Source organism: Manis javanica, chromosome 4 (assembly GCF_040802235.1).
Source record: "Manis javanica isolate MJ-LG chromosome 4, MJ_LKY, whole genome shotgun sequence".
NCBI classification, from domain to species: domain Eukaryota; kingdom Metazoa; phylum Chordata; class Mammalia; order Pholidota; family Manidae; genus Manis; species Manis javanica.
In genome coordinates this window covers 131,647,001-131,756,595 of record NC_133159.1, presented here as the reverse complement: position 1 = coordinate 131,756,595, position 109,595 = coordinate 131,647,001, and the positions used below count along the sequence as shown (strand labels likewise).

General features: G+C 46.0%; 3 protein-coding genes and 1 long non-coding RNA gene across 14 annotated transcripts; 3 read left to right on the top strand and 1 right to left on the bottom strand.

Annotated features, from left to right (window-relative positions):
* Positions 1 to 21,210: 21,210 nt before the first annotated feature.
* Positions 21,211 to 43,335, top strand: TEKT1 (tektin 1). The gene is made up of 8 exons (XM_017655034.3): positions 21,211 to 22,043; positions 23,254 to 23,460; positions 31,437 to 31,602; positions 33,183 to 33,311; positions 33,849 to 33,992; positions 35,747 to 35,969; positions 42,442 to 42,638; positions 43,082 to 43,335. The coding sequence occupies exons 2-8, from the start codon at positions 23,271 to 23,273 to the stop codon at positions 43,287 to 43,289; spliced, it is 1,257 nt and encodes a 418-aa protein (XP_017510523.1). The 5' UTR covers positions 21,211 to 22,043; positions 23,254 to 23,270; the 3' UTR covers positions 43,290 to 43,335.
* An 88-nt stretch (positions 43,336 to 43,423) lies between these two features.
* FBXO39 (F-box protein 39) lies at positions 43,424 to 62,222 on the bottom strand. Of its 9 annotated transcripts, none has more exons than XM_037027013.2 (10): positions 62,126 to 62,222; positions 60,453 to 60,559; positions 60,141 to 60,271; positions 59,810 to 59,866; positions 58,979 to 59,021; positions 55,969 to 56,309; positions 53,828 to 54,043; positions 49,319 to 50,424; positions 48,395 to 48,571; positions 43,424 to 48,083 (listed from the first exon to the last, which is right to left on the bottom strand). In XM_037027013.2, exons 8-10 carry the CDS (start codon positions 50,342 to 50,344, stop codon positions 47,955 to 47,957), a joined length of 1,332 nt encoding a protein of 443 aa, XP_036882908.1. In that variant the 5' UTR covers positions 50,345 to 50,424; positions 53,828 to 54,043; positions 55,969 to 56,309; positions 58,979 to 59,021; positions 59,810 to 59,866; positions 60,141 to 60,271; positions 60,453 to 60,559; positions 62,126 to 62,222; the 3' UTR covers positions 43,424 to 47,954. The 9 variants fall into 9 exon arrangements, with proteins under 9 accessions (XP_036882908.1, XP_017510517.1, XP_036882907.1 ...); XM_017655028.3 differs by having other exon boundaries at positions 60,141 to 60,257; XM_037027012.2 differs by lacking the exon at positions 53,828 to 54,043 and having other exon boundaries at positions 60,141 to 60,257.
* Positions 53,417 to 63,818, top strand: LOC140849055 (uncharacterized). Of its 2 annotated transcripts, XR_012130531.1 has the most exons (4): positions 53,417 to 53,546; positions 60,625 to 60,733; positions 62,138 to 62,205; positions 63,224 to 63,818. It is a non-coding gene; the product is annotated as an uncharacterized lncRNA (long non-coding RNA). The 2 variants fall into 2 exon arrangements; XR_012130530.1 differs by lacking the exon at positions 63,224 to 63,818 and having other exon boundaries at positions 62,138 to 62,213.
* A 13,072-nt stretch (positions 63,819 to 76,890) lies between these two features.
* Positions 76,891 to 106,591, top strand: SLC13A5 (solute carrier family 13 member 5). 2 transcript variants are annotated; one of them, XM_037026832.2, is made up of 12 exons: positions 76,891 to 77,044; positions 82,729 to 82,857; positions 83,114 to 83,250; positions 85,613 to 85,800; positions 86,748 to 86,916; positions 88,302 to 88,424; positions 92,974 to 93,189; positions 93,938 to 94,038; positions 94,922 to 95,040; positions 97,023 to 97,184; positions 99,995 to 100,132; positions 101,329 to 106,591. In XM_037026832.2, exons 1-12 carry the CDS (start codon positions 76,943 to 76,945, stop codon positions 101,458 to 101,460), a joined length of 1,716 nt encoding a protein of 571 aa, XP_036882727.1. In that variant the 5' UTR covers positions 76,891 to 76,942; the 3' UTR covers positions 101,461 to 106,591. The 2 variants fall into 2 exon arrangements, with proteins under 2 accessions (XP_036882727.1, XP_036882728.1); XM_037026833.2 differs by lacking the exon at positions 92,974 to 93,189.
* The last annotated feature ends 3,004 nt before the right edge of the window (positions 106,592 to 109,595 follow it).

Here is a 109,595-nt window from a genome sequence, read left to right as displayed (position 1 = left end):
AAATTCCATCGTTTCTTCGATACTTATTAGCTGGCATTCGTCTGTGAAGAGGATCTTTCCCTGTCTGTACTTCATTTTTTGAGTATTACTGTGGACTCATGGATGTTTTTCTTTAATTCAATGTGTTGCAGTTCCTTACTGTCACTATTCTTTTGGATGCTCACATTGTTTATTGGCGAGCACAGCTCTCCTGCCCTTTTGACACATCCCCATTTATCTGTGAGCACTCCCTTGTTTTCTGGCACAAGACATTCAGGGCTGACCTTTGACTCTCTTTAACCAAACCCTGGAATCAATCATTTCTTGAAGTAATCCTGGTCTCTTTTGTGGGGAATCGTATTTATCAATCAGGATCCAAGAACTGGGTGTGTTTATTTCTATGGAAAATCATGCTTCTAGGCCATTTCAATGAACACAGTTAAGAAATTTTATATAGAAATGCCGCCAAGTAGACTAATACCTCCAACTTAAATCCAACACCACAGGATTCATCTGTATTTCCCCTTATTTCATATTTATGTTTCTTTTTCTCTGACCATCCTGATTCTCAACAATTTCAACATATTTACAAATTTCTTCTATAATACACAGATGACATTTTGTAATTCTTAAACTGATGCCACTGCCAGTCACAAACCCCCTAAGTGAAGTTCAGGATTTCTTCCCACCCTTCTTTCCTTCCTAGAACACATCCTTTTTAGGTACACAGAATGCCAGATTCAAAAGTTACCTGTATTTTTTTTCCTCTTTGAAATCATGTTATGGATTTGATGTACAGTTAGGTTTGCTTGTTTCTATTTGCGTTCCATTGAGGGTTTGTTTCCATTATTTTATTTCTTAAATGTGTAAATTCTTTCTTTCTTTCCTTATATTTTTATTTTATTTTTACAGGTTTATTGGGTTTAGAATGTGTAAATTCTTTACTAATTGAAAGGTAAAACTATACAAAAAGGTATACTCCATTTGTATTCCTCCACCCATCCCTGCTTGTTCCTTTAGCCTCGGCTCTAGCTTCCCTTTTTTTATCCCTCCCACAGCAATAAGCACATGCATATGTAGGTTTCTATTTTCCTTTCTTTCCTACACAAAAGATAGCAGACCTATGCTCTCCACATACCTTGCTTTTTATTTCCACTGACGAACAGAGTCCTCATCTTTGAGAAGTGGTTGCAAAGCCCTGGGCTGTGTGGCCAGTTCACAATCCGCTCACTGGGTCCCCCGTGGAAGGGCAATGCTTTGGTCCCATCATGTCGCAGCTGCAAACGGGGCTGCTGTGGACCACCAGGTACAAGGGCCGCTTCATCTTCGGTGTGTGGGAGTGGGTATATTCAGGGTTAAATTCCAGAAATGAGACTGAAGGGTATGGGGAAATACCTACCTTGTTAGAGACTGTCAAATTCTCCTCCATGTGGCTTGTACTGTCGTGCACTCCCACCTGTAACATGGGAGAACGCCTAGTTTTCCCCAACTCACTTCCCCCCGAGTGAGTACTGTCAGACTCTGGGGATTTTGTCAGTCTCTCAGGTGACAGACAGTCTCAGGAGAGTTTCAGTTCATACTTCTGAGTGAAAATAAGCATATTTTCATATGTATGGACTATCCGTATATCTTTTCCTATGAACTCTCTTGGTCCCAGTTTTCCCCATCCATTCTGCCCTGGAAGCCGGTCTAGCTCACAGCTCTTCTCACTTGGAGTAGAGCAATTACATCCTAAAACTCGTTTCCAGGCCTTCACTCTCAGCCTTCTCTAATCCATTTTCTATACCGCCTCTGGAATCATCTCAAAATGTAAGTCTCCCATGTCTCCATTGAATGGAGTCCCATTGTCCTTCGAACAAGCAATTCCTTAATGGGGCATTGAAGACCAGCTCCCCTGGCCGTGAGTCTCCATCCCCAACTCCCCCCCTTACCTGTGTCCTCCACTGTTCCCTCTGCCCCGCGTATCTGCATCTCTCCTCTCTCGTGCTCAGAGCTCAGTCTACACATCCCTTCCTTGGGGGTGCCCTCACTGGCAGCCCTCCGCTGTCTCTGCTCTGAGAGCACATGGACTTTGTCCCATCTCTCACCTCTCTTGTTTCATCGTTAGACCATAAGCTCTGTGAGGGCAGAGAGTGGGCCTGGCTCCCCCCCGGGTCCCCGTGGCCTAACAAGTGCCTGGCAACTAGTAGGTGCTCCGTGAGTATTTTCTGAATGGATAGCCAGTGCTTCCAAGTCAACAGGCACCTCAGAGCAAGATAAACACAGGAAGCACCATCTGAATGAATCAGTTGTTCGTGGCCCCATGGACCCAGCCCATTTCTGAAGGGGAAGTGCTTACTTACAGAATTAATTTGGTGTCATTTCATTTCTTTCCAATGGGACATTTTTATTCAAGATGGCTGCAATTCCAATTGCTGGAGACTAGTGGGCATCGGTATGGGGAGGCTCTGGTAGGCATTTGTGTACTCGGCAGATGTTCATAAATGAAGGTAACAAGCTGTAACTTAGCCTCTCCAGGCTTGCCAGGAACCACCATGGGGTTAAAAGGTTCAGCTTTCAGCCCCCGGAGTGCAGCATCACTGCCTGGGATGAAGGATAGTGATTAGTGTTGCAGGGAAACCACTGGTCTCCATCTCTTCAGGTATTATCACAAGATTGGACTAGAGAATCAAATTTGGTTACAACAGGGAAGTGCTGAGAACCAGCCAGAGACCCTGTCGGGAATCTGGTGCCCTCAGAAAGCAATGCTGGGGAGGGGACCAGGGCTGTGGCCCCTCCATTTGCTCTGGGACCCACAGAATGTTCAACAGAGCAGCACTAACCAATGACTGAAACACTGCCCACAGCAGAGTAAGCAATTCGATCTTGTCCTAGCACAGTTACTCAAATTGCAAGGATGACATGGTGAGTGGCAGAATCTCAGAGCCAACTGCTGCTAAGACAAGTAAAGCCTTCCTGAGCCATTCAGAGGTTATCCACTGAGAGCAACCTGGGGGCAAGAGACAGAGCTTTGCCCACAGTCTGTCCCTGCTACCATCCCAGGCCTTGAGCAGAGCAGACACACAGAGGGTACTCTATGGGTTCTTGGACCTGATCATGGCAGAGTCATCTGCCCACCTGACATGGCTCCACTACCAGGGCTACCGTTGTGTTGCATGTTGGCAAATTTGGGGGAACACTGTTTGCCAGGCCACTTTATTACTTTAATAGAGTAGAGTTCTTTGCATAACTACAAATCTGGGTTAGTTAGCTCTGAGGGCCGTTTGTGGTCTGCAGAGGGTTAACTGACTTGCAGTGATCTTGCCTCATGCTGTTGTATTCTCCATTGTTCCCTGGCAAGACTGGGTTCTGGGGGACTGATTCGCAGAAGAAAACCCAAGGTTCTGCCCAGAAGCTTGCCCTTCTCCCCTCTGCAGTTTTCCTCAGGGCCAACGAATTTCATTCCAAAGCAGATCTGTTTGTTTCTTTCTGTTACTTTATCCAGCCAGCATACGCTGCCCTGAGGAGGGTGACTAAGGGGCAATGGAGTATTTTCAGCCAGGGGCCATGACAGTTGCTGTATCAAGTATCTTTTGGGCCAGTGGATTTCATGACAGGTGTGTTTATTCAGGAAAAAAAAAATGCACTTAATATAGAGGGACGGATTCCCCTTCCAAGAACATTCTCCTTTCTCTCTCCCCTGCCCCCTTCCACCCTGCCAGTAGAATCTTCACTGATGGCCACCACCATTCCATCTTTTAATGACTACGTGAACTCAATGAGCCTGAAGGGAGTGGGGTGCCTGGGCTGTGCCCTGTGGCGCCCCTGCAGGTCTCAGTCTTTGTTCAGACCAGGAACACAAAGGAAAAGGTGTAGATGGGAAGGGGACTGGGTGGGAGTATTTTCTACAATTGCCTTGCCGTATGGATTGGGTATTTTCCCCCATACATTTTAGAAACCAATTTTACTGAAACAAATTTGCATCCTTTAAAAAATAAACTCTTTTATCAAAGTAATACATGTACATAGATTAAAAAGTCAAATGGTTCTAAGACAAATTGAAAAATACTAGCTCCCTTCCCCCTCTCACACCCTCACACTACCTTGCTCCCTAGAAGGATCCATCCTTATGGTTTGCCACATTTTGTTAAAGTAATATGCAGTGTTTACTTTATTAGGACTGCAAATCATGTTTGACTCCAAATGTTCCCCAACTGAATTCTTATCTTCTTCCCCAAACCTGCTGTGATGGCTTTAAAACATGTTCACAAATTCTTTCTCTCCTTCCATCAGACGGGGGACCTATCCCCTCCCGACTCGCACCTGGTGATTTGATGATAAGGATAATGCTGCTAAAGTACTAGGGTTGCCTCTTATGCCAGGTCATAAGAGGCCATACAGCTTCCCTTTCTGTCTTGGGACACATCCCTGGGGATCCCTGGGCCAATACATATGAAGTCTGGCTATTCTGAAGCCACCATGCTGGAGAGACCATGGAGAGAGAGAGAGAGAGAAAGAGAGAGAGAGAAGAGGAGGAGCCTACGGAGCCCCAGCTGGCCATTGGGCTGCTAGGATCCTGTAACCCTAGCCCCAGTCACCAAGTGAGACACGCCTTCATGGCACTCAACTGCCAGAACGCTGATTGCTCATAATAATAGAAGACTGGTGTTTTACACCACTAAGTTTGAGTTGGTGCATCAAGAGATTACAGAACATCGCTCTGACTACAGTCTCCTCACTGACTGTACCTTCATCCTTCTAGCTGCTTGGACCAAAAGCCTTGGAGCCATTTTTGACTCCTGTCTTTCTTTCCTACATAACACCCAGTATGTCAAGAAATATTTTGGCTCTGCCTTCAGAGTTCACCCCCGAATCCAATCACTTCTCCCCACTTCCAATTCTGGCCCTGCTCCAAACCACCACCATCCTCTTGGGCCATCATCATTATTTTCAGCTGAATCGGCACAAGAGCTTTCTACCTGCAATGGCGTCTTGCCTCTACCTTCTCCCTTCTAGAGTGTATTCTCGGGACACCAGGCAGAATCATCCAGCTAATGTGTAAGTCAGGTCACACGGCTCCTTCAGCACAAAACGTTGCTGCAGTTCCCATCTCACTCAGAGTGAGAGCCAGAGCCCTCACGATGGTCTGCAGGACCTTCAGATCCTGGCCCCTCTTGTCTCTCTGACGTCATTCCTGGGTCTTCGCGCCTCCGTAGTTCTGCTCCAGCCCATGCCCTTTGCGTGTGTGAGGCTCACTTCTACCTTAAGTCCTTTGCATGAGTCATTCTCTTCATTTATTTCCTGGTACTAATAAGTACTTTTTGGTTTTTATTTGCTTAGTATTCTATACACCAATTGCTAATTTCCCCTGGTGCTTCAGCGTTTCTGGTTACCATTTTCTATGTCCTCAAACGTGTCATATTCTTTTATTTCTTTGGTGCCTCCCTCCCGGAGGCGGCCACCCTCCCTCTCCCCTCTGGACTGGCTGCTCTCTATCAGCTGCCCTCCTGTACTGAATCCCACGGCTCTTGGTTCCACATCTTCTTTCTCGGGTCACTTCCTCCTTCGGTTGGCACATGGACTGCACCAACTATTTAAGAGAAGTATGCATGTGAGGCAAAACTGGAGTCCTTGCATGTCTGAAATGCTCATGCCACGGTCAGACTTCACTGATTCTCTGGTTACAAGCATTCTACGCTGAAAATCGGTCCCGCACAGAAGTTTGAAGGCATTGCTCTGTTACGTTTCTCACTTCTGTGTGGCTACTTAGAAGTCTAATGCCATTCTGAGCTCTTGTATGTTCAAAAGCTTTGAAAAGCTTTTCCTTATCTGGGGTATTCTGAAATTTGTCATGCCCCATCTTGGTGGGGTTCTTTATTGTGGTGGGCACTTAGAGGGGCTTTTCGATCTGGAGACTCATGTCTTTCAGTTCTGGGATATGGTATTATTTTTGCTGCAGTTTCCTTCCTCCTATTTCTCTGTGTCCCTGATTTCTCTGTATAGGATTACTATTAGTTGGCAATTGGAGTTCCTAGACCAGTTCTCATTTTTATCTTTCTTCACTTATTATTATTTTTAAATCTCTTTGTCCTATTGTTCTACTTAATCTTCCAGACTTTCTTGTGCATATTTTATTACTATCCTTTTAAAGTATTTCAAAAATTCACTCTTGTTTTTTCATTAATCCCTTTAAAAATAATACCCAACTCTTATTTAGTGGTTATAACATCTTTATTTCTCTGAGGGACTTATTTAGGGGATTTTTATTTTCACATTTTTTCCCCATTCCCTACATCATCTCTGTTTCCTGTAGATTCCTCATTTCCTGTTAGTCTGGGTCTCTGTTTTTCAAGTTGGAGGCATGCTTGAAATATTTGGTGGTCCTGGGCTGTCCATTCTTGTGGAAGCCTGATTCACTACAAAGATGAATGGACGCTGTGAGGGGGTGGGTGATGCTTGTCAATGGGAAGGACTACAAGGTGACTGGGCAGCAAACTGCCCTTTCAATGGGTATGGAACTCCCAAATGTAACACTTTTCTTTTTCTTTTTTTCCCTGTAGTTCTTTTTTCTGAAGCCTTTTAGGTACCCAGAGAGAGCTTCTGGAATCTGCTGGCAGTCAGGGTGGAAGGGGAATGATGGGCGTGTAGAGAGGGCTGGGGGAAGCCTGCCTTCAATGCCTGCTCACTTTCAAAAGCAGAAGGAATAAGAGGTTCCAACAGCCCCCTGTACATGCCAGTTTGCCCCCTGAGTTTAGTGCTGTGCCTCATTTCCACCTTCTGCAGATCTTGTGGCTCTGTGTCCTTAGAAATTAGATTTCTAGAAGGCTGATCCCCTTCTACTTGTTGGTCTCCCTGTCGGCAGGGTCCCAGATAGTGATTCCAGTTTCACCAAATCAGCTACCATCCTATCTTCCAAATGTTTGTGGAACCCTCTTCTCCCATTTTCTCCTTTAAAGGTGTGTGTGTGTGTGTGTGTGTGTGTGTGTGTGTGTGTGTGCGCGCATTATTCCTTTACTGCCATTTTAGTGGAGTTTTGGAAGGGGCAGGTAAGTAATCTGCCATGCTTCCTCAGAGTGGGCTGCATTTTAATAACAGAATTGGCTGTACTGCTCAAAGATAAGTGAAGGTGGTTAAAATAACCAGTATGTGCAAGACGTGCATTCTTGCTCATAATCTGACAGTGCCTTAGAGGAAGGGCCAGCACATCAAATTCCCAGATGGTGGACATAGTTCTCCCCTCATGGAGTCCTGAAGATTCAGGGAACTGAGATGAATAAAATGCTCATTAGTACAGCACCGGGCATTTGAGTACTTATTACTCTTATACTTTTGGAATGTACTTGATTAAGGGTTCTGAGGGTTTAGGTGAATATCTAACCATCCCATTCTGTGCCCTGAAGCAAGAAGCAGTCTTCTGTGAGCGCCTGCAGGGAAGTCCGCTGTCCCTGGGGCTCAGGGTTCTGTGGATTTTGAGGAGGCAGTGGGAACTCTCTGGTCTTGGCCACTCCAGCACTCTGCACGATTGGCATTTTGGGGACATCCCAGCTTAGCCTCGAATGTTCTTGTTTCTTGGCACGGACCCACCTCTTTACAAACACAGTCATTTTGTATCTTTCTCCTCATCCCTCTTCTAAAGTTTTCTTTTACCCCTTCCTGCCCCAGACACATCTTTTCAACATTAAAGTCACTCTTTAATTTGTAACCAAGAGACCTGGGTTCTAGTTCAGTCTGTCACTAATTGGCTAGAAATACTCATACTTGGGATGTATATTTCATCTGCCCAGGTTTGAATCCTAGCTCTGCCATTGGTCAGCCACACCCCATGGATAAGCACTCAGTCCCCTATGGGCCTTAGTTTTCTCATCTGTCCGATGAAGATAATAATAATAATAGCACCTAACTCACAGAGCTACCGTGGGGATGAAAGAGTAATCCATGTGAAGTGCTCAGTCTGGTGCTCAGAGTCCAAAAACACTCTAGCTTATAACTGTTACTATCTTTCCCAATTTAAACCCTCATGCCAACTTTGTCGCTCCAGGCACAACTGCAGATGAGGACTCTTAGGCGGATGAAGCTTTTCAAATGGCTGAGGCAGAGGAAATGTGATCTCCTAGATTTTGTTTGTAGCCTTTACTAGACCACATAGCAACAGAGCAACATAGCAACTAATTGAAAACAATTCTGTTTTGTTCAAGTCGGTCAACTTGGATTTTTTTGGAAATGTCATTCCAACTTAAAAAAAATACTGCCTGAGTAGTTTTCATGTCATATAGACAAAGCCCCTATGGTAAAAGTGGTATTTGATTTTTGTTTCTGTTCAAAGCAGTTCTTATCACAAGTTTATAAACGAATCACAAACTGTTCTTGCTAGCCTAGTTCATGCCACTAGATTGTTCCCATAGTGCCCTCTAGTGGAACAATGATTACCTTGAGTTCAGGTTCTCACTTAGGTATTAAATAGGTCCCCATTTAAAATTGTATTTCATATTACTAGGTTCATTTGAAGATATAGCTTATCCACATATTTCACAAAACTTCAACAAATTGCATATTATTTCATTTTTGATCCTTTGAGCTATGAGGCTTGGTTTCACCATCTAAGATTCTGTGTTCCGGTAAAGCTGTTCTATCTGGTAGGCATATCAATCCAGCTCCTATATAGTTTCTCTGGGTTCAGAGATCTGCTTTCAAATTAATCCACGGCAATTCTGGTGCAGTGGGAAAGAGACCTCATCACAACAATTGTTGTGCACAGTGGTTGCTGTTAGAACTCAAAGAAACTGCCTGAAATCAACCCTCCATGCCCCCTGTCCAAATTCTCTCCTACTGGAAGTGTTGATGATTCTAAAGGGGATCAGAATATGCCACCCCGAAATATACCATTTTGGCATAAGGATTATTTTGAGCTGAAAGTAATTAAGAAACAAGAGATGCAGGAAGAGTCTTTATCTGCTTAAAAGCAGTGCATAAATTCTCCTTTGAAGAAGGTGCCCTCCTCTACCAGGAATGGGAGACTGACTCATCACCAGAGACTGGGGGGCACACCAGGATGAATCTGCATAAACAGACATTACTAAAATCCGTGTTATCTTCCACTAGTTTCCTCATATAATTCTAAATCAATTTCCCACAATTTATCATCCCTAGAAGCCCCAATCCCCTTTCCTTTGTCTAGTCACTTCCCCCCATGTCCTTTCATAAAATGGCATATAACCCCCCAAGTCTAGCTGCTTCTTTGAGTTTTCACTTTTTTGTGATGCTCCTGTTTGTATGTAAAAATATTAACACCAATAAAAATTGTATGCTTTTCTCCTGCTAATCTGTCTTCGTCAGTTTAATTTTCAGGTCCCCATTGACAGAACATAAGAGGATAGAGGATAGCTTTTCCCTCACCTATAATCCCAGGCATGGAGTTAATTGTGAAAAGGGCAGGAGGTGGGTCAGCAGCCTCTGCTTCACTCTCCAGGGGAGCATCTTGCAGCTGGTTTGACTCCTGAATGTTACTACCTCATCCGATTCAGCAGCCTCAGCAGCTGTGCCTGACAAATGGCCAAAGACAAGAAACCAGCCATACAAAGAGCCAGTGCACACTCTGCCCTGCCTCATCTTGACTTTCAAGTGGCTTTATGTGCTCTATGAAATGTTAATCCTCAAGGGTGAAATCCAAGCTGGCTTATCCTCAGAGCTACCAGTGCCAGTAATGATGGTGAGCGACGGGGCACTCAATTTCTTATCCTAAAATACAAGGGATCTATTCACCAAACTCACGGCTGCAGTACAAAAAGCTATTCTTGTATCAGATCAACAAAGGGAACTGGTCCAAGTGCAAAGACAATTTGAGATTCATGTTCTGTTTCCTGCAGAAAAGTGAAACCCAAGAGAAGACCATTGGTAGGACAAGACAGGCCCCCCTGAAGGGGCAGCATTTCTTAAATTTAGTTCTGATTGAGCAGGTTTGTGGCAGGGCCTGGGAATCTAGACTTTAATAAGCACCCCCTGGGGGATCCTGATGCAGATTACCGGAGGGCTGCCCACATTCTGAGAAGCACTGTGGTATCTGCCAAGATTCAATAGCAGACACCATTAAAACTATGAGGTGTACAAGACTAGGGCAATGTAGTGAAAGGAGAATAAATATATTTACATTTTTGAGGGTTTGGCCCAATCAGACTCTGCTTGGCCCACATAAATGCCGGCAGAAAGGTAATGACAAACAATGAACATATGTTTAACATTCTGAACTGTACTTTTAAATAGAACATTAAGAAACAGTTATTATGTATGCAATTAACAAGTCCGCAATGAACACTTAACACAATTAACAATCATTAACGTAATTTTTACTATGCAATACTAATTAAAAAATATCTTCTGCAACTCACAGGATCAGGTGGTTGTCCAAACTTCTACCTGACTTGCAACTGGATCCATTACCATCTTCCTGTCTTGGAAACTGGATCTTCAGATCTTGTTGCTGCGTTTGTTAATTTCATCATAAAGAACAAAGACAACTGCTGTATCCATACATACTCCACCATGGTATGGAATTGCCCTTCATAAAATCTGTTCAATACAAAATTCATATGAAAAACAATGCCCTCAAGACATAAAAAGCCCTTGAACTTTACTTCTCTTGGAAAATTCAGGTACTTTTATTAGGAAATACAAACAATGTAATCACGTATTTTAAATTTTTTGGCATGTGTTCATTTAAGTAAAAAGGTTACTGACTGGTTATTTTGTTCCAGGTACATGCATCATCTAACCTCATCTTTAAAGCAATTTTCTGAATATAATTTACACTAATTACATGTTTTAAATACTTTCCTATGAATAATGTAAGATGGAATAGTTAAGTTGAAAACAAATTATTTTCTTGGGGATCATTTTAGCAGAAGTTCTGTTTCCTCTTCCTTCATGCAGAGGAAATGTGTTTTCCCTTAATGCAGTGAGTGGCAGGAGAAAATTGTTTTCTCTTGGCTAAATGGACTCAAGGGCCAACATCATTCTAGCCATTTTAAGACAGGGGCAAAAATGTTGTGTCCCAATTGTTGCCTCTGAAAGCTCAGAGGTTCTCTTGAGATTCTGCCCTGTGAGATGTCGCACATAATGAGACCCTGGGAGAAATTTGAAAAACTTCAAGTTAAAAAATATGCAAACTCAGTGTGCTTTGATGTATCCTTACTCAAATCACGCAGCAAAATATTTGCTGTTTTCATTGCGCTAAATGCAGGATACGGTTTTCAAACGAAACACTTATTTATTAGTAAAGACTGAAATTCAAAATTGTTTGTGAGGTGAATAAAAGGATTTTAAGAGATTGTAATAGTTTTTTTTCCTGTGAATCTCACTGAATCTAATTCTTCATTCTCTACATAAACAAGGAATCCACCTGAGAGTTAAATAGAAGTAGAAAAAAAATGTTTTTTTGTTTAAAGGGAAATATGCTATGTGAAAAGAACTGAATTAAGGGAAAATTGTTAATAATGAATGAACAAATAGGAAATTTCATCAGTGAAATGAAAGTTAGTAAAAAATAACCAGAATTCAAGAACTAAAAAAAATACAACTTTGGAAATATAAAATCACTGGATGGGCTTACAGGAGAATGGAAATGACAATAATAATAATAAATTTGAAGTTAGAACAGAAATTATCCCAGAATACAGAGAAAAAAGATTGGGGGAGAAAAATGAGTCCTATCTTTGGAAAAAATGAATGCCTCATTGGGAGGGGATAGGGACTGGGAAGATGGAAATAGGAGGGAGATTTTATTGCATATCCTCTGATGTTATTTAGGTTTTTAATCATAAGCATGCATTATCTATTTAAATATGAAATAGGTACATAATACATTCATATGTCCCAGCCCTACCCTGTTGATCTGACTGAGTAGCTCTAAGAAGGACTTTTTAAAAAGGTTTTCAGTTGATGCTGACATGAACTGCTGGTTCGGAACTGCTGTCCTATGTTATCTGCTGTTTGTATCACTTATTTGATATAATAGACTGCCTTGTAAACAATCTTCCTCTGACTATTTCAAGTTGCCTTAATGAAAAAGATGGACATAATATGTTTATTGAGCATCTGTCAGGTGACAGCCCTTTGCATATGTGATTTCATTTAATCCATATGGTGCTCTGAGGGGGAGATATTGTTGTGTCCATTTTTTACAGATGAGGAAACTGAGCTGCAGAGAGACAGGTAATTTGTCCAAGATCACACAGTTGGTACGAGCCTGAGCTGGATTTGAACTCAGATCTGATTCCAGAGGCTGACCCCATGCTGCCCATCCTGAAGCATCTAGAACAGTGCTATGCAGCTCACGGAGCACAAAAAAGAGCTTGTTAAATAAATGTGTAAATAATGTAAAAATATTTCTGAAACTAAGGCACATAACTACTAATTAGATATTTGAGAAAACTACAAAATTAATATTCATTATTATATCTGGACTACTTCTGGGACTGTGCCTAACTTAGCTGCAATAGGGAACGGTTATTAGAAACCAAAATTTCAGGGGAATCATATAGATGTAGGTTACAGACATCACCGAAGTGGAAATTTGGTTTCTGCTTTCTTTATAATAAATGGACAAATGTGGTGACCCTTTTCTCTTTCACTGGTTGGTTCTGGCTGCTTTGTAGCTGATAATTATAACTGAAATCTTCTAGCCCTTTGTCTTGTTACTTGATTGTTTATCTTGCTCCTTCGGGTCTAGAGTCCATCTTATTTGAAAATTTAATTATTCATATTTGCAAAGGTAAGGCATGTATATGGTTCAAAATGTTAAAGATACAAAAGGGTATTCAGCGAAACCTCTTTTTGCTGCCCCCAGCAACCTGGTTTCCTTTAGAGTCAGCCAATGCCACCAGCTCCTTGTGTGTCCTTCTGGAAATATTTATGCATCTATGAGGAAATACGTATATGTTTCTGTTTGGGGGAAAACTTCCTGCTCTGTCTCTACTCTCACACAACTGCCATCCTCACAATGCTTCTGATGCCAGATGTACGTGCAGGGCAAGCAATTCTCTGTGATGTGAGCCTGATGTCCTACAACTTCATTCCGACACTATCTATTGGAGGTAGTACCAGATGCCACAGGGTAAGGGCTCTGTCCCACGAGACTGCTCTCATTTCAGATGCCAGATGCAAGCAATAGGTCTCTAGGTTACCCACAACTTCTGTCCAACTTGGCTACAAGTTGAAGGTTCCCATGACCTCTTCCCCCTTGGATTTGATGATTTGCTTGAAGAGCTTACAGAACTCAGGAAAACACTTACTTATGTTTACCAGTTTATTAAAGGACATGATGAAGGACACAGAGGAACAGCCAGGTGAAGAGATACACAGGACAAGGCCTGGGAGGGTCCTGAGTGCAGGAGCTTCTGCCCCATGGAGTCAGGGTGTGCCACTTTCCCGGTACACGGATGTGTTTCACCCACCTGGAAGCTCTCCAACCCCCCTACTCTTAGGATTTTATACCGGTTTCCTTACATAGGCACGATCAATTATTAACTCACTTTCCAGCCCCTCTCCCCTCTCTGGAGAATGGAGGGCAGCTTCTATTCATGGCTTTGTCTTTCTGGTGACCAGCCCCCATGCAGGAGCCACCCAGTAGCCCGCTCAGAGTCGCCTCAGTGGAACAAAAGATGCTTTTAGTGCTCTTATCACTTAGGAATTTACAAGGGTTTCGGGAGATATGTGCCAGGATGGAAGACCAGGTATATACTTCTTACTATAAATCACAATATCACAGTTTTTTTTACTCCCTCTTTGTTTTTACCCAAATGACAGCATAAATACCAGCCTTTCTGAATAGTGGTTTTTATTGTTGTAGTTGGACTTTTCATTTAACATTACATTGGGGATCATTTCATTTGATTACGTAAGGAACTTGCTGTTCTTTTATAGCTTCATAGTTTACAATTGTAAGGATGTACCATACTTTATTTAAGAATTCCCCTCCTCATGGCAACTGTTATTTCTGATATTTTATCGTTATCAACAATGCTGCGATGAATAACATTATGCATGCAGGCATCATTTTAAACCACCCCATCATTTCTTTCTTGCTTACTTTTGAGTACCTTTGGCCTTATTTCTGGAGTGCCTACTGGAGGCCTGAGCATTTTAACATATTCAACATTTGATCTGGTTGCCTAGAAAGCAGCCGAAACCAATTCGGCTAAGTCTGATCAAGCAGATACAAGCATTGGACAACGATTTGGCAGGAAAGCTAGAGAGGATATTTCAACAGCAGATGGGACCAGATAGCCTTGGAAGTTCCTTGCTGTTCCAAAAATCAGATTCTCTTAAAAGGTATCTCAAAAATTCAAAAGTAAACCTGTGGGTTCGAAAACTACCAAAATGGCTTCCCAAAGTTCTTTTACGCAAAATGACATGAAGATGAGTACCATATACACTAAATGCATAAGAAGTTTGAAGGAATAGAACTATAAAGCCCCTTCATAATTAAATTGACTTTTGATAGGAGAGCAAAAAGCAAGCATAAGAAGAGGATCTGTTTCTCATAGCCCTTCCTTTATGGAATAACATGGTATTGAACAAAGTCAACAGTGGTCGGGTAACGTAAGTCAGAGCTAGCACATTGATTTCTCTTACCTAGTGATTTGTTTCTTGATATTAACATTAATTTAGGCAATAGAACTTGCTCAGATATTGTCCTGCCATTTAGGAGAACTGGATTCTTATGGCTTATCTCCCTTTCATTATGACTAGATAGCTCAGTTGTTCAGAGTCTATTTATTCAATACACATTTATCAGGCATACACCATATGTGCAGCGAGGCTGGGCACCATGGCATAATAAGATTTAGTCCTAGCCCTCAAGGAATTCACACTTCAGTGAAGAGACAGTGCTAGGTCCAGGGTTCAATCCCTGTGAAGTCCAGTTACCTTTGTGGCCTGCCATCTTGCTGACACTCATTATGAATAACAAGGAAAATGGGTGGAGACATGGTCCATAGTGCAGACATTCCTCCACTGCCTTGCAACCTTTGAGAGAACACTGCTAGACTTGTGGGCTTGCTGGGGCCCCATGAAAGAAAGATGCCTGAGAGCATAGCCCTCATTGGTGGCGGAAATAGGCTATTTCAAAAGAGAACTGTTAGAAAGAAAGACACAGTCCAAGATGGTGTCAGGTCTGCTCAGCCAAGCCACCAAACCAGGCCTTAAAACCTCACCTAAATGCAGTTTTCACCCTCCCCCAGAAACGTAGTCAGGCAGGAATTTTCTGGTCAGCATTGACAAGGTAAGCTGTCACATGTGTCCTTGCCATCTAATAAGACCCTTTTGTCCCCAAATGAAGGTGACCTCACCCCAAATAATCCTTTTGTCTGACTTCCTTGTCCTGCCTTTAAAAACCTCTCCTTTCCATAGACCTTCAGAGCATCTCTCTACCTGGTAGAGGGGATGCAGCCCGAATTATGAATTGCTTAATAAAGCCAATTAGATCTTCATATTTGCTTGGTTGAATTTTGTTTTTTTTTAACAGAAACATAAGCTTTACATCCTCTTTACCTTCTAAGGGCCTCTTAAAAGCATACAACAGTTATTAGGTTAGTGGAAGTTTAAAATTCCAAGAAAAAGCTCTTAAGTTATCATGTTTCTTAACTCCTGATTTTTTAATAGAGCCACACAACAGAAGAGTAAGTCCCTGGTCCAGATGCAGGACCCTGGGGGCTTGAATAGTCAGCCTCACACAATGGCCTATGATATTGAGACTTATTATAAAGAATATAGAGAATAAAAGTTATGGTTTCTTATCAATGAACTTGCTGTTCCACAGAGAAACCTAACTCAGAAAACATTCCCATCTTACCAAAAGCCTTATAAGGGGAAGATAATTTTTTCCTCATCCAGGTGCAGTTGGGTAGGGAAGCTGATACATATTCCAGTCCCAATGGTATCCCAGTACCACCAAAACAGAGTTCAAGGATCGTGTGGCACTGCATGAAAGTTAAACAAGAAATTAAAAATATCTGCTACATTGGTAGCATTTTTACATCCATAAAATCCTCTCCTATGACTGTTGTAAGCCAAGTGGGACAGGTATTGATGTGGATAAGGAAACCAAGGCTAGTAAGTGGTAGGATACAGGCTGGACACCTGACCTCAGGCTCCTGGCTAAACGTGTTTTCCACTACACCACACTGCCTCCCCAGGCTTCCTTCAGAATTCTTTTGATTTCAAATTGATCATACAGCTCTGCCCCAACTCTTTCCACACCTGCTCTCTTCTTGCTACTCTATTTGTGCCTTCCATTTATTTAAATAATTTATTATTATAAAGAGCTTTTGCATTTTCAATTGTGTTTCTTAAGAGAGATAATATATTACACACCTCTCAAGAGGTAGAAAAGTATTCAGTGTAATCTCCTTTCCACTCCAGTTCCCCAACTAGATAGATCCCTTCTCGGAGGCAACCAGTTTCTTATCTATTTTCTAGAGAAATTCTATGTGTACACAAACAACTACATTTTACTTTTTTCTATCGTAACAATGGTAGAATGCTATACATACTCTTCTGAACCTTACTTTTTTTCATTTAATTTATGTTGGAGGTTATTCCATATCAAAGATATATCAGAAGATCCCTAATTATATATTTTGCAACTGAAAAGTATCCCAATTGATGACTGTTTCATTATCAGTTTTGTTCATCAGTCTCCTCTTGGCAGAGATTTAGGTTTGTGGGGAAGTTAGGGTTCCCATGGCCAGGATTCTCACTGAACTTATACCACCTGATGATGTAACTGGCATGTTGCTAGGCTACCATTTCCACACCTTTAGGCAATAAACTATTATTGCACTATATAGAGAGCTCGGCCCAGTGCTCTGGGCGGAGGCAGAGATGCTAGTGCTCGACCTATTGCCGGTTGAACAAGCCGGGTAATAAACCCTTTCACCCCAAAGAACATTTTGGTGTCAATTTCTTTGGTCACATTGAATCCATAGCAAAGTTGCCTGGGTCTGAGACCCATTGGCAAGACAAGGTTATTTAAGATTCTTTTCTATTAAAAATAATGTTGCAATGAATAATCTTTTACATACATCCTCCTGCCCAGGTGCAGACTATCTAGGCTAATCCCTAGATTGGAAATGGGACTCAATTATGTCAAATAGCAAATGCATTTGTAACTGATAGATATAACTGGTATTAATAATAATAAGCATGGAACACTGTGGAGAAAGTGAAGGTTTTTATAGTCAGGAGTCTCAGCGGGCTCTGGTTGGCTTGCTCACTACACGGTAATATGTTGTTACTGACTCTGTATAAAGAGCTCCACTCAGTGCTCTGGGCTAGAAACCGAGATGGCTCTGGGGGCAGAGAAGCCCAGAGGCAGAGACAGCCTTGCTGCAGGCAGACTTGTTCTGAGTGGACAGGATTCTAGTAATTGACCTGTCACTGTGGGAATAAAGTTGATTATAAACCCTTTCACCCCAAGAATGTTCCATTGGCACTTTTCAGTATCATTGAATCCATAGTGAACTTGTCTGGGTTGAAACCCCTTGGCAAGACAAGCACTCTCTGTGGAAACATTTTGTGCAGGTTACTTTTGGGTAAATGCAGAGATAAGTAAGGCTTCAACTCTTCTGTCCAGGAAAGGATAAGATATAAAAATAACAAATTTACAGGGTATATGGTGTTATTTGAGTCAGAGTGAAAAAGAGCTAGATTATAAACTCCATCAAGGGCAAGAGCCATGTCATCTTGTTACCTTCTATTTTGAGTACCTAGGGCAGGCCCAATACTTAGCAGATGTTCAATAAATATTTGGACAAATTAATGAATAAGTGAATTCAGAGAATGGTCAATAAATCTTTGAAGCAATGAATGACTTCAGAGAGTGAATGATTTCTGCTGGGGTGACTAGTAACACGTTTATGAAAGGGGGTGATGCTTGGCTCATCTCTTGTATTTCACATATTACTCTGAAAAAATCACATCAGATTTTAAGTTTCTTCATAGTTATAACTTTCTTGTACAACTTTTTAATTTTCTCTGAATTTCTGCTTGCCTTTTTATTGATTAGAAGAGATAATTTCAACTCACAAGGAGTATGGAATTATACTTCTGGCTTATGAATCATGTAGTTTGTATAATTCTTAAAGATATTTTTCCAGAACTCTTTTGACTTTCAATTATAATTTAACTGATTGCTTTCCAGTTATACAGATATTATACTGAGGTTTCTTTTCATCACAGCTCTACTGTTTCTTATAGTCAATGACTTCCGGTCTTGCCAATGGGTTTCAGCCCTGGACAAGTTCGCTATGGATTCAATGTGAACAAAGAAAAAGACAGCAAAATGTTCTTGGGGTGAAAGGGTTATATCCAACTTTATTTCCAGGTGGCAGGTCAATCACTAAAATCCCGTTCACTCAGAGCGAGTCTGCATGCAGCAAGCCGGTGTCTGCTTCTGGGCCCCTCTGTCTGCACAGTTGTCCTGCAGAGCCGCCCTCTGGGCCTCTGTCCTTGGGGCTGCCACCACTCCAGCCTCTGCTCTGCTCTCCTGCAGCCTTGCAGCCCTGCCACCGTGTTGTGCCCAGAGCACTGGGCGGAGCTCTTTTTATAGTCAACAGCCATGTACTGCCCACAGGTGTGCAGTGAGCTAGTCAACCAGGGCCAGGTGAGAATTCTGGCCACAGGAACTCTCATTTTATCCACACTTCCTCTTTCTGGATTTTTCACTTGTGCTCTAGTAATTTTTTTCCCCCAAAAGGGTGTGTGGGGAAAATTGAAGTTCCTGTGGATGGTATCTTCCTCTGAACCTAAACTACTTGATGATGTAACTGACCTACTGCAAGGCTACTGCTTCCACATTCACAGGCAATAAGCTATTATTGACTGAGTCATTATATAAAGAGCTCTGCCCAGAGCTCTGGGTGGAGGTAGAGAAGAAGGAGGATTATAGATTTGCAGACTATTGGATGCAGACATAATTCTAGTGCTTGACCTATCAAGCCAGATAATAAACCCTTTTACCCCAAGAACATTCCATTGTCTTTCCTCAGTCTCACTGAATCCATAGTGAACTTGCCTGGGGCCACTGGCAAGACTGAGGGTATGCTCAACTTTTACAGTACTAGTATGTTCAAAACAATCTTTACTTTGCTCTAATACATGAGGTGTTTTGACTGGTTATAAGATTTCAGATTTGAAATCATTTTCTCTACAATTTTGAAGACATTCTAGCATCATTTCTAGCAGCGTGTGTTGTAGATGAAAAACTTGATACCTATTCATTCTTTTCCTCCTTATTCTTTGAATAAATAAATTTCACTAGAATAGGTGGACATACCTATGTACCTACCTACCTACAGATATAGGCACGCAGAGATCAGTACTGGTATGGGTAGATAAAAAGAATCTTTATCTATGCTTTCACCAGAAAAGGCATGTATAAATGTGTGTGTGTCATTTCAGGTGGGTCTTTCAATTTAAAGACTTTAGTCTTTAGCTCAAGGACATCCTCCCCACTTCCTACATCTTTGATGCCTTTCTCTATTTTGTCCCCCCTCTTCTGGAAGTTCCATTTGACAAATATTAAATGTCTTGCATCTGTCCTCTCTGACTTAATTTTCCTCTGCATTTTCCACTTCTAAGTGGACCCAGAGTGACTTGCCGTGTTTGTCTGAAGGCCTCCTCTCCACACCCGCAGAGCTGCACATTCAAGATTTCCTCACAGGAAAAGGCTAGTTGTGGAACCAGACCTACACCACTCTGGAGGAAACTCATTGCAGCTATTTAAAATCAACTTCGTTTCCTGATGAAAACCCTTCAATTCCCTTCACGGGGGAAAGTGTCAAGAGGTGAGGCCAGATCATGAAAGGACTTGGTGCTAGAGACTTCTGGGGTTCACCCTACCTGGTTTTTTTCTCTTTCCTGGGCCCAGCAAGGACTGTACTTCCCAGCTCCCCATTGGACAAAGTCACCAATTTTGGGAAGTAACTATCTTTTAACCTTTCTAAATATGTTTGCTATTGAACTGGGATTCTTAGTTCTGATAAACACCAAAACTCAAAAACAAGAGGTCTTAAACTAACAACAAGCCAAATATATTTACGTAAATAGGTCCATTCTTTCTGAGGAACTTGCTTTCAGATGTGAATTTTTAAATAATAGATTTATCTATTTAAATGATTAGATTTATCATTAGTCTTATGTCATTGTTTTTAATCAATATTAAATCTTATAATATTTTGTTTCATTTTATTTATGTTTATGGTCACTATCATGCAAATGATACTATTTTCCCATTTATGATAGTGATGTAAAGTATTTTAAAATAATTATGCTGACATGGAAAAATGAGTGTATTTGAACAACCTCAAAATAATTTTACAAGTGGTGCAAGGATATGCTACAAATTAAGAAGTTGGTATTAGAATGGGAAACATAGCTTTACTCCAACCAACAAAAATCTCAAAATCACTTAAAACTTCAGTGCATCTTGTTTGAGTATTCTCACTTTGATTATAAACTTTGGTTGTATTCTTATTTGTTTAGCAAATTCTAAGCCTTGTGCTAGATATCTGCTTTACATTCCACTATTCCCTACCCATATACTGGTGCCAGATAAACACTCAGTAATTATTGATGATAAGTTGTTCCACATTTCCTCTATTGGACTCATTTCCTTTGCTGGCCTGTGCGTGTACAAAATAAGCTTTTCCATTTGAAAATATTTTCAAATACTTGTAATTACACTTAAAACTCCAGAAAATACAGCTGGAGAGTCCTTCCTCTCTCCCTTTTTAAAAAAGCATATCGAGACCCAACAACAGCACCCAAGTATATGCCTTTCAGAGGGCAGAACCCCAGCAGAGGAGAGTGGCTGCACTCAACTCGTAGCGTTAATTCTTTGCTGAGGGTCTCAAAGTTTTTCCATCTCCTTCCACTCCGTGGGGGAGGGGAAAGGGTTAAATTTGTATACTGATGGTGACCTATGATCATAATTCATATAGCTAATTTCATGTACTTTTGCCAATTCCATCGTGTCTCTAACACTCGAACAAGCGACTCGAGCTCCTCCGCATGCCATTGGGCAGGAGGCTTGTTTAACATTCACGACGCTTCGTGATTCTACAGGGCACTCCTGAAGCTCGCGAGATGCAGGATCGGGCTTCAGAGGCGAACCCTCCTCTGACTGGTTGCCTTCGATTGGCTGATGTAAAGGCAAGCGAAGCCATGTGGGCGGGGGATTTGAATACCCATTTTCGGTGTTTCAGGCAGCGTCGACGAGGAGCCCGGTCAGCGTCTCCAGGCCGCACTTCTCTCCCACTGTGTAATTCCTTTGTTGTCTATACATTAGTGCTTTGCTAGTGTTACAACCATAAAGAACATACTGAGCACTGCACTCTTAGCTCGGGAGCTCCAATCCTCTCATTCTATAGATGGAGAAACTACTGCCGACTCAAAGCTCCGTGTCTGGCCTCCGCCCAGGTCTGGAGACGGCCCTCCGCTAAGGGGCGGGCCCGGGGCGCGGATCCTGAAGCCTCCTCCTTTCTCTTCTCTCCTCCTTCTCCCCGTCCCGGCCGCGGCACCCCCAAGAATCTCTTCTGCCTCCTCCCTGCAGGGCCAGGTTTGTGGCTTTAGAGGTCCGAGGCCGGCCTGCAGCATAGTCCAGCCCAACCCCGCTGTACACCTGGGGAGTCTGAGAACCGAAAGAGCAGTGTGGCCCGAGGTGACCCAGCCCGCGGTAGGGCCACGGCTAGACGCAAGTCTCCGAAGTTCCAAGATTGGAGTTTGCTCGTTTGTCTCCTGCTTGGTATCCTGCGTCAGCGTGGCAAGTTGAGATTGCCGCGTATCCGGCCGGCTAGCTCCCAGGCCGCAACCCTGTGTCTCCCGGCCGGGGAACTGCAGAAGTTGCGCCTGCGCTGAGCCTTCCTGCGAGGCTGCTTGGCGAAGGAACCCGCCCTTTTTGTCCGCGGGACGCGTCACTGGTTACCCTGGAGACTGCGCTTTGGGGACTGTTTACTTCTAAGTTCTGCAAGAGTTCCATTTGGGGCAAGGAGGCTCCCACCTTGACTTTGTGCAGTATTCTTTGTGGCGCTGAGGTAAGTAAACCCCGGCCCCACCCCACCATCCCTTCACTGCAGCCCTTGGCCCTACCGAGAGCCTTGTGCTCTTTGGGATCAGCCCTCATTTAGGTCTAATTCAGCCCTTATTTCGAGTTCTCTGGGGGCTACTCAGGAATTCCTTTCCTGGAATCTTGGGTTACATTTTGAGCCCCCTACTCATGCAAACTTGGGAGAAGCCATGGAGGGACTGCATAGGAGACCCCATGTTGTCTGAGGTGGCTGGAGGGTCTGTGGTGCTCACCTCGCCAAGGTCTGACTCCCGTTCCATCCTTGTATGTTTGAAGAACTTCTGAGATCTGGAACGCTTACGGCAGGCACTCAGAGCTTTGGGTGGGGATGTGGGTGGGGGCAGGTTTAGCCTTGCCTGAGGAAGCCGGTTCTTACAGTCAGAACCCTGTGCCGGTGAGGTGGGGAAACTTTCGTCTTTCTGTTGCTGCTGGCTTTCTCATGTTCTCCCTTTTCTTTGTCCTGGGAAGATTTTGTTTCTTTTATCTGCTGAACGGGCTTAATAACCCAGTTTTCAGCTTGTAGATGTCACATTTGTTCATTTTTTAGAAACCATGCCTGGGTTCATCTAATTGGCAGTATCTACTAAAAGTGAACACTGCCCCAGGACCCAGCAATTCTAAGGAGTCATACAATCTCATGTACATGTGCACCAAAAGACACATAGGAGTATATTTATAGCATTCTCATGGAAATTCTCCACACTGGAAACACAAATACCATAAATAGTAGAAAAGACAGATGAATTTTGGTATATTTGTACAATGGTATAACTGCACAGCAACAAGAATGAACAAACTACAAGTATATGAACAATAGGGATGAATCTTACCAATGTAATGCCAAGTGAAAGAAGTTAGATACAAAAGAGTACATAGTGTATGGTTTCATTTATAATAAGTTAAAAAATATCAAAACTAATTTATAGTTGTTCAAAGTCAGAATAGTGGTTGCCCTGGGTGGGTGGGTGGGGGTGAAGAGTAATGACTGGAAAGAGGCATGAGGGGCTGATAATGCTTATTTCTTCATCTGGGTGCTGTCTGCACAGATGTGTTCATTTTGTGTATAGATTATGATTTATGCGCTTTCTGGTATGTATGTCACACTTCAATAGAAATTGATATTTTAAAAAGGACAAATTGCTTTCAGTGAATCTAAAAAAAAGTCTGCCTTTGATCAGGACTTTGGAAACCTCAAATGGCCAAATTCCTACAACCTCCGCCCAAGTTCCTGCCCTCGGAATGGCACATTGCTAACAAGGAACAGTACCACAGAGCAGAGGCTCAGAGGTCCCGATCTGAGCGCCTGGTGGCAGAAAGCCAGAGGCTTGTGGACGAAATTGAAAAGAACACAAAAAAATCTCAAAGTGATGTGAACAAGAAACTAGGTAAGGCAAAGCACTTGGTTATATGCAAATTTTTTTGGGTGGGAGGCAAAAGCACTTGATATATGTGTGAACATTTTTAGGTGGAAGTGTTAAGGTACAGCTCTACTGTCATTTGCATTTCTTGTTCAGGAGTGGCAATGTTAGGGAGAAACATGTTTTCTCCAGGTTCTCCTTTTAAGTTCACTGCCCTAAAATAGGGACACGGGTAACCCAGGCTAATTTTCAGTCATTCATCATTCATTCTTTTATTGATTTAATGTGCATTCCTTGAGCATCTAAGAGCCTCTGTGGACCAAGCACTGGGACCATCACAGGGAATGATCAGGGACTCCTGGATCGAGGAGGAAAGAGATACAAAAATTAATAATCAGAATATAACTAGTAAGAAGTAGGGGTGGATAGTCACTGGAGAATTGGGAAAGACTTCCTAGAGAAGAATACTGGAGCTGAGTCTTATAGGAAGAGGTATTTTATCTAGACAATTCCATTCTTAAAAACACTAAAGTGTGGTGCCCTTAAATAAGTGAAAGAAAAATAAATATGACATGAAACCGAAAAAAACCTCTGAAATGCCCAAAACTGATAAACCAGAGGTCATACACTCAACTGTATTATCAGGGTTGGGCAGGTAACACAGGGCTTGACTAAGACCCCCTAAGACAATAGGGAGTGGTGGAAACTATGGGCACCTAGAGACCATGTGCTCCATCTAAGGAGGCAGCTGCTACTCAGTTTTAACCTATTTTTCCCAAGAAAGAGTATGGCCCAAGTATTGCTGATGGCCTGATTTTTTTTTGTTAAAGAAAATCTGAAAAACTAGATTTTTACCCATTTTTTAAATGTTGGCAACTAATTTAATATATTATAACACTGGGCAGGATGAACAAATACATTTATAGATAAAACCTAGACCAAGAGCTGCTAGTTTTTTAACTTTCAATAAACCAAAGCTTCCTCCATATCTGCAGTGTTAGATGTAGGGCTTCTGATGGGTTGATCTTACCCCTGACAGCAGTATATAGGCAGGCCTGTTTTAATAATTATGCAAATAGACAGGTATTAGAAACAAGGACATGGTTTCTAATGTCCTTCATTTTTCACAATAACTATGTTTCAATAGGTATGAAAAAAAGTTTTCAATATCTGAATCTTAACTTCATTGATTCATTGACACATTTAAAAACACATTACAATGGCATTAAAAATCATCAAATATCTAGGAATAAATCTAACGAAAGATATGCAAGTATTCTATACTGAAAACTATGAACTGTTCTTAAAAGAAGTTAAACTCTAAAAAAATGCAGAGATATATCAGTTAACAGATTGGAAGACTCAATATTTCAAAGATGTCAGTTTTCCAGAAATTAATCTATAGATTCAGTGCAACATCAGTGAACATCTCAGCAAGGTTTTTGGTGACATTGGCAAACAGCTTCTAAAATTCATATCTAAATGCAAAGGGTTAAGAAGCGACATAGCTGTCTTGCAGAAGAACAAACCTGGAAGTCTTTCACTGTGGATTGAAGACCTATTATAAAGCTGTAGTAATTAAGACAGGGAGGGTTAGGCAAGGATAGATTGGCCAATAGAAAATAGAGTCCAGAAGCAAACCCACACATATACAGTCATCTGATTTATGACAGAAGCAGTACTGCAGTGGAGTGGCAAAAGGGTAGCCTTTCCCATACATTGGTCAATCGGATATTCATAAGGTAAGATTATATCCTGACCCCACCTCACATATATAAAAATATCACATCTAGGTAGAGTATATATCTCAATGGGAAGGGTAAAACCATAAAATTTTAGTGGAGAACATCTTTGTGACTTGGAGAAGGTAAAGATTTCCTATTTGTCAGCAGGACACACACAAAAAAACAATCATAAAAGAAAAAAATAAACAGGACTATATTAAAATAGAGAACTTCGTGTATCAGAATGTCCACTAAGAGAATGAAAAAGCAACCCACAGAGTAGAAGAGATTCACAGTATACATATCTGACAAAGGATTTGTATCCAGAATATATAAAGAACTTTTAAAATAAAGAAGAGAGAAGCAGACAACTCAATAGAAAAATAGGTAAAATCTTGATAGACACCTTACAAGTGAGGGAATCTAGACAGCCACAGAACATATGAAGAGGTGCTCCAACTTCATTAGTCATCAGGGATATGCAAATTAAAATCACAGTTGAGATGCCATTGCGTACCTTTCAGAATGGCTAAAATGAAAAGAAGGAGGAGGAGGGGGAAAGGGAGGAGGAGATGAGAAGAAACAAGAAAAAGAAAAATAGCAAGTATTGGAAAGGATGTGGAGCAACTGGCATTTTAGCACGTTACTGTGGAAGTGTAAATTGGTATAATCGCTGCTTTGGCAGTATCTACTAAAGCTAACAGGCAAATGCTTTGACTTGAATATCCCACTTTTAGGTGTAGGCCCAACAGAAATTCCTACATATGTTTACCAAAGATATATGCTGCATCCTTCAAAGTAGGGCTGGCTGGAAGGGCCCCAAACTAGACACTATCCACATGCTTATCAATAGTAGAAAGGATAAACAGTGTTATATACACAGCAAAGAGAATGACTCATTTATACTACATGCAACAACATAGAGGAACCTTACAAGCTTATCATTGAGTAAAATAAACCAGATACAAACCAGGATATACCATATTGTTCTAGTTCTATAACGTAAAATAAAGAAAACAGGAAAAATTATACTGCTAGAAGTCAGCCTTGGTATATGGGAGGAGATAGAAACTGGCAGGGGTCATGAGAGGCCTTCTGGGATGCTAATATTCTGTTCCTTGAATTGGGCTTTGGTTACTGGGGTGTGTTTACTGTGAAAATACATCAGCTGTATGCCTATGACATAAATACTTTCCTACAGGTTTATGATACTTCAGTAAAAAGTTAGAAACACTTACTACGTCCTCCTGGGCTGTGATGATAGAGATATTAGACTGGTGCCTGCCCTTGGGGAGCTTGTGGTCTGAAAGCAGAGATAAGCCAGGTACACAGGTACAGGATGTGGTGGGATCTGTTCCATATGTGTGACCCAGATACATCACTGTCAGATGAGAAGAGGGAGCAGTCACTTCCAGCTGGTCTTGTCCAAAGACTGCCTGCTTTCCCGATTCAGTAGTCACTTAGTTGTCACCTGACCTGATCACTACCATGCTGGGTATTTTTGGAATTCCATGACACAAGTCTCTCCTGGTTCATTTCTTTTCTTTCTGGCTGTTTTTACCTCTTGTCTATTGTTGACCCTTCTTTTTTCCATTCATCCCTTATTGGTATTCCCTCGTGTTTTTTGTCTTTGGAACTCTTAGCTTTTTCTTTTCTTCCTTCTATACGTTCTTTCTTGATGACCTCACTAGAAATTTTATTACTATCATCTTTGTGCTATTGTTTTGCAAATAGAAATCTTCAGCTCTAATTTCTCATCAGAACTTCTTATAGATGTGGAGAACTACTCACCATGTCTTTTCACCTAGATGTCCTTCAGGCACCTCAAAATAAGTATATCCCAAACAACTCATTACCTTTCTTCAAACCTTACTTCTGTAGTTCCTTTTTCTGGTTAGTGGGACTGGGATTCACTTACTCACTCAACTAATATTTGTTCAACAAATATATCTGACAACTGTGTTAAATGCTTAGGATTATAAAGTGGAAGACAGATACATTCTAGTAAGAGAGAGAAAATGCAAGTAAAAGTAACTAAAAAATAAAGTTACTCTAGTGTGTTAGCTTGGACTAATGCAATGTCCATAAAGATAGAAGAGGGTCCATTTGAATCATATGTTGGAGGTAGGTCAATAGGACTTGCTGAAGGATTGGGGCTGGGGAATAGAGCTGTTAGTTAGCAGGGCCATGCTCACTCTGAGGGCTCTAGAGGGGAATCTGTTCCATGCCATTCTTTCACATTTCTGATGTAGTTGGGAATTTTTGGCATCCTTTGACTCGTAGATACATCATTCCAATCTCTGCTCCATTGTCACATTACATTCTCTCTGCATCTTTACATGGCATTCTCCTTCTGTGCCATCTATTTTCTTATGAAGACACCACTCATATTGGATCAGGGACCACCTTAATCTAGTATGACCTCATCTTCATTTGATTACATTTGCAAAGTCCCTATCTCCAGATAAGGTCATATTCACAAGATCCTGGGGGTTAGGATGTCAAAATATCTTTTGGGGGGACACAGTTAAACTCACAAGCACTTCCCATTGTCTACAAATTAAAGTGTCCTTAGTGTGGCACTGAGAACCTCACTGAACACTTTGTACATGTTTCATCTCTATCTGGAGAGATCTACTCAGGGTCCCAGTTCTGACCACATCAAATGTCTCCTCAATTCTGACTTCTGCTGGCCTCCTTCCTTTGAGCCAATGCTGCACTTTTTACATGATTTTTAGTATGAAATTGTCACACTGAATTGAAATTATTTCATGTCTGCCCCACAGACTGTGAGCAGGGCAGAAGCTGTGTCTTAACCAATGTACCTCCTGGGCCTCATGGCAGTGCCTAGCACGTTGTAGATCCTCAACAATAAATATATTGGATTTATGAATGAATTTTATCAACAGAAGTCAAAACATATTGTTCTAAGCTAAGGAAATAGCTTGGACAAAATAATAAAGGTGGGATGAATGTGGCATTTATGTGGAATAACTAGAGGTCCAAGTTGAGGAGAGGGAACGGCGTACAGGAGAGGGAACAGCAGGATGGAGATGAGAGGGAGATGAGGCTGGACCAAAGCTAAGGAAGATCTGGAATTTGGAAGGTTCAGTTCAGTTCAGTTCAGTAGGTAGCCAGTTAGAATTTAGGAGTTAGAGATAGAAATCTGGGCATCATCTCATAATGATAGTAGTACAAGCCAGAGGTGTAGATTAGATTACCCAAAGAACATATTGAAAGAGAAGAGAAGAGGACATAGGATGGAGAAGAGCAAGAGCCGAGTTGGAGATGAAAGTTTAGCACATGGGCAAAAAGATAAGACCAAGTTCATGAAATACAAAAGATGAAGGTTTCATGGGTGAGGAAGTCTTCTATTGTATCAGGGGTTGTACAAATGAGAGTTTAACAAAAATGAATTTCAACTGGTGACTTAAATATTAGGGACCTTTGAGATAGCAGATCAACTTGGGGAGTGGCAGGCGCGAGGTGAGGGCAGAAGTCAGTTAAAAAGTATGAGTGGAGAGACACTGATTTACATGGTGATGAACACATGCATTTGTCTTCCTTCTCTTAAAATTCCAGCAAAGTGGAAAGCGTGTCTCAAGGATGAGAGAGAGAGAGGGAGAGCATGCTGGCTGGGGGACGGGAGACGAAGCAGAAGCAACAGCAGACAAATGATGATGACAAGATTTTGGAAGTTAGGAAGGAAAAGGTCAAGTGGTAATACACTTAGAGTCCACAGAAAGCCTGGTTGCGTAGAGGACAAGAGGCCAACTGATCCATGCTATAGTTTCATGCCACAGGAACTTTGAAATACTCAACACTGGAAGCTTCCAGTTACCTCTGGAGCTGGAAGTTCAGGATAGAACTGGAAATAAGACTGGTTGAAAGTCTTTATAAATGAGTCTCTTTCCCACTGTGACTCTCCTTCACCCCAACAAAAGGCTAAAGGCTAAAGGATTCAATGAAAGTCTACTTGCTGAAAATAATTCTTCTAAGCCTGGTTTCCAGGGCACCGTTATCCAGGCTTATACTGTCAGTCAGGAGACTGGAAGATTTCTCCACAGAAAACTAAGTGATCCATTGGAAATGTGCATTTGTGGATTCTCCAGGGAAATGCCTGGGCCCTGCCTGATCACTCTAGACAATAAAGCATTCTGGTTGACAAGTCCTGTCCCTGCAGACAGCTTCCAGTCAGTGTTTCAGCATTTTATTCTTTAATATAATCAGATGAGGATCACCAAACATTTGAGGAAAGCTTCTAACATGACAGACACCAAAACAAACAAACAATGGGACACACAGAAACTAAAGAAACAGTGCACAGAACAAAAGAGAAAATACAGTATAAGACCCTTAAGGTATTTAGAGATGACACCACATCCATGGAACAGGAAGAAGGGTTTTAAAAAAAGAACAGTCAGAGAACAAGAATGTGTTGTTGGAAATAAAAATATGAGAGCAGAGCATTTTTTTTTTTGTGGATCTTAATCCAATCTGACTGGTGTCCTTTTTTTTTTGTATCATTGATCTACAATTATATGAGGGACATTATGTTTACTAGACTCCCCCCATCACCAAGTTCCCCCCAAATACCCTATTGCAGTCACTGTCCATCAGTGTAGTGAGATGTGTAGAATCATTACTTGTCTTCTCTGTTGTACGGCCCTCCCTGGGCCCCTCCCTACGTTATGTCAAGAGCAGAGCATTTTTAAAAATCAAAAGAAGGATGGAAAGACAAAGTTCAAGAATTTCCAGGAAGCAGAGAAAAAAGGACAAACTGATAGAAAATAGGAAAGAAAAGAAATGTAGAGGGTTCATCTGAGAGGCTCAGTGTCTACTAGGAATTCCAGAAAGAGCACAGAGAAAATAGAGGTGAGGAGATCGTCTGTGAAAGAATACCTGAAAATTTCCTAGAACCAAAAGATCGACATTTTAAAATTAAAAGGTCATGCCTAGTGTCTGGCATAGTAATTGAATAAGGTTGACACCAGGGTGGGATTTCAGAACACTAGGAAAACAGACAAGAAATTCCTGAAAGCTTGTCGGGTTACATACAAAGAATCAGGGATCAGAATGGCAGCAGACTTCTCAACAGAAACTCTGGAACCTAGAAGGAAATGAAGCAATGCCATCAAAATTCCAAATGAAAATTACTTACAACCTATAAATCTATACCCAGCCAAATATAATCAAATGATGAAGGTAGACTAAAGGCATTTTCAGACTTGCAAGGCCAGACTTTCAAAACTTTTGCCTTACATGAATTCATTTCTTACGAGGTTCCTGAAGGATGTGCTTCAGCACATTGAAGGAGTGAACCAAGAAAGAGGAAAAAATGAAATCCAGGAAAGAGGATTCCAACATATGAGAAGAGCAGAGTCTAGAATGTTGGCAAAGCAGTCATAGGATGATAGCTATGCAGCCAACTAGGGAGCAGCCCACCCAGACTGGAGCAGGAAGAGAAAGTGCCCCAGGAGAGAGGGTTCTAGGAAAGTAACAAAATCAATAGATTACTTGATGAGTTCAAATATATTGGGAAGAAATTTGCGGTTCTGTCAGAAAGTTTGAGGAAACATTGGTAACAGATACACAGAAAATAAAACAACTCTTTGCCCCTCCAAAAACCAAAAAAGTTGTACAAGAAAAAGAAATTGATCATAGTATGATACTGGCTCAGGGGTGGTTAACAGTTACGTATTTACCATAAATAAACACTAAATTATTATTTAACAAAATCATGATGCAGCTGTCTTGGGAAGATGAAGTGTGTTATATAAGTTGTATAAGAGCAAATCCTTTTCTTCCTCATAGGAAATTGATAGATAACATTAAAACTGACAATGGATAAATTAATAGCAGTGTAAGCAAATGCCAGAAGAATAAAAGTCATTGCTTCCAGAAAGTGGGAATGTGTAGGGATGGGTCAGAGAATTGTAATACTTGTAATACTATTTGAATTTTTAAACACTATACATTTATATCTTGATAAAATTAAAAGTTATTAAAAATAGTGAACATGGAAGAATTAGAGTTAATGGGTGTAAAATGTTCTTTGATTAATTTGGTGTTGAATGTAAGGAGAAATATCTTCCTTCCTTTCTTCTTTCTTTCCTGCTAATAAACACTTAGGAAGATGAAAAGTGCCCCAAGTAGCCCAGTTCTAAGAAGAAATGAATGTGTCTCAGGCAATTTTACAATAGTCTTCAAATTTCTAATCCAAAAATTGGTTGCATTGGGAGTAGATTAGCCCTGGTGTAACTTCTCTGTGTGCTGTAGAACAGAGACTTGAAGAAGTCAGGTTCTGGAAGAAGGAGTTAGATGACAAACTTGAGCAGCTTATATATGCAACGGAAGACCTACTCATATATCGGACCAGATTGGAGAATGCCCTGGAGAGCTTCAAAGAACCCTTGCGGATCACTCAGCTGTGCCTTGAATACAGGTAGGAGGAAAGGTTCCTCTAGTGAATATTGAGAAATGAAATGCTAGGTAGTAAATGCTGACTGTGCCAGGTGGCGGATTAACCATGTGTTCTTTTAAAGCCTCCCATGATCTCAGCATTGCCATGGTGCTGGGTGGTGGAAGGAGCACTGGACTTGGTTCATGTCTAAACTGCTGTGGACTAAACTATGAGTGAGGACTAAGTTTGGCTCTGGGTCATCAGAAAACTGCAAAATAACATTAAACATAAATAAGATAGTTTCTTTCTCTCTTACATTTAAGGGGTCTGGAGATGGTTCAGGGTTGGCATGGTGTGCCAGTGTCAGGGTCCAGGCTTCTATCTTACTGCTCCACTGCTTTTACTCCCCAAATTACCTTGTGATTCAAGATGGCCACTGGAGCTCCACCCATTTGTCTATGTTCCAGCAAGCAGGAATAATAGGGTTTGGCATTCACCATTTCCATTTGCATCCCATTGACCAAAACTTAGTCAATATGGCTACACCACTAGAAACTGGGAAATAGTAGACTTTATGTGCAGCAGGCAGAGCAGATAGACTCACTAGAGGACAAGTCTGTTCCAATACACAGAGCCACGCTGAAGTGCTTTGTAATGCAGAGAGCAAACATAGCTTTTAATTAGAATTTTCCTCCTGAAAGTCCCTCTGCAGCAACCAGGCAGCAATCTTCCTGGCCAGATGTAGAATTTGTGAAGCAAAGAGAAGTAGCAGGTGATCAGAGGCCAACATCCAGTTGGCTCAAGTTTACTCCTAAGGGTGTTAATACTGTGGAGATTTCTAAGTTGATTGAGTACGTGCTATTGTGTGCCAGATACTATGCTGGCTGCTTTTCTATCCCATGTATTCCTTGCCACAACCTTATGAAGTACAAATAATTATCCCTACTTCACAGAAGAAACCAAGGCTCAGATCAATTATACAGGGTGTCTGAGTCCACACAGCTGGTGAGTGCAGCCTTCCTCCCAAGCACTGTCGCAGAGAGTGGGCTGTGCCTGATTCCATTTTGGGAGTAACATGTCTAGTGGTTAAGAACATGTGTAACCCGGTCTGTGACACTGGATAAATTACCTAACCCCTCTGAAACAGCTCCCTCACCTGTGCTTGAAGGGTTGTTAGAATATTCATTTGAAAAGCTCAGCTCAATGTCTGTCACATAGTTGTGGGTGGCATTTTTATTATAAAAGCATTTTTCTGGATTTAAATCCTTGTCCACAAACAGGATTAAGATCAAGGAAAGAAACACATCTTTGAAATAAATGCTAAGTCAAAGGACAATGTTTCCAATAAATAGGTAAGGAAAAGTCTTCAGAACAGATGGGCAAATTGAGGGGACAAAGTCCATCTCCCATTTTCGATTCAAGTGACCAATCACTGATTAATTTTTCTTCATTGTGTTTGGGATATTTTGAAGTTGAATAGACACCAACTAATGCACATCCCTGACCACGTCATTCTGACAGATGAGGCCATAATCAAACCAGCTGTCCGGGTGGTTTTAAATGACCAGATGTTAGCAAATGCTGATGATGTGATGGATGACCTGCTGCTTTCTCTGGGTCAGGGAGAAGCGAGTTGGCATCGACCTGGTGCATGACGAAGTGGAACAGGAGCTGATAAAGGAGGCTGAGATCATCCGGGCGGTGATGGCCCTGCTGACCCGCACCTTGGAGGAGACGTCCGAGCAGATCAGGTCTGGCTGTGCAGGGCCTGCCCTCCACATCTTCCCTGGGCGTATCTAGAAAAGGCAGCACCCACAAAGGCCAGGCTCCATGGCCCAGAAAAAATGGGGTTTAAATCTGATGAGCCCTTAGCAAGCCTGAGGTGGCCTGGGGACCCTCAAAATGGGATCGGGACAACCTCTCTTCCTTGACAGCCGCCCTCTGGTGGTGGGCGGAGGTGGAACTGTATTTCACTCCTGATTGTGAACTGGAGGACACTGGAGCCGTTCCCTCCGGGGGCTGACGTCTCACATACAGTATGCTACGGTGGTGACATCAGGCAATGTCACAGCTAGAGGGAAGATTCTGAGGTCTAGGCTTGGTGATGTTGATTCGTTACCAAGCATCTAGTGGTATAGTATATTGGGATGGGGGAAAGGTGGGGCGGGGGCAGAGCCGCCCTTCTGTACAAGATCTAGAGTTAGTGTCATTTTCCAGGGTCTCCCAAGAACCTGTAGGTGCTGCCTGGGCACTCCAGGGGGAGAAACCAGTTAACCTTCTCCCTTTAGGCTGAACCGCTCTGCCAAGTACAATCTTGAAAAGGATTTGAAGGACAAGTTTGTGGCCCTGACCATTGATGATGTCTGCTTCTCACTCAACAACAACTCGCCAGACATCAGATATTCTGAGAATGCTGTGAGGGTCGAACCAAAGTGAGTGGGCCCCTGGCTGCTGGCCTGGCGGGCTCTCTTCCTCTCTGCTATGTAACATCCCAGTGCTTCTCCGACAGGGCAGCTCCTAGTGTGTAGTTGTGCAGCAGGCTGGGGGCGAGGAGGAGGCAAAAGCAGGTGCTGAGCAGTGACTCCCCTGGGATAGGGCTCAGGGGCTCCTTGGTTGCCCAGGGTAGGCACCCCCTTTAAGAAAGTCTGATTTAAAATCTCTAAACATTTAAAATGTATTCATTTACCTATTCATGTTTTTAAGAAGTAAGAGATGCTAAAAACATGAAGGGCAAGTTAAAAATTTCTCCCTATCTGCCTCTTTCCATTATTACACTCCCTGAGATAACTAATCTATATGTTCCTGCAAACATATGTATATACTCACACACAAATGAATTTTGTTTTGTTTACAAAAATGGGATTATTTTATGTACCTTTTCTTTAGTATCTCACTTACGTTTTTTGAACCTTTTTGATGTAAACATACATATAAAAAAGTGTACAAATAATAAGCACATAGCCTAATGAACTGTCATTGTATTATCTTCTGCTGTATAAGTAGGCCAAAATTTAGTAGACTAAAACAATAAACATTTACTGTCTCAAAGTTTCTGTGGGTCAGGAACCCAGGCATCACTTAGCTGGGTGCTTGTGGCTCATGTCTCATGAGGTCGTAGTCAAACTGTCTACTGGACTGCAGTCTCCTCTGAAGGCTCGACTCTGGTGGTGGTGGTGGGGATCCACTTCTAAGCTGACATGGTGATTATGGCAGACCTTGCCGTGGGAGCCTTTCCATGTCTCCTGGCATGGCAGCTGTCTTCTCCCACAGTGAGTGGTCCAAGAGAAAGTGAGAGAAAGCAAGCACCCCCAAGCCAGAAGCCACAGTCTTCTTTTAACCTAAGCCCAGAAATGACATTCCATCACTTCTGTTTGTGAGAAACAAGTCAGTGAGTTCATCCCACAAATCAAAGGGAGAGGAGGATTACATAGAAGTGTGAATACCAGGAGATGGGGGTATGTGTGGGGACCATCTCGGAAGCTGCCTGCAATCACAGTGAACAATCCCCATGTAACCACCAACCAGGTCAAGAAATAAAATATTACCACAGGCATGGAAACCCCCACCCTGGCCTCTTTTTCCATACCCCCTCTCACCTTCCCAGAGGCAGCTATATTCCTAACTTCTAATAGGTTTGTTCTGCCTGCTTTTGTATTCATTAAATAGCACTATATACTATCTATTTTGTGTATATGTCAGTTTTCTTCCTTTGCAGATTATTTTGAGGTTAATCTGTTGTTTCATAAAGCAGTTCCTTGTCAAACTAACAATTCATTCATTTACTTATATCAGTAAGGACACATGGTTTCCTATTTTATTCACTGTATTATAATTTGTTACTATTATTTATTTTGATACCCAAATTATCCCTGCCTGTGTGATCCTGACCAAGTTACTCCATCTTACTGAGCTTCAGTTCACTAGGCCATCATGAGGATTAAGTGAGATACTGTCTGTGAAGTGCCATCCCAGAGCTTGGCACAGAATAGGTAGGTTTCCCCAAACTGACAGCTATTGCCAGTGACAGACCACAGTTTGTTCTGCCTAGAGATGGGGAAACATTCTATCTGCTTCTGCTGGTAGAGGTATGCTTAGATTCCAGTGGATTTCCAGGAGCTTGTCCCCTCCCTGTACCTTCTTCCCCAGCCCAAATATGCTGTGAATGAATGTGTGGGTCCTGTTTCAGCTCTGTGAGCCTGGAAGACTGGTTGGACTTCTCCAACACCAACGTGGAGAAGGCTGACAAGCAGAGGAACAACTCCCTGGCGCTGAAGGCCCTGGTGGACCGAATCTTGACCCAGACAGCTAAGGACCTGCACAAGCAATGTGACGTGGTGGACACGGCATTCAAGAATGGGCTGGAGGAGACCAAGGCTGCCAGGGACAAGCTGGCTACTCATCTGGCCAAGGTGAGCTCCCTGGAGGGAACAAGGAAGACCACATTCAGGTTTCACCATGGAAACCTAGACTACCCTCTGGGCTAGGCAGTGGCCTTCTGGACTTGTGATCTTGGGTTAACTAAGGAGTAAAGCTCATTCACATCTCTCCTTCTTAGCAGCAGACTGGGCTTTGGGGAACTGGAGTGGACTTTGCCCCACTCTGGGCCTCCTTTGTCAGTCATTGCTGCAAAGAGCTGGCCATCTCCCCACGTGGGCCTCAGTTCCTCCTTATGTGACATACAGAGATATTCTTTATGACTCTGAAGTTCCATGAGTTAAATGCAGCAAATTTCTCTAAACCGGGATTCTGGGTGGTTGTCCCTCTCAGTTATTCAGTGGTGTGCTGGTAAAGATTTAGAATTAACTGGCTCTCTGATTTAGAATTAAGAATAGGAATGTTTAAGATAGTCTAACCCAGGGTTCAGCAAACTTAGGCTTTGTGAGCCAAGAGGCAAAATCTAGGATATTCTGTAGCTATTTATATAATAAAACAAAATTTCCATAAAATCTTCATTGCTGAAATTAAAAAAAAAAATAATTGAATATAGTTTTTTGTAATTCAGGTCTACTGATGAAGGACATTCTTGTTTGGGGAGGACGATATCTTGCTCTGTTGGGGTTCAAAGTTAGTGTTTCCCATCAAAATTTATTGGTAATTAATGTTTATCTGTTAATGCTGATCTTTAATGAGATCTTTATGTATTTCATCTCTGAAATTGTCCTTTCATTCAGATTGGTACTGCCAAATAATGATAACAATCTATGAGCATATGGTTTTAATTGAATATATTTACTCTTAGAGGGCATTTTATAGAATTCTATTAGACTCTTCTCCTGATATGTGCCTTTTAGCATGTCATTCCATTTCAGATTAATCACTTCTAGTTGAGATGCAGGTAGACATCTTTAATTGCATGGTTAAGTCAATTTTGAAATATGGAAATCCTTTGCATTTGCTTTGAGGTCCAAAAAAATACTGCTGGAACTTGGGAAATATGCTGCAAATGTATGGGGGAAGGGAGGTCTTGCTTCTTGTTTTAACTTTTGATGGCACAGTAAGCCATGTTAACAAGCCAAACTAACAAGCCATGTTAGTTGTTTAAATGACTTTTCTGCAGTGTAAGCTTTGCATATAAGTGCTGTCTTGCCTTGGGATTTTAGGATGGATTCATTAAGAAATATTACTAAGTCTGTGGCAGAAGTGAATTTCCAAACCATTCACTATTTGATAATAGTGGTTGAGGGTGGTTCTCTTGGTCAGAAAAATTTCAGTTTTGGCCCTGAGTTAAAAGCAGTCACAAGAAAATTTTTACCAATGTTAAACCTTTAAACTGCTGATTAATAGAGCAAATTAGGATGTTCAGCTTCTGTTTCTCATGAAAATTCAGAGAACTAATGGTGGTTCAAATCCATGAGAGTGAATGAAGTTCACTCTTGATTCTACTGGTTCAATTACACATGATAGATACAAATATTTTCTGCAAAATATTTTGTGATGATCATGCAATGAATAGTTTACATTTCCACAAGCTCTGTAAATATGTTCAATTGAGCCTCTTTCTGCTCAACATATATTTGTACCATCATTGGCTGAAGCACTTCTTAGCAGATTCCGCTTCAGGTTGTATTGAGTTAGTGTTTGCTCAACTTTTTGAAAATATCCTTGCCTGTAGGCATTTCATGAGACCATTCATAGAGGCTAATTCTTTAATCACTTCAAACTCAGCACTGAGTCCTTGAATATACAACAACCGAGCAATATTGGAACACCTGCCAACTTGTGAAGCAAAGAAAAACTGCCCAAAATGATGTGCCTGGTTTTTAAATTGACTATTGATGTTGTTCCCTGATGTCCTTAACTCTTCAAGCAACTATTCTTGCAGGAACACTAATAGTCTTAAACAAATTTATATTCTCTGGACACCCTTCCTCAGCTGCTGCAATCAAACATGGTTTAATGAATTCAACATCAGTAAATGGCTTTCCTTGCTTGGTTAGCAAATGAGCTGCTTTGAACCTTACTTTGATTGCAGTCTTATTTTCATATTTCTGAGGAAATTCTGTAGGGATGAGATATTGTTTAAATTTCTATTTTTGTCTGATCATTGCTCTCTTGTGAGTTGGGAATATTGTGATGAACCCTTAGTCTCCTAATGTTGACTTATGTTATATTCTTTCAGCACAGCTATAATGTTGCATAAGAAGCATGGTGCTTTACTATCTAATTGATTAACAAAACGCACACTTCACTATGCCTTAAAAATGCAACACACAAGGCCCACTTTTCTTGATTTATCATGGCGGGTATGTGCTAGTAATTAAAAATTAAATCAGAGGTCACTGTATGATGGTAGCATAGCACTCAGAAAGTGGTCAAATTATAACTGTGTCATTTTGGGATTTGTTTGTAGTACTCTGGGCAGTAGCACAAAACAATAAAGGCATAGCACGCACATTCTGTTGGAACTTCTTAAACCTGCTGTTGTAGCTCAAAAGCAGCCATATATAGATGAATGAGCATGGCTGTATTCCAGTAACTTTTGGACACTAAAATTTGAATTTTATATCATTTCCACATGACATGAAATATTACTATTATTTTGATGTTTTTCAATGATAAAAAGTGTAAAAAACCTTTCCAGAGAATGAAAAGCCATAAACTAGGGGAAAATATTTGCAAAACACATATCTGATAAGGGACTATTATCTGAATATACAAAGAACTCTTAGAACTCAACAATAAGAAAACAGCCCAGTTAAAAAATAGACAAAAAAATCTGAACAGACATTCCACCAAAGAAGATATTCATATGGCAATTAACCACGCAAAGATGCTCAACATCATATGTCACAGTTTTGGAAAGGCCACTACGTGCCTATAGAAAAATCCAAAACATTGTTAGTGCCAAATGTTGGCAAGGATGTAGAACAACAGGAACTTTCATTCATTGCTGGTGGGAAGGTAAAATGTTAACAGCCTCTGTGGAAGACACTTTGGTAGGTTCTTATAAAACTAAATATGCATATGGTGCAGCAACCTCACTTCTTGGTATTTACCCAAATGTGTTGAAAACTTAGATCCACACAAAAATCTGCTAATGAATGTTTATAGCAGCTTAATTTATAATTGCCAAACTTGGAAGTATGAAGATGTCCTTCAGTAGATGAATGGATAAGCAAATTGTAGTACATCCACACATGGAATATTATTCAGCAATAAAAAAGAAATGAGCCATCAAGCCACAAAAAACTATGGAGGAACTTCATAGACATATCACTAAATGAAAGAAGCCAATATGAGATTCATATTGTATGATTCCACCTCTATAACATTCTGGAGAAGGCATAACTATGGAGACACTTGAAAGATTAGTGGTTGTCAGGGTTTCAGATGGCTGGGGGGTGGGTAGGGAAGGAGGGATAAAAAGGAGGAGCACAGGATTTTTAGGGCAATCAAACCTATTCTGTATGATACTGTCATAGTGGATACATGTGATTATACTTTTGTCAAAATTCATAGATTGTACAACACAAAGAGTGAACCCCAATATAACTATGAACTTTAATTAATGATAATGTATCAGTATTGGTTCATCAGTTGTAACAAAAGAACCACAGTAAGCAAGATGTTACTAATAGAGAAAACAAATGTGATGTGGGAGGAAAGAGGGTACATGGGAGCTCTGTATTTCCCTCTCAGTTTTGCTGTAAACCTAAAAGTACTCTAAAGAAGTCTATTAAGTCTTTAAAAACTCACATTTTGCTGTCTGGGGGATAAACAAAACACGTGTCAGACTGAATATGGTCCATAAACTATAGTGTGCTGATTCCTGATTTAACCCATAGCATTAGTAGTTTTATTTTAAAGAGTCTATGTATTTTGGATATTTTAAGTATTTGTAAAATTTAAGGGAATTTGGCTGTTTTCAAGATGAACTTGAACATATGTAATTGAATAATTGGTTTAGACTTATAATTTTAAGTTGAAATTATAGCAAGTGGAAAAGCAGTATTAAACTATTTAAGAGAACTTAAGAATAATTTTTGCTAGTTTGTTAGATTTATGAGATCTTTTAAGAACTCCAGAAGGGCCTGTTCGTTAAGGCAATTCAAGTGTTTTTAAAACAGTTACATATCAGATTTATAAATGCTGCTTAAAACAAATGTTTAAAGGCTTTTAACTAAGTTTAAAGTGGGAGCAACTGTTAATCAAAATTAAATGATTATTAACATTTGCTAAGTTTAAAATAGTATAGTATCTGTGAACTGAACTTAAGAAAAGCTTAAGAAATATCAAGGCTTAAGAAGACCAAATGCAACACGTGGACCTCATTTAGATTCTAATTCGAATAAGCCAACTCTTACAAAAATATGGGACAATATGGGACAATTAGTGAAATTTGAACACTATATACTAGATAATATTAAAGAATCGTACTTTTGTGTGTGATAAAGGTAGTTATGTTTTTTTTATAATTTTACTTATATGTGTAATTTAAAAATATAAAATAAGTTAACAAAACAGAAATAGACTCATAAATACAGAGAACAAACGGGTGGTTGCTACAGAGGAGGGGAGTGGGGGAATGGGCAAAATTGGTGAAGATAAAGAGTAACAAACTTCTAATTATAAAATAAGTAAGTCATGGGGATGAAAAGTACAGTATAGGTAATAAAGTCAATAATATTGTAATAAGTTTAGTGAGAGATGGTAATTACACTTATGGTGAGCATTTGTTAATACACGTAATTGTCGGATCACTATTTTGTACACCTGAAACAATGTAATATTGTACATCAACTATATTTAAAGTAAAACAAATAAATATAGTCTCTAGTCTTGTTTAATGGATTCAGCTTCTTCTCTCCTTGAGAATGTTTTATTTGAAATTTTATTCTTTTCCCTAAATTGTCTTTGTTTTTTTTTTTTTTTTTTCCTTTTCTAGGTGATATGTTTTAATCTCTGACATGGAGATTTCCCAGATAATTCTAATGATCTTGTTTTTTACTGAAACATAAAAGTAATGTACTAGAATCCAAGTAGACATTTGTTGTGTATGGGTTGGACTTACGAAGTAGTGACCGTCATAGTCAGATGAGTACTCATTTATTTGAACATGTTGTAAATACCATCTTCTTTTTCTACAATCATTCAATTTTATTTTGAGAAAATGTCTCCAGTGTCCTGCATGGGGTTGTATATATACCTAGTTGTCAGCATTCTTACAGATGATGTCATTAAAGCACTGGGGGCCTGTTCAATGGAAGTCGACTTTTCCTCAGTGCCTTATTTTTCAGGATTCCTTCTACTTCTTGGGCAGAGTCTGGAGTCTTTCTGTTTCCTTTGTTGGGATGTGGTGGGGTTGTTTATGTATTTTCTCCCGGCTTGGTGTCCAGCGTCATGAGCTTCGTTAAGCAGGGGAGGTAAAGGCAGCACGCCACGGCAGTTAAGTGGTGACAAGTGTTGTGGCAGAGGAAAAATGAGGTATCCTGAATTTTCCCACCTCAACTCGAACTCTGGCCAGCCCTGGAAGGACAGGGCACCTCAGAGGCTTCGGGCCTACCATCTCCGGCCGCCCGCGGCGAGAGAGGGAGGGAGGGAGCGGCGGGCCTGCGGGGCGGGGACGCAACGTCGCCGGGCCGCAGTGGCCAGACAGGCAGTTATGTTAAAAGAAAAAATCTTCATGTCTTAGTAATACATATTCAAGTATTTAAGACTGAAGTGATATAATACCTGGGATTTGCTTTAGATAATGAAGCTGATGGGTGGGGTGGTAAGAGGGGCTTACAGATGAAACAGGATTGGGCAGGTATTGACAATTTCTTAGATTGCTGATGGGTTCATGAGGGTCTGTGAACTATCTTTTGGTGTATGGACATTTCTGTGATACAACGTTGTTTTTAAAGCTTAAAAAACAAAATGTTAAACTGATCAAACATTAATCTAAAAACTCGAGTAATTTATAAGTAATCTTTCCCGTGCACAAAACCACAATCAGAAAGAACAACAGAACTCAGATTGAACTGCTTGTTCTTCTTCAGGCTCCAGGGGGCAGAACTGGTGCGAGTGGGCAGAGTAAGAAGGAAGTAGGCAGCTTTATGCTCATGGTACATATGCACTCAGAGCCGAGGTGAACAGTCAGCCTCCAGCCTTTGCTGGGGGCACTCTCCAGGAACTCACAGTATTTGGGAAGGGGATGAGGCGACAGTGGCCTGTCGTGTCCATTCTGTCTGTGAAGTTATAAGGTTGGGTGAGTTACCTTACCCACAGCAAGCGCTGCTAAAGGGAAGACAGGTTAGACTCGTTCTGGTGCCCTGCTTCAGCAGACATCTGAGGTCCCCTCTTCCTAACTTCATGATCACAACAGACCTCCTAAGAGTATCTGCTGTTGAGGTGGATGAGCACAACTGGTCTCATCTCCTCTAATCCTTTGTCGTGAAGGTCATGGAAGAGATTGCATCCCAGGAGAAAAATGTTACAGTTCTCGAGAAAGCCATCCTTGACCAAGAAGGGCCTGCCAAGGTGGCTCATACACGCCTGGAGACCAGGACGTATCGGCCGAACGTGGAGCTGTGCTGTGATGCTGCACAGTACAGGCTGATCAGAGAGGTGAATGATATCACCCACAACGTTGCAAGGTAGGTTGGCAGCCGGTGGGCAGAGGGCCTGGGCGGCTCCCTTTACACTTGGGCTGTGAACAGGCTGGGCAGTGCCATCTGGGTGAAGCCTGTTGGGCATGAGTACATTTGCATCTGTGATGTTTGGGGGGTTGTTTTCCTCGAGGTCAGTCTCTACTAACTGCAGCCAGTTGCTATTATGCAAGAAATAGATCCCAGTGTTTAAATTTTTCTAAAGAAGCCCACATCCAGATGTTTAGGTAAAGTGTTTACAGTTTTAAATACTGACAGTTTATGGAGTAGGCCTTGTGAATCTGGCCTATGGTCCCCAACTTGAAGTCTCTTGTTTTAAAGACGACAGAGGGCGAGGACCTATCAATTTGGCTTCTACCCCAAATACATTCATTCCCCTGGAAAGGGGATGCAGAGAGATAAATGACTCTCTTATGTTTCTCTTCTCTTAGATTAAAGGAAACATTAGCCCAAGCTCATGTGGAGCTGAAAGGGCTGAATCGCAGACAACTGGCTCTGCAGGAGGAGATCCAGGTCAAAGAGAACACCATCTACATCGATGAGGTGCTGTGCATGCACACGAGGAAGTCCATCCCCCCGCGGGACGGGGACGAGCGTGCAGAGTGGGCCGGCGGCCTCCGCCCCGACGCTGTCTGCTGAAGGAGGCGTAGTTCAGGCCCTCATTAAACCATGTCATAAAACAGTAGTAGAGAACTCTCATGTCAGGGAGGCAGGACCTCCAGCAGCGCGCCGCAGCCGCTTGGCTGGAATCCCAAGCCTGCCCGGTTGCTGAGTCTGGGTGCACAGTTCTGTTCTGCTGCTGCTGCTGCTGTGGTTTAACAGTTAAATCCCACGAATTAGCACAGGCCATTCTCACCACGTCACATTAGACTTGCGGCCTGGGGGAAGGTTTAGTTCCTGGGGGAGACAGTTTAGTTCTGGTGCATTTCAATTCAGTAGTGGGGCTGCATCCCTTATTCAGACCATGCCCATCTGACTCTTGAGAGGGGATGCAAACGTTTCCCTTGGCTCTTACTATTTTTTTTTTCCTGGCAAACAGGGTGGGGACTGCTGACTTAGGCTCCTGGCTGGCCCATGGGGAAGCCTATCCAAGTCTTAGGAACACAGATGGGAGAGGAGCCATCCTGATCAGGAGGAATCCCGCTGGGCCTCCTTGTCCTGGGAGAATGAAGAGGCTGGGCCGGGACCAAAGGCCCTCCAGCTTCCCAGAGCCTGTCGGGGGTGGGCCCGGGTCACGGGGTTGCCAGGATGCTGTAGCATGGGGCACGGGGAGGACATTTCTGGTTCATAGGTGCAGCAGGCCCCGAAGGGCTCCAGTGGACACCCGTGTCAGCTGTGGGGTGGGCGGCTGAGGTGGGAGGAGCTCAGAGTGACACTCGGGAAAGGCTGGAGGCACCAGTGCCCCCAGGGCAAGGGTGCAGGCAGCTTGTGGAGGGTGCAGGCCTGTCTTCAGACCCCAGTGACTAGTCTCAGGGTCACCAGCCTGGGAGAGAGGAGGGGCCCGGCCTGGGCTCCAGCTGCTGGTAGAGCCCTTCCTCTAGCACCACCGTGTGGAGAGGCTTTCCGGATTATTTTTCTTTCCCGAATGTACACATAGTGAGAATTAGTAATCTATGAGAGTATTTTTCTAAAATAGGTATCAGGAAAGGAAAAGAAAAAAAAAATTACTCCATGGCTAAGAGTGTAGGTTCGGGGTTTCACATACCTGAATGCAAGTTCTCCGGTAGGACCGACCTCAGGTTACTGTGGGGTTGAATGGGCCATTTTTAATAGATCCCCTTACCTGCATGATTTCTGCACAGTTGTACTCAAGGCACAGGCTCAATTTTGTGTGATTTTCTTCCTTCATTGTGTATTGCAAGTCATTTTTCATGTTGCTATATCACTTTTATAATTAGTTTAATGATTGCAGGCCTTTTTAAAAATTTCACCAGGACTATTTCCATATACTTTCTATTTCTTGTCCAAAGAGAGTTGTGCTTATAGGTGGCTGCCTTCTGCTGAGTCACAGCTGCTCAAGAATACATCTGGCTGACTGCCAGAGGAAGACCTTTGCTGTGGGAAACTGCTCATCCGTTCCTCAGGGTGCTAACAGCGAAGTGCAGGCTCAGCACCTCAGTGTCCTTCTGTGTCCGGGGCCGCTCTGCGCTCTGCACTCGTTTGGTTTGCTGGGGCCTGTAGGACACCTGGTGGTGTGAGAGCACTGGAGGCCTGGGGTTAGGACCCCTGGATTCCAGTTTCGACACTGCCAGGAAAGCCCCTCCCCTCTTAGGGCCACATGTAAAGTGAGAAGAGGATCTTTCTAAGTGGCCCAGAACCCTTCCCATCTTTGACACTCCTGAATCCAGCTGCCTGGCTCCACATGTGGTGTCCTGAGTCACAAAGACAGTGTCGGCCGTGGGCCTGGCTCCTGGGAGGTTTACAGTCGACAAATCATAAACTCTAGAGACTGAGAGATCTCTGAAATAAAAGGTTTTATTGGGCTTTTACAGATAGATGCAGCCAGATAAGGACTGAGTACTGGGACAGGCAGTTTCTGTTTCACCAGTAGCAAGGCTGTTAACAGAAACAGCTTGTCTGCCAGACTCAAGAAACGGCACATTCATGAGGAGTCTAGCAGAAAGCAAGTTCACATGGGCTACAGATAAGGAAGGCGGGCTAACATGAAGTGGGGGTGATCCTGGGATAGGTGGACTGGTTGTTGATGATGGTCAGACATTGGTCACTTACCAGGGGGATGCGGTGGTCCTGGGGACCTTGTAGACATTTGTTGAAGTGACCTCATCCAGGAGTGTGGAGTTGGTGGTTAGCTCTGTCGTGTGGCTATTGACTGATGACCTTCCCCTGTCTCTCTCCCTCAATCCTCAGCCCTTATGTCACTTATAATTTAGGATGTTTCAGAATTTTTCTTGTCACAATCTATGTGCTCCTCAGTCCAGAGATTGCTGTCGGCAAGGGGTGTTCTTAACGTGGGAGGGAGAAACCCTCTTTGTGGCCGAGGGTGTCAACTTAATGTAGATCTGTACTGTGACCAGCCCCCCAGGCACTGAGCACTTCCACTCACAGGCTGGACCACATGCAGCCCCGCCAAGCCCCGACAAGCTGGGAAGCCCCTGCTCTCTGCCCTTGGGAAGTCTCTGGGTGCTCCTCTGTTCTGGCTTGGGAGGTCCAAGTACCTCTCCCCTGCACAGAGGGCAGACCTCAGAGTTTGTGCTGACTTAACAGCATTATGAGGCCGAAGAACTGGGTGTTCTTTGCAGACCCTTAGCTGGGTGCGGCATGTGGGACCCAGTCCTAGTCTCTTGCTCTGTGCTGGAGAAGGACAGGCATGGATAAGAAGGTGTCACACGTCTCCATCTAGCACTGGGCCTCTGAATGTGGTAATTGAAAAATTGAATACTTGTTAAACAATATGGGGTTTACCTCAATGTGGATACCTCATGTGTTCTGCATTTTATCACTAGGATTCTCACGTTCTTAAGCCTGCTTCAATTGCTTGGGAGAATGGGGAAGTCTGTAGTTTACTGTGTGGTTGCGGAATCTCTGAGAGTCCCTGAGACCTTTTCCCAAGGGGCTCATGGGGTCAAAACTGTTTTAACAACAATACCAGGTCCTCATGGGCGCTTTTTACTCTCATTCTCCCTAGTTTTCCGGAGGCTACATGGTGGGTAATCCTGCAGCAGATGGCAGCAGTGGGTGTGGGAGACCAGCTGTCCACTTTCAAGCCAGACATGAAGGAGATTTACGAAACTAAAATGATTCTGTTGTGGAAAACATGTTCATAGCAATGATATTTACATGAACATGTTTTCCATAAAAGAGTCCCCTATACTTAGAGGAGTCTGTGTTTGGGTCTGAATGGAAATGAAGCAGAAGTGGTCCATGCTGTGAATCATACAAATCAATCAATAAGTTTTCCAGGTGGTCTGCATCCCAGTGAGGCTCCGCCGCACATGGAGCAGGCTGTCTCCTCTCTGGTTCACACTGGCCCCTTCCTGTCTGACCCTATTCCCCTCGCTAGCATCCAACTTTTCTGAATCTTAGTGAAACAGGAACTATATTTGCCCAACAGCACTGCAGGGATATTCAGATGAGATAGTGAATGTAGATGTGCTTTGAAAATGGAAAAACTCTGGGTGAATATGAACTTTAACAAAGGCTTAAAAACCTAAGCATAAATATGGACACAGCATACAAAAGGCAAGACAAAATCTGAAATAAGACATTTGTCAAAAGTATTGAGATTTTATTAACGTGTTGAAAACCCCTATATCTAACTATATGCACTAAAATCTCAAAAGACCAGAAGCAGTACATATCTATCACATGGGTGCAGGAATCTGTAATTACTCCCTGTTTAAAACCCACTAGAGTTCAGGGAAAGCATAAAAAGGGAAATAAAAGCCACCCATAATTCTACCACCCAGAGGTAACTGTTAACATTTTTGATATATCTCTTCTATGCTTTCTAAAAGAAAACCCATATATGTGTTTTTCAGGATTGATATCACACTAAATAAACAATTTTATGTCCTGCTTTTCTCACTTAACATTGCATTAGGAGTACCCCCCTGACATTACAAATTGTTCGTTAAGTGTGAGTGTAACAGCCACTTCGATTCAGCCCCACCCCCAATGACTGAGTGTTCACAGCAGGTTGGACACGGTGCCACCGGTATGGGAAGATAGAAGAGACAACAGTAAAGAGGACGCTGGGGACCTGGGGGCACACCACCTGTAAGTCAGGGGCTGAGTTCCATCTGTGGGAGGGAATTCAGCTCTGAGCAGGCTCCTTCTAAAAGTGGGCATTTCCCTGTTCCTTGGAGACATGCTGGTGCATTTCTATTCATCCGAGATCAGGCAGTGTCCTGAGACTGACATGAAGGTCAGCCAGGACAGGAAGTATTTCTGAACTGATGTCAGGAAAAAAAACTCAGTTTTGTTTGCTTCCTGACTAGTCCCGCCTTTTCCAGAGCACCCGTGAGCAGGAGTCAGAGTGCAACACTGCTCTGAGTGGCTTTGGGCTCTTAGCTTTATGGCTGAGTGTGGGCATCAAAAAACAAAACCAAATGACAAAACCAGAAATAGCCTCTGCATCGTTGGTAAAGATCGCACTTTAAGGCCACCTGGTACCTTCACATCACCAGCCGTCCCAGCCTTTGCTGGGGTGTTCATGTGGGTGTGGACTGGCAACAAGGAGAGGGAGAAGCAAGAGGGCTGTGGGAGGGGATGTCCCAAGTGTCTTTGGTGAGAACTGAGCTGTCAGGTTGGAAGTGCTGGCTGCCTCCTTCTGGAAGATGCTCACTACATCATGGGGTACACGGTGACAAAATAGTTAAGCTCTGAATCGATCAGCTTTCTGTACTTCCTGTAAATTTCCCTCAGCATCCTGTCCTCTTCATCCGTCTCATATCTGTTTGTATAAATTCTCACCTGTGCCAAGAGAGAAGCGCACCCATGTGCACACACCGTGACGGCACCATTCGGGTACTGAAAACAACCCGGTTGAGGTACACATACAGTTGTTGACATAATCAGGAAAAGCTCGAACCCAACTACCAAGGGAGAAAGCTCCAGATTCCCCTCTGAAATTAATTTCCAATGGACAGACAGGCAGATGGGTGTCCCCCACTCCTTGCCTCAGCTCTGACCTTTGTCCGGAAGCCCTATAGCTGGACATCTCCCACCCTGTGGCTGGACACCCGCACTCTATCCCCATGGAGCCAGCTGCACGGGACTCTTACCTTGAGCGTGTGCAGGGCACATTGGCCTTTCCTCTGACTCTTCAGGGTCCTCTCCACGAACTTAACATCAAGGAAAGCCCAGATTTTTAAGTAAAACAACTTCTTGCAGGATAAGATGAGGAGGTACAGCTCCTCATCCAGTGACTCATGGTTGTTGTTGAACTCAAAAGTTAATTTCTAGAAAAGCAGCAAAGAGGAAGCTGTGGGCAGACAGGCTGGGGCTGCCTGGATCATTTCAACATTTCCATGACCTGGCTTGGGGCCTGATAAGAATGGTGGGCCTTCCATAAGAAGACACTGGACATGTAGGTCTCAGAGGAGAAAGAGATTTGGGAATGAAGGTAATCTCATTCAAATTTGCAAAACTTGGAGCCTGGAGCCAATATATTTGGAGTCAGAGACCAACGTGCTGGCCCTAGCCCTGCAGTGGACAGGTGGGGTGACAAATTCAAGCACATGGAGAATAATGGCTTCTGCTGATCTACTATACTTCAGGGCTAGTAGCACTTGGAACCTCACTGGTAGTGGTATTTATATCATTAGTATCAGTTGTCACAACTTCTGTGAGGTCCTTAGGGACAAATGACCCTGATTTTGAAGATGGGAAGCTGCCAGATTAGAGAACAGTCCACACCTCTGAGCTTTTCGGTGACTTAGGTCAGATTTAGCTTTTTGTCTGGTTTCCCACAGGCTGCTGCCACCCTGTGGGAAAGTGGGAAGGGGAGGCACACCTGCTACTCACCCAAAGAGCCACCTTCTTGCTCAGGCCTTGCACTGTGAGCAGGGGATGTAGTTGGGTAACATCTCCCAGAACCCCAACTTGAGACTGAACGAGTGTGTGCAAGCATAGCCCCTTCCTCTGGGGAAGCCTGACCGAGAGGCAGTCACTCCCCGTGATTCCCCCAGCTCTACGTTCATACCTACCTTCAGAGTGTGCCGGAAGGTGGGCAGGAGATCCAGCAGAGTGGGCTTCATCGACCAGTCTGGGTCACTGAAATAGCAGCTTCTCAGACTTATGCTCCTGACAGGGATCTCCTGCAAGAGGATCCTGGCCAGGCGCTCATACGTCATGACCCACTCAAAGAAGAAGTTCACCTTCAGGTTAGTGGTGTGCCTGGCCAGCTTGGCCCAGGACATGCCCCAGATGACCTGCCTGTGGGGGTCATGAATGTGGCATTTAATGTACATGTTTCTGAGGGTACTGGCATTGTTCTCACTCAAGTTCTCCAGCAGCTCATCGGAGATGCAGTTGTAGTTGAGGGTCAGGGACACTAGGCCATGGAACATGGCCATGGTCCTATTGAACTGGGGGCTGCCATAGACAGCGAGGTGGTGGCTGAAGAAGTCCTCGATGTTGAGTTCTGACACCACACTTCTGCTCCTTAGAGAGCTCAGGGAGTTGAGCACATGGCAGCCTTGCTCCAAGGTCAGCCTGGCCCCTTTCAGGTTGAGACGATCCAGGTGTTTGCCCATTTTCTTTAAGAAGAAGCTTAAGCTTTTGATGAATGACCTCCTTACGCTGTTTCTCCAGACCAGACGGTCCAGCTCCAGGTGCTGAATGGAGAGAGATTTCAGACCCTCATTACACTTGCCCAGACATGAGAGAAGGCCTCGCATGGTGATCTGGAACTTCTTGGTCAAGAAAACGTTGTAAGGATGCAAGAATTTGATCTCCAGATGCTCCAGATAATGGCCAAATTTCTTAACATACCAAACAGCAGACTCGTATTCGGATGCATGCACTTTGGAGGGCCTCCCGCTGAATGTGATGGTCCTGTATCGCCAGAGCTCAGCTGAATACATCGTCTGGTTCCACTTTCTGCAGACAAGGGCTGCCCTGGACCTGTCCCTGTCTCCCAGCCACCAGAAAACACGACACAGGCATACATCGGGCAGAGTGGCCCAGTAGCTCTGATCTGGGGGTTGGAGCAGTTGGCTTTCTTCATCCATCAAGGAACCAGATTGTCCAGTGAGGCTGTGCGGTAGGCAGGGCTTCCAAAAATGGGGGATGAAAGGCAATCACTTGTTTTCTGTGGGGAGTAAAAAGGAAAAACCATTAGCTGCCAAACGGAAATTAAACCCAATTAAACAAATTTGCCCTGTAGCCACAGGTGTGGCAGGTGCCGTGCTGGTGCAGTGGTTAATAAGATCACCATGCAGTGCACACCTGCGAGGAGTCCCAGCCCACCCCCAACACAGTGGGAGACGTGCAAAGGTTGGGGCATGTTCATGGCACAAATGGGAAGATGAAGTCTGTCTGGAAAAGGATGAAGTAGAGAGGGCTGCTCAGAGGAAGTGGCATCTGAGCAAGGTTTTGCAGGGTGAGTGGGATTCATAGAGCAGACCAGGTCGGCACAGTGGTGGGAGAAGAGGAAGTGATGTATTCCAGGCAGAGAAAACAAGATGAGCGAAGTCACAGAATGGTGACGGTAAATGCTGTCTTCACGGTCAGGGAGCTAAACATTATTTGGAGTGATGTAACTGGAACTGGAGCTGGGGCAGTGGGTGGTGCTGTGCCAAGGGCCCTGAATGATGTGATGAAGGCTGTGTCCCAAAGCCCGGGGAGTCCCACTGTCCCCCTTCCCAGGACTTTGGGATGTCAGGATGATGGGTCCCCTTGCCAGATTGAGAACCACTGTCCACATTGAGCTGCGTTGATGGAGGCTGTGCTCATGTTCAAAAGGCACAGCAGCAGCACAGAAGGGTGGGGAACCTCTGCTGAGGTCACAGGTGCCCAGGGAAGGTCAGCGGGTCACTCATCTGGATGTGCTGTGCTAAGTCTTGAGGTACAGAAAGGCCACTCCAGGGGAGGGGAGGAAGGATGGTCTGCAGCAGAGTCCAGCCTGGAAGCCCAGGACTAGGGCGGCGTTACAGTGGGAATGGGGTGGGTGTGGGAGTTCTTAGGAGGACATGATTTGAGAACTGGAGAATGTAGAATTGGGAGTACTGGAGGGTCTCTGACTTGGCTGTTGGATTGTAGGTGGTCCCCCCAGTCAAGATAGGGAGGTCCAGCAGGTGCTAGGTGAAGGCCTGCCTGATACACTGAGCCCTCAGACTTCTTACAGCCATCTGCTGAAATCTTCATGCCTTTTTGCTTTCAGTGTTTCCCCTGCCTGAAAACTGCCCTTTTCCCCTTTACCTCTCCCTAATCTCTACTCTTCAAGGGTCAAGCCCTGCCACTCTATAAAGCTTTTATTGACTACTTTACCAAGTGGCCCCGGATTACTGGTTATGGCTATTAAAAACCCAACCATGGAAGATATCTGAGAATTGATTTATTTATGGGAATTGAGGCCCAGAGAGGTGAAAGGGCTGGCCTATGATCACACAGCAAGTTAGTAACAGGGTGCAGACTAGAACCTGGCTTCCTGACTCTTTCTCCTGTACTTTTCCTCCACCTGCACAGGTGGTAAGCCTCAGGGGCTGAGGGACAAGTTAATCATATTTCCCAATTCAGGACAGATGTTTGTCTGGGAATGACCTCTCTTTGGTTGAATTTATTCATTTATTTCCTTTGACCTCTATGTCCCACTCCTTTGCCCCCCACCATAGGCAGCGCCTTTGTCCTCACCATCCCATGTACTTCCCCTGACTGCCTGCAGGACAATTTGGCTCCTGTCTCTAGCTGGCATTCCCATGTCCAGAGCCAGACAGATTTCCACACGGGATCTGGCAGCAGCCTGCCGCCAGCAGGGACGCAGGGCTCTGGTGACTTCCCACAGTTGCCTCTGTCTTTCCCCTCACGCTAGTGTCCTTCCCATATTTGGACCTTCATCCAAACCTTTCCCTTCCATGGGACCCACACAGCCCTTGAGACCAGGGACAACCTTATTCTTCTTTTGAGTCAGTACTTAAAGATTTAACAAAGGAAGAATTAGGGCTGTCTTTTCAGTCAGAGGCCTCCCACAGTACTTAGCAGGGAGCCAGGTGCTTGGAGAAAAAAACAGTTTGGAAGCTAAACAAAACCCTTTGCCCCAGCAAAGTCACTAGTCAGAATGCTCAGACACGTCAGGTAGGTTGGGCTCGGAGAGTTGCTGCAAGTAATCCAAGTCACGTGTCATTACTGGACGCACTGTCTGCTCCCCTGAGACTCCCCACCAGTCAGTGGCAGGCTGCGTAGCTCGGTGGGCTGCATCTTTGTTCTGCCGTTGCTATGTGTGACCTTAGGAGATTTAATTAATTTATTCATCTTACTGTCCACATCTGTAAATAGGGGTGATGATAGTACCTTTCCCCTAATATTGGGCGGACTAAATGAGCTGATATATGGAAAGTATCAGAACAGTGCCTGGCACAGTCAGTGCTATACAGATACAAGTGTTTGCTGCCATCAGGAAGTTGGTGCCGAGGTACTTCTGCAACATCCCGTATGGAAGGTCTGAACACATCCATTTGGGAAACAGAGGTGTTGGGAGGTTAAGACAGAGTCCCAGGGAACTCAAATAATGTGTGGGGAGGTGGGATTCGAACCCACACTGTCTCTCAAACCAGGGTTGGCACACCGTATCACAAAGCGGCCAACAGAATATCCATCACCCGGGGCTGGGGAGGTGACTGGGAAGCTCTCGCCGCCAAGGACGCCCGCTTGCAGGAGGAGAACGCGGGGTGAATGGTCCACCCCGGCCTGCCCCGCCCGCCCCGGCCTGCCAGTTACCCACTCGCAGCAACCCGCTCGGCATGCGCCCTTTCGGGCCGCAAGGGCCCTGGGCTCGCCTGCCTGCTCCGCCCGCGCGCGCCGCCTCTGCCCCAGCGCTGACTCTGCAAGCGCCCGGGGTGGCGCGCTGCCCTCGCGGCTGCTGCATACCGAACAGCGGGCCGCCTTTGTGACGTGCCGCCCCACCTTCAGGGCTGAGCTGGGCGCAGGGGCCCAACCCCGGAGGCCCGGGTCAGGCCTCGTGCGTGTAGGGCTCAAGGCAGCCGAGACGCTCTGGCCCGGGAGGCGGGGACAGGCCCGCCGAGTCCGCCACCTTTCCGGTCCTGACCCAGCCCCGGGTCCAGTCGAGGTCTCCTCCTTCGGAAGCCGCCGCTGCGCGCTCGACCACCGCTTCCACCCTCTCCAAACTACACAGGGTCCCCAAGGAAAGCCCTGAGCAGAGACGACTTATCCGACGTGATAGAATTTGGGAACTGTCACAACTGTCCAGTTTCGAGAGTGAGAGACGCACCTGGTCCACCCGTTTTCCTTGGCCCTTCCCTCCAGGGGCCGCTACCCAAACGGGTCTCCGCAAGAGCCAAGCAGAAAGGCAGGGATGGCCTCTTGGCCGGCAGACAGGCTGCGTCTCTGGGCTTCTCCCCGCCCCTCTCCCTGCCTACGGCCTTCAAGTGCACCCCGGTTCCCTCACCTGGCCCTTGTCTACATTGCAGCCTTCCTCCCCGCCCCCCCTCTCCCATTTCTCTTTTATGCCTTTACCCCTTCCCTGGGCGCTGCCTCACCCTGCTGTCCTAGCTGCCGCCATCCCTCACCCCCGGAACACCAGTGAGGAATGTAAGGAAAGGTGAATGGAAGCTCTCAGGGAGGGTACTTTTGTTCTTCAGAGACAAAGCTGGGTGTCTAGGCTGTGGGGCCTAGATTTTTGATCAGAATTCTCAGGTGGAAAAGCTGGAGCCCTTTCTTCTGTTTCTCTGTAGCTCTTGGGCAAACCAATATCTCTGTTCAAAAGAAGGATGATAGTTAAAATCCAAGTCTTTTCTTCTAAAAGAAAGAAACCCAAAGAATAAAACCCATGTCTTTTCACATGTAAAGACTGCACAGAAAGTAAGCTTGAAAACCAGTGTAAAAATAGTCTTCCAAATCTGTACCTTTTCTTTCCCAAATCTAGCTGAAATTTCTCACTTGCTTTCCTTCTAAGGAAGCTAACTGCCAACATTTCTCCTAAAGAAACAGATAATTTATAAGTTTGATGTGTGTAAAGTAGGAAGTGTTAGTTGCCCTGGACTTTGCTGTTCCCAGTTCCCAGAGCCTGAAATCCTGGACTACAGATGGCATAGCAAACGCATGGAACCCAGTCCAGCTTGGGACAATGTTTAATAGAGGCCTGTCATCATCAGGTGGTGGATGAACTCTTATGCAGCCATTAAAAAAATGAGCCACATCATTTGACTTGGAGGGATATCCTTGGGTATTGCTGAATCATAACAGTAAGATGCAAAGAAATGTGTATAATCGAACTCCAAATGTGTATGTTTGTATGTGTTTGTATAATAGGGTTGTCAAATAAAATCCAGGATGCCCAGTTGTGTTGTAATTTCAGAGAAACAAACAATATGTTTTTTAGTTGAAGTATGTCCCATGCAATTATTTTGTAATTAGTTTTGACCCAAGTAATATATTTTTATCTGTTAAATCTGGCAACCCTATTATATAAGCATGGAGAAAGTGTGGAAGTAAGCCACAAATTGTGAGAGACAAGGGCATATGGCACTAATAGCACCCCAAGCAAGTATGAAATTCATCCATCTTTGTAAATTACATACTCGTATGCATATAAAGATGCCTCAAGCAGTTAGATAAAAAGATTTAGGGCTGTATTTTTGTGAAAAGTGTACATTATATATTAAATGAAAAAGGCACATGGCAGAGTAATGAGTACAGTAAGATAATAAAAAAGCAATTAAAACTCCATGTATGCTTGTTCAGGTTTGTGTGAGCAAAGGTAAAGCTTTGAAAGGATACCACTAGGCTACTGAAGTTGGTATCTCAGGGCCTGCGACTGGGGAGGCAGTCGGGGAGGATTAGCTTTGTTTTAATGTGTCTTTGCACTGCTTTATGTCCGCTGGTTAAAACAAAATCTAGTCTTTCATATTTTGAAAAACATCAAATAATGATAGCATTTTTTTTTTAAAAAGAGGCATCCAGTTTGGAGTTTACAAGTGTAAGCTTTGGAACTATATATGTAAGGATTCCAGGCTGGATTCTTCCACTCTGTAATTGTATAATCTGGGGAAGCTACTTGACTTCTCTGTCTGGTTTCCTAGGGATAAAATCTGTAAAAGAGGGGTAAAATGCCTGTCTATTGTTTATAATGAAGATCAACCATTTGAAAAGGACTTTGAGTTGTCACTGGCACTTAATGGTTGACTACTGCTGATACTAATTCTTATTATTACTAGAAAATAATCTAGGATGTACTAATACTCAGGATATTAAAGGAAATGGCTGCAAACCCTCATCTGCCAGAGGCAAGCTACCAGCTGACTTAGGATCTTGACCAACATTCTTCTGATATCTGGGTCTCAGTTGCCCTATCTGCACCCTGAGAGAGCTAGGCTGGATGCCCTTTGCTTCATTTATTAATTCAGCAGTCTTGGAACACTTGCTGTGTGAGTGTATCAGTCCCTGGGCTAGGAGCTGGAGATGCAGAGTTGAAAGATACAGCTCTGCCTTCAAAGGCAGCCCAGTCTGTGAGAGATCATGCCAATAAACCAGGTGGTAAGGGCTAGGAGACAGTGCATTTGGGCATACAGAGAGGTGAGGATAGGAAAGGGCCTTTCCAGCAGCAATCCTACAGGTCTTGGATATCATTAAACACTGCCCAGATGGTTCATGGCCAGGGGAGAGAACAGAGGCTGGGTACCTGATGTTGATTTAGGATGGGCAGGGGAAGTAGGGTACCACACTGAGAGCATCTCCTCAGAATGTTGTAGGCTGCCTCATCTTCTCCAGGGGAGGTGACCCTGGGCTTGTGCTCTCACTTCAAGGGCAGATCCATGGTTTTGGTTGTACCTCTTGGTGCTTGCTTTGTTGAATTTTCAGAAAGAAGAGGAAATCTGTGTCTATTTTTTGTGTTTGGATGGGCATCTTTCTTTGCTCTGGAAGTTTGATCCTTAGCAGCTTGACTTGGAAGGGATAGAGGAGGAATTCTTGGCTTCTAGTTGGCAAATATTTCTTAGACTTTGAGATAGTATAACATTCATCCTGTAATTGTGAGTAATACATCAAATTGAAAAAATTGCTTTAGTTTTAATGGTTGGACAATATAGCAGACTAGATAACCTGAATGCTTCCCCCTGTGAACTTAGAAATGTTGGATAAAGTAGGACAAACATGCTTTTGTTGACTTTGTAAGAAAGAAAGAAAGCCCCATGTTCCAGGAATGAAGAGCTGGCCTGTTAAGTACATGAGCTGACACTTTGGGAGGAGATGTGGGGTCAGTCCTGTAACTAAGGGCTTGGATGAGAGGAAAGTCCCAACTGTACAAGATGGGGAACAGAAACAAGATTCCCTTCACTTCTGTAAAGCTGGGAACCTTGAAGGCTAAATTACAGTGGCTAAGAGAAAAGAACTAGCTAATCAGGAACAGAAAGTGGCAGTGAAACTCGTCTATCTTGGGTTGGAATTTGAATGTGGGGAAGAAAAACTCATGCTCCTGAAAATTCAAAATCACAGGCTCATGATATTCTTGTATTTGGGGTTCAGACTTACATTAACCTCATGGTCTGGGACTACCTAAGCAGAAGAATTAACATAAAAAATTGGTAAGTCTGGCAGAAGCAATCACAAAAGCCTTCTGGAGCGTACATAACCTCAAACTAGGTCATACAAGATTCTTACAGGTAGGGTCCCGCCCAATAGAAACTCGCAGTTCAAACTTAAAAGGAAAAAATCTTTCTTGAGTAAGAGTCATAGATACAACCAATAGCAGGATTAGTTTCAAGAAGTTCAGATGGTAGAACTATAGGACAGATGCTGTAAAATTAATTAGAAACAAGAGAATGATTAAACATTAAAATAAGATAAAGGATTAAGATCTTATGAAAAAGGAATTTGAAGGAGCAACAAGTAGAATAGTTTAATGGGTGGGCCAAAACCAGCAGATTAGATGTGTCCAAGAAAGAATGAATAAACATGAAGGTAGAGTTGAGGAAGTTACCCAGAATATAGAAGAAGGAAATAGAAAATGTGAAATGTTAAGAGACATGAAGCTAGAACAAGGCCTAATATACATCCAATATATTCCACAGAAAGACTTGGGAGAACATGGGATAGTTAGGGAGAGTTAGGGATACCAAGAGATTAGAGCTAAGAAATTCTCAGAACTGATTAAGGACATAAATCATTAGATTCAGGCAGAAAAATCCTGAGGAAAAGAGAGAGAGAGAAAGAAACACATTCGAGCATATTGTTATGAGCATATGAACAAAAATAAACCCCCCTCTTTTGATTTGAGGCCTTTGAGAGTTTGAGACTGTTGCATGTGGGTGCAGCTTACAGATACATTGCAGTGAAACCACAGGAAATGGGAGGCAAGAATTTTGAAATCAACCAAAAAGAAAGGTGCTATGCAAAGGAATGTCCACTACACAGAAAGCATACCTATCAACAGCAGTCACAGAGGTAGTAAGATGGTGCAGTAATCTTCAAAATGTTAAGAGAAAACTGTTAACCTAGAATTTGATAATCAGCTAAACTACCATTCGAGAATAGAGAAAAAAGAAGTATATGTTCAGGCAACTCAAGACTTACTAGTCATAGGTTCTTGCTGCAGAAACTACTGAGAAACCTATTTCAGGAGAGAAGAAATCTTACCCAGGAGGAAAGCTTGGGACTCAAGAAAGAATGGGAGCAAAGAAAAGGGCAAATGTGAGATAATATCTGAAGAAGCATGAATTGCATAAAGCAACACTATTAATGACTAAAGACGGGTTATATGAAAACAAGGTGGAACTAATGCACAATATAGTGATTATAGCCAATAATACTGTATTACAAACTTTAAAGTGGCTAAGTCTAAATCTTAACTGTTCTATAAAAAAGAAATGGTAAGTATGTGACATGATAAAGCTAATGCTATGGTATATATTGCTATATATGTATATATATATTACATTGCAATATGTAAATGTATCAAATATGTACACCTGAGACTTATATGGTGTTATATGTCAATTATACATCAATTAAAAATATTGTAATGAACAGCAAAAAGAAAGAAAATTTCCTCAATCCAATAGAAGGCAAGAGAGGAAAAAGAAATAGCAGTAGTAATGAGCAAGCATAGCAAATTGAAGGCTCCAAAAAAGGTGGTAAAAAAGAGTTTTATTGCTAATATTGTTGGGAGTGATAAAGGCACTGTAGTTAAGTAAGAAAATGACTATTTTTAAGATGTGTATTAAAGAATGATGGGTGAAATGACAGGATATCTTGGATTTGCTTTAAAATACTTCAGGATTAAACAAAAAAGGAAAAACAACAAAAGGGTAGATAAAGAAAATATTGAAAATGTTTGGTTATTGTATCTGGTGATTAATACATAGGGTTTTTTATATTAGCTCTCTACTTTCGTATTTGAAAAATTTTGTAATACCATTAACAATTTTAAGGTAGTAGATAGACTCTATAGCTGTCCAAGCTGTCATTTCCAGACATACAGGACTGAAAAATTAGCCTCTCATGCTTTCTTTCTCAAGAAACTATTCAAAGATATGCTCTACGAAAGAAGGAGTAAACCAGAAAGAGAAAGACCTGAACCTGAAATTTGGGGAACAGAACTCCCAACCCTGGAGAGAGTGGACAAAATTTCCAGAATGACAGCTACTCATCAGGCCTGGGGAGCAACATGCCCCATAATGAAATGAATAGATTACCTGATGTGTTTGATTGTACCAAGGTCAGGGGTCATTTTCAGATCTGGAAGAAAGTTTTAGGGATAATTTAGTGATGGATATGTAGAAATTGAAGCAAATGAAAAATTAAAACAATTATTAACTCCAGGAAGAACAAAAAGCTGCAGAAGAAAGCAAATGTAATTGTAATTTGTGTGGCATAGCCATTTATAATATTTACGTTGTCTTTATAATGTAACACTGAATATTGATTGAACCACAATGGATGATATCAATAAATTGGGAGGATGGAGAACAGAACCTTGGAAGCATGTGTAGGATAAATGGCATAAGAAAGTGAAATCCATATCCCCAAATCCTTATGATAGTATATAAAATTCAGGAAAAAGGAATTGCAGTATAGGATGATGTTTGAAAAATATGGATCTAAGTATCAGAAGAAACAGCTAAACATAGATTTTGTGTCTGGAGAGCAGTTAGCATAAAGGGGAACAATGGGCTTGTTTAACTGGAGTGGACACAATTAACAATGGCCATAAGAAGTAAATTATCTAAGTGTAGAGGTGTCTTGGTTATCAGTCTGGGTGTTTTGATGGGGAGTAGTCAGTTACTCTTTCATTTTTGCACTCATCAAGTATCTCTGATTCAAACTCAAGACACTTGTGTGACAGAATAAGCAAGCCCTTCTGACTAGCACGTGGGGAACAGGAGGCCCTGTACCCCTTTGTTAAGCTAGTTCTCAGTTGTTCCCCAACTTGGGGGAGAAAGGATAGGGCAGGTGGAAATCCTGTCCCTCTCTCTGCTCTCACGTTGGCTGCTTTGCTGTAAAGGAGACTCACACTTGACTCTCACCTCATGAAACTCCAGGCAGTCCTCTGGCATGCCCTGCTGTCTCTTTGCATACTGCACCTAGACCGAAAAATGTGGATCCCAGCACCTGCAGTCTTCCATGACATCTGCCTGGGCTCATGAAGTTTAAGTTTAGGTCTGTGAGCTCCTCGGGCAGGGATCAGGCATGGTTACCTGGGTAGCCTTGTAGCCCCAGCCCAGTGTTCAAGAAGTACTGGTGGGACCCATTGAGTTGAAACAGATGCCTTAGCTTGGGGATCTCCAGAAAGACACACAAGGGGCCCACAGGGGTTGACATGAAGAAGCAAGAAAGGAAAGTCAGCCATTGACTGACCTTGGCCTTGACTGTCTCCTGGAGCTTTCCTTTCCTACTTTCTGTCTTCACAAATCTCAAAAGAACATTCAATCTTTCCTGAACCAGGGACGCCTTGCCTTGGCTGCACCCATAATCCTGTAGGGAAAGGACTAGGAAGGGTAAACCAGACATAGGCTCAGTTTAGCATGAAAAAGGCAGAAAGAGTTTCCACTTCACAGTATCTGGCAGGGGCCACATGACTTGCACATGGCAGCCAGACCAGCTGCTGCAGTGAGGACAGACTCCAACTCAGCCCGGTGCTCCCAGCTCTGTCCCTCCTTTGCTCCTTACCTGCCAGCTTTCTTCTGTGTTCAGCCACCTTCGCCTGCAGGAAGGGGTTCTCACACCTGGAGCAGACGACAAGGAGGGGCAGCTGGGCAGAGGGCACACTTTTTTGGCTGCAGGATCAAACAGGAAGAAAATATTTCATGGTATAATACATGGAAGCATATTTCACCCCCAGGGCTACTGGATTATGATCTTTCAAGGCCTCCAGCACTGAAATTATGAAGATGACTACCTGTTCCCTTTCCTCACGTTGGTCCCAAATCAGAACAATGCAAAATCGTAAAGTAAGTGAGAAGCTGCTCTAGACAGGGCGAGTGGGGTGGGCGAGAAGGAGCCGGAGGAGAGATTACCACTGCTGGGGGAGATGGACAGGCTTATTATCTTGGTTATGGTGATGGTTTCATGGGTTTAAACATGTGTCACACGTGTCAAATGTGCACATTAGAAATGTCCCACAAATGCAGTTTATTCTATGTTAATGATACCTCAGTATAGCTGTTTCGAAATGGAAATAATGATCTTTCAAATATTTTGTCCTACTTCAAGTGCTCCCCTGCTCAGCCCACAGCTGGTTGGGAATACAGGCCTGCCAAGCCCATGCTTCCTGCAGGGGAAATGCCTGCTTCCAGAAGCTCCACAGCAAGAGCTCCCCAAACCCTGCGGAGGGCCGTCCACTTACTTCCCACCTCCAGGCTCACCCGTGCAACCCACAGAGATGCCCCGAGTCCCTTCTTGGAGACCCCAGAGAATGCAAGCGTCTGAGCTTCCCAGTTCTGGAGCAGCATTTAACTCTCTTTGTCACCAAGGAATGCCCCCTTTCGCTTCAATCAGCTCGTGCTTGTGGCACCTCGGGGGCAGGGAACGCAGGAGCTGTAGCCCCGGAGGACCGAATGATGACGAGAGTTGCAAACCCAAGTCCCTGCCCACGGGATGCGGCCAGAGAGCAGGACCGGAGCCTCCCTCCTCTGGCCGAACCGGATTCTGGCTTCAGCGCAGCCCACAGAGGGCACATGGGCAGCATCACCTCCCCTCTCTCCATTCCTGCCAGTCTGCCGGCTTGGCCCCTTTCCCCTCTGCTCCACCTGCTCTGTCACCTCAGCTTTTCTTCCCGAGCTGGTTCAGACACCAGAGAGCCAGCTGGTCCGGCTGGAGCAAAGCTCTCCGGGGAGGATCCACCCTGGTCCCAGCCTCAGGTGGGGAGGTGGAGGGGGAGGCGAGGTCCTGGCCCCTGCTCCGTCCCAGTACCCACTCAGAGCTCCCTCAAGGTGAGGCTGGGGGGCCCTGGAGCATCTCCGGGGGCCCCTTTCTTTCAAAGACTGGTGTGAAAACCATATGATTGGAATTCCAACTTAGGATCCAAGGTCTGAGAAGTGTGACTAGCCCAAGCAGGAACAATTAGGCTGGCTATTTGCTTTAGGACTGTCCGAGAAAATCCCAAACGTCTCCGGGGAGAGGATTGAGTTCAGCGATGTTCATACTGCCTGCCTATCATCATCTCTGAGGTCTACTGAGTCTCAGCCTGCCTACCCTGGGGACCCCGGCACCCACGCTGTCTCTCCTCACATCGCTCGTATACACGCACGGCCCCTTTTCGCCTCACTTGGGAAACAGGATTATCCTGTCTGCGCCTCTCACCAGCTAGCCCCAGGAGGCCGCTAGAGACAGCAATTTCTTACCCTTTCCTGCAGAACTGCAGTTCTCCTTCCATGTTATGGTTTCCGGAGTCGTCCTGTGAGTTTCGGCTCTTGCAGACACAGTGAGTTTCGGCTCTTGCAGACACAGAAACAAAACTGAGTGTTTAGCAACCCTGCCCACAGCTCCAGGGAGGGGGTAGTTTCCAGAATTTCCAGCCCAGGGCTGCCCCACGGTTCCTGTGGTGGGCGCTCCCAGGAAGCCCCTCAGCAGCAGGAGCAGCCCAGCCTGCCCCTGCCCCCTCCTTGGGTCTGTGCTGTCACCCTGAGCATTTCTGACCCAGAGGGTGGGAGCAAGAGACCAGGCCTGCCTGGGGCAGCAGCCCCCCCTCCCCACCTGGCTGGCCTCACTGCATCCAGATCTCCATCCACTCCCACAAAACACGGACCTCCGCTGTTCCCCCTGCTCCTCTTGCGGGTCCTTCCTCTGCAGGAGAGAGATGCTGAACTTGAAGCTGCTCCCTGAGGGCAGCTCCTGGGCTTCCTGCACCCTGATCTCATCCTGGTTGCTTGTGACTTGGAAAACAGGGCCTAGGAGGAACTGGGGAGGCAGGGGTGTGTGTGCCAAGACTGCAGGTGTTGGGGCCACACCACTTGGCAGCTTGGTGACCTAGGACAACCGCCTATCTCCCTGAACTTCTCTTTCCTCATTTGTGAATTATTACAGGCATGCCTTGTTTAATTGTGCTTTGTTTAGTTGCACTTCACACATACTGCATTTTTTACCAATTGAAGGTTGGTGGCAACCTTGCATTGAGCAAGTCTATCAGCACCATTTTTCCAACCGCTTTGCTCACTTGGTGTCTCTGTGTCACATTTTTGTAATTCTCGCAATATTTCCAACTTTTAAATTATCTTTTACGGAGATCTGTGATCAGTGATGATGACTCTCTGAAAGCTCAGATGCTGGTTAGCATTTTTTAGCAATGAAATATTTTTTAAGTAAGATATGTACTCTTTTTTAGATGTAATGCTATTGTGCACTTCATGGACCACAGTAGGGTGTACATGTAACTTCTGTATGCATGGGGAATCCAAAAAGTTCATTTGACTCGCTTTATTGTGATATTCACTTTATTGCAGTGGTCTGGAACTGAACCCATAATATCTCCAACATACCTTGTACAGCAAACACTACTGAAATGCTAACCAGGTGACAGGCAACTGAGGAAGCTTTTATTTTCATCAACCCCGTCTTCTGATAAAGAAATGGAGGCACAGAGGGGTAAGGGAATGTGCACAGTCAATTGGCACAGAATCAGGCTTTGAGTCCAGGCAAAGTAGCCTCCAGGAATGGTCAGGGGGTCAGGAGATCTGAGTTAGAATCCTGACAGTGCAATTAACCAGCAGCCCAAGTCACCTTAGCCTTTTGGGACTCAGCTGGGGACCTAGGAGACTTGAGTGCAAGTGGTCCCAGAAATTGTGTCCACAAGAGCTTTCGTGCAAGTCTGGGCCTTTTCCTGAGGAGAAGACAACACTTTTAGTGGATGCGCCAAAAGAAGTCTACACACAGTTGTAACAACTGGACAAATGGACCCAAAGGTTTGAGATACAAAGAAATTAAGTTCTGTTAAAGGCAACACGTGTCCAGATTATATAAGCTTAATTGAATCCAGTGGATATAGAACATTTATTTGGGTACTTGTGTTCTTTTCACAGGGAGAAGCAGGGTACCAACACTTAGATAAATAAAAATGATGAAATATTGTATCTAATAGCTCAGTGGGAATTGAAAAATTTGCAAATGACTACAACTCCATTAGACACATTTGGATATTATATACTTCATGTTACATTTTTAAGGCACTTAATGTGTATTTCTGGTATTCATTATGAATAATGTTATTCATTAAAAATCAGGAATATTCTTCATTAAAAATAAAACCCATCTGTGGTTAGCTTCAATATTCACCCATTATTGTTTAGAAGTACAATTAAGATACTAGCAGGTAGTTGGAGAATTTTGATTGTGGTTTTGCACATTTGTGTAAGCATTTTAATTTATTTCAACTTTAGGGAGCACACTGTTTATGCAACTTTATAATAGCTGATAATGTTGAGTAGCTTTTCACTAATCCATGAAGAATTTCTTCTTCATGTTCAGAGTATCAGAAATCAAATAGAGATCACTGGGGTGAGCATGGGTAATAATGACTCAGAGCACTTAGCGTGGGCCTGGCTGTCTTCTGGGGCTCTTGGTGCTGGGTGGGAGGACAGTGGCTTCCAGTCTGGTCCACACATTGGAATCACTGGGGAACTCGCAGAAAACCACTGATGCCTGCCCATCCCAGGGGCATGTCGTTTCACTGGGTCAGCATGTGGCCAGGACTTTGGAGGTTTTGAGAGGCCCCAGGTGATTCTAACTTGCAGAGAATTCGGGAGCCACTGGTACAGGAGGAATAGGCTGGTTCTGAGATCCAGGGCGAGCACTGTGACTCAAGCCTTGGCCCTTGGCTTTCACATCTGAAGAATAAGAGGGTGGGGGCAGACAGCTTTAGTGGGGATTCTGGAAGTAGGGATGTATCATGTGGGGACAGACACTTGGGGCTCATGGAAGAAAGACCAGGGCTGGGTTGCTGCCAAGGAGAGAGCTGGGATCAGTGGGTGGAAGTCCCAGGAGGTCCCAAGCTTCCTCCAGGTCACTTCCTGGACCCTGGGTGAACTGCCAGCGATGGAGGGGACCTGGCCCCAGGAGTGAGGCTTGGGACTGGGGTCTAGGATGCAGTGAGCTCCCAGCTCTAATGTCCCCCTGTGGGTGAGCTTGCAGGAAAGCCTACCTAAGCCCACCTTGCTGACAAGCTCTTCATCTGGGCAGCCCAGGGAATCATGTAGGAAGAGAAAGGAGAAGTGTGGTGGCCTGTGGGATGGGGGCCTTGGGGATGTGGGAACAGGAACAGAGGCTGCTTATGGCCCCTCATGCCCACTTGAGAGACCCACTCTAGTGTGTACCCCTCCTGGGGTCTTTAGAGCTTCCCCAGGCCCCAGAAACAGCTGTGCTAACAGCAGGACTCCCAGCCAGCCTGTTGAGGGAAGGCTCGAAAAGGCCAAGAGAATCTTGGGAAGTCTGCAAGGTGGTGGGAGCAGCCTCTCTGAGAGAAGAATGGGATTAAGGAAAAGGCCCAGATATGGGCTCCAGCCTCCCAGTAGATGCTAAAATTCAGGTACTGAATGAGAGAAGCATGCTGTGATTATAATGATCAAAGACATAGGCGGTAACAGCCAGTGAATGCTTAAACATTTTCTATGCTCCAGGCATTATGTAAACATTTTTCAGGCATTTACCTTTTTCAATCTGCCCAACAGCTGCTAGTGTAAGAATTGCACTAGAGAAATGAAGGCACAGAGAGGTTATGTACTATGCCCAAGGTCACACAGTGAATAGCAGAGCTGGGATTCAAAACAGGTTGATCTGATTCAGAGGTTTGATAGCTGGTGGGGGAGGAGGCACTGGTCCAGGAGGAGTCAGAGAGACCTGGGTTAGCACTGTGATTCCCTTCCTCATCAGCTGGGCAGGTTCCTTAATCCCTTTGACCTTTCCTTCCCACTCCTGGCTATCTGGGGAGGGGGTCTTATGCATATCAATAATAATGAAAGAACCTGACATTTCACACCTGTTGTCTCCTGCTGAGATCCTCAGAATTGGTGGTGGTGGTGGTGGTAGAGATGTACAAGGGGTGTTCATAGGTGAGACATCCTAGAACAAGAATAAATGTTGGGGGTGTGGGGTTTAGCGGTGGAAGTGGAAATGACCATGAGTTTTTTCACCTACGCCCTCATTTCCTTCCAAGATATCTCCTTTCTAGACTGTCCCACCCCTGCACCAGCCCTTCCTTATGTATCAGAATTCTACCAAACGGACCAAGTCCTGTTATCACTGATATCACAGGACCTCCTTCATCTCTGGTTATAGTTAATTGCTTGTCTGTCACCATAACTCACTGCTACCCAACCACAGATTTGAGATTTAAGTGCTTTGAGATCCATCATTTCTTCCATCAGGCTGATTCTGATGAATCACCTTCTGCCAGAGGGACCCATGTGCGTTGTGCCTAGTAGGCAGTGTAGCGCTGTGCTCTGTGGGAGTGGCCAAGCACACGCTGTCTGACCTGAATGGATGTGAGGCTGCAGGTCTAAGGTAATTAAAGCAGAAGTTAGAATCTCCCCCACCTCACCCTAGAACCCGACAGCCCTCACAGCAGCAGCAATGGGATTTTCTTTTGATTTCAAAGACAACATAATTGCATAACTAATGCATGAATATGCTTTGTATTAAAAAAGTTAGAATATTTCACATGAAGCAAAATTTCTTTTTGACTACCAGGCCCACTCCTGAGTCATCACTATTTTTAACTGGACTGTGTAACCAGGCACATTCTGGTTGGCACAAAAGCCTGTCCCCATTCCCACCACGACATGAATCAGTGCTGTGGGCATGTATGATTTCATCATTCTGCCACTCGTCTTTGGCTGGTCACGAAACCCTCCCCAACCCCAATCCCATAAAACTACATGAGAACTGCTCTATTGTGAGCTTGGAATTCCTCTCCAGGACACTGTGGCTGCCCACTTGGCAGCTGCCAGGAGACTCCTTGGGTCAGGCCTGTGGGGTCAGAAGAGGAGAGTAAGGGTGGTCACAGGGTTGTCACATCCCGCAGATGTGATTGGGCCCTGCTGCCCAATGTTACCTGTTACTGGGAGGAGGGAATGGGGAAGGAGAGAAATTCTGGGCTGGATCAGGAAGCAGGAATGATAAATATATACTACATTATTGTTTTGAGGCTGAAATGAGAAATTGTGTGTATAAGTGTATAAGTTGTGCAAATTCATGGAAGATAGGCGGGAATCTTAAGATTATTTCCATAGTTGGCTTTGAGAGGGGATCTTAGTTGGGAAAATAAAGGATCCCTTATTTTTTTAAGGGATCACTACGCTAAAGAAAATGATGTAACCACAGAAGTATTTCACTTCCCAGACTAAATTACATGGTGGAATTGTGCACACTTTGGATGGTTGTGTCTTTAGGAGGATCCTGTGGTCGGAGTAGGTCTCAGTCCTAGAAGACATGAGTATTGAGATTGCAGTCTCTTCAAAAACAATATGCTTGGGTGGGAGTTTGTTTTTCAGATCACATGCAATTGCATCAGATGACTAGTCTCTGGATGGAATTCAAGCTTGGGAATAGCTGTGACTGTGTTTGAGGTGGACTCCAGGCCTGGCTGGGCGGCAACGTCAGGGATGCCCAGCTGACTCCTGCTTAGCTGGCATGCAAAGGAGAGGCACCCTGTCATTAAACACATGGGCAGGAAACAGCAGTTCCACGGCATCTTGTCTGCATTTGTGCTCCAGCTACTTTTCCCTTCCCTTCCTTCTGTGAGGTCTGTTTTCACACATTCACAGCTCTTTTTCCTGGTTAAAACACCTCCTCGCCCTCTACTTCCCTCCATCCAATCAGTAATCACAGCTCCTCTCTTTTTCCTAAATGGACATTTCCCCAGCGCCCGAAATGGACAGTTCAAGGTCAGTATTCAGGTACCTTCTCCCTCTCCCAGATGGCTTCTTAGATCTTAATTGTGGATTAGCCACCTTAGTTGCTGCCAGTTCTCATGGGACACAGGAAAATGACCACATTCTGGGGGGTTGAAAGGGAAAAGCTTCCAGCCTGAGCTTCTTTTACTATCAGGAAAAAGGATCTTTTACTATCAGGAAAAGAGGTGAACTTACTGCAAATAAGTAAGTTGGTGATGCACAGCCACTGAGACCTCATTTTAGAGAAAAATTAGTGTCTTTTAATTTTTTTAAATGGAAGTTTATATTCACATCTTGAATGAAAACATCCTCTTTGTGTTTATGAGTTTCTCTCCACCTTGTCCCCAGTGTCACGTGCTCTTCACTGGCCCGCGCTGGGGCTTCTTGAAGTGGGCTGCAGGTCGCACAAGGCTCTGAGATCTTACCGTGCCCATATTCACGAGGGCATGTGGGTAGCTTGATATTGGCTTGGTGGGAGTATTTATACCACTATAATTTATCAAGTTGAACTTTATCAACACCAAGATAAATCTCACCCACGGAGGCGAGTAGGCAGGATATGATCCATTTCAGCTGGGGTAGCAGGTGGTTGGGCCAGATTGGCTTCGGGGCAAGGGAAGACCTGAGGGAGAATGGGTGTGTGTTGGGGGCTGAGGGTGGGATAAGGCGCAGACTGAAGGTTGGGTGCAGGGGAGTGGAACAGCGCACGGCATTCGGGTAGATAGATACTCACCATTTATTTCTTCTGGGTGTAGCGAGCAATGGGAAGGAATGTTCTATTTCTTTTTGCCAGAAAGCAAGAGTTTGGGAAATGCTCTGCATTAATCTTTTAATAGGAGTACTTAGAACACTGACATTTAATGAAATGACTGATATCATTGAATTTAGGTCTGTCACATTATAGTCACTTTTTCTGTATGTCCCTTGTTTTTTGTTCCTTTGTACTCCTTTTTTCCCTTCTTTGGATTGTTTGAATAATTTTTAGATTCTGTTTTAATTTATCCTTGGCTTTTCAGCTGTGTCTCTAGAGCTGTTGCTCTAGAGATTACTGTGGGAGGCTGAAAAATGATGCCCCTTGATTTCTGGGCCCTGATGCCTGGAATCTGTGTTTTGGCAAAAGGGCCTTTGCAGCAGGGATTAAGTTAAAGACCTTGAGATAGGGTGTTATCCTGGATTCTGTTGGCTCTGAATATAATCACAAGTATCCTTAAAAGAAGGGAGACACAGAGAGAGCTGATTAGAGACAGAAGAGGAGGTGATGTGATGACAAAACACAGGGAGATTTCATACCCTGCTCATCCCACCTGCTCACTCTGCTGCAGTGGCACTGGCCTCCTTGCTGTTCAATGAACTAATAGTGCATGCTGCCACCACAGGAGGGCATTTGTGTCAGTTGCTCACTGCCTGCAGTCTGTCCTGACAGCTTCTTTACTTCCTTCAGTGCTTTTCCATTAAGACATCCCGTTCAGGCCTTTCCAGGCCACCCCATAGAACATTTCTGCTCCGTTCCATGGTATTGTATATTCCACTTCCATGCTTTTTTTTTATCCTCATCATACTATATATTTGATTTCTTTTTTGTTTATCTTTTCTCATCTAGACTGTTGCTCCATGGGGAAAATCATCTTTTTCAGTTTTGTTCACTGCTATATCCCCAGTGACTAGGACATTGCTTGGGACATATTAGGCACTCAACAAAAATTTTCTGAATGAATGAATGAATGAATGCATGCTCTCCTCAGCACCCCACATGCAAGCACCTTTGTCTTTGCCTTTTCCTCTCAGCCAAGTCAGCTCCTCCTCCATTGTTCACAATTGCTTTGTTGTCTCTTTTCTTCTATTTGTACTTGTGTGTTCATATCATTTTGTACCTTTATCTTATCATTCTAATGGATTGGAGGAACACAGAATTAAATGCCTGTGTTCAGTTCACCATATTTAGCCATAAATCCAAGATATTCATCCCATTTCCACCTTTCATACAGTGTGTTTCTTAGCTTCTTTGAGAAGCATTTTGTTGTCCTAATAATTTACATACTGATTTAACCCATGTGTTGGTGTACTATATTGAGAAGTTGCCAGGCTGCCACGAGGATGACCGTAGTGACGCTCATTGATTGCCAGATGGGAAATGTCATTAGGAGGATGAACTCTGCCATCTTTCCTCCTGGGGACACTTCCATGTGGGGGTGGGGGTGCTGACAGGAAAAACAAGTAAGGTGATTCGTTTAAGACTCACGTTGACTTATTTTACCTTGACAGTAGCCTACCTGGCAGGAAGAAACTCCAGATGGTCAGTGTAATCAGGGAATTCCAGGGTGAGCGCCTGGGAAAACACCCACATTTATACACAATCCAAAGCCCCCACCCCCCCGTCTCCTTTCTCCACCCATATTTCCAGGGCTGCTCTGTACAATTCCCAGGGCAGATGTAAAGTACCACACACACATGCCAATTTCTAAATTAGGTCCGTGTATCCCTCCTTTTGGGATTGTAATAAAGGAACTCATTTCAGCGTGCTAGGGAATCTTCCTTTTTTCTTGCACTATTTCCCTTCTTGATTGTTTTTTGGACAACCAAGTTCGAGGTGCTGTTCTTTTTGAGTTAAAATTGAGTAAAACTGGATTATTTGCTTAGTCACACCTTGTAAATGCCCTCTAAGGCCTTGTTGATATCTTCTCTGCTGGCTTTGTAAATTTTTTGCTAAGTTTTTAACCAGAGAACTGACCTTCCATGTTCCCTTTCTATTTTAAATAAAATGTGATCTTGCTACAAACTTTAAATTTATTGTTGAACTAATCTTCTTAGTTATTTCATATAAATAAAAAATTATGAAAACGTTAAACAATCAGGACAAAAAAACACAAGACTATCTAGTCACCTACTACTCAACTTAAGAAAGAAAATATTAGAAGTAACAGTTGAAGTCTCTTGTGTGCTACAGTTCTATTTCCCTGCCTCCTGGTATGTAATTGCTTTCCTGAATTTGGAGTTTATTATTCCCATGCATGGCTTTTAAATGTTTACTACCTATGTAAGGACCCCTAAACGATATGTAATATGGTTTTCACATTTGGTTGTATCTTGTATAAGTGGAATTAAAATGTGTATGTATTTCTATAGCTTACTTACCACCCCCAGCCTTGTATTTTTGAGATTTATCCACATTCAGACAGATAGTTGTGGTTAATTCATTTTAGTTGCTGAAAGGTTATCTAGTTGTATGGCTGCGCCTGAAGTTGTTAATCCATTCTCCTATGAGTTAGGATTTAGTATTTTCCATCTTTGGACATTGGAAAATTATCATAATGAAAAATCTTCAAAAGAACAGACATTAATATACTTAGAAAAAATTTTTAGATGATGCTTTCTGAAAGAAGAAGAGAATGCTATAAAAAAGACTATTGGTAGAGCAAAAAGGCCCTCTTGGAAATTAAAAATGTAACAGCAGAAATTAAAAAACAACTCAGTAGAGATCTTGGAATTTTAATATATGCACTAGAATAGGACATGATTTTCCATTGTCATGTGATTTAACTATATTAGTGTCAAAATGTCAGAGCTCCAAAGTGAGCTCAGTTGGCTTATGAGAAAACTCTATAAAACCTGATTGACAAATTAATCATCCAAATCAGTTGCTTTCAGTCAAGAAAAAGTCTGATTTCATTTTTCCAGTTCGAATAGCTATGTTAATTTGCATCCTATAACCACCATCTCACTTTGGAATTTGTATAACTCATGTAAACCAAGATCATATGACTCAGATAAGTTGATCCTGTTTCCACACACATCACTTAAAAGATGTAAGTGTAAGGCCCTGGACTTCATAATATTTATCATGTGAGGTAGGTCATATTTTTTTTTGTTCGTAATTATTAATTTCCTCACCACCTTTGCTGCCCTTCCCTGTAGACAGAATACCTTTCCCCGCCTTACTGACTTTGGACTTGGCCATAGGACTTGCTTTGGCTAGTTGACCGTGAGCGGTGTAAGGTATGCTGGAGCTGAGCAGAAGCTTCAGAGATGCTGCAAGATCCCCCACAGCCCTCTCCTATGCTCTACCATGAGAACAACATGTCCCTGAAGGTGTCTGCCTCCTCAGCCTGGGTTTGGGGATGAGAGAGCAGGTGAAGCCGACCCACAGTCTAGAATGAGGTGAGTCTGGAGCTTGCTCACAGTCTGCTCACAGCCAGAAGCAGAGTTGTAAGACCACAGGCTCCCTGCTGACTGGCAGCCTTGGAGTAAATATTTGCTGTTGCAAACCTAACCTATGGGAAGCTGACCAATACTCTCTTTTAATGGCAACACCTAATATCTGAGCAAATCATGCCCTGACTTTTTAGAAAACAAAACTTGTTTACAAAAAAAAACAGTGTTTCTAAGTTAAAGCATGGAAACACATGACACCTGCTCTTGTGACCAGACGTTGCAGAAGCCCTTGCCATAGAAATATTACATTCCATGCTCGAATATGTGCAAACAGACTCAAATGAAAATGTCCAAAGTCTAAGAAAATCTCTTCACCAGCTGCCTTCCTAGGCATATCTTATGCATGTCACAATCTCATCAGTAATACCATTTTCTTTGTTACAATAGTAGTCACAAAATTTGAACTGGGAAGAATTGGATTCATCAGTCTAAAGTATATTATTTATTTACTGCAATTTACAAATGTTTTTCTTTATTTTAAGAGAGTTTAACTCATAAGGAGTTGCAAAAATAGTACAAAGAGTTTCCCTACATCATTGTTCAGATTGCCTCCATGATAGCATTCCACAGAGTCATAGTGTGCTCTACAAAATAGGAAATCAACATTGGTATGATACTAGCAGCTCGACTACTGACATTATTTGGATTTAATCACTTTCACTTGCACAATTTGAGTGTGTGTGTGTTGTTCTATGAAATATTAGCACTTGTACAGATTCGTGTGTCCATTGCTACAATTAGGGTATAGATCTGTTCAGTCGCCACAGAGAGACTCATTCCAGTTACCTTTTTATAGTCACATCTTTCCCCAACCCTTAGCCCTGCAACCACTGGCCTCCCTCTGATTTTTCCACTTGCAGAATGGTCTAAAAATGTAACTTTTTGAGGTTGGCTTTTTCCACTGAGCATAATGCCCTTGAGATCCACCCAAATATATATATATATATATATTTTACGGCTGAATAATATTCCACTGTATGCATAGACTATAGGCTTACCCACTTACCCACTGAAAGACATGTGGATTGTTCTAGCTTGGGGCTTTTATAAATAAACTTGCTATGAACATTTACATACAGGTTTGTTGTGTGAACATACCTTTTCATTTCTCTGGGGTAAATACCCAGGAGTGTGATGCTGAGTTGTACAGTAAATGTATGTTTGAGTGTATAAGAAATGGTCAAACTATTTTTCATCATCTCTCTACGATTTCACCTTCCCACCACTGTAGTATGAGACATTCAGTAGCTACACATCACCATCACTTGGTCAATACTTTTTATTTTAGCCATTCTAAGAGGTGTGCATGCGTACCAGCACTTTTGATAAGATTTGCTAAACGGTGACTTCTGCTTCTTTATCGCCTCTGTGGCATATAGTGGTATCTGGCTGGGAGATATATTTACCTGGAGAAATGAACTTGGCATCCAACATCTTCTTAGCATCAACAGTGTATCAACTTCCATATTTTAAGAATAATCTATGATTTCCTAGTCTGCACTGAGCAATGCTACTTTGTATGCATTTTCAAAGTTGGGCATTATAACCAGCTGAAAATGTTAAGCTTATTTAACAACCTTATTAATACTCTCAGCTTTTCTCATAAAAAAAATTAATGGATGTCCTTTTAGAGGCTGACTGAATGTTCTGTAAATGGCTTTTACTCACTAGATGGTTTTGTAATTCATTGACTTTGCTAGAGAGATGGCCTATAAGACTCAGCATGGCAACAGGTTTCTGCTTTAAACTCTGCTATTTGAATTTTGTGGGGTTGAAAAACTGTTACTATATTTGTATAATGTCTGGAGTCTTGTTTTTTCTTTTTTTGAGAAATTGCATCCAAGAGAATTCTCATCTCTATTTTCTTCAATATCCCCATTTCTGTTTATTTACCCCCACATTGAAATTTTAAATTTTCAAAAATTTAGATTGCACATGTCAATTAATTCCTACCAGAAAGTAACAACTACAAATTGGAACTGAGCTCAATGATGCAACACACCTAATTAAAAAACTTTGTACAGGAAGGTAGACTTTTACTACCTCGGTTTTAAGATTAAAATTATATTTAAGTATTCAGATGGGGATAAGAGTTGCATCACACAGTTAGGTAATATATATCATTACAACTAAATATTCCAAAATAGTTTTAATTTTGCATACACTAATAACAACATATTTCTAGTTATAGAATTTTTTGATGTTCAAGAAAGATATTTTAATGCTTGAATTCCTATTTTGAGGAATATTCTTTAAACAACTAGAAATTAGAACAGAACACACCCTGATGATAGGTTACTAAAAGTAGCCACACTGAGATAAAATGATTTACACTAATATACTTATTCCATTTTATGATGGTAATACAAATATAATGGATATGCTCCTTTTCATTGCTTCATTTGTTATTAACTATAATAGGCTAAAGTTGTAAGTTTTCTGTAAATAGGAGTATGGTAAAAAGCACACCAAATTTATTTATCTTTGGTAAATAAATTTGCATGTGTGACTTGAACTCATGTTCAGCTTTGGGGCATAAGTGAGACTATGATTAAAAAATCAGAAATAATTTTATTAATTTATTAGATATTATCATCACTCTTTTCCTATGTGTTTCAGTGAAAGATTTAGTGAAAGAAACATGTGTATGGCTAAAAACTAATTGGTCTAGCAGCTGCCAGTTTGCATTGAATAATCCGTGTGAGCTCTCTTGTATAGCAAGTTTCCATATAAGGATGGGCCTATTTCTAGGCTTTTATTCTATTCTAAGTGATCTCTTTTTTTATCCTCATGCCAATAGTTAATGATTGCATCAATTACTACAACTTCCTAAGTTATGAATTCTGATAGGCAGCTTCTCACCACTTCTCTAGAAAGTGTCAAATGTATTTGGCTCCTTGCAAAAGTTTGAATCTTAGACTTAGCTTATCAAAGGAAAATTCAGTTGTGATTTTAATAGGAATTGAATTGAATTTGTAGATTAATCTGGGAGGCATGGATACCTTTACATGTTTGGTCTCCCTATCCGTGAACTTGGTACAGTCGCTCCAGTTACTTAGTTTTGTTGTTGTTTTTGCACTTTGGTCTCCAGTATTCCTGAGTATCTTGGGATTTTTCTCAACAATTTTAATACTTTCTCATTCGCTGATGGATTTTGACTAGCCTCCACAGCTGCCTGGCAAATACTTACTTAGCCTTGAAGTCTCAGCCCAAATGCCATCTCCTCTGTGAAGCCTTCTCCCATTGCTCTTGCCACTCAGAGGGTTTTACATATACTTACTGCAAAATGCTTGCTGATTGTTTATGCCCAAGAGCTATGTTAGGCACTCTTTGAGCATGAACTCATATGATCTTCAAAGTAGCCTTTTGAAATCAGTTGGTGTTATTATCTCCATTTGTGAAAAAATAAGTGCAGAGACGGCAACTTGTCTGAGGCACACAGACAGGATGAGGTAGGGCCAGGATATAGACCCAGGCAGGCCAGCTCAAGTCGATGCTCCAACCAGGTTACACCCCCTTTCAAGCCGTGGTGTTACTGCAGGGAAATAGTGTGCTTGCATTCATTCACGCATCCCAGAGAAAAAGTTTTGAGTGCACACACTGAACCAGGCATAGTAAAAGGTGCTTCCTGGACACACCGTGATGACTAAAACAGACATTAAATTGAAATCACACCAATAAATATATAGGTACAAATTGTGCTCAGTTGGGGCTGGAGGAAGGGAGGAGGGAAACCTAGGGTTGGATGGATGAGAATCACATAGTGGGGCAGGGACATAAGACAGGCAGATGCAGGACAGATCTGGGGAAATCTGTATCCTTAGGTGGGGGTGGCAGAAAGAGAGCCATGCACTTGAGTGAGGATGTGCTGAGTTTTAGGGCCTGAGGCACATGCAGGCTGGGGAAGTTTGGAGAAATGGAAATCTGGCACTCCAGCACCAGGCTGGGTTGAAGACCAAGGTTGGTAATCACTCAGGAGCAGGCTGTGGGTAACCCACAAGGAGGGATAAGACGTCCCAAAGGCAAGCTGCAGAAATGAGAAGACAGGATGGCAGGGGAGGAGAAGAGGAGAAAGAAACCGACAGAGGTGGTGGTGTCTGCATCCTTGTATCTCCACCCCCTCAAAGGGCTTAGCACAACAGGTGCTCAGTAGTTCGCAGGCGGTGGGCCGAATGAACGACCCTCTCGGTGGAGCCCTGGTTGAGTCCCTTCCTCTGTCGCCTCCTCCCTCTGCCCCTCCGTTTCCCTCTGTAAAATGGTAATAGCCTGGGTCAGACGGGCAGCCGCGGCTTCTGGGGCTCAGTCCGGCGCCCGGGCGGCGCACGCATGGCCAGCCGGGAGCCGAGGGTGTCCGCTGGAGGGCGAAAGGCGCCCAGATTGCGGAGGACAGTGGCCTTGCTTCCTCTGCGATCACCGGGGAGCGCTCTGGATGCGCGGGCTGGGAGGAGGCGAGCGGGGGAAAGGCGTCCCCTGCTCAGAACAGCGTGGACGCGGCGGGGAAGCCGGGGTGACGAAGGGCACGGGAGGTCTCAGCTAGGGACCCCTCCGGGGTGCCGGCGGTAGGGGCGCAGATAAGACTGTGAAAGGAGGGAGAAATTGAGGAGATAGATCTGAGAGACCCAGAGGCAGGTGGAGACTTTCCCCTGGGACCCTGGAGAGTCCAGGAAGGGGCAGGTGCGGATGCGGACGGGGGCCACGCCATAGCTGGCAGAATGAATGACCCGTCACACCCCGCCTCGCAGCCCCGCGGCGCGCCCTGTCCCCGGCAGCGCAGGAAAGGGTGCACGAGTCCTGAGGTGCCAGGGCCCGGGCGGCTCCTGGAGTGCTGGTGCGAAGCGCCGGAGTCCGCAGGCGCCTCCCGCCGCCGCCGAGGGGCGGGCGGGCAGAGTTGGGGGCAGGCGGGCCCCACGGACCCCGCGGGGTGGCCCCGCCCAGGGGCAGCCCGGAGGCCCCACCGTGGGGGGCGGAGTTGCCCCCGCCTCTTGCCCCCGGGGGACTGCGGCCCCTTCTTAAGGCCGCGGAGCTTGCGACTGCCCCACTCGCCTCTCCCGTCTCCTTCCCAACGCGATGGCCTCGGCGCTGAGCTATGTCTCCAAGTTCAAGTCCTTCGTGATCTTGTTCTTCACCCCGTTACTGTTGCTGCCGCTCATCGTTCTGATGCCCGCCAAGGTCAGTTGCGTCTTGGGCAGCCCCGCAGACCCGGGGGCCCGGTGCCCAGCAGCAGACACCGAAAAGGGAGCCCTGAGCTGGAGCGCACGGATTCCCGGGCGCTCATAGCTCCCCCGGGGCGCGCACTCGGGAGCTCCGGTGCCAGATGGGAAGTGCCCGGCAAAAAGATTTCGAGGGGCACGGAGACCCTGGGGCGCACCGACCTTGGGGTTCACAGATTCCAGGGTGCAAGAACTGTCCTCGCAAGCACAGAGACCTAGCAGTTAGCACAGATCTTGCCTACACAGCCCACCATAGGCGCAGCCCCCACTCAGAATCTCCCCAGAGTGCATTACCGCATGCCCCCCTCCATGCCACCCTTGCCAACAGGGAGACTAGGGGCTTGTCTTTCCCCCCCTCTCTCTTCTGTGTCTTCCCTTTGCGAATGGGGGCCTCCCAGCTGTAGGGAGCATCCCACGGCAGTCAGAGACCTACACGAACAGATCATCACTTAAGTGGATATTAAGTGTTGTCCTGGCCACTTTCTGGTCCTTCTTTGGGCCTCAGTTTCCCTATCTATGATCCACATTTCTTTCCTGCCCTGAAACTGGGAAAGCAACGGCTAAGTCAAAATTCTGCTCCCAACTGAAAGGCAGGACAGGGTTGGCCTGCTTTGACCACTGCTGGCTGGGCTGTGGCAGGAGGCGGGACACGTTCCCAGAGCTCACGCCTTGGGTGGCATGACCCAGGATTGCAGGGAAGCCGTGTCCCATGCCCTGGCCCCCTAGCGCTCCAAGGGAGGGAGACAGAGAATGAATGGCCTTGGCTGCCCGGTGGGGGCGGGGCTGGGAGCCTGGCCCAGGCTGCGCTGGACTGTGTGAAGCCTATTTGGCAGAGGCCCTAACCCTTTGAAGCCTTTTGTGGCTGCTGGCTGCTTCTTCCTCATTCCCTCTTTCAGCCCTTTCACTCTCGGCCCAGACAGGAAACCTCCGGTGGCCCCCCTACCCCATCTCCACCCCCAGGCCAGTTTGGGAAACAGAGGAACTCTTTAGAGGATGCTCTGCTGGAGGAAGGGGGTTGCACTGGGGTACCAGGAAGCCAACCTGCAAGACAATTGCATGTCCACCATCACTCATCTTTGTGACTTTAGCCAAGCCCCTGTGCTCTCTGGGCCTTGGTGTTCTCATCTGTATAATGGGCAAGGTGGTTTGCTTCTGGCCCTTTATGACTTTGGATGTCAAAAAGGATCATGCTGGTTCCTAGAATAGGGCAGGGGGAGGCTGGGAGGAGCCCTTGGATGGGCTGAGCACAGGCTCTGGATGGGCCAGGGACAGCAGAGCCAACTATGGTGGCTTTTCAGTTGCGATACCAACCGTGAGCAGCCGTATTTCCTCTGTAGAAAGAAATTTGGGGTTGTTAGTGGCTGTGGGAAGGAGGCAGGCAGGAGAGCTGTGATTTTAGCTCTGCTGGTGGGGAGTCATGCTCCCTGGAATAATTACAGTAGCTTGGCTGACCTTCCTACTCCCAGAGACAGTGACTGAGACCCCACTCCCACCCTGCCACACACACCTGTACACTCACACACACACAGGTGGGCTCTGAGCTGGGACCCCCAACTTGGGGTGTGTATGCATGCCATTACCTGCCCTGGGGGTAACATCAGGCTGGGGAAGAGGAGTTGTGAGTGAAATTCATTCAAAGGACTCCTTCCCGTGTTTTCCCTCCTGGGGCATCAGGTGATTGAGAGCCTGGACCCCTGTCTTCTTGTTTTCTCCCTTTTGTGCCTCTGTTTTCGTCACCATTGATGAACTCCCTGTCCTCACCCCCAGGGTCACACCATTGTGCAAGGAAACCCAGAGGTCCCAGTGGTCCCTGGCGTGGGGCAGGGTGGCGGGAAACCAGGATCTTAGTGGCCAGGGCAGCATAGTGCAAGTGGGGCAGTGACTCCCAGGGCTGCCCCCCTCCCACAGGCCTCCTCTTTCCTTCCTCTCCACCACCTCACTGTCTTCTGGCTTCATCTCTGCTCCATTTCTTCAGCCCTTTCTCTGGGTCCTCCTTAGAAAATAGCTTTTTAATGAACTAAAGAATACATTCATTGTATTACTTACTTTATTAAAATTTTAAAATTCTTAGTTTTAAAGTCTGTAAAGTATAAAGTGCAGATAAGAAAATGCAAATACACTCAAATCCCGTAACACATCCATCACAACAAATTATATTCTCTTACCTACATTTTTTTCATGAAGCGACATGTCACTTGTTAATAATTATATAAATAATGAGCCACGATTTTATTCAGTTGTGCAATTAACATACATTTTTTTTGATTCCCACTATGTGCCTGGCACTGACTGTGCTGAGAGCTAAATTTTAAATCTCACTGTCCACTTTTGTCTTGTCTGCCTGTAAATGCTCTTCTAGCCACATTTTCAGCTGCAGGGAAATGCTCTGAACTTACCCCAGGAAGCCAGGCTCCTCTTTGCAGGTAGAATCCATCCCATTCTATAATTACCGCCACTTCCCGAGACTTCTCTAACATCACCCGTCCTATTTTCCTTTTTCCACTATCACTGTGGGAGCATTCTAGACAAGGGACGGCCAAGTTTGCAGACATTATTCAGGGCTGGGGCATCTCCTGGGCCTCCTAATAGCGGCATGGAGGTGAGGGGGCAATCAGCCATGGGTCTTTTCTGTAGGTTACATTTGGTGCCTCCAGAAACTGTGATGTGAAAATTGGTCACACATGCCGTCTGCTGTTTCTAAGTCTAGATAATAGAAAATTACCAAGCACTTTCTGTACGCTGTATGTTAAGAAAGGGTACCCTTAAATTCTCCATTTACTGGTGAGGTCATGAAACAAGCAGGGAGAGGTACCAGTGTTAGGAGTGGGAGCATTTTATCAACGACACTGTTGAGAATTGCTATGACATGATGATAAGAAGGGGACTGAATTTTAGACAGTGTTGCTGTCTTTAAATTCTCTACAATGCACCCCTGTATTGCCTGCCCTGGACGATCACGCCTACCTCTCTCCCCGCTGGCACCAAGGCCCAGAGAAGTCAGTGACTGCTGAAGGCCAGCCCACAGCAGACAGTGGGTACTGCTCAGGGTGCCTGGCTACAAGCCTGGGCTTCTGACCACACTGTTGTCCTACTGTGAGTTCAGGGGCTTCAACCAGCACTGATACCGTGATCCCCCCAGCAAGAGGACATCTGGTAAAGTCTGGAGACATTTTTTTGTTGCCACAACAAGGAGAATGCTACTGGCATCTAGTGGGTGGAGGCCAGGAACACTTCCAGACATTCTGCAACACGTGGAAAAGTCCCGAACAAAGTCCTCAGACCCCAAGTGTTAATAATGCAGCGGCTGAGAAACCCTGCTTTAGACAGCAGGGAAGCACCCTCAGGTGCTCAGGGGATGCCGAAGGGAGATTTACTTTTTATGCCTGGTTACACAATCCAGACAAAGAATTTCTGAGTCTTCTTGCAATATTTCACATGTATAACACGCATTTTCTTGGGCAACAGCAGACAGTGATAGTGCCTAGGTGTGGTTCTCCATTGCCATGGCATAGCTCGCAGTGTGCTAGTCCAGTTCACTGAGAAGCATTTGCTGAGCGTCTCCTGAGTGTCAGGCCTGTGCTGGGTGTTGAGATACAGTGAATCTACAAGCACTGGTTCTGCCCTCAAATTGCTCACTGTTCCTTTTCAGTGGTGGTGGGGAAACAATGACAACCCAGAGGCAAATTGCCGGGAGGGCCAAGGAGAGGGGCACAGACCCAGCCTGGGGAGGGGGTGAGGGAGGGGCCCGAGGGGAGGCGTGGAGCTGAGTGATGAGCACTGACTCCTGGCCAGGGGGGGCGGTGTGGGCAAGAGAAGGAAGCTGGGAGGGGCAGAGCTCTGGGCTGTTCCTGCCAGTGCTTCGGGGTAGTGGGCAGGAAGATGGAGCCGGAGGGGTCTGAGGGCCTCTCCATCGCAGAAGAGCTCCTAAGTTATGCTAAGGCACTGGGTTTTATTCTGAAGGATTTTCAATACTGGAGTGATAGAATCCATTTGCAAAGTTGAGAGAGGCAGCAGCAGCAGGGTGGAGAGATGCAAGTACAAAGATGAAATCAAAGGATCATTGCAGAGATCCAGGCGGGAGGAGGTGTGGCCTGATCGCAGGCAGGGGCCACCGGGTAAAGGCAGGAGGGGGAAGAGGTCGGAGAATGAAGGGGCAGAGGCTGTCGGAGTTGGTGGCTGATTTAATTGGAGGAGGCTGAAGGGAGGGAGAGGGCAGAGTCTGAGGGGTTAATAATGAGTACAGTAAAAATGCTGATGAAACACAAAACAGCCTAGGGAGGTGGGTACATTACCTTCATTTTAATAGGTGATGAAATTGAGGGCTGAAGAGGTTAAATTATTCACCCACAATCCTGCAGCCGGTTGGGGGGTGGTGGTAAAGGGCCCAGGGGGTAAGTGGCTAAAGGACATGAGTAGACAGTTCACATAATATTAACTACCAATAGTAAAGCTTGAGACCTTTGTAACTAGAGAGACACTAATGAAAGCACCGAATACCGTCTTCTCGATTTTTAATAAAAAAACAGCCCAGAAAACCCTCACTGCAGGTGATTTTCTGAATGAGCTGGTTCACAACACACATTTCTGGAAGCAGGGAAAGTTAGAACAGCCTTTTGAGAAGGAAATTAGGAACAGATACCAGGAGTTTGAGGATGTACTGCAGGGAGCCTCTCCTAACTTAAAATAGGTAAGCAGAATATAGTGGGGTGATCACAGCATCCTTTTGATGGCAGAAAAGAAACAGTGTTTCTTCTCTTGCAGGTGGTCAATGGAGAAGTGAAATGATCTATCAAATTTATGGAATATTTTCAGTTTTTAAAATGTTCAATGTGAAGATTATATAGTCTTATGAAAAATAACATGGATAAAATTGCACTTGCTTTGCAAAATAATTTTGTTGAATTCCTTGAGTGGGTCATTGAAAACAGTCCAGATCTTCCTCTACTTGCAACAGGGTTACTATCTAATAAACCCATCACTAGTTGAAAATACCATAAATCAAAAATGCGTTTTATACACCTGTTCTCCTGACCATCACTGCTTAGCCCAGCTCACCTTAAATGTGCTCAGGACACTTCCATTAGTCTGCAGTTGGGCCACACCATCTAACCAAAAACCTACTTTATAATAAAGTGTTGAATATCTCATGTCATTTATTGAATACTGTGCTGAAGGTGAAAAACAGTACAGTGGTAAGCATGTCGGTTGTTGACCCTCGTGATCGAGTGGCTGACTGGGAGCTGCGGCTTGATGCCCAGCATCACGAGAGTTTTGTACCTCATGTCACTAGTTAGGGAAAAGATCAAAATTCAAAAAATGAAGTAAGTACAGTTTCAATTGCACGTGTATCGCTTTGGCACCGTGGCTAAGTCTTTCCCGTGGAGAGGTGACAGATGCAAGGCTTGGCAGGTGAACGGTCTTGCCCAGGACTGCACACTGGGAGGAGGGGCCAGGAGCCTCTCGGTGAAGGGTCCCGCACCCTCCACACTGTCCCAAGCCTGGAGGGCTGTGCTGACTGGGGCATGGAGGCAGGCAGCCCCGAGGGGATGCCCTCCCATAGGACTGCCCTGCTCTGGCAGCCCTGTGCCCAGTGCTGTGGGTGGGGGGTGGCCACAGGCCGGGGCCTCAGGGCTGTTTCTTCAGCTTGTCAGGTGTGCCTATGTCATCATCCTCATGGCTGTTTACTGGTGCACAGAAGTCATCCCTCTGGCTGTCACCTCCCTCCTGCCTGCCTTGCTCTTCCCACTCTTTAAGATTCTGGACTCCAAGCAGGTGAGCAGACCCAGAGGACCCAGTGGCTTCCTGCTTCTCCCATTAGTTCATTCTCCAAGCCCCTCACCATGCTGTCTAGGCCTCAGGAGACCAGAGAAGCCCTCTTGGGGGTTCTCTCTGGCCCGGAGACATACCACTTGACCCTCCATCCCCACTCCAAGCTGTCCCTGAAATTGGCATCTGGGCTGCTCAGTGTCTCTGGGGATGTGGGTGGCCCTGGGGGGCGACCCTGACAGAGCCTCCATGCCACCTCCAGGTGTGTGTCCAGTACATGAAGGACACCAACATGCTGTTCCTGGGTGGCCTCATCGTGGCTGTGGCTGTGGAACGCTGGAACTTGCACAAGAGGATCGCCCTGCGCACGCTCCTCTGGGTGGGGGCCAAGCCCGCACAGTAATTATACCTTCTCTCTCTTGCCACAGGGCTCTGCATGGGCCTCAGGGACAGTAAGGGGGTTTGACAGAGACTGGCTCACCCACAGGCAAGGCCTAGCCTTGGGCTTACCTGGGCTTCGCAGGCAGGCAGATCCCTGGTGGGACATGTGGCAAGTTTAGCCGGGGAGACCAGATGCATGGCAGGTTGGATGAGGTGCAGTGGGCAGCAGTGGGTAAGGGTTCTCTGAATCCAGAGGAGACTGGTCATCAGGGTTCCCTGCATGTTCAGAAGACTTCCCAGGGGAGGAGCTGCGGGGTTCTGCAGGGAACACAGTGGGTGGAGGCTGGAGCAAGCTGTGCCTGATACCCCTAGGGGTTTTGTGGGGAAAGCAGGAAAGAGGTGTTTCAACTACCCAGCTCAGGGGGAAGCAGAAAGGTCATCCCTCCCAGGCTGGCACATCTACTCCCTCTGCAAAGAAGCTACTTACCTCATCTTCGCACACCACTCAGTACCTCAGCTTCCCACCTCCTCTCCAAGATCACCCCTACCTGACACAGGCCACTTCCAGCCAAGGCACGGAGCTGTTACAGGCAGAATCACCTCGGTATACTGAGCATCTGCGTGCCTCAGGCATAACCCCAGGGGCTTATTTGTCACTTCATTTAGCTCTCACCGCAATTCTGAGGGTTGGATATTATTCTTGCCACCCAAGTTCTGAACATGAAGAATCTGAGGCAGAGGCGTTAAATGATTTGCGGACCATCACATGGGGGTGGGACCTGGCCTGCTCGTTGAGGCTTTGCCCCTCTAATCGGGAACCAGCCCAGCCCTGGGAAGGCAGCAGTTGGTTAGCTCACAGTAGATCCCTCCTGAGATGGCACACGTTGGAACTGTGCTGTGCCATGGGCACACGCAGACCTGGCCCACCCGCCAGGAGACCAGTGTCAGAGTTCCCCTGGCACTCAGGCTCCCTTGAGTAGAGGCGCTGTGACTGGCTGATCGCTGTTACCTTTTGTGACATCAGGCCCTTCCAACGATCAGTTTACAGAGTCACATCAAAAGCCATTGCATTTTCTAGAAATATGAGACTTCAGGGTCCTCAGAATTCTTGTTCTTAGGATCTTTTCAGAGGCCAGCTTTTCTTCATCAGCAGTGGGCCTCATTCTGGAGTGTGCTGGGCAGCTTCTGCTCCTGCACCCAGGAGGTTCACACCTGTGTCTCTGCTCTGTCCTGCCACCTGGCTCCTCTGAACTTGGCTTCCAGCTGTCCATAGCACTGCCCATCCCGGGAGTGACCTTGATGTCGAGGCCCCCTTGGTGTCCTGAAGCATCACGTCAAAGCCTCATTCACAGAAACTCTGGCCCTCCTCTCAGCCTGGATCCTAGTCTTTGTTCTTATGGGCCAGTGAGGTATACCTGCCTGGACACCAGTTTGAACCTTGGTGCACTGTAGCCACTAGATCCCTTCTTCAGGCACATCAGTGACCCTGAGGAGGAGCCTGACTGCAGCCGGGCATGGGGACCCAGAGCAGCAAAGCTCCGTTCAGCCAGCCCTCACTGAGCCCCTGTTCCTGGCCGTGTGCTGGGGGAGCCATGGAAAGAACCAGACCCTTCCCTACTCATGGTCTAAGGAGAGAGCAGACATGAAAGCAGTTGCTCCAAATTGTGCCAAGGATGAGTGTCCGAGGGAGGATGGAGGAGGGTGTGGTCAGCCCTCCCTGGTGTGCGCTGGGAAGGGGGCCACAGAGACGAAATGGTATCAGGGAGGTTTGAACCACTGTGAGGAGTTTTCTAGGCAGGTGACAGAGATGGGACAGAGGTGGCAGACTGGGTGTTATACGCGAAGGCAACATGTGTTCTGAATACTGTTTGTTAATCTGGTTCACCGCAGAGTGGAAGGGACAAAGTGTGTGAATGGAGAGTGGTTCAGGGTCAGCCATAGGGAGGTCGCACTTCCCCAGGCCCCTCCCAGCTCACCCTACCCCTGCAAGCTGACTGAACACAGAGAGGAGAAGCACGGAAGTGGGAAGCTGGGGCTACCTGCACACAGGGCTGCTCCCGCACACCCCTAGGCTTTACTAGGCCAACTCTCCACACTGGCTCGGCACCATCTGGGTCCTGGTGCTTCTCTTACTAGACAGGGAGCTGCTCTGAACCAGGACTGAGTCTGAGGCCTCTTGGTGACCCCGTAGCCAGCAGACCCGACAACAGTAATGCCTGTGGGAGAGAGGCAGAAGGAAGGGAACGGGGAGGGAAGGAGGCACTGAAACTCTAACCCCTCCTAGGTCACCCAGTCTCGCACTGGCCTAGCCCCCTGTTGCTCCCAAGGGGCCGGCGCCACGGATGGGATGTTCTCTGGCTTCCTCCCTGCCTCTCTACAGGCTGATGCTGGGCTTCATGGGTATCACCGCCTTTCTCTCCATGTGGATCAGCAACACGGCCACCACGGCCATGATGGTGCCCATTGTGGAGGCCATGCTGCAGCAGATGGAGGCCACCACCGCAGCCACAGAGGCTGGCCTGGGGGCCCTGGAGCTGGTGGACAAAGGCAAGGCCAGCGAGCTGCCAGGTGAGCCCCTGGCCAAGGCGCTGCATGGGGCCATAATGTCCGCCTTCCCCTCTGGTGCCAAAGCTTTGGCCACGTCCCTGCTTCCTGGAACCCTCCTTTATATAGAGAGAAATACTTAGAAAATACTGTTTTTATAAGTTTTAGGAATGTGGTTATTGCATAAAAGTTAGATTCTTATAGTAAGCTCCCACCCTTGGTTTCCGCCAATCACTGCCATCAATATGTGTTCATTTGATTATTTATTTGGGCATCTTTTGAGCCTCTACAGGGTGCCCCTCACTCCCTGACACTCCTACTCATCTCTGGGTGGGTCAGATGCCTCTGCTCATTGCTCTGCCAGCACTAGAGCTGGTTGTCCCTCTAGGTGCCGAGCTCAGGGAAGTCAGAGGGTGCCTGTTCTGTTTTCTACTTCCTTCGCAGCCCATCCCAGGGCCCCGCACAGTGGGGCCCAAGGCCCAGGATGATGTCCTGACTGCCAGACCTAGGCTGGGTCCTGGGGCTCTGGGGATGAAGCAGGCCCACTCACCCTGCAGACTCACAGGGCCCAGTGGGGGGGAGTAACGAGGCCCCTCACACAGTTCCCCTGACTTGGGAAAGCTGAGGGATGCCATAAGCCAGACATTGAGAAGAGGGAGGCCTTGGTGAGAGAATCCTGATATGCCTCCCCCCACCCCCAGGGAGGGAACAGTTTGAGCAGGGCAGCAGGAAAAAGGGGTGTGTCTGAAGCTGCTGGATTTGCATGGAGCATTGAGAAGCCCAGGGCCCTGGGGACACGCTGTGGGGAAGTAGGGGCCAGGCTACAACTTTGGGCTGGAGGCTGGGAAAACCCCTGGAGGGGGCAGCACTGCTGGCGTGTCCCAGTCCTCAGGTCCGCAGCAGGGTCAGGAGATGCAGCTGGGCAGGCGGCCCCAGGACAGGCTCAGCTCATGGTGGTGTGCCTCTCATAGGGAGCCCCGTGATTTTTGAAGGCCCTGCTATGGGGCAGCAGGAGGACCGTGATAGGAAGAGCATGTGCAAGGCCATGACCCTGTGCGTGTGCTACGCGGCCAGCATCGGAGGCACGGCCACCCTGACTGGGACGGGGCCCAACGTGGTGCTCCTGGGCCAGATGCACGAGTGAGTTACGGGCCATGCCTCTGGGGACAGTACTGTGGGGCCTGGGGCTGGAGGGCCTCCCGCCACTCCCTCCTCCTCAGCTGGGTCTGGAGCTGGGGGTCTGGGGGGAAAGGGTGGGAGGATGTGCCCCCATCAGCCTTGTGTCCCGGCTCCCCTGCACCGGCTCAGGGCCCCCAAGGGGTGGGAGCTAGTGTCCACAGACCTGGCTGCTTGCTGCTCTGGGGCAAGCCCCACCTTTCTTTCCTGGGCTTAGAATGCTCTCTCTGGCAGGGAATGTGGATTGAACTCTGAGCTAAAATCGTGGGAAATGACAATGTAGTCTGAGATGCTGGGTCCTTGGTTAAAACGTGGACCCATAGACACCCCTGAAGACACTGCCCTGAAGGCTGGCTCCATGACCTTAGTTGTTGAAGGTGATGGTTTGTCCTAGGATATGGGAGAAGGGTTAGAGGTTAGGTCACTCATTGCCTCATCAGCTCATCCACTGTAGTCCCTCTAATTGCCCTTGAGGTGACATGTGCCCTTGTGAGGCCCCAGGTGAACCACAGGGGTGGTGTGGAACCTTCCAGCCTTGGTCACCAATGGGCACAGGCCTTGAGGACCCCAGTTCTGTGCCTGGCCTGGCCAGGTGGGGCTGAGATCACGGAGGTAAGAGAACCTGGGCCCTGCCCAGGGGCTACTCGTGGTCAGCTGAGGGTAGTATACCCCTGGAGAGCCCGAAGTGAGTTTGGCAAATGCACTAATGAAGGTAAGGCCAAAGTGCAGTGGGCACAGAAGGAAGGAACAGGATGATGGTGCCCATCCTATGCAGAGAAGAGCCCTGGACAAGGGTGAGGAAGGCAGCTGGGAGGTTGGGAAGACCAGGCTTGGAGGCTGGCTAGCCAGATACTTGAGATCTTTGATCCTGCAAATGTTTTTTGGGGCCTGGAGCGGAAGTGACCCTCCTCCTTCCCAGCAACTGTGGGAAGCTTCTGAGAGTTGCTTTCCTCGGGGTGCCCTTCCCTTGCAGAAACCCACAGGGTGAGGGTTCTGAGGTATAATGGACCCCCTGAAGTTGTTGGCCGGATAACCTGCATACAAAGATAAATTTTTCTGGCAGAGCCATGACGTTCGCAAGATTCTCAGCAGGGTCTGTACCCACAGGAGGGTCAGCTGGTCACTCCTCAGGCTGGTCTTGTGAGTGGTCATGCTCTGAGGCTCCCACCTGATTGGGTGGAATGCTGGGTGATGGGCTTGGGTGGCTGGACCTCAGGAGGATGAGGGCCCTGCCTCCCCCGGCCCATCTCTCAGGGGCCAGATGCTGCTCAGCCTCCCCCCACAGGGCCTGGCCCACTCTCCACAGCTCAGCATCCGGTAGGGATGTGGACCAGTATTTTTCCCTTCAGATTGTTTCCTGACAGCAAGGACATCGTGAACTTCGCCTCTTGGTTTGGATTTGCCTTCCCCAACATGCTGATAATGCTGCTGCTCGCCTGGTTGTGGCTCCAGTGTATTTATATGAGATTCGAGTAAGTTTGAGCTGCTTATGGAATGAAGAGTTTAATCGTGACACACCCCTGCAGAAGCACCCTCAGACTCAGTAGGCAAGTCTACAGAGTTCTTCCTGTTTGGCCCTGACTATATCTTTAGCCCCATCTCCTAGGAGTCTGCTTTCCCATTCTGGCCACCCCAGACTGCTCCTCATACCTTTGTGCCTACTGTTCACTCTTCCTGGAATGCCATTCCCTGCCTTCCTACCTCCTGACCTCCTCAGTGTCCGAGGGCAGCTCAGACGCTGCTTTGTCCACACCCTTCTTGACCTTCCCCACCCCCATTCCACCTTGGAAGAATTGCTTGCCCACTCCTCTGGGCTTCCCTGGGCAAACCACAGCCTGTCTCTCGGCACCTGGAGTCACATTCCAGTGCTGCCCCTCTGCTCCTTAGTGCCTGCGTAAGTCCTCTCTGTCCCCTGACTCAGCCTGGCTTCCCACCCAGGCAGAAGGAGCAGGTGTGCCACCAGCATGAGCCAAAGCCATTACAGAGAAGCTTGTCCCTATGTGCAAAGTGACACTGCTGGACAAACTTCCACTTGGCTGCACATGCCCATTGGGCCAGGTCCCAGCAGACCCGCCTGATAATGACCAGACGGTCCAAATCCAGACCTTCACCAAATGCCTACAAGGTTCCCAGCGGCATGCCAGATTCTGGAAAGTTTACCTTCCTCTTCCCAACACACAGGCAAGTTCATCAAGAGTACATCTTGACAGCAGCCAGATTTTGGACAGAAACCATCATGTACAGCTGACAAATTACCTTAAAAAAGTTGTGATTTTTAAAGACACGCATTTATCTGTGGTGCAAAGGTGACCCTCTCCTGCTGGGGTCTGTGAGCTGTGTGCTCTGTGCTTTCCTTCATAGGGAGCTGGAGCCAAGTGAAAACCAGGGGCTGGACAGCCAGAGGGGGGAGGCCCCGGAGCTGAGAGGAGGCAAATGTGCCCCGAAAACCTGTGATTTAATGGAGAAATGGGGCATTTTTGTAAGTTTTCTGTTGAAGGAGGACTGTTTTGAAAACTGCTGTTGAAAAATATCCATGTATAATCAGAGCAGTCCTAATAATGTAATATAGTAGGGGGCATCCCTCCTATGCCACCCCTGCCCCACCTGTGTGCAGGCCCCATGTGCAGGGGGAGCTGCAGCTCTTTGCCCTGCTTCTCCCATGGGCTCCAGTCCTGCTCACTTGTGCACAGCCAGCCAGCCAGCCCCAGGGGACCTGTCCCTGACCTGGTCCAGTCTGCAAGTGGACATCTGTGTCTCCTTCTCCAGCAATGGTAATAACAACCAATATTTACTGAGTGTTTATTAAGGGACAGATGTGATCTTAAGCACTCCATGTCTATTAATTAATCTTCACACTGATCTTTGAAGTAGGTGTTCTTATTATTCCCAATTTCCAGGAAAGGCAACTGAGGCGTGGAGAAGTTAAGTGGCCTGTGCAAGGTTGTATGACTTGAAAGTCGTGGGACTGAGATGTAAACCCAGGCAGTTGGCCTCTGGAGCCTGTGCCGGGTACCCCACATCCCTCTCAGCTGGCTCAGGCTGTCATAACAATACCACAGACCAGGCGGCTTCACCAGACATTTATTTCTCACAGTCTGGAGGCTGGCAGCCCAAGGTCAAGGTGCTTGGCAGGTCTGGTTCCTAGTGAGACCTCACTTCTTGGCTCATAGAAGACAGCCTTCTCACTCTGCCCTCACGTCGGGGAGAGAGGGAGAGTGGGCGAGCTCTGGTCTCTTTATCTTCTTTTTTCTTTTGTCTACTGCCTCTCCTCAGGGGAAGAAGAGGCAGAGCAAGGTGCTCTCTGCACCACCACATAAGCAGGGCAGGTGGGCATTCAGTTCAGTAGGCCAAAAGCAGGCAGCACGGGAGGCTTCTTTTTTTTTTTAATTTTTTATTAAGGTACAATTGATATACACTCTTATGAAGGTTTCACATGAAAAAACAATACTGTTACTATATTTACCCATATTATCAAGTCCCCACCCATACCCCAAAGTAGTCACTGTCCATCTCTTTATCTTCTTATGAGGGCATGAATCCCCTCATGGGGCCCCCTGACCTTACCTAAACCTAATCACCTCCAAAGGCCCTACCTCCTAACACTGTCACATGGGGATTAGGGCTTCAACATAGGAATTTTTGGGGACACAAGTCAATCCATACCAGTTTGCATCAAGGGCTGCTGCTCTTGATGGCCTCGAGGCCCAGGTGCAGCCACGTGTCAGGGGTACCAGTTCAGCTTCCCCTCAGCTGAGAGAGGCCTGCCCTGAAGCTGTGAGGTATCCTGAGGTCCCTGGAAGAGCAAGCAGAGGGGAACTGGCCTAGCCTCAAAGCAACGAGGGCACTGCCAGCCTCCAGAGGTGGATGCCAGGCCCCTGGGGACTCATGGCCCATAACCTGAGCTGTGGTTAACCCAGCCTAGCACAGCTTGGAGGCCTCTGGACTCTGCCTGTGGTTGGGTTCAGGGCTGCCACATGGCCCAAGGCCCACCACCCCTTCCCAGCATGCCTCTTTAGCTCAGGGCCCTTGCCAACCAGACTTGGAGGGTGGTGGGTGGGGTGGCTCATAGGTTGTCCTGTTTGGACAGTTTTTTACATTCAGCATGAACGACAGGAACAGCAGGGGACTCTCCCCGGCCCAGGCCACATCCTGCCAGATACCAGGACCTAGTGCTCCTGCCTCCAGACCTCCTGGACCACCTCCCCTGCCACAAGGCAGCACCCATCGCAGCTGTGGGAAGCACCTCTACTGTTGCTCTTGCTGAAGCCCTCACCTAGATGGTCAGGGAGCAATGTCAGGGTCACTGCCTCTAGCCTAATCCAGAAAACTGCTTTTCCTGAGTTTATGGGTGACTTCCTAGGCCACATTCAGCCCAGGGTGCCATAGAACCCCCAGGATCCCCCAAGACTAATGGGATACTATTACTGGCTTAACCTTCCTAACCACGCTCACCCCTGGCTTAGAGATGATGGCTCTTCTACACCCCTGCCATGGAGAGACAGTCAGGGGTCCCTTGGCCTCGCCTCAGCTCTGTACTCACCCAGTTCATCAGCCCTGTGCTGGCCATTCCATTGCAGAAAGACACCCTGCACCACCCGCCCCCCGCCCCACCCCTGCCCACCGACAAACTGGACCTATGGGCCCGCATCTCATACCGGCTCAGTGGCCACCAGACAGGATGAATCCAGTGATGAGTGTGAAACTGCTTGGCGTAAGAGGGTCCTGAGGCTTGTTGGCACCACTGTGGGAGGGGCAGGTAGAACCCAGAACAACTGCATTTCCCATGCAGCCCCAGAGTCTGCAGCCAACGTGGCACTGGGACGTGCTGCCCTCAGCAGGCATGGGCTGGTCAGCTAGGAGCACCAGAGTCACCCTTACCCTAGAAACCTGGAGTCTGTGGCCAGCCCTGGAACGTCACCGCCACCTCATTTCCTACACCCTGAGGACCTGAAGTCCCCCTGTCCTGTGCCTCATCACTGGTCTGGGCTTCACCCTCTCAAAGGCTTCAGGAATTGGCATCTCAACACCTATTCCATCAACCCCTGCCCTCCTGTGAAGTGTGTCTCAGGGCCTCAGCCCTAAGGAGGACTTCTCCGGCCAATTCTCTAAGCGTCGCCCAGCCTTCAGGCTGAGAGGGGCTGGAATGTGTGAATGGCATCCTCAGAGAATCCCTCCGGGCCTGCGTCTTGTGCCCCAGGTAGCCCCTCCCCATGACTGAGGTGCTCCCTACACCTCCAAGGAGCCCTCCTCCTCCCCGTTCCCTCATGTTAGCGCCCCTGGGGGGGTCCTGCAGGGCACTTGGCAGGCTGTGTTGGCCAGTGGGTGCTGGTCTCTAGGGGACCTACCTAAGAGCAAGGTCCGGATTGGCTTGCTTCCTGCGTGGACCCATCTTTGTTCCATGTGTCCTCTTGGGCTGCCCCGGAGACGGGGTCTTGTGTCTCAGCACCAGGGAAGGCAGCGCCAGGCTGCAGCGGGTGAGAGGGAGACTCGGGGAGCATGTGAGGGGGACCGGCCCTGCTGGAGTCGGTGCCAGGACCCCTCATGGCCTTCCCCACTACAACAGGAGCAGGTAGACCCCAGGCGACTGGGCACCCGCCACGCCTCCCGGAAAGTGGGCCTCCTACATTCCTGTCCCTGCTTTTCCACCCTCCACCATTCTGCTCAGCCTCCCACCCTCCTGGCTGTCCTCCACTTTCCTGCCTCCACTGTCCCTGAGACACGGTCCTGCACTGGCCAGACTGACCACCCCAGCGGTGCCATCTCAGGCATCCTCTGGGAGTGTCCTCCAGTTCTGGGGCTCCCTGGGGCATGCACTGGGCATGCAGAGCAAGATCTTCCCCACCATGACCTGTGAGGTAGTGCACGCAGCAACAGCAGTGGGGAAGGGACCTTCTCAAGGTCCTGCAGGTGACACCAAATATCTTTCTGCCATGTTCTGCTGCCCAATGTTCAGGCCTCCATCTGACTAGCCCCTGAGCCAGCCAGCCTGGCCCACTGGTCTTTCCTCTTTGCATCCTCTAGTTTTAAAAAGTCCTGGGGATGCGGGCTGGAGAGGAAGAATAACGAGCAGGCTGCGTACGAGGTGCTGCGGGAGGAGTACAGGAAGCTGGGGCCCTTCTCCTTCGCCGAGGTCAATGTCCTGCTCTGCTTTCTCCTGCTGGTCGGCCTGTGGTTCTCCAGGGACCCCGGCTTCATGCCCGGCTGGCTGTCAGTTGCCTGGGCGGAAGGCGAAACAAAGTAAGTCCTTGGCTCTACGGCACCTTCCTCTGTTCTGTAGTTGAGTTCTGGAGTGCTCTATGGGTTAAGGACTCATCTTTTCCTTCCCAATCTTCATGACAAGCCCATAGGTGTGTGTTCCTGTGGCACTTCCTACCCTACTGGACTGAGCAGGAAGTGCCTGGCCAGGGCTGTGGTAGAGAGATGAAACGGGCTCTGGTTTGCAAGTCTCTGCTCCACCACCTTCCCTTTTCCATCCCCCCTGAGGACACATTCTGGGGTCCAGATGTTTCTTCAGACAGAGACTTGGCAAAAGGGGATATACGTAGTTTCTCTTCTAGATAAGATGCCATGAGGTCAGAGTGAAATACAGGTTGAGAGGCATGTGTGACCTTGAAAAGGCAGGAGAGGTGGGTAGGGTATGTTACTGTCTATTCCATATCAACGGTCTGCTGCAGGTAGCACCGAAGGGTTAGTGCTGTGGTCACCCTGGTGACCCAGCACACTAGACAATCTGCTCGGGAAGAGGGCACAAACATGGAACAACACAGGCTGTGAGTGGGAAGTGAGCTACTCAAGGTCACCCGGCATTGGCTGCAGAGCCAGGCCAAAAATGTGGGTGTCTCGGTTTCCAGCCAGCATTCAGTCTAACACACTCCTGGTCTCGGCCTTTGAGGTTCCAGTTTTCGGACTCTGCTGAGTGTGTCTTCTCATGTGGGAGCAACGGAGACACCGAAGAGGCTAACCCTGTGTGCTCTTCCCCACCAAGGTACGCCTCTGACGCCACTGCGGCTATCTTTGTGGCCATCTTGCTATTCATTGTGCCTTCTCAGAAGCCCAAGTTTAACTTTGGCAGCCAGACTGAGGAAGGTAAGGCTCCAGTTCTCGCCTCCCATTTTTCAGGGCAGCAAAGGATCTCCAGGGGTTCCCTGGCACAGGAGGGAGAAAATCCTACCCTATTACGGAGGTCTGGGCAGAGGGGGTTTCGCAAGCCTTCCCAGAATATTTGGGACAAAATCTCTTTTTTGCTTTTTAAACATTTGGAATCTTATTTATATTATAATAGGAACAGAAAAATGTTTCATGATTCCCCAAATGCCATTGGTACATTTTGTGTGTCTCTCTTCCAGGGTTTGTAATATGCATAAATATTATAGGGCTATAATCCTAACATACAATTGGGACTCTGTTTCTTTGATGCTCTGTTTTCATGTGGGTTTTTTTTGCAGGGGGTTACACTATAAACATTTCCTGCTATTGCCATAGTCTTCAAATTTATTTTCTTTAATAATGGCATTATATTGCATTGAAGGACTGTAACCATTCTCCTGTTATGGAATGTTCTGGCTGTTTTGAATTTTTCATTATTATGAATTAATGTTTTCATATATAGAACCTGTCTTTGATGATGTTTCTCCTTTAGGATAAATTTTAGGAATGATGTTCCTGGGATAAAAGAGTATTATAATTTAATGGCTCATAAAACCTATTGCCAAGTTGATTTTCTAAAAGAGTGTGCCAATTTACAATGCTACTAAGAGTATGTGATAGATTTACTGTATCTTCACCAGTGTGGAGTTCAGTAATTGCAGATTATTATTTAAATTATTAGAATTTAAATTCTTATTATTTTAGCCAATTTACAGCTATGAGATGGTACTCACCTTCTTTGCTTTTATTCCCCCTGATTTGATCTCTCATTTTCTGATGCTGTTCTGGGTCATGTATGTGCGTGTTTATTGTTTCTTCTCAGAAAGGAGGACCCCGTTTTACCCCCCCGCACTGCTGAATTGGAAGGTGACCCAGGAGAAAGTGCCCTGGGGCATCGTGCTGCTACTAGGGGGCGGCTTTGCTCTGGCTAAAGGTTGCGAGGTAACCACCCACCTTGGGCTACCCAGCCCTCCTCTCACCGCGAGGGTGGCCACGGAGCGGCTCCGCTCCTCCACCCCTGCATCCCTGGGTCGCACTTCTGTGTTTGTGTGTCTGTTTCCTCCACACGATTACACATTTCCTGAGGACAGGGACTCTGTCCTGTCATCGAGGCAGCCTGCACCATGAAAAGTGCCTGGAAAGAGAAAGTACTCTGGGTGGTTGCAGAAATGAGTGAATACGTGACCCTAGTTAGCCACAGGGCAGAGGGCACTGTGAAGTCTCCTTTGGGGGTTGGTAATAATGATCTCTGTTTTGACTGATTCTAGGGAAATCTTTCTTTCAAGTCCTCTGAATATTTCCACTACTACCTTGGGTTCTTCTACTTGCTGGACTCTTTGTTAATAGGTTGCCATTTAAATTTTTTTCTCCAGTAGCATAGGAGAGAAACAGGTTCTGGGGGAAAACAGCCAAAAATATAACTTTCTTACCTCTTCCCATCCCTTATAGGGAAGAAATGAGTCTGAGGGAGGAATGAGCCAGCTTGGTGCTGCTACCCTCCATCCAGCCATTCATCCATCTGTCCATCCATCCATCTGCCCATCCGTCCGTCCATCCATCCATCCATCCATCCATCCATCCATCCATCCATCCATCCATCCATCCATCCATCCATCCATCTACCCAGGGATAGAATGTAACAGATAGACTTGGTCTATTCTGTCATTGCTGTTTCCTCAGCATCTAGGACAGAGCCTGATGGGTACATAAATACTTTTTGGATGATCGAATCCATCCATCTAGTCACCTCTCTAACTAGTCATCCATCGTCCATCTATTCATCTCACACTCATCCATTCATTTATGAAATATTCCTATGATGTCCATGTTAGGTCAGGCACGGCAACTACAGAGGAAACTGATATATTGTCCCTATTCTTGAGGGCTTCACAGCCTAGAGGGGAACATTTCTGGGGTGAGGATATCAGGGAAAGTGACACACGAATAAAAGAATAAGCGATAAGCATGTGGTATCTAGCTGAGGAATAGTAGACGAGGCTGGTGAGGCTTGCAGAAGTCATTTCACCAAAGATCAAGATGGTGAACATGGATTTCATTTTGAAGGCGGTGGGCAGCCACTGCAGGGTTGAGGCCGGAGAGCCAGTCGTTCAGACTTTCACTGGGGAAAAGTTACTCTGATGTCTGGAGTGGGGGCCTGGGCAGGGCCCAGACTTCATCTAACCCAGTCTCAGAACGCTGGGCTCCATGGACATTCTCTCCTTCCTGAGGCTCCCACGGTTTTCTCTCGACTGACTGTTCCTGCTCTGCCTCCTTTGCTGACTTTCCCTATGTTCTCCCTGAAACATGAATGTTTCCCAAGGCTCGGTCCCTGGCCTCTTCTCTGTTCATTTTTCATTCTCCCCCTGGACAATCTCTTTTCAGCTCAAATTCCAAATATAAATCCCCAAATTTCTGACTCAAATCACTCTCCTGACCTTCAAGAACTTTGGAAGACTGAGAGGAGATGATGGACATGAGATGTTTTGTGTGACTTGGTGACTGAGTGGGCATAAAGAATAAGGGGGCCAGAGACCCCAAGGAGGACTGCTGACCTTTAGGTTGGGCCGCAGGTGGACGGTGAGTCTGTTCACCAAGCTGTGGTGGGGGAGGCCAGAGGGAGCAGCTCTGGGCTAGAGAGGATGAACTCGGCTTGGGGCTTGTTGAGACTGACATGTTCATGGACATCTGGGTAGAAATCTGGATAGTAGATCAGCTGGGCTGGAAGCAGATTTAGAAGACAGCAGGGTGAGGATGGCAATGGAGTTTGTGGACATGGGTGAGATCACCTATGTAATGTATGCAGAGAGAGAGAATCAGAAGTGAAGGATGGGCTGAGTTCCTTGGAGAAATACGAGGGTCCCTCCTGCCCTGGAGGAGCGGTAAGCCGGTAGCTGCCTGATGACTGCCCTCCTGGTGCTCCCCAGGCCTCGGGGCTGTCTGAATGGATGGGGAAGCAGATGGAGCCCTTGCACGCTGTGCCCCCCGGAGCCATCACCTTGATCTTGTCCTTACTCATTGCTGTGTTCACTGAGTGTACAAGCAACGTAGCCACCACCACCCTGTTCCTGCCCATCTTTGCCTCCATGGTAAGTAACCCTGCTGGGGGATACCACCCTTAGCCCATAGGAAGCTGTCAGTCCATGGCCACATCCTGGGTCCCTAGAGAGGCAGTGAAATCAGGGGCCAGAGCCTAACCAGGCTTTGGAGACCTGGATCTCAGAGCCCTGGCTCTGACCTGGACTGTGTGCCCTTGATGACCCTGGGGCTGCCCTCAATGCTTTGCTGGTTCTTCTTTGTATCCTCCGTGCTGAACAAAGTGCTAAGCAAGAACCAGGTGCTCAGAATTTAATTGTAAATGTGTTGATTATTTCTCAAGCTGGGGGATGGGACGTGCACCGAGGAGGAGGGGGCCAATGCCATGGCACGGCAGAATGGCAGAGGGTCCCTGGGTGTGCAGCATGGGTGTGTGAGAGGACTGCAGAGCGGGGGGACACGGCTGGCTGGAACACACCAGGAAGAGGTCTTGGGGAACTGGGGCTTGGGAATGGTGGGAGACGAGAGGATGTTCAGGGAGGACGGAGCAGCCCAAGAAGTGAGACTTATGGCTGGAGACACCCAGAAGCCTTGCTCGGGGAGCTCAGGGATCAGGGATCACCGGGAGTTGAGTGCAGAGAGCGGGTGGGTGGTGGTGGAGGAGGACGCTAGGGCCAGGCTAGAGAGTTTAGTTCTGTGGGAAACCATATTTTGAAGTTGGGACTGAGAAGAAAGCAGAGCTTATGGAAAATGGGCTGTGATCCTTCCCTGCACTTCCTTCTGTTACCCATCCCATGGCAACACTCTCCTCAAGGTGGCACAGAAAGAAGCCTGGGCTTGGAATCAGGAGGCCTGAGTTCCAGTGTGGGAGCCTTGCATATATCTCTTAAGTTCTTGCCTCCTACATTTGTGCGTAGGGTTAAGTAAGATGAGAGATATGAAAATTCTCTGCAAAACAAGCCTGGAAGGGGCAGTGGTGGTTATTCTGGAGTTGGGAGACAGACTTACAAAGGCCTCAACTCCAACAGGATTGAAGTTGGTAGATTTCCATTCGGCTGCCAGGGCGTCCACATATATAAAAGGCAAACCCAAGTGGTTTTCTCCTTCCATGCCAAGTAAGGATGAAAGTGTTAGAAATAGCAGCAGCCCTGTCTAACCCTCCCCTAAGTAGGCTGCACAGATAGATGTCCAGGAGTGTCTTTGATGCTGGGCATGCAGTGGTGAGGCCCTCCCTCCCCTAGCAAAGGCCTGACTTTCTCACTTCCAGTCCCAAGCTGGACAAATGGAGGTCTTCTTTGGAGAGAGTGGTTAGGCCCTTTGAATACCAGCTTTTCAAGAACCAGAAGCCCTCAGCTACCCCAAGGCCCCTCACAATCCTGCCTAGGTACCCACCTGCAGGGATAGGAAAGGTGGGGAGCCTGCCCGTGAGCTGGGTCACAGAGACACATGGGGTGTCCAAGGCCACGACACAACGGGGAACCAGGAAACAGGCTGGCTCCTGCCTAGGACCTCTCAGTAACTCCCAGAGGGAGTGTAACTTGATGCAGCCTTTTCAGATACCTGTTTACTCACAGGAACCGTAACCTGAAACCTGCTCCATACTCTTGACTCAGCAGTTTCATGTCTGGCAATAAATGTATCTGAGGAAAATCATCATGGGGCCTCTTATGCAGTTGCACATCATACATTATAAAAATATTTCCATAATAATAGGGGATTGGTAAAAGAAGTTATCATATATCATACAATATAATACAATTAAGCCACTTAAAAAAAGTCAGTTTTGAAGGGTATTTAATACAATGGGAATATGTATAATTTTTTAAAGTTGAAAATGTAATAGATACACACAGCTGAAAAAATGTCTAATAATACCAAAGAGTATACAGACCTTAACCCTGCAGGCTCCTCCCTAGAGACAACTTCTGTTACTCATTTCTTAGGTATATTTCTGGGTATATCACACACACACACACACACACACACACACACACACACACACACACACCCCTACACATTCAGTCTCTTTTTAAACAAATGATATCATTCTATGATCTTGTTCTGCACCTTAATTTTTTTAATCTAATCATATGTCATGGAGATCTTTCTATGTTAGTATATAAAACCTACCCATTCTTTTTTTATAGCCACAAACTATCCCATTGTTTGCACAAATGTACTTATTTAACCATTTGGCTATTATTGATGGCCATTGAATGTTTCCTGAGTATTTTGCTGTCATACTGTTGCAATGAACATCTTTGCATATGTGTCTGCTGTCATGTGCATGTAAATCCGGAATGATAGATAATTAATTTTGATATTGACAGATACTACAAATTATATTATGAAATCATTCATTCATTCAACAAATATTTACTGAATGCCTGTCTATTCTGTGCTCTGGTCGATGGGACTGACTTTGAAGCTGTAGAGTAAAAAAGATGGATGTCAAAGTCCACATGCTAAATGACCCCAAAGATGTATAAAAATGCATAACATACATAGGTGCACACATAGGTGAGAAGATGCGGTTCCTGCCCTCCAGGCTCTCGTCTGTGGCGGGACAGATAGATGTGCACATGCGGGTTGCAGAAACACCACAAGGTTCAGGGTGAAGTGCCCAGCACAAGAAATATATGTTGAATGAATTGAGGAGGTCTGGAAAGGCCTCCCAGGGAGGGAGCTCTAAGTTCAGCCTTTAGGGGCCAGCTGAGTTATCATGGCAGAGGGTAGGGAGCCAGCAGGACAAAGGCACAGAGTGGGAAGGCATCCCTGCATTGGAAAGATGCTTCTCAGAGTGGCGGTCCCGGGGAGCTTTTGTTTTCTGTATCTAATGCTGCAGTACTGTGTTTTTTCCCAGTCACGTTCCATTGGCCTCAATCCACTGTATGTCATGCTCCCCTGTACCCTGAGTGCATCCTTTGCCTTCATGCTGCCTGTGGCCACGCCACCTAATGCCATCGTGTTTGCCTATGGACACCTCAAGGTTTCTGACATGGTAATGCAGTGCTTTTATTTACTCCTATCAGCTGTGATGCTTCTGTCATAAGGGTGACCCATTAACTGATGACGTGGTGTCCTATGATTTGGGAATACCACCAAATGTCCAGACCTATAATCATTACTTGCATTTATCTGTAGCTTTTCTTCTGTTTTGAAATGATTTCACATTTCATAAACTGTTCTGTCCCCCAAAAGCTATGAGGTGGCTTATAGAATGCCCCATGTGGAGGTGCCCTTGCTGAGCACTTGGAAGGGGTGAGGGTGGGGGTCCCTTGTGAAGGTGGGCTTCAAAAACTAGCAAAAACCCATAAGGACATTCAGGAAAGGCAAGCCTGAGATGGGGGAAGATGCTAATGAGAGACCAAAAGTTTTTGAGGTGTCTGTAGACAAAGAAGCAGGGAGGGGGAGAGAGCTGCTGCCTGGGAGCAAAGGATGCCTTGGAAACAAGTGCGGCCAAAGGAGGCGCTCCTCAGTTCTGCACTGGCTCCTCACCTAGGATGAGAGGAGGGCAGCTTTGTGGCTCCTGGACAGGGAGAGGAAGGGTGCGAGCTCAGGGGGCCAGAAGTGAAGGTCTCTACCTCAGCCCCATCAGGTGTTAGTTATCTCATAGCCTCCCCTGGGTATGTCTGGGGCTCCCTGGGGCATTCTTGCAAAGAGGGTGGATTCCCGAAACCATGGATTGCAAACTCAATTCCAGTCCCCAGTAAATTATTTATGACAGGGTTTGAAAGCAATGAATAATGAGCATGTGGTAAGAACACAGAGCAGGCACAGAAGGAGCCAGAGGAGGTTCTTGGGAAGCCAGTACGTGCTTGTGAGACAGTGAAGGTGCTGGGTGAGCCCTGGACCTAGAGTCAGACCTGGTTCCCCCTGATAACTCCCTGAGCAGCCTGGGGTTATTGCCTCACAGCGCTTCCCTGAGGCGCAGCTTCCCCGATGCTCAAGTGGGCATAGAGAGGCCCCTGTCCTGCCTGTTTCCAGGGATTCTTTGAGTACTGATGACACTGACCGGGCTTGAAGTTGCTTTGTTGGGGGCTGGGGTGAGCCCAGAGCAAGGCCCAGGGATGGGAGGCCCAGCAAACCAGCCTTTGTACCCTCCCCTGAGAGCGCCAATTCCCGGTGTCCTGTTCATCTTTGTTCTGACAGCCTGGCAGACCTGAGGGTGCTAACTGTGACCCTGTTTTTTTCCAGGTGAAAACAGGACTAATGATGAACATAATTGGAGTCTTCTGTGTATTTTTGGCGGTCAACACCTGGGGACGGGTCATATTTGACTTGGACCATTTCCCTGACTGGGCTAATGTGACGCATATTGCTCCTTAGGAAGAACCACAAGACTCTGTGTACAGGCCCTGCCCTCCTCAGGATTCCCGAAACTTCCGTACACCTTGTAGCAGAGCTTTGGGGTTCACAACCCAAAGGGACCCAGTGACGCCCACATCCTACAGAGACCCAGCCAATGGCCCACCTCTTCCTCCAGGCCCGGGTTCATAGCTGTGGATGGGAGGCTGGTGGGCAGGCTCAGAAGTGAAGGGAGCCTCCCGAGGCGGCTGGCATCCATCTTTACTGGGGACCTGCTATCATCTCTGGGACAGGCAGGCTGCAGAGGGACCAGTATAGAGGCCCCTGTCCCCACCTGGCCTCCAGGTGGCCCTATGTTAAGGTCTGGAGTCCACGTTTTGTTCGAAGGTCACCTAAATGGGACTCAGAGCCCCATCTGCAAGGTGAGAAAACCACCTTCCAGAGCCTGTGCTTTTGCACCTTACTTTGGGCAACCTTGGCTCACTCCTGTCACTTGGAAGGGACAACCCAGCCCAGGGACAGAACATCTGGTCCTGGGCAGCTTCCCAGCACTGGTGTGAGTGGGAATCAGACCTTCCCGGAACTACCAGGGATATGGCGCCACCACCAAAGGATGAGGAATTTAAACTGAAACATCCAGGTGACACCACCCACAGCATACCCCTGGCTACCCTGCTCTTGCCTTCCCTCCTTCCACTTTAACTGATAATTTGGACCCTTTCCCAGCTCTGTGTGGTACACCTCCCCCCCACCTCCTAGGTCCCTTTGTTGTCTGGGCCAACATTTGCTGGAATTCCCTGGCTGGGCCCTCTGGCTCCCCTTTCTCTCCCAGGCACGTGAACTTCGCTCTCTTGGGAGATGCTTGTCCACACAGCAGCCCACACAGCTGGGATCACACTCCAAGCACAGGCAGCAATGCTCTTTGGGGCCATAGTCATGTACCTAGGTCCTCCCCCACCTGCAGGCCCAGAGTGGGCACAGCTGTTAGTTGCACTCTGAAGCAGGGTCCCTTCAGAGTTCGTCGGTTATGCTAGAGTGTGAGCTCCACTGGGGAAAGCCCTCCCTTTGCTGACTGTCCTCTGCAGCAATGCCTGGTAGTAACAGCATCGCTGAGAGTGAACAGTGCTTGGTGGTCCCTGAGTAGAAGCCCCTGCCCATGAGCAAACCTACCCGAAGGTCCTGGGCAAAGACTCCGGAGTGGCCTTGGGAACCCTCAGAACCCAGGGAGAGAGACATGAGAGACACCCGCCCTCTTGTCCACCAACCTAAGTTCTTTCCTCCTTGTGTTTGGAAGAGACATATGAGGCTCACTGACGGCATTTTTAAGGGCAGGAGAAAATATGGGGGCCCAGGGTACCCCACTCAAGGACCCAGCATGTATCTGGTTTGCTGGGTAAGATGGTTCCTGACAGTCCCCTCTGTATGCACGGAACAGGGCACTGAGTTGACCGTCCCTGGCTTTCCGCCATGTGTGGGGGCGGGGACAGGTAGGTGAATAAACTCTGCCCACCTCGTGTGTGCCGGCCCCTCGCACCCGGAGCACGCGATCTTTATCTGCCCCCATCTCTGCAGCAGCCCTGTGAAGGTGGCAGCTGCCATTGCCCTCCTTTATCTGTCACCAATACTGAGGCTCGGAGAGGCCAAGATGTGTGTCCAAGGTCCCATTGGTAGCAGGTAGGGTTCCAGTCCAGACCTTCTGCCTCCACGTCCACTGCTCCTTCCTCTAGCCACTAAGGACCGTGGCCTTATAGGGCCTACATGGAAAGATGGGCAGCCAAGAGGCCAAGGCCCTGCCTGCTCAGGGGTGAGCACTAAACAAGAGCCCCTTTCTGCTGCCTCCTTGGAGGGGCTCTGGGAAGTGTTGGAGCAGACAGGGCTGGTCTTTGCCCCAGGCAGAAGCACCTGGTTGGAGAGAGCAGCGTGAAAATGGCTACCTGCTCTGCTGCTGCCACTATTGTCCACACCACTGCTGTTGGCCTGTCTGCCCCACCAGTCTGGGGGCTCCCCAAGGGCTCACCCCACCTGTGCACCCAGATCGGGCACTGTGGCTGACCCAAAGCAGGCCATCCAAGTGTGACTGGTAAACAGATGGTCCCTCAGTGTGGGCAGGTAGATGCACACCTGGTAGTAGTGAGCAAGGTTAGGAAGGTCGTCCAAGGCACTGAAGGATGGTAGGGTGGGGAAGGCTGTGCTGGAGTGGGTGGGTGACATGGGGGATTCTATCTGGGTGAGGGCTGACGGGAAAGCTGGGTGGGGGCTTCAGGAATGCAGACTCAAGGCTCAGAAGGGTGACCAAAGGCTGTTTGTAAAATAACTTCTCTTGAAGTAGGCTGGAGTTGTACTAATAGTATGGCCAGTGTCACCCAGGATTGCTTTTGGCTACAAATAAGAGAAAACTCAGTTGACAGCAGCTTAAACCTTAAGGGCATTGATTGTCTACTTAACAAGAAGTCTGGAGGTAGACGGTTGCTGGCATTGGTCCAACAGTTCACTTAGGCCACCAAGGACTTAAGCTCCATCGATCCCTATGCGTGTCACCCCTTCACTGCCAGCCTTGACCCTCAGGCTATATACACATCTGCATTGAAGGCAGGAAGAAAAGGGTGTGGGATGTGGGCATGACGGTTCCTATTGAATCTTTCCCTTTTATTAGGAAAGCAAAAGCTTTTTCAGAAGCCCTCCCAGTATTCCCATTATGTTTTATTGGCCAGAACTAAGTCATACGCCTACCCTTAGGCCGATCATTGACAAAGGGGAATTGGAGTACCACTGGAGAACCAGGACGCCAGTTAGGACTCATTTCTTGGGCTTGGGGAATTGGCCTCTGTTTCCTGAAATCAAGAGATTTCCACCCAAACAAAATCTGGGTTCTGGCAGGAAAAAAGGAGGAGGAGCTTTTGGGGAGGTGATGAACAGCATCTGGTATTATGATCCTTTCAGAGGACTGCCCTCACTCCAGCCTGCTTGAGTGGTTCCCTTTCCATGGAATTCAGCAGAAACACATTCTCAGGTTGGAGTAGTATGTGGTTGCCTGGTGGAGGGCTTCTCCTCTGCCTCTGCTTCCCAAAGGCAAGCCTTTTCCAGGAGGCTCACTGGATTGGGAGGCTGGAGTTGAGCTTGGTCCTGACATCTGACACCAAATAAGTCAGTCTACTCTCTGGGCCTGTTTCCATCAGAAAGGGGCTGGACTAGAGGATTTCTAAGTGCCTTTCCCCAGAATCATGGATCCCCTCAATCCAAATGACCCTTCATCTGCTTGGGCCAGATGCAGCCTCTGTCCTCAGTCTCTGTGTTGTCTCAGTTTGGAATCTATTACAAGGCCCAGTCCCTGCCCCTCTGTGGGTCTTAGCCATTTGCTGAAAGCCTCCCTTATCCAACTTTTTCCCCACTGACATTTTGTCCCTTACATTTTGTAAGAGGTTCTACCCAAGACCAGTGGGTTCTCTTTTTTTAGCATCTGGATCAGACATTCGGGCCCAAGGTTGGCTAAACACAATCTTGACCAGGACTGCTTTCTAAATTGCTTTGCCAAGGACTTATGACTCCACAAGGATCCTGTGCATTGCCAAGGTCAGGCTTCTTGGGCTCCTTATCCTCTGATCCTGGAACTGGGATCCCTGCCTGTCCCTCTGGGCTGGGAATTTCTGTAGGGAAAGATTTGTCCTCCTCCTCTGGCCAGGCCAGTGAGCAGGGCCTCTTCCTGGGACAGCTAAAGTCTTCTCTCCTCTCACCATCTCTTGCAGCCCAACAAAAATAATGGCTAGTGGTACTTTTGCCCTGGACTCTAAGCAGGGAGTCAGCTCACTAGCATAGAGTTCACTTCTCAAATTGAACACGGACATTCTCAGGTAAGACCCTTGATGGCACATTCTTGTTTGTGAAAACACAGACCAAAAGTTGGAATGTCTGGTTAAAAAGCACCCGGCATTCTGCTGCTAGCTCAGAACTTCCTTCTTCCAGGTACTCTCTCCTTCTAGTCTCATGGCCTCTTAGAAGCCTTGACTCCCAGCCCACCAGGGAAGCTTCTTCTCATGTTTAAAAAGAAAAATTCTGGATAGATCTACCACACGATTTGATGGGTTTTTACATTTGTCAACAGAGCTTATCATTTCAGGCTGAAATCGCTGACATCCGATACTCAGTTTATTTTCCCTGGTGTCCTGAGCCAGGGCTTAGGGTCTTACTTCCCTGCCTGGGGAACATCTTCCAGGGCTTCCCTGATCTGCTCGCCCAGATGCCCTCAGAGACACAGGCTGCTCACTGCCAGCGGCTTTACAGCAGCATTTCTGTCCCTGCTTCCACATATCAAGGGTAGAGAAATATTAAAATCCAACCTCAGAACACCCTGTTATTCAACCAAGAAATTTTAGCTACTTTTTATATTTATAAAGTGAATGTGAACACAGCAAAAATAAATCCCAACAGTACCAAAGAGTACTGAGACATGTCCCTCCCACTTCAGACTTGAGGCCTCCACCTCCCTCCAGAAAGGCAACCACTGTCAACAATTTCTTACATATCCTTCCAGAATTATTACAGACTACATAATAGCTGTCTAACCACTTTATTACATATGGGAGCATACTACGCACATTTCCTGTCCTTGTTTCCACCCCTCCCCATGAATTTATTTGGAGATCATTCCATTTCAGGACATAATAAGCTTGGTGCATTCTTCTCCTTCAATAGTTAACCGTGTTTTAAAATGGGGGTAAAATTAAATTCTGTGAAATCGCACACATCTTAAGTGTACAATTCAGTAATTTAGACAACTGGATACATCATATAAGCAACACCCCATTTCCACCTCCTTCCTTCCTGAAAGGTCCCTTGCCTCTTCCAGTAATCTGCACCTTCCCTAGGCAACCACTGTACTGATTTCTGTCACCACAGGTTGGTTTTGCCTGTTGAACTTCATATAAGTGAATCAGACAGTGCATTTTTTGTGTGTGTATGATTTATTTTGCTTATCACAATGCTTTTGAAGTTCATTCCTGTTGTTGTGTGTATTCCCTCATTCCTTTTATTATTGTTGCTAAGTGTTGTTCCACTGTATGAATAGGCCAGTTTGTTTCTTCTTCCTTGATGCACATTTGAGTTGTTCCAGTTTGGGGATCTTCTGAATAAAGCATTTATGAGATTATTTGCACAAGTCTTTTGTGGACATATGTTTTCATTTCTTTTGGATATGTGCCAAGGAGTAAGCCTCAATTTTTTAAAAAGCTGCATAATATTCCATTGTAAGTATATGTCATATAATAATTCCCTTGTTGAAGGGCATTTGGGTGGTTTCCAGTCTTTTGCCAATACTGTAATAAGCATGTCTACATTTACATCTTTGTAAACCTATGTGAGGAGAATGGTTTCCCACAATGGTTTGCTGGATAAATTTTATCCATGCTTGGCTGGATAAAAGGGTGTATGTATTTAAATCTGAAATACTGCCAAATGGCTTTCCAAAGAGGTTGTGCCAATATGTATTCTCAAGAACTATTGATGAGACCTTATTCTCACCTTAGCAACTCTGTGTATAATCAGACTTCTCAATCTTTGCTAACCTCAACAACTGAAGAATGCTAGTTCATGACTGTCATTTCTTCAAATTGCAATTAATGTTAGAATTGTTTTCACATGCTTATAATCCATTTGTGTATCTTTCTTGGGTAAACTCCCTCCCCATCTTTTTCCCTTTTCCAATAATTTTTTCAAATGCCTTTTCTTACTCATTTCTAAGAACTCTTTATATATTAAATAAATAAACCACTTGTTACAGGGAATGGTTAGATATATGTTAAGATCTGATGAAGCTAGTTATTCTCTGTTTACTTTTCCTTTACATGTCTGCCATTTCTGTCCCCGCAGCCATTATAAGATATTTTTCCCTAAGAATTTCTGAATCAGCTTCTGTAGCTCCAAAGGAGCCCTGATTGGCATTTACCTCTGTGGCCGGCTCCCTACCCACCACTCTCCCTCCCTCCCAGGGCTTCTTGACCTCAGCACTCTTGGCACTGCAGACTGAGTACTTCTTTGTCGTCGGGATCTGTCCTGGGTGCTGCGGTCTTCAGCAGCATCTTGGCTTTTAGGCACCAGATGCCACAGCAACCCTCTGTCCTTCGCCCCCAGTTGTGGCAGTGATGAATGTCTCCAAGGTGTGTCAAATGCCTGAATCCCGGACGCATTCTGCTCCAGCTGCACTTGCCTCCTTGCTGCCCCTAAAGCGTGCAGCGCACACTCCTGCTCCATCACCTCTTTTAAATCTGTTCAAATGTTACTTTTCTCAGCCTGTTCTAAACTATAACTCCTATACCCCCTCTCTATACTGACCTCTGTTGCACTTTTGTCTCCTAATGTATTGTCTAGTTTGATTCTTTAGTTCTTCATTTTATTCTCTCCCTCATCTTTAAGACTGTAAACCCCACAAGGGCAGGGATTTTTGTCTTTTTTGTTCACTCTTGTATCCCCTGTGCCTAGAGCACACTTAGTACATAGTAGGTACTCAATAAATACTGGATGACTGAATGAATCTGGACTGGGCACATGGTGGGCACACGGTGGGCCTGGGCAAAGGGGGTTGCTCCCATCTGGTCCGTCATCACCGCTGCTCCCTGAGGTCTCCTTTTTGGCAGTGCCTACAAGGACAGACCTGGGTCAGGACCACACGAGCCCCAGGTCCGCCTGATGATGCCCAAGAGCCTCTAGGTGGGAGACCTGGGGCTGTCCTGGGCAGCAGTAAGACCCTTAGGAGCACTAAGCCCCAAGATTATGGGTGCCCCCTCCTCTTGAGTAAGTCAACATAAAACAAGATGGTGCCTGTGAGGTGAGACGGGGAGCACTAACTGTGGGTGTATGAAGTGCTGTGTGGAGTCCAGCCTGCCTTGCCCCTCCAGGGGGCCCCCAGCAGCCCTGCTCGGAGCCCAGAACTGGGAGACCCAGTGGGCAGGTCTGGGCTGTTTCAGAGGCTTGGCAGGGGCCCTGCAGCCTGCAGGGAGGCCGGGAAGGCAGGCTCCTGCCCACTGTGGCACTGCGGCAGTGTCCTGCGGCTCACCACTTCACATTTATAGCTACGGCACCTCTCAGCTTACTGTCGCTGCAGTGGGAGGCCTGGCTCTCTGGATACCACAGCTGTGGTTGGCTGGGTGCCTGCCTGAGTGCTGAGCTGTGAGGGAGGCTCAGACGTTTCCCTGGACCGTGAGGCCCGGCCCCTACCTCGGACTTGCCCTGGTCTTTCCTGGAACCTCTTCAAGACTGGAGGAAGTGGCCAGCATAGTGAGGGTCCTCTGGGGCCCCCCACCTAGATGGCCCTCCACAAGAAGCAGGAAACATGCCAGAGAGGAGGATGCTCCCTGAGGCTCCAGTAGGCTCCTGGGACAAGAGAACTGATGGAGGAGGTGAGGGTGAGCCATGAGACCAGCAGAGGGGGTCACCGAACTGGGGCTGGGCGGCCAGGAGCTTGAGCCTTGATGAGCACACAGGAAGCACCCAGCTGAATTTCTTACTCCTCCAGGTTGCACCACGAATGTAGTGCACTGACGAATGTAGCAGGTGTGTCTCCATTTGGCCAGTGAAGGGTCTGAAGCTGGAGAGGTTAAGGTCGGTGAGTACCTAACTGCCGGCAGTGTAGTGGGGCAAGGAGCACCATGAGCCTGACTCCTAAGCCCCATTCTTTTCACTGTGGGCCCAAAATTTTGTCTGACTTAGGGAGTGGGGTCCTGCTGGCTTGGCAGAGACCTGAGAGGGGCAAGCCTGGCCCCAGTGCTCCCAGCCAAGAATCTGCCCTGCGCTGGCTCAGCTAAGGGCCCATTCACAGAAGGACTCCCTGCCGCTGCCCTCCCATACCCCACCCCTAGGGCCCCTCGCCCTGACTCTAGCTTGCTCCTCAGGAACTCTGGGATTAGAAGGGCAAGTCAGGGAGGGAGGAAGCTTGGGGCCAGTTCCGAGACAGGCCCCTGGGGCATCTGGAAGCTCATACCCTGCAATGAAGGGAAACCCCAGAGAGCAAACAGGGGAGGGGAAAAGGGCAAGTAGGGCCCCGATTACGGGGTAGGGTATGGAAGGGACCTGTGGGAAGACAGGGCTCACCTTGGGGAGGTGAGAGGGAGGGCAGGTACCTAAAAACAGAACTGATGTTCATGTAAATAGAATACCTATTGGGTATG

Bases quoted from the DNA above. Each gene is read 5' to 3' on its own strand.
- TEKT1 (XM_017655034.3), top strand. From the start codon at position 23,271: ATGGCCAAATTCCTACAACCTCCGCCCAAGTTCCTGCCCTCGGAATGG. The intron at 23,461-31,436 runs GTAAGGCAAAGC...TGTGTGCTGTAG, and splicing joins TGATGTGAACAAGAAACTAG to AACAGAGACTTGAAGAAGTC. The intron at 33,993-35,746 runs GTGAGTGGGCCC...GTCCTGTTTCAG, and splicing joins GCTGTGAGGGTCGAACCAAA to CTCTGTGAGCCTGGAAGACT.
- FBXO39 (XM_037027013.2), bottom strand. From the start codon at position 50,344: ATGGATGAAGAAAGCCAACTGCTCCAACCCCCAGATCAGAGCTACTGG. The intron at 48,572-49,318 runs GTAGGTATGAAC...CTGCTTTTCTAG, and splicing joins CCTTCCGGCACACTCTGAAG to AAATTAACTTTTGAGTTCAA. The intron at 48,084-48,394 runs GTAAGAGTCCCG...CTCTTGGCACAG, and splicing joins GTGCCCTGCACACGCTCAAG to GTGAGAATTTATACAAACAG.
- SLC13A5 (XM_037026832.2), top strand. From the start codon at position 76,943: ATGGCCTCGGCGCTGAGCTATGTCTCCAAGTTCAAGTCCTTCGTGATC. The intron at 83,251-85,612 runs GTAATTATACCT...GCCTCTCTACAG, and splicing joins GTGGGGGCCAAGCCCGCACA to GCTGATGCTGGGCTTCATGG. The intron at 88,425-92,973 runs GTAAGTTTGAGC...TGCATCCTCTAG, and splicing joins TGTATTTATATGAGATTCGA to TTTTAAAAAGTCCTGGGGAT.